The 111,131-nt window shown below is 53.5% G+C and overlaps 2 protein-coding genes across 2 annotated transcripts; one reads left to right on the top strand and one right to left on the bottom strand.

Moving 5' to 3' along the window:
* Positions 1-8,656: 8,656 nt before the first annotated feature.
* On the bottom strand, positions 8,657-87,854 carry RPTOR (regulatory associated protein of MTOR complex 1). Its single transcript, XM_061560931.1, is given in 36 exon segments — positions 8,657-13,384; positions 13,937-14,066; positions 14,632-14,748; positions 15,096-15,182; positions 16,130-16,251; positions 17,784-17,890; positions 18,445-18,492; positions 19,148-19,261; positions 20,121-20,245; positions 21,860-21,974; positions 23,976-24,081; positions 34,170-34,283; positions 36,271-36,420; positions 36,423-36,469; positions 37,420-37,495; positions 38,826-38,944; positions 39,459-39,617; positions 43,568-43,720; positions 47,102-47,222; positions 49,076-49,216; positions 50,162-50,353; positions 50,905-50,970; positions 52,818-52,892; positions 53,464-53,574; positions 54,037-54,120; positions 54,492-54,593; positions 56,967-57,042; positions 60,926-61,070; positions 61,200-61,300; positions 63,074-63,133; positions 63,698-63,876; positions 65,480-65,626; positions 67,669-67,827; positions 73,818-73,900; positions 74,355-74,457; positions 86,565-87,854. Coding segments are annotated over 36 exon segments (4,230 nt in total). The 5' UTR covers positions 86,889-87,854; the 3' UTR covers positions 8,657-13,312.
* A 3,523-nt stretch (positions 87,855-91,377) lies between these two features.
* On the top strand, positions 91,378-110,285 carry LOC133348013 (neuronal pentraxin-2-like). The gene is made up of 5 exons (XM_061560825.1): positions 91,378-93,077; positions 95,773-95,938; positions 98,337-98,608; positions 102,773-102,952; positions 106,995-110,285. The coding sequence occupies exons 1-5, from the start codon at positions 92,412-92,414 to the stop codon at positions 107,217-107,219; spliced, it is 1,509 nt and encodes a 502-aa protein (XP_061416809.1). The 5' UTR covers positions 91,378-92,411; the 3' UTR covers positions 107,220-110,285.
* The last annotated feature ends 846 nt before the right edge of the window (positions 110,286-111,131 follow it).

Here is a 111,131-nt window from a genome sequence, read left to right as displayed (position 1 = left end):
TTCTACGTCACGGTGTCAGATGTAACACTTCCATACCCCCCCCTCCCCCTATGGACGCCTCTGGCCCCAAACGAATTAATGTAATGACACACGTACTCTACAATAATAAGTATCGTGGTGTAGTGACATAAATGGGGTGACTATGGCGGTAAGTGTTAGCTACCGTCACAAGAATCGAACTCACGGTCACCAGAGTGGATGTATGCAATGGAAGCAGGCCCAGTCCTGGTGACCGTGAGAGAGAGAGATCGAGTGAGCACGTGGCAGTCTGGGTGACCCCGGGAGGGCACGTGACCGGACGAGGTGGCAAGGGAGGCCCCAAAGGAGGAGAGAGGGACACGTGATGCAGGGGCCAGAGGCTTCGGGAAGGATCTGGAAGGGGGCGTGGTCATGGACAGAGCCCGGACACGCCGGGGTCGATCAAGGTCGAGGTCTCTGGAACCAAGATGCGACGTCTCTCCGATCTTCGGTCTTCGCTCGGCATCGTGAGACTGACCCGGTAATGTAGTTGCCCCGTTGTGGCTTAGTAAATGCTCAGGTTGGCAATCAACTTTGTTGTTGATCAACACGTTTATGTAGTTACCCGGTTGGGGTGTTGAAATACACGTGTTGACTCCAAGTCAAGTGTGCGCCTCCGTGAAGAACACTACAATAGGGGCCGTCCATAAATGACGTCACGAGATTTTGGACGATTTTTGACCCCCCCCCCTCCTCGTCACACGGCGTCACAAAAAGTCAGACCCCCCCCCCCCTCAAATATGACGTCAAAAAGCTCTGCCCCCCCCCCAAATATAAAACATGCTTCAAATCGTTTTAGACTATTGTCATTGTAGTGCGTATTTAATGTGGCGCTGCGCTCTGATGTAGGAGAAACATTTACAAGTCTAATTAAGTAGAACGTGTTGTCTATATTTAAAGTTGCGCATTTTTATGTGACGTCACATTTCTCACCCCCCCCCCAGGTGCGTGACGTCATTTATGGACGACCCCATAGCAATCGCCTCCAGTTATCCAGGTATGCCCGACTACTGAATCTCAAGACTCTTTTCATGAGTGTCTTGCTATATTACATTGGGACGTTCGTCTCATTCCATAGGAAGTAACAAAACAATCCATACAAGCAGAACGCAGATAACCCAGACACATCGGATCATAGTACGGTACGTGTACAGTACTTGATACCCCCCCTCCCACTCATTTCAAATGGCATGCTTCATTATTTGACGTCACAATTAAATCGTAACCTCCCAGATTGGTATCTGGCCCGGGCTTGTCCCCCCCCCACCCCGTGACTCACCTGTAACGCACACCTGAAAAGGATGTCGGGCTAACCTGACCGAGTCTTTGCTGCGCGAGGGAGGAAGGCGTGATCCAGCAGTAACCACGTGGAGTTTACGACCACTCGGCAATTGGAAAATAAACAAGAACCCACCAGCAGCAGGTTCAAAGTTCACAACTAAAAGGGCCCTTTAAAAGGAGGCCACCTATTTATAACCGAGGCTCATTCTCTCTCTCTTGCGCGCGCGAGTAGACGCTGGTCCTGTATAGGTGGTCGCGTGGATCATATGCGGGTTGGTTGGGTTGGTTCATAATGGCCGTGTCAAGAGATACCATGGGTGGAAAAAACCCGATTTTTTTTTCCAGCGGCAGGCATTGGGTTTTTTCTTTAATACAATTAAACCCGATTTCGGGGAATTAAAACCTGGTTTAATGAATACGAAACTCTGATCCAAGGCTTAGGCTGCTTCCTCGTCGGTGCTGCTATCGTACTCGGGGGGGTGGGGCGTCGGGCACGGGGTAGTCGTAGAATGCGGCGGGCAGGTTGGTCTTGATGAACACGAGGAGCTTCTCCTCCACAATCGTGGGCGCCAGTGAGTTCCTTCGCTTGGAATGGATGAAGCCCATCGTTGAGAAGAAGTTGGCGAAGTGCGGTTCTGCAATTAGAACCAATTAAACCGCATTTCTCCCAATCTCAGATGATCGGGTTTAATATAAAAAGACAATTAAACCCGATTGTAAAAAACCCGACTGTGCCACCCCCTTGAGAGATACCGACACGTGAGACGGCGACGCTGGAGGAAGCTGAGTTCGAATTTTGGTTAAAGCCACCCACCCACCCATCATTAAACCGGCTCCTTGAGTGCAGTGCGTTGGTTGGTTACCAAGAGCCCCCGTTTGAGAAGAGGGCAGGATAACTGTGTCATCGATTCCGGGGAATTTTATTTCCTTACTCTTAGGTTTTTTCGGTTAAGTCACGTAGGTAAAAAAATTAAAATTAATAAAAGTAATAATAGAAAAAAAATCACGACGTTTCGGAGGCAACACAAGTCTCCGTCATCAGGTGGGACCGTCACAGCTAGATTTACTGTAACGAGGATGCGGCATCTCTTGAGGAAGGCCAGCGTCTCGAGTAGCTGTGACTTCTTGTCTCGTTGTCTGTTAAAAACTCTGATAGGTGAAATTCCTCCCCGTAGAGGGTATTAATTCTAGATTTGAAGCTTTCGTGACTGCAAAGATTCATACTCTTAGGTTTTTCGGTAAAGTCATGTAGGTAAAAAATAAATTATAACAGATAGGTGAAATGCCTCCCCGTAGAGGGTATTCTAGATTTGAAGCTTTCGTGACTGCAAGGATTCATACGCTTAGGTTTTTCGGTAAAGTCACGTAGGTAAAAAATAAATAATAACAGATAGGTAAAATTCCTCTCCAGAGAGGGTATTAATTCGAGATTTTAAGCTTTCGTGACTTTACCGAAAAAAACCTAAGAGTATGAATTCTTGCAGTCACGAAAGCTTCAAATCTAGAATTGTCTTTCCTTCTTTTGCAATGTATGCGACCGATTGAAACGCGCGATGATGATGATGTTGTTGCACCACTGCCAAACGCCACCTACACCATCATGGTCACAGTGGCAACTGCCGCGCCAGGAGGTCGAATCGAACCGGCGAATGGACTTGGGTTGAATCTTGACTTACAGTTTTCGTGACTGCAGGAATTCATATCCTTGGGTCTTTCGGTAAAGCCACGTAGATGGGTTCAAAGAAAATAATCAAAAAAACAGAAAACTACGACGTTTCGATCGCAACGTAAGCGGTCGCGTTTTCCCGAAGACGACTTTACCGAAAGACTCAAGGACTTGGGTGACTTTACCGAAAGATCCAAGCACTTGGGTGACTTTACCGATCGCTGGTCCAGCGCGCTTGTGACCGCTACACATCACTGTGTGGGTCGCAACTCCCGTCGTGTCTCAGACAGAAAGGTCAAACACGCTGCGGTACTCTTTACCGTTTTTCCCCCCTCCCCTGTTTCGGTTATGCAAAACACGATTTTAACAACCCTAATAATCCCTTTTACAAGTCGTCGATATCACTACAGTGGTACAGTACCACCGGATTACTTCACATCACTTTAGTCTGATGGGATGTGTCAAATTACTCAAACGATTTTTTATTTGAACTAAACTTTTCATTTGATCAAGCCAGCTGAGCTATATCGATATTTTCCAGAAGCGACCTGGCCACAAGCGATAGCAGCACAACGAAGTGGCTTATCAAGTAAAAATGTATAACAGGCAATTCTCGAAACGCGTGATGTTGATTATACATCCATAATGATTCTAAATTTGGAGGGAAAAAAACCAGAGGACACGGAGAGGAATCCACGCAACCATGGAGGGGGGGAGGAGGGGGAGATAGACACGCAAACTCTAAATAAACAGCAGGCGTCAGGGTCCAGGTGGACACCCACGACTTCTGTAAACCAGGCGAGGTAGTTAACATTTCGCCACCGTGGCATTGAATTTGCACCCACGTCTCACAGAATGCATTCCTTGCCTTTCGACATCTGGCAGTTTGCCAACTTTGGTTCAAGCTAAGCCTGGCTCTGCTGATGAGACGGTGAATGCCGAAACCAGTCGTTTCCTCTAAACACCTGACGTTTCACCAACTTTGGTTCAAGCTAAGCCTGGCTCTGCTGATGAGACGGTGAATGCCGAAACCAGTCGTTTCCTCTAAACACCTGACGTTTCACCAACTTTGGTTCAAGCTAAGCCTGGCTCTGCTGATGAGACGGTGAATGCCGAAACCAGTCGTTTCCTCTAAACACCTGACGTTTCACCAACTTTGGTTCAAGCTAAGCCTGGCTCTGCTGATCAGACGGTGAATGCCGAAACCAGTCGTTTCCTCTAAACACCTGTCGTTTCACCAACTTTGGTTCAAGCTAAGCCTGGCTCTGCTGATGAGACGGTGAATGCCGAAACCAGTCATTTCCTCTAAACACCTGACGTTTCTCTTCTTGGTTCTTTCGGTAAAGTCACGTAGAATTGAAATAATAAAATAATAAAAATAAAACATAATACAATAATATAATTCTCACAATTCTACGTGACTTTACCGAAAGAACCAAGAAGATGAATCCCTGCAGTCACGAAAGCTTTACATCGAAATCTGACGTTTCACCAACTTTGGTTCAATCTAAGCCTGACTCTGCTGATGAGACGGTGAATGCCGAAACCAGTCGTTTCCTCTAAACACCTGTCGTTTCACCAACTTTGGTTCAAGCTAAGCCTGGCTCTGCTGATGAGACGGTGAATGCCGAAACCAGTCGTTTCCTCTAAACACCTGACGTTTCTCTTCTTGGTTCTTTCGGTAAAGTCACGTAGAATTGAAATAATAAAATAATAAAAATAAAACATAATACAATAATATAATTCTCACAATTCTACGTGACTTTACCGAAAGAACCAAGAAGATGAATCCCTGCAGTCACGAAAGCTTTAAATTGAAACCTGACGTTTCACCAACTTTGGTTCAAGCTAAGCCTGACTCTGCTGATGAGACGGTGAACGTTGCTGCCGGTCCAGAGTGTTTTGCTCTTGTTGAGCCAATGCTGCATTATGCAAATTCGGCACACCCTGAAGCTGATTGGACGTGTTCAAAGTGTACTTGAATGTTGACAGCTATAGGAGGGGGAGGCGTAACGTCTGCTTATTTATTTTTCAACTTAACAGACTGGTTGCGTGCGTTGCTAAGCAGCGGTACGTGACTGTATCACCTGGTTGACAAAAATACAAAGATACCCCGTATAGTCTGACAGACTGTTGGGGCAAGTGCTGTTAGCGAGCACCTATGAAGGCCGGAACGGCACACGAGCGGGTGTTGTGCGCACCACGACGCCCGGACACCTTTGTCTCCCCCCCCCAAGTGCTGATGTCTACACAACGCACCGGGTACTCGTTTTAATTAAGGCCGAGTCGCCCGAGGGGGAGGCCCAAATGAAACCGGTTCAGGTATTCCCCGCCGCTGTTATTGGTCGCGAACGGGTATCGAACTCGGCGTGCCGGTTTCGCAGAGGGCGGCGCGCTAACCACTGCGCCACCGCTCCCCGGCAGGGCACACGGGTTCCAACCGAAGTGCGCTCACCCTCGATTTTATAGAAATCATTGCGTCGTCAACTTCATCTCACATTGGAATTTCTGCCAGTTTCACCAACTCAACCAGGAGGAACCCCCCCCCAACCCCACTTTCGCACCCCCCCCCCGTGATACATCTAAACAAATATGTGCATATGCTGCGTTGAGATAACGAATCTCGCACCGCTTCCCTCGTGGTTGAATAATATTGAGGACATCACGTTCACGCGAGACGACATCGCCTTGGCATTTGGCCAAAGCGATGTGTAAACAGACGTTTATTGTCGTTTTAAGTGGAGGGGCAAATATGACAGTCGGGCGTATTGTCTGTTTATTTATTTAGCAACTTATATACTGTGCTGCGGTGGTGGCCAATGCAGTGCGTTGAGCGCGATGCACAGATGGATTTACGAATTTTTGTTGTAAATCTCTTCCTCCCTACCACAAACTTCTACAAGCCACTGCTGTTCAAACCAGCCCAACCCCGCGTCCGGTGGGGGGAAAGGGGTGTGGACTAATCAGAAAGGGGTGTGGACTAATCAGAAAGGGGTGTGGACTAATCAGAAAGGGGTGTGGACTAATCAGAAAGGGGTGTGGACTAATCAGAAAGGGGTGTGGACTAATCAGAAAGGGGTGTGGACTAATCAGAAAGGGGTGTGGACTAATCAGAAAGGGGTGTGGACTAATCAGAAAGGGGTGTGGACTAATCAGAAAGGGGTGTGAACTAATCAGAAAGGGGTGTGGACTAATCAGAAAGGGGTGTGGACTAATCAGAAAGGGGTGTGGACTAATCAGAAAGGGGTGTGGACTAATCAGAAAGGGGTGTGGACTAATCAGAAAGGGGTGTGGTCTAAAAGGGAAAGCTGAGAGGCAATGGAGTGGGATGAGAGGCAGGGGGGGTGCTTGAGCAGGAAGGGGCGGGCCAAAGGAGAAAGGAGGCGGGGCATAAAGAGGAAGGAGTGGGGCCTACAGAAGTTGAACTTCTCTGTTTCAAGTAGTCAGGAATAATTAAAAAAATTGTAAAATCAAATACGTGCAGCAAGCAGCATTGGGTTTAGTGCCCACAGATGCGGCCATGAGCCAACGAGTACACGTTTAAACAAGATTTGTTTTTATGTGCTTAGTCATAAGGACAGAGTCTGTTGCGTGCCTTGCGTGCGTTTGTCAAAAGGAGTATAGATACACCACTACGTGGGTGGTGGTGCACAGCAATTACACTTGGGAGTAAAACGGTAAGTTTCGACGAGGGGGGACGTCACGGGCAGCGCTGTTCACGCCACCACACCCTCGCCATCACTGCCTTCCTTGTGCCAAGATTCTGCGAGCTGTTGCTAGATTTGACCTTCTGACCTCCAAGATCTGCTTGCCACCTTAACCACCACCATAAAATCAGACTGGGGATGCTGCTGCTGCGTTGGCAGAGGTGCACAAGCACAATAAAAACTATTTAAAAACACGTTTGTTAATAACAGTTGCCTGAAAAGGAACAATATATAATAGTCGACGTTTCGGGCAATGCCCCTCCTTCATAGCACACCACCACCATTGCCCAGCTGATGGGCTTCCCCTTTGCTAGACAACACATACATAGCTGAAACAATGAATCATACCATGCAATTGGTATCGGCAAAAAACGTCCCAATGCTGAAAAACGACCATAAAATTATTAAATTGAGATTGCACACAGCAGCAACATCGCCTCCTAACTTGAAAGAACGCTGCTGAATGAGTCTTGAGACTCACTCTTTCCCGGGTAAAACATGCGTACCGATAATAAGTTATATTTCCAGCAAGCACACTCGCAGTATCAATACTGCGACTGGGTTTATGGTCCTTCCCCTTGTTAGACTTTGACACCGTCCTCCAAGAATTGCTCTTACAGCGTCATCACCACCGCCGTCTGACCTTGGGTCTTCCCCCCATGTTGAGCAGTCAGAAGGAACTTCAAATGAACAACGCACCCGTGCACAAACGCCAGACAATTGTAATGGCTTCGGCTTTTTTATTGCTCATTAGCGAGTCTTGACGATAGAAACTACACCTTATTGGTCAGCTGGCAACGTTTACATTTCAGCCAAAATGTTACTGTTCAATGAAGGTTTTTTTCACGTTAGATGTATTATTCATTGTGACCCGAGGAACATCCCTTGGGGCGCCACGGTGGCGAGATGTTAACTACCTCACCTGTAATGCAGGTCGTTGGTTTGATCCCGAACCTGACGCCTGTATATTTGGAGTTTGCATGTTCTCCCCGTGATCGCGTGGATTTTCTCAGGGTTCTCCAGTTTTTCCCTCCAAATTTTGAAACATGCGTTTAAAGTATTTGGCTGTTATAAATGCCCACGTGGTAATAAGACACTTTGTCGAGCTCTCATTTGTGGCCAGTTCGCTTCTGGAAAAGAACTACATAGCTTAGTGGGCCTTAAGTGGTAAAACAACAAAAAAGTTTAAAATAAAAATGTTTTTCAAACAGATGGAACATCTCGTTTGCAAGGGTGTCCACATTTCTCAGGCAAACGGTGGCGGTGACATGGCCCCGGCGGGAGTGCATTGTTGCAGAGGCCCCCCCCCGTGGTTAGAATCCCGAAGGACGCCCTGGTAAATTTTTACTTTATTACTGCGGGCGCGTTGACCGCAGAACGAGCGCCGCCTGCTTCACAGATGACGTTCTAGAACCTACGCGATGTTGTTCGAAGAGGGGGGCGCCGCGATTAGCAGGCCTCATGGTACAAATTTACTCAAGTTTAAAAGATTACTCGTAATTCACTTGATTGGGACCCCCAACCAAGATCCTCCTTAGTCTTGAGACTCAGCGAGGCTTTGCTGAATAAAGTAAAAACAAATCCGAAGAGGCTTTTTTTAACTCATTATGTGGGGGAAACTACAATGTCAATGGTTTTTTTTTATGAGCAGAAGGCTTCGTGTTTTCTTTTGGGTTCAATTCCTCGCTTCTCAACACTCCTCTGGTATTGCCAATGAACCCGCATCAATTGGCATATTTGCCAGTCACGTGACACCGTAATTCGATTGGCTCTGTCGCCGGGTGGTGGAGGGCTACAGGACAACATTGGCGTAACAACCGACGACGCTAATTTAAACCAAAATAGACTCGTTTATGAATCATAACACTGAAAGCCTCCTCGTTATTTTTAAAGTGTGTACTTTAAATAGTTGAAGGCCACAGGTGTTCCCTCCCCCCACCCTCTCAAGCTCACAAAAGCACGACCCCTTATTTTCATTACGACAGGTCTGACCCTTTTCATTTCCACGGTGGTTCCGGCACACAATTGAGTCGCCACTCGAGAAACGTGCGTGCACGCACGAGGTCTGGGGGTTTTCTTTTGTTGTTTTGTGTGAATTTATTTCAGTATTTTAAACAAAGAAATCAAACCGTAATATCGGCGCGGCCACCCGCACCGACGCGCGCGCGCGTTCCAACTCCCACGGGAAGGGCGGCAAATTATTCTTCCTGCATTTAGAGGACACATTCTGCGAGCTGTAAACGTGAAAAATATAGCGTTACCTGCTCGTTTCAAGACGTGGTAACTTCGCGCGTGTTTGGTCGTGTGCGAATGTGTTTGCGAGTGCGCGTGCGTGTGAGTGAGTGTAGTGTGTTTCACAGCGTGTGCGCGCGCGTGCGTATTTTGGCTGCGATGCCCCTCAAGTTGGGTAAGCAATACAAACCCTGGTTATAAGTCAAGAGTTCAATTCAAATATAATTGATCATAATCATCATTATATATAATCATTACATATTATTGTCCCTTTGGGGTCAGCGAAACAGATACCATCTCGACGAGGCAACAACTCGTCAGCAAATGACCGCTGTTGTGTTCAATTCATGGTCAACGGGGGTCCTGGGCATAGGAATGTGGAATTTCCAACGTCTCAGGACTGTCGTGTTTCTGACCACCACGACCCAAGTGGCCGTTTGTGCGGAAATAAGCTTTTCGAGGGGCCGTTGTTTGGCTGATTGGTGGTCAGAGACTTAAACGGAGAGTCTGCGATTAACCAAATCCATTGAAAATTCATTCCGAGAAATAAATATGCTTTTTTTGTTGTTTTCCTTTGAATTTTATCGCTCATACATTACGATAATCCCTCGTGTCGCATCGGAAAAGGGTAATCTGTTTAAAAAAGGAAATTTGACAAAAAAATTGAGCAAAAAAATAAATTACTAAATTCACTATACAATCGGTGGGGGGGGGGGGGGGGGCAGCAGGGGGAGCAGAAAGAAAAATCGAAGCTATGGCACTGTAGCGTGAACCTGTGAGCCGGTCCCGTTAAAAGTTTGGGTTACAGCTCAGTTTAAATTAACATGGGTCACATAATCATCATCGTCGTCACGATCATCATCATTCTCATCATCATGCCATCATCATCATCGTTCCAGGCCCGATAAAAACAAATAGTAATGCACCGCGCGACGCTACACCATTTGGCGGACGCACCCAAGAGAACGGTGGTTTTATTTTAAGAATATTCCTAGGCCCTGTCATGGGAACAAGGAATGTCCTTCACTGGCTTATGACCAATGGCCCAGGAATAAAAATCAGAGAGAAAGCCACGTGCAGTCGTGAGGGTTTCCCACTCGCGATTGGCTGACGATGAAGAGTGTTCACCCGTGATTGGCCGATTGGTTCGGACCACTCAATTGTGATTGGCCGAAGTTTGAATGGCAGCACTGGAAATGGCACCACCACTGTAGTGGGGTACAAAGACAAATGTCCCCCGTGTAGCCTGAACAGACTGTTGGGGCAAGTGCCGTTCGCGAGTAGCACCTATGAAGGCCGGCACGGTACACGAAGTGACGATGTTTAATACACCGCACCAGATACTCATTTGAGGTTGAGTTGACCTAGGGGAGGCCCAGGACCGGTTCAGATAATCGTCACTGGGTGTTGGCCGTGAGCGGGAATCAAACTCGGGTCGCCGGGTTAATAGATCGGCGGCGCTATCCGCTGCGCCACCGCTCCCTAGGGTTCGGGGTACACACACACGAAGGGTAGGCACACATTCGTAAATACACAACCAGCACGCACATGCACGTAAGATGCGCACGTACGCACATAAAACCACGCAAAGAAACAAACAAATATACAAAGACAAACATCCACCCGCGTAGCCACATAGACTGTTGGGTCAAGTTTTGTTGGCAAGCACCTATTAGTAATGCCAGAAATAGCGCACAAGGTGGTTTTGTGCCCAGCACCACGCCCGGCCACTTCCCCCCAACCCCCCATAGTGATGTCTACGGACCACACCAGCTACTCATTCGAGGCCCAGTCAGGTGGAGGAGGGGTGGCCCAGCGATTATCTCAGTCCCCATTCGTGACGGACGTTACCCACGGCTGGGAATTGAACTCAGGTTTTCTGGGTTCGTTGTGCAGAGCACAAATCGTCACGCAACTGCCGCCCAGTTTTCACACAAGCTTTGATTATTCACAAGCGCAGATGCAAATGCACAGGTACATACAAAGATCCTCCGTATAGCCTAAACTGACTCTTGGGGCAAGTGCTGTTAGCGAGCACCTATGAAGGCCGGCATGGTACATGAGAGGGTGAGTAGCCAGCACCACGCCCGGCCGCCTTTGTCTCCCCGGTGGCGATATTTACACACCACACCAGGTACTCAGTCGAGGCTGAGTCGACCTAGGGGAGGCGAAGGACCATTTCAAATATGTGCCACTGTTATTGATCGTGAGCGGAAATTGAATTCGGGTCGCCGGGTTCGTAGTGCAGCGCGCTACCTGCTGCACACACACACACACACGGCCAGGTCACGTGGGTAACGGCACACACACACACACAGCCAGGTCACGTGGGTAACGGCACACACACACCGCTGGGGCACGTGGGTAACCATCACCGCCCCTCAGGCTCTCAGGGCCGCACCTGCACTCACTCGAGAGGACTGCTGCCTAGCAACCGAGCACCGTTCTCGTCTGGTCAAGTAGGGGATTTGTTTTTGGGTTTTTTTTCTCTCTCTCTCTGCACGGTGATCTCATCGCTGCCCCCTCCCCCTTCTCCCCGAGGCTCCAGCGTTGTGAACGTCGTGCCGTGCCCACGTGGGCGGAACAGTAGTTTCACGAGTTAACAAAGAGATGGCAAGTTACTGTTATTTTTTGCAAAAGTGTAAGCCGGCATGCACCACGACATCGTCCTGTGCACAACTCGTACCGCATCCAGTGTTACCTCTTCGCTACGGCTGTGGGCTACTTGCGAGCCACGTCGCTCACCTACTCCAGCCAACCAGGGGGACCCAGAACAATATTCAGTGGGAGATGAAGCCACGATCGTTGTCGAGCGGTGGCCGCTCCCTGTTTGGGGAGTTGTCACCGCTGTTTATCGTTTCGATGGTTGTTGGTTAAGCGTTTCTGGGTGCACAGCTCCTCTCACCGCACGTCTCGCTCTCTCTCTTTCCTGTCCCTCTCTCTCCCCGCACCTCTCTCTCTCTCTCCCCCATGCCTCTTTCTCTCTCCTCGCCCTTCTTTCAATCTCCCCCATCCCTCTTTCTCTCTCCCCGTCCTCTTTCTCTCTTCCCATCTCTCGCTCTCACTCCCACACCCAAAGCTGCCACCCCTTCGGACGACTTGCTGCTGTGCCGAGCACGTAGCACGGCTCAGCTGCACCGCCGTTCCTCTCCCTGTGTTTCCCGACTCTCTCGCTCTCTCGAGGGAGAGAGCGTTGAGAGAGAGAGTGACACGCAGATGACAGAGACAAACACGCCGGCTTACCACTTTGGTGGTATTGCTCGAGTAAATGTCGTTTATTCGAGCAAAACAAAATGGCGTTTGGAAAAGCAAGATGGGCAACAACAAAAAATATATACCTGCTTTCAAACAAAAATTACGGCCCGCTCCAGACCGGGATGAATAATTACATATCCTTATAAATGTTTTCCGAAATAAATGCGCTGGCAACGTAGTGAAACGAGAACGAACGACATGTTTTGTATCCGTATGTACACGTAATTGCCTCTAGTCACGCCCGCTGCTGGATCAGGGCCTCCCCTATCCGTGCGGGTCGTGCAGAAGTGACGGGGGGTGGGGGGGTTAGGGTTATCCGACCGTACTTCACCACGCTGGTCAGTGCGGTGGGGGGAAGGGGGGGGAGCATAGAGGGGGCGGCAGCAGCACTTGTGTTTTTGGAAACCCAGCGACGAAGGATGTGAGACTCCGCCATAACCGCGCCACGCCGTGCGTTTCCCCCGAACGCTCTCCGCAAATTCGCAAACGACGGATACCCGCGCCGGGGTCTCCCCTCTCGCGTGTAAAATAAAAAAGAAAATCTATTCGTTTTGTCGTTTGCGATGCATTCATTGCCGTTTTTTTGTTTGCTGCATAGCAGGGCAGAATGAAAACCTCGCAAAATATATATTTTTCCTAACGACGATGACAAAAAGGACGACGATGATAACCGACGGGGTGGGGACAGCAACGAACCCCCGTGGAGAGTTCCCCTACGACGGGTGCTCCCCCCCCCCCCGCCTTCCCCACTACGAAGGGGGGCAGAGGAAGGGGGGGGGGCTTCAGCAGAGGTGTGGGGAGGCCAGCGAGCCAACGATCCCACTCCCTCGGGTGACAAACTATCGAGAGACGACGCCCCCTCCTCCTCCTTGCATCTTGAGAGGCGAAAAACAGCCACCGTTACAGCTCCACACAACTCCGACGAGCGATATCTGTCGTCGTTGTTGTTGTAGTAGTCGTAGCAGTAGTACTAATAAAAAAAACAATGGCAGCAACGATCATTTACAGCATCGGTGTCTCGACCGAAGGTCGCGGGGCTCAAGAGACGGTCGTGTTCTGGGGGTTGGGGGGTTAAAAGTTCCCCTCCAAGTTTCTGGAGGTCCCCCCCCCCCCCCGTTGCCGTGCTCCCGCTCGAGAGACGTCCCCCGCCCGCCTATCGGGTCACCTTCTTCTCGGACGAGTAGATGGACAGGTAGCAGTCGCTGCTCCCGGCCGCCAGGTGAGGCTGAGAGGGACAGGGGCCGGTGGGGGGAGGGGGGGAGCGGAGGATGAGGCGGCAGAGGGTGTGGAGAGTCAAATTTGTTTAGAATGGAAGTCGCAACCCCGTCCCCCGCCCCCCGCCCCCCGCCCCCCCGCCCCCCGCCCCGTTCCTCTCCCAACAAAGCAAGTGGCTCTTCTTGTCGAGAGTCGTGGCCGGTAATGGACCGGAGCCGTGCGTGTCCCCCGGGCTGACCGACGCGCACGCGAAAGCTTCTGTTCAACTGAACGCCAGGGTCATGCGATTCCTAACAGCGCTGCGACAGTGACCTCTAGTGACATGATGGGTGCCGCACCCGTTACTACGTCTACGTTAACGCGTTCGGTGCATTGCGGCTCAATGCGTCGTTAGTTCAGCGTGCGGCTCAATGTGTCGCTGGTTCAGCGTGCGGCTCAATGTGCTGTTCAGCGAGCGGCTCGGGGTGTGACTTGGCTTCCGATTCAGTGTGCGGCTCAATGTGTCAATAGTTCAATGAGCGGATGCAGCGTGCGGTTCATCGAGCGAGACAGAGCACCGTACCCAGGACGGGTGGAACGCCAGGCAGCTGACGGCTCCGATGCGCTGGCCCATGAAGCCGTCGTAGTACTTGATGCTGTTGAGCGTCTCCCCGCTCATGTTGTACACGGAAATCAGCTGGTTCATGGAGCCACTGGTCGACCACACGCGAGCACAACCACGGCAAAGGCGATTGATTAGTGCTATCGGTAAAAGGCAATGCACGGAGGGATTTATTACGGGGGCTGCACAAACACCAAAGACAAAGATCCCCCTCCCCTTCCCGCCACCCCTGCCCCCTGTACAGCCTCACCAGACTGTTGGGGAAAATGTTGTTGGCGAGCACCTATGAAGGCCGACGCAGCACACGACCGATTAGCACGGTTGGCTACGTACGGTGCAAAATAATTTCAACAAACATACAGCACGCGATTGTGTTGGCGTGGCCAGCATCACGCCCGGCCAATTTGCCTCCCCAGTGGTGAAGTGTACACACCGTACCAGTTACTCGCTTGAGGCCCATTCGACCTAGGGGGACACTGAGGAGCAGCTAAGATATTCATCTCCGATGTTGGCCGTGAGCTGGAATCGAACTGTGTCGCCGAGTAGGTAGCGCGGCGCGCTAACTACTGCATCGCCGCCACCGCCGTCATGGCCACCACCACCGCCACCACCACCACCACCGCGCCACCACCGGCACCGCCAGCACCAGCGCTCACCATGCGAAGATGTCGGCCTGCGGGTGAATGTCCATCGCGGTGAGGCCCTTGCTCATGGTGGTGCAGCTCAGAGACTCGGGCAGACGCACGTCCCACTGCCGGATGTCCCCGTCCACGCTGCGTCCGGCACGCGGTCACCGTGTGCACGGGGGCGGGAGGGGGCGCGGGGTGGAGAGCAAGGGGAGGAGAGCGGAGTGGCAGTGGGGCAGGGAGGTCAAGAGCGGTCGTTTCTCCCAACACACGTGGACTGCTCTTACCTACGAGTGTGAAGACGCACGCTTCGTGAGTGAGGACGACAGTGCCGACAATTGCGGTTGACGATATAAACGACAATGAGAAAAGTGACAATTGTGATGCTGATGACGTCAATGTTGCAGTTGATAATATTGATGGTGAGGATAAGAATGATGAGAGTATTGATCAGCATCACAATGATGATGAATCTGACGATTGATGGTGGCTACCTGGCGCTGATGATCTTGCCGTCGGGGATTCGCTGCAGGTAGGCCTTGAGCACCCAGGCTTCGTGCTCACGGAAGGTCTGGACCCGGCTGGACAGAGAGAGGAGTTGGGAGGGAGGGGAGGAAGGGGGGGAGGGGGGAAGGGGGATCAATCAGAGGCAGAGGAATGAAGGAAGGTCCTGAGCCTTGATTGGAACAGAGGCGGGGGAGTCGATGGCACGGACCAATGGGGGAAGGGAGTTCCAGATTTCGGGGGCAGCAGAAGAGAATGAGCGACCTCCCACTGAGTGGAGGTTGCCCGAAAGCATTTGTCTGTTGGAGTGGAAAGTGCGTGGCGGGGAGCGGAGTGAGATGAGAGATGAAAGAGGTTTGTGAAGGGGAGTCGAGGGAGAGGGGAGAGGTAGGGGATTGCGTGGATGAAATAAGAATGAGATAAGAGGTAGGAGAGCGCGTGGAGGGGGGGTATGGTGAGATTAGAGGGGAGAGAGAGGAGGGTGCGTGGAGGGGAATATGGTGAGATGAGAGGGGAGAGAGAGCATGTGGATGGGAGTAGAGTGAGATGAGAGGGGAGAAAGGAGAGTGCGTGGATGGGAGTAGAGTGAGATGAGAGGGGAGAGAGAGCATGTGGATGGGAGTAGAGTGAGATGAGAGGGGAGAAAGGAGAGTGCGTGGATGGGAGTAGAGTGAGATGAGAGGGGAGAGAGAGCATGTGGATGGGAGTAGAGTGAGATGAGAGGGGAGAGAGAGGAGAGTGCGTGGATAGGAGTAGAGTGAGATGAGAGGGGAGAGAGAGCATGTGGATGGGAGTAGAGTGAGATGAGAGGGGAGAGAGAGCATGTGGATGGGAGTAGAGTGAGATGAGAGGGGAGAGAGAACATGTGGATGGGAGTAGAATGACATGAGAGGGGAGAGAGAGGAGAGTGCGTGGAAAGAGAACGAGAGCTCAGGAGAGTGAGCTCTCGTTCTCGCGGTGAGACGCACGCGGGCTGTGACGCACGCACGCACGCACCAAAGCACCAACGCGCACACTCACGCACCAGTCGTGGGGAGACATGCGGCGGTCGAAGAGGCGCACCGAGCCGTCGCCCAGACCCGCGACGAGCAGTGCCGAGTCGCACGACAGGCTCGTCACGCAGCTGTCCGCGCCCGTCGGGATGTCCTGGGCGGAGGGACGCGAGCGTGAACACGCGCAGACACACACAGAGGTCCCCGACGTGTGGCCTTCAACGAGTCCGATGAGCACGGTTGGCTACATACGGTGCCAAGGAAGTTCAACATACATTCCTGCTAGCGCTGCTAGCGAGCACCTATGAAGGTTGGCATGACACACACTAAGAGGGTGGTGGTGTGGACAACACCATGCCTGGCTGCCTTTGTCTCCCCGGCGGTGATGTTTAGACACCGCACAGGTACTCATTTAAGGCCGAGTCGAACAAGGGGGAGGCCCAGGACCGGTTTAGATATTCGTCGCCGATGTTGGCTGCGAGTGGGAATTGAACTCGAATCGCCGGGTTTCGAAGTGCAATGCAACGACCACTGCATGACCCTTCCCAACATACACGCACACACCTGTACACACACACGTGCACACCTGTACATACACCTGTACACATACACGCACACCTGTACACATACACGCACACCTGTACGCACACCTGTACACACACCTGTACACACACACGCACACATGTACACACACACCTGTACACACACCTGTACACACACGCGCACACACATGTACACACACACACACACACGTGCACACCTGTACACACACTCACACACCTGTACACACACGCGCACACCTGTACACACAGGCACACACCTGAACACACACACACACACCTGTACACACACACACACCTGTACACGTGCACACGTGTACACACACTCACACACCTGTACACACACTCACACACCTGTACACACACACATCTGAACACACACACACACACCTGTACACACACACACCTGCACACACACACACCTGTACACACACACACGTGCACACGTACACACAGGCACACACCTGAACACACACACACACCTGTACACACACACACCTGTACACACACACACACCTGTACACACACACACACCTGTACACACACACACCTGTACACACAGGCACACACCTGAACACACACACACACCTGTACACACACACACCTGTACACACACACACACCTGTACACACACACCTGTACACACACACACCTGTACACACACACACCTGTACACACACACACACCTGTACACACACACACCTGTACACACACACACCTGTACACACACACACGTGCACACGTACACACACACACCTGTACACACACACACGTGCACACGTACACACACACACCTGTACACACACACACGTGCACACGTACACACACACACCTGTACACACACACACCTGTACACACACACACCTGTACACACACACACCTGTACACACACACACGTGCACACGTACACACAGGCACTGGCTTTAAACAGTAAAGGTGCCGTGTCTCCCCACCCGCGTGTGTTTGTGCGAATGGAAGGGACTTTGCAAGTGGGGGGGTGGTGGGGTTGTTGGGGGAGTGCGCAGGCAGGGGGACGCATGGGGGTCTCGTGGGGGTCTCATAGGTGGAGGGAGGGGCTCGTGGGGGGCCCCTTGGGGGTCGGGGAGGGGGTCTCGTAGGGGCGGACCTGCACTTTCATCTCCCGCTCAGTGTCCCACACGCGCATGATGCGCACGTCGCCCGACACGACGAGCAGCCCAGTGGCCTGCTCCCAGTCCAGCACCAGGCCCGCACCTGCACACGCACGTGCAGGTTACACACAAACAGCGGTTACACAAACACAGCCATCACACACACAGCAGCGAGGCCAAACGTATAAAGGCAAAGCCTTCGGCCTCTAACAGGGGGGGGTATAGAAATTCACCCCTCCCTCGCCGATCTCGCACTCCCATTCTACGTTCACATTCATTCCACACTTCTCTCTCTCGATCTAAATAACATAATTATTATTACTATTAGGTAATTAATTGTAATTGAGGAGGGTCCTGCCAGAGTTTACGCTGTTAGGCGGCGATGCTGCTGCTGCTGCTGCGTGGAATCCTAAACGAGTAATCTGCGGGTCAGTAATAGTTATCGGAGGAAAACCCACGCAGAAGAGGGGGAGAGAGAGAGGCGCCCGAGTCGGGATTCGAACCGGGGTGCTTTCACAGCCGTAGGGCGCGAGTGTCACAGACGTTTCCGTGCCGTCTCCTCTCTGCCCCCCCCCCCTTTACTCTCCACCATTCTCTCTGTCCACTCTCTCTGTCCACTCTCTCTCCACTTCCTGTTCACCCCCCAGAGGCACTCACCTCCCTGGTTACTCTTCTCGAGAAAGATGGAGAGTCTCCGCGCGAGTCCTGCGTGCAAGACAAAACAAAGCGAGAGAGCACGGAGGAGAACCGCTTACTATGGGGACATAGGCAAAAATAAATAAACAAATGGACGAACAATTTATATCCCACGGTAAAAGGTTACCGTGTTTACTGTACCATACTCACCACTCCAATCTCGAATGCTCTGCATGGGTTGATGTACATAGTATAACGACGCCGTGCGGCGGTGGTTTGGTGGAGTGTGGCGGTGGGGTGCCATGCGGCAGAGGTCGCAACCGGGTACCCGATACCCGTACCCTACCCGATACCCGGCTACCCGTACCCTACCCGATGTACGGGTACCCGTTTTCGACCCTGGTGCGGCCGGGTACAGGTACGGGTACCCGATTGCGTGAGTCACTGGTGAGTAACTGTCACTCATTTCCCAACGTCTTGACTCTTCTCACAATTCAAGTTCCTAAAATCAACCCACCCGCGCCTGCAACATGGCTTCATCCCAGAGGTCGCAATCAGGTACCCGATATCCGTACCCTACCTGTACCCAGACGGGTACAGGTAGGGTACGGGTACGGCCGGGTACGGGTACGGGTACCCGTTTGCGACCCTGGTGCGGCCGGGTACGGGTAAGGAATCAAAACCCGTTTGCGACCTCTGCCGTGCGGCACATCAGGCACCGTACCGCGTGCACTGCGAGTGGAGGGCAGCATGTCGGAGAGGCCCTGCCACGAAGAGATGAGCTCCGGGTTGCGCTCGCCCTCGGCACAGTTCTTCCAGATGCGGATCGCGCCGTCGTCTACGGGGACACACACAGATACACAACACGTGAACACAGACAAAGATCCCACCTATAACCAAAACAGACCAATGGGCAAGTGCTGTTAGCGAGCACCAATAAAAGCCGGCATGGGAAACACGAGGCAGTGGGTGGCCAGCACCACGCCCGGCCGCCTTTGTCTCCCTAGTGGCGATGTTTACACACCGCACCAGGTACTCCTTTGAGGCTGAGTCGACCTAGGGGAGGTCCAAGACCGGTTCAGATAATCGTCACCGGTGTCGGTGGCCGTGACGGGAATCGAACTCGGGTCGCCGGGTTCGTAGCGCGGCGCGCTAACCGCTACACCACCGCTCCCCACAGACACACAGGCACACACACAAACGTGGATACAGACTCGCGCACGCACACACCCACAGGTGTGTCGTGTAAGCCTTGGCAAGGTAAGGTAATTGTACCCTTTTTACCGGGTAAAAGGGTAAAGGTGTCGACATGCCAAGGGGTAAGGGGTAAAACGTAGGCTCGTTGCTTTTTACCTTTTACCTTACCTGCTAAAGGGTAAAAGGTAGGGTAGAGTGATTGTATTGTGGTAAGGTAAAAGGTAGGGTAAAGGTAGGCTCGTTGTTTTTACACTTTTACCTTACCTTGCCGAGGCCTAGTGTAGTGTGCCGTGAACACGGGCATACTTCACGACCGGCCAATAGGGGGCAGTAAAATCAAGTGACAGATTGCCTCCCAAACCCAACCCAACGCCCGCCACCGCCAACTCGCGCACACTGGGGACCATCAGCCACAACCACCACGGCGCGTGACGGCGACGCCGCTGTTCGGCAGGTTCGCGAGCGCGGGCGCCCGCGGGCGTGGACGGGCGTGCGCTCACCGGCGGCCGTGAGCAGCAGGGGCACGTCGTGTGCGTTGAGGAACTCCATCGCGGTGATTCGCGTCAGCTTGGGGTTGCCGTTGTGGAAGTAGTCCACCTTCTCCTGCCGCTCCCAGTCCCAGAAACTTGGGACGCGGGTGCAGACGCGGCAGCAAACGCAACGGGACGACAGAGAGATTTAGTCAGTTAAAAAAATCAGCCGCGTGTTACTCTTCCCGTCCAATCGCCGCACTTTGCAGCGTCGTACCTCGTCGTGACTTCTTTGGCAACCTCTCAGCTCTTGTTTAATTGCCTCCGTGAGTGTCTCTGATTCAGACATCAGAGCGCGAGCAGGTGACACGCGTCGATTAAAGCCCATCCACTTCAGTCGCAGTGGAATCGATCGACCAATTAGGAGCGTTATGAAAATCGTAATTTTTCTTACGTATTTTTTTCTATACATTTTTTTTTATTGTCATTCAAGAACCCGGACTACAAAGTATATTTCAAAAAGAGGGGGGGGGGGAAATAAGGTAATGTGTAACAAACTCAAAATTAAGGATCAATCGGGGGTGGGGGGGGGGGGGTGTGGGGCATGCGGGCTCACTGCCCTACCGCAGTCGGGGTAATGATCGGGGAGCAGTGGATTTAAAGGGAAGAAAATCACTATTTAAAATGAATTCGGGTCAATACTCGTGCATTGAATTGGTGAGCAATTATAACAATGTTTACCCCTCTACATTTAGAATAATTTGTCTGATCTGCTGTTACTGCCATTGGACAATGCTTATAATGAGCGACGCCCGTCCACGTTGTCTATTCACAGTTCCCCAGAGTTCGCAGACACTTTGGATCAAAGAGGCATTTAAACGTAGCTGCCCCAAAGTGTTTTGGAACCCACTCAGTTTCGTCTCTTGGCCATCTCCATTCTGCCATTTAAACGGACTCTATCGCTAAAATCACACAAGTTTAAGTGTGAATGTAACTTAATTTGTTTTTTTTTTAAATCTGTAATTGTAAAATTGATTTTGTCTACCGGCCGAGTTTCCCTTGTTAAATAACTCCTTAGCACGACGAGCTTTACTCAGTGGGAAATACACGTCACTCATTATATATCTCTGTACCGCATGCCCTCCTGCCCCCGGGCATTCGGGACGACTCCATCCAGCAGTGGATAGACCCATCCCCCCCCCCCCGCCCAACCTGGACAGGCCTTTATCCAAAAGTACGTCAATAAAAGGGGTTCCCAATTTGTTGTCTTGCTGTTCTTTTCTATTGAACTTATTCAATCGAAATCCCTTCCATTCAAATGAGCGTGGGGTAGCCCTTAGTTCTAGATCTGGGCTACAGAGTCCGTGAACTTCTGTATGCACTGCACGTTCGTTAATCGTCAATTACAACAACAATAAGGCTGTCACTTTCGCACGAGAGCCTCGCCGACACCCAAGACGCTTTTGCAAGACGGATGCTGCAAGTTTTTCCCACAGTCGGGTGACGGGGGGGGGGGTGTGAGCTGATCGATTGCCATGCCCATGCCTCGCAGTGGCGCGCCGAGTGCTCGCCCTCACACGGCCACGGGAGCCACGGGTTCGCATCGCAGCCGGAGGTCGGGAATGAGGCTCTCGGGCCTGGTTGCGTCGTCGTGAAGATTGCAACGCTCCACTCACAGATTCCGACGCGCCGAGTTTCACGTCCGGGTCATGGTTCGGCTCGGCCCATCATGGTTCGAGGGCCGTTAAAGCGAGCGCGACGGTACTCACCAGATGCTGTCCCGGTCGGCGACGGCTACGTAGGGGTCGTAGGGGTGGAACTTGACGACGGCGGGGACCCCGGGGTTGCGGTTGATGAAGATTTGCTCGTCCACCCGTGCGATGCCTTGTACGGTGCGAAAGAAGTTCAACATCCACACGCGCGTCGCACGTTACGCAACACACACGCGCGTCGCACGTTACGCAACACACACGCAAAAGGAACTCTCTCTCCTCTGTTTATAAAGAAAATATTTTATTCAATGAACATTGGCATCATACCTTCCGTAGATCGATGGCGTTCAAGTTACTGCTCTTAAGCTGTAAACATTTTACTTGCGGCGTTCAGTTTGTGCTCACAATGTTTTAAATTAATTAACAATAATAGCCGCCTGGTCGGGAACTGGCACAATAGCGTCCCCGGATATAGTATAGGGACCCATTGATGAGATTCTAAGCTTTTAAATGTTTTTATTTTAATTCCTATCTTTTAATTTTAGATATGTTGTTTGTCTCTTAACTGTGATTCTTAAATGCTATTGTTAGTTTTAAACGTGAGGTTAGAAACGATAAGTCTGTGCGACTCTACACTTTCCTGGGTAAAATGTGGGATAGGTTTTTTGCCAAATCCTGGCCAGCCGTCTCAAAAACTTACTGAACCAAACCGCCAATTAATTAGCGTCCAGTACATAACAGTGAAGTATAATCATTAATTCAGTTAATTATAACGGTGAGATTCGAACAGTAAATTATCATGATGTATCGTAATTGACAATATATAACTATAATGGTGCATTATAACAATTATAATGAGTTACAACGGTTAATTGTAACAGTCATTAAGAATAATTAAGTATCACGATGAAATTATATCAGTCAATTACAAATGGTAAATTTATGATTGATTACAATGGCTTATTACAAGGGTTGATTATAACAGGTGAATTGTAATAGTCAATTACAATTGTAAATTACAATGGTGAACTAAAACTGTTAAATATAACGGTACATTAACACGAGGTAAGCATAGAGTCTGAAACACGACAATTAGAAGTGCATATTCAGACGGCTCAATGAAATAATACAATTTAACGATGACGACGGGTAGTGATGGCTAAGCGAAAGCCTCCATCCAGCAGCGGCTAGATCGTGGCAGGCGATCATCATCGGTCAAAATGCAAGCGTCTCTCCTGTTAAGGCCTTGAACTGGTGGTGTAAAATGCACGTTCCTATGGCCACAGCAAAACCAAGTGATAATAATTGAGAAGTTGTAACTGTGCACGATTTTGTTTACAATGTAATTGAGCCTTGTCATTAAACCTGGTAATTAACCATTACAATTAATTGTGATAAGTTGCAATTGATAATGGACCATTCACTCTGACAAAGACAGAGTAAATCAATTATTTGGTGATACTGCTGCTGTGTTGGCAGTGGTGCACAAAGCACAAAGAACAAACACAACTCACACTCGACAACAACGCCACCTTAAAGGAAAAACACATATAGAAAGTCACCATGTGTTCTGATGAAGAGGCATTGCCTGAAATGTCACCGCCAACCCAAACCCCCTCCTCACCACATCCCTCCCTCCTCACCACATCCCTCCCTTCTCACCAATCCCACCCCCTCCTCACTGCCACCCCCCCCCTCCTCACCACCACCCCCATTCCTCACCGCTACCTCCCCCTCCCTTCTCACCAATCCCACCCCCTTCTCACCACCACCCCCCTCCTCACCTCCATCCCTTTCTCACCTCCACCCCCTCCTCACCACCAACTCACTGCCACCCCCCTCTCCTCACCGCCACCCCCCCTCCTCACCACCAACCCCTCCTCCTCACCACCACCCCCTCCTCACCACCCCCTCCTCACCACCACCCCCTCCTCACCACCACCCCCTCCTCACCACCACCACCCCCCCCCTCACCTCCACCACCTTCTCCCACCACCACCTCCTCCTCCCTGCTGGAATTTGAGCCCACGCCCTGAGCAGCGCCGGTTCAATGCTCCCGTGACGACGGGGCCATTATCGGGGCCCTCCGAGCCACCTGGCGCCGACGTTAATTTTTAAACGGGGCATCTCGTGCACGTGGGCACCACGCACACACGCGTGCGCCCGTGCTCACCTTTGCCGAGCAGCTGTTGAGCGTCAGAGCGCACGCGCTCGTTCCGCATGAACCGCCACTCGCGCTCCTTGTAGATGTGCGACTCCGTGTCGTGCTCCTCCGGGTACTGGCAACCACCGAGACACAAACGCGACACGAACGCGGCTCAACCACAAGGCGCCGCCACTGCCGCCGGACACGACGCTCGCGACGGCCGCGATAACCACGACGACCGCACGAACCGCGACCGGCACGACATCGGCACGATGTTCCCGCACGGAAAAAAAAACACTCGCTGCAAGTGATGTTGCGCACACGCTGCAAGGTGGCGGCAGGACAAGGTGCCGAGACGTTGCGCCACGTTGCCGCGTGTACCCAGAATTCCCGCACCGCTCGCCTGCGCGGCTCGAGCAAAAAGTAGTTCCGCCGTCGCCCGCTCAGCGAGCGCCTTGTAACGTGGGCGCGTTCCGCGTTTGTGCGACAAGTGTTCCCGATTCGAAGAATTCGTGTTCTTAGCGGAAACGCATTGTGTGGAAACGCGTTAGGCGAGGAACTACTGTGTGTATATATGTGTATATATATACAGCAGGTGTTGTTTCGGCCAATGCAGAGGTCGCAGAGGCATGAGCTCTGTCTCTCTGGCCCCTCGTCTGTGTGCGGTACGTGTAGTGAGATGGCTGGTCAGAGAGCGGGTGAGTGTAAAGTTCTTTATTCGTTTCGGTCTCTCACACGGAACACGACCTCACTTCATATCCCGCCGAAAAGGGCCCCGAGCCCCCCCTCCCTTTCCACTGACCCCCCCTCCCTTTCCACTGACCCCCCCCCCCCCCTTTCCGGGGGTTTCCCTGGCCTATCGCTACGTCTTGTCCGCAGTCTCCTCTAGACGACGTCACCCTTTCTTGGGGGCCGCATCTCTTGTAAGTATCTCTACGTATGTATGTTGAGCTTTCGCGCCGTATGCCGCCAACCGTACACTAATCGGAGGTACGGGGGGTGGGGGAGGGGAATGACAAGGAACTAAACAAAAAAAGGAGTTTTTAAGAAACGAGTTTTCAATATGGATGATTTAAAAGTGCATAGCTCCAGTGGCTTCCATAATATCGGAAGGAAGCGTGTTCCAGACGGCCGTGAAGAAGGTCCATTGGCCGAAACGTCACCCACTATATACTTGTCCCTTCGAAGGTCAGTGTTGTCTCTGACGAATGTGTCGAGTGTTTTGTCCACCAATGCCAATGCCAGCAACAGCATCGCCAAATAATCTGTCACCTCGTGGCAATGTTTTCCACCAGAATCCCAGTCATTTGAATGGAGATGAGGCGATCACCGACACAATTCCCTTCGAAGGCCTGAGAAGAAGCAACTCTTAAAGATGTGTTAGCCAATCGGATCGCCTTCACCTGCCTATCTGAGACAACACAATTAGATGGTCCGTATTGTATATATATGGTCCAAATCATATATTTGGTTCCTATTAACGGTTCATATGGTGAATGCAACAGTTCAGTCTCCACGCGACGTCTCGCCAATCTTGGCAACGGCTCCAAACGGGAAATTTCCACGTCTCCCACTGTAGCTCATCACCAACGGGGAGTAGTAAAAAGTAAAAAATTTGAATAATTTTAAACAACTGGCGTGGCAACAACGATCATCGGCCACGTTCACCGCTAGCGAGCGAGCGTCGCCCACCGCGCTCGCGCCGTTCCCCATGAACCGGTGCCGGGGGGGGGGGGGGGGCGGTGGCGCTCCTCTCACAGCGCCGCGCAGTGCGGTTCCCACGTCAGCCAGAGTCAGCGGGCTTCGTCTCGTTACCGAGGAAGCCGCGCGTCGCCTAGCAACAACCCCCCCCCCCCCCCCACCGGTCGCCGCGGTAACGGGTCACGGACACCATGAAAGCGGAGTGCGGCAACGGCGGAAGCGACGGCAGGATTCGTGACGGCGGGACCGGCGGCGGATAGAGGCGAGCGGAGATGCAGGACAGAGAGGAGAGAGAGGCGAGAGAGGAGAAAGAGGCCAGGTCAAGTTGTCCTGACGCGACGCGATGGATTTATCTGTCCCGTGGGAGAGAGGGATGGCTCGAGGGGGGGTGGGGTGGGTGGCGATTCATAATGGCTGTGCCAGGAACAGAGTGCTATCCACGGGTTCCATCGCCCTAATGGGACCGGGGGTCCTCAAGAGAAGCGAGTCGCTGCGATGGCCTCTCGGCACGGACGCCAGTGACCCGACCAGACAAATTCAAAGCGTGCCCAGCGTGTTTAAAGTTTGATACAAGGCCACGCTGCAGACGCTGCGCAGAGTCGAGATAAAAGGGATTTAGACGGGACAGACTGCACACACGAGACACGACAAGAAGAGACCAAACACAAACAAGCCATCTACAAATCAAATCATGACCCCGCCCCCCACCCCGACTCTCCACCCCCCCCCCCCGCCGCCTCTACAAATCATGACAATGGATTGAATTATAAATTGGGGGTCACGTTAACTGAAGGGAGTCTCTGGAGCCTCTGCGTGAACATAAAAGCGTGACGGTCAATTCTCGCACTTAGATTCTTGAGGAGGGGGGGGCAGGCTGGGGGGGGGTGGTCCCATCACCGGTGAAGTATGCCGCTGGCTCCCAGCGTCGCCGTGGAAGTCAAGGTTTTTATTCAAATGGTGACATTTCAAACCGGGGGGTGGGGGGGGGCACCCACCCTCCCTCCTATTCCTCCTCCCCAGGCCGGAGATAAAAGAGCGACATAAGCTCCCCGGGCATCAAACGGCAGGGCGAGCATCAAAACGACATCACACAACGGCCACGTCGAAAAGATTACGTGTTCTAAAAATGGAGACCCCCACGAGTATCGTGCTATGAGTGCCAGATCTGGGCTATAGAGTGGGTGATGAGTTCTAGATCTGGGCTATAGAGTGGGTGATGAGTTCTAGATCTGGGCTATAGAGTGGGTGATGAGTTCTGGGTCTGAGCTATAGAGTGGGTGATGAGTTCTGGGTCTGGGCTATAGAGTGGGTGATGAGTTCTGGGTCTGAGCTATAGAGTGGGTGATGAGTTCTGGGTCTGGGCTATAGAGTGGGTGATGAGTTCTGGGTCTGAGCTATAGAGTGGGTGATGAGTTCTGGGTCTGGGCTATAGAGTGGGTGATGAGTTCTGGGTCTGGGCTATAGAGTGGGTGATGAGTTCTAGGTCTGGGCTATAGAGTGGGTGATGAGTTCTAGGTCTGGGCTATAGAGTGGGTGATGAGTTCTAGATCTGGGCTATAGAGTGGGTGATGAGTTCTGGGTCTGGGCTATAGAGTGGGTGATGAGTTCTGGGTCTGGGCTATAGAGTGGGTGATGAGTTCTGGGTCTGAGCTATAGAGTGGGTGATGAGTTCTGGGTCTGGGCTATAGAGTGGGTGATGAGTTCTGGGTCTGTGCTATAGAGTGGGTGATGAGTTCTGGGTCTGTGCTATAGAGTGGGTGATGAGTTCTGGGTCTGGGCTATAGAGTGGGTGATGAGTTCTGGGTCTGTGCTATAGAGTGGGTGATGAGTTCTGGGTCTGGGCTATAGAGTGGGTGATGAGTTCTAGATCTGGGCTATAGAGTGGGTGATGAGTTCTGGGTCTGAGCTATAGAGTGGGTGATGAGTTCTGGGTCTGGGCTATAGAGTGGGTGATGAGTTCTAGGTCTGGGCTATAGAGTGGGTGATGAGTTCTAGATCTGGGCTATAGAGTGGGTGATGAGTTCTGGGTCTGGGCTATAGAGTGGGTGATGAGTTCTGGGTCTGTGCTATAGAGTGGGTGATGAGTTCTGGGTCTGTGCTATAGAGTGGGTGATGAGTTCTGGGTCTGGGCTATAGAGTGGGTGATGAGTTCTAGATCTGGGCTATAGAGTGGGTGATGAGTTCTGGGTCTGAGCTATAGAGTGGGTGATGAGTTCTGGGTCTGGGCTATAGAGTGGGTGATGAGTTCTAGGTCTGGGCTATAGAGTGGGTGATGAGTTCTAGATCTGGGCTATAGAGTGGGTGATGAGTTCTGGGTCTGGGCTATAGAGTGGGTGATGAGTTCTGGGTCTGGGCTATAGAGTGGGTGATGAGTTCTGGGTCTGGGCTATAGAGTGGGTGATGAGTTCTAGATCTGGGCTATAGAGTGGGTGATGAGTTCTAGATCTGGGCTATAGAGTGGGTGATGAGTTATAGGTCTGTGCTATAGAGTGGGTGATGAGTTCTGGGTCTGTGCTATAGAGTGGGTGATGAGTTCTGGGTCTGGGCTATAGAGTGGGTGATGAGTTCTGGGTCTGTGCTATAGAGTGGGTGATGAGTTCTGGGTCTGGGCTATAGAGTGGGTGATGAGTTCTAGATCTGGGCTATAGAGTGGGTGATGAGTTCTGGGTCTGTGCTATAGAGTGGGTGATGAGTTCTGGGTCTGGGCTATAGAGTGGGTGATGAGTTCTAGATCTGGGCTATAGAGTGGGTGATGAGTTCTGGGTCTGAGCTATAGAGTGGGTGATGAGTTCTGGGTCTGGGCTATAGAGTGGGTGATGAGTTCTAGGTCTGTGCTATAGAGTGGGTGATGAGTTCTGGGTCTGTGCTATAGAGTGGGTGATGAGTTCTGGGTCTGGGCTATAGAGTGGGTGATGAGTTCTAGATCTGGGCTATAGAGTGGGTGATGAGTTCTGGGTCTGAGCTATAGAGTGGGTGATGAGTTCTGGGTCTGGGCTATAGAGTGGGTGATGAGTTCTAGGTCTGGGCTATAGAGTGGGTGATGAGTTCTAGATCTGGGCTATAGAGTGGGTGATGAGTTCTGGGTCTGGGCTATAGAGTGGGTGATGAGTTCTGGGTCTGGGCTATAGAGTGGGTGATGAGTTCTGGGTCTGGGCTATAGAGTGGGTGATGAGTTCTAGATCTGGGCTATAGAGTGGGTGATGAGTTCTAGATCTGGGCTATAGAGTGGGTGATGAGTTATAGGTCTGTGCTATAGAGTGGGTGATGAGTTCTGGGTCTGTGCTATAGAGTGGGTGATGAGTTCTGGGTCTGGGCTATAGAGTGGGTGATGAGTTCTGGGTCTGTGCTATAGAGTGGGTGATGAGTTCTGGGTCTGGGCTATAGAGTGGGTGATGAGTTCTAGATCTGGGCTATAGAGTGGGTGATGAGTTCTGGGTCTGTGCTATAGAGTGGGTGATGAGTTCTGGGTCTGGGCTATAGAGTGGGTGATGAGTTCTAGATCTGGGCTATAGAGTGGGTGATGAGTTCTGGGTCTGAGCTATAGAGTGGGTGATGAGTTCTGGGTCTGGGCTATAGAGTGGGTGATGAGTTCTAGGTCTGGGCTATAGAGTGGGTGATGAGTTCTAGATCTGGGCTATAGAGTGGGTGATGAGTTCTGGGTCTGGGCTATAGAGTGGGTGATGAGTTCTGGGTCTGGGCTATAGAGTGGGTGATGAGTTCTGGGTCTGGGCTATAGAGTGGGTGATGAGTTCTGGATCTGGGCTATAGAGTGGGTGATGAGTTCTGGATCTGGGCTATAGAGTGGGTGATGAGTTCTGGGTCTGAGCTATAGAGTGGGTGATGAGTTCTAGATCTGGGCTATAGAGTGGGTGATGAGTTCTGGGTCTGTGCTATAGAGTGGGTGATGAGTTCTGGGTCTGGGCTATAGAGTGGGTGATGAGTTCTAGATCTGGGCTATAGAGTGGGTGATGAGTTCTGGGTCTGAGCTATAGAGTGGGTGATGAGTTCTGGGTCTGGGCTATAGAGTGGGTGATGAGTTCTAGGTCTGGGCTATAGAGTGGGTGATGAGTTCTAGATCTGGGCTATAGAGTGGGTGATGAGTTCTGGGTCTGGGCTATAGAGTGGGTGATGAGTTCTGGGTCTGGGCTATAGAGTGGGTGATGAGTTCTGGGTCTGGGCTATAGAGTGGGTGATGAGTTCTGGATCTGGGCTATAGAGTGGGTGATGAGTTCTGGATCTGGGCTATAGAGTGGGTGATGAGTTCTGGGTCTGAGCTATAGAGTGGGTGATGAGTTCTGGGTCTGGGCTATAGAGTGGGTGATGAGTTCTGGGTCTGAGCTATAGAGTGGGTGATGAGTTCTGGGTCTGTGCTATAGAGTGGGTGATGAGTTCTGGGTCTGGGCTATAGAGTGGGTGATGAGTTCTAGATCTGGGCTATAGAGTGGGTGATGAGTTCTGGGTCTGAGCTATAGAGTGGGTGATGAGTTCTCGATCTGAGCTATAGAGTGGGTGATGAGTTCTGGGTCTGGGCTATAGAGTGGGTGATGAGTTATGGGTCTGGGCTGTAGAGTGGGTGATGAGTTCTGGATCTGAGCTATAGAGTGGGTGATGAGTTCTGGGTCTGGGCTATAGAGTGGGTGATGAGTTCTGGGTCTGGGCTATAGAGTGGGTGATGAGTTATGGGTCTGGGCTATAGAGTGGGTGATGAGTTATGGGTCTGGGCTGTAGAGTGGGTGATGAGTTCTCGATCTGAGCTATAGAGTGGGTGATGAGTTCTGGGTCTGGGCTATAGAGTGGGTGATGAGTTCTGGGTCTGGGCTATAGAGTGGGTGATGAGTTCTGGGTCTGGGCTATAGAGTGGGTGATGAGTTCTGGATCTGGGCTATAGAGTGGGTGATGAGTTCTGGATCTGGGCTATAGAGTGGGGGATGAGTTCTAGATCTGGGCTATAGAGTGGGTGATGAGTTCTAGATCTGGGCTATAGAGTGGGTGATGAGTTCTAGATCTGGGCTATAGAGTGGGTGATGAGTTCTAGATCTGGGCTATAGAGTGGGTGATGAGTTCTGGGTCTGGGCTATAGAGTGGGTGATGAGTTCTAGATCTGGGCTATAGAGTGGGTGATGAGTTCTAGACCTGGGCTATAGAGTGGGTGATGAGTTCTGGGTCTGGGCTATAGAGGGGTGATGAGTTCTGGGTCTGGGCTATAGAGGGGTGATGAGTTCTGGGTCTGGGCTATAGAGTGGGTGATGAGTTCTGGGTCTGGGCTATAGAGTGGGTGATGAGTTATGGGTCTGGGCTGTAGAGTGGGTGATGAGTTCTGGATCTGAGCTATAGAGTGGGTGATGAGTTCTGGGTCTGGGCTATAGAGTGGGTGATGAGTTCTGGGTCTGGGCTATAGAGTGGGTGATGAGTTATGGGTCTGGGCTATAGAGTGGGTGATGAGTTATGGGTCTGGGCTGTAGAGTGGGTGATGAGTTCTCGATCTGAGCTATAGAGTGGGTGATGAGTTCTGGGTCTGGGCTATAGAGTGGGTGATGAGTTCTGGATCTGGGCTATAGAGTGGGTGATGAGTTCTGGGTCTGGGCTATAGAGTGGGTGATGAGTTCTGGATCTGGGCTATAGAGTGGGTGATGAGTTCTGGGTCTGGGCTATAGAGTGGGTGATGAGTTCTAGGTCTGGGCTATAGAGTGGGTGATGAGTTCTGGGTCTGGGCTATAGAGTGGGTGATGAGTTCTGGGTCTGGGCTATAGAGTGGGTGATGAGTTCTGGGTCTGGGCTATAGAGTGGGTGATGAGTTATGGGTCTGGGCTATAGAGTGGGTGATGAGTTCTGGGTCTGGGCTATAGAGTGGGTGATGAGTTCTGGGTCTGGGCTATAGAGTGGGTGATGAGTTCTGGATCTGGGCTATAGAGTGGGTGATGAGTTCTGGATCTGGGCTATAGAGTGGGGGATGAGTTCTAGATCTGGGCTATAGAGTGGGTGATGAGTTCTAGATCTGGGCTATAGAGTGGGTGATGAGTTCTAGATCTGGGCTATAGAGTGGGTGATGAGTTCTAGATCTGGCCTATAGAGTGGGTGATGAGTTCTGGGTCTGGGCTATAGAGTGGGTGATGAGTTCTAGATCTGGGCTATAGAGTGGGTGATGAGTTCTAGACCTGGGCTATAGAGTGGGTGATGAGTTCTGGGTCTGGGCTATAGAGGGGTGATGAGTTCTGGGTCTGGGCTATAGAGGGGTGATGAGTTCTGGGTCTGGGCTATAGAGTGGGTGATGAGTTCTGGGTCTGAGCTATAGAATGGGTGATGAGTTCTGGGTCTGGGCTATAGAGTGGGTGATGAGTTCTAGATCTGGGCTATAGAGTGGGTGATGAGTTCTGGGTCTGAGCTATAGAGTGGGTGATGAGTTCTGGGTCTGAGCTATAGAGTGGGTGATGATACCTCTCAAATACACACCCCCACCATCATCATCATCATCCCACCTTGCCTTCTCCTCTCCTCCGCTCCCCTCTCCTGCGCTTTGAAGCTACGACATCAGTCTGTACGGCTGCACGTGTGTCTTGAGTGCATGCACGTGTTTATCGACGCATTCGTTTCTGTGCCGACCCGTGCGTATGCGAGCATCTGTAGCTTACCGGATAGCGCGCTGCGGTACGCACCCGGCGACCCGAATTCTATTCCCGATTACGGCCAACACCAGTGACAATTATCTGAACCGGTTCTGGCCCTCCGCCTATGTCGGCTCGGCCTTAAATAAGTAGCTGGTGCGGTGTGTAAACATCGCCGCTGGGGAGACAAAGGCGCTCAGGCGTGGTGCTAGCCACCCACCCCCTCAAATACTGCTCCGGCCTTCATAGGTGCTACTCGCGAATAGCACTTGCCCCAAAAGTGTGTTAAGGCTATACGGGGGATATTTGTCTTTGGTCTGGTAATTAGCTCGTGAATCTCAGCAGGGGTGCCTTTAAAAAGTGAAAAGGCCAAATGATTGTGTAAACGGCAGACTTAATTATTTCTATATCTTACCGCAGTTTATTTTCACGTTGAAGCAATAAAACATAAAAATCGTCTTTCCTGGATCAACGAGCATTGGGCAACAATCATCTCTACCGGGCAAGCCTCGACCGGTGCTGGACATTCCCCATTACTATGACTGGGAGCCGGCTACGAGCAAATCACTGTTGACTTCCCGAAAATGTAGCGCTCATTTTATCAACCCCCCACCCCCCGAAGAGATGATGATGGGCAGTGCCATTGATAGCATGCTCACATTGCGAACATTTTTAAACGCGATAAAAAATAGAAGAGGCTTCACCCTTTTCCAGCACTTCAGATGCTAAGATGTTCAAGCGCCACCGATTGCAAGGTATCATGGAGCCTGCATTGACCACACGCCCTGCTTGTGGTAAACCATGCAAACAAACGAGCGGTGATAATGGACGCATTGGCCTGGAAAATTATTTGCCTACACCAGAGACAGCCTATGCTCTTTGGTTCTTTAGGTAAAGTCACGTAGGTGAAAATAAAATAAAATTAAAATAAATATTTTTATTAAAATCAATATTTTTATTTTATTTTCACCTACGTAAAATAAAAAATATTTTTATTAAAATAAATATTTTTATTTTATTTTCACCTACGTGACTTTACCGAAAGAACTAAAGAGTATGGATCCGTGCAGTCACGAAAACTTCAAATCTAGAATCAGAGACGGCCTCCTAAACGGCCGTGTCTCAACGCCAGTGCTGGACAAGAGAACGGCAAAAGGCGAAATAGAGCAAAGCAAAAAATATTAATATCTCGCGTTCAATGATTATATGAATTATGATTATCTTGATACCGGCAAAAAAGGGTGCCGTAGCTATATTCAATCATTCAAAGTTTTTACCCATAACTCGGATGGCACAACTGTCATTACTTATCCAGGCTAATAATAATTAACTCACGAAAAAAAATGGCACTGGCGCCGAGCGTTAGCATAGTGTGAGGCCATCATCGCCGCCGAGGTGTGCGGCGGGAGTTTCCCAGCGAGCGAGCGGCGATGCTGCCGCTTGTTGCCCCACAACTGAGTAAGTGTCACAGCGACTCCTGACAAACAAGTCAGCCGGAGAAACGGGGCGCTGCGATACGACGAAATCGGACACCCGGCGAAATAACCGATCAGAGACGTTGCCCGTATATGGGGGAAAGGAGGTGCGGTGTTGGTCACGTGCGGACATTTGTGGATCGTGAATCGAGATAGAATCGGATCGATTCCGCTCAGTCTCCGTCAGTCGCTCAGTTGATCGGGCGGCCATCTTGAAAATGTCGATTCATTGGCAATCGATTCATTGCTAATGGGTACTTGTATCAAGTAGTCAGTTCAGTTCATCTATTAGGTATAGCCCTGTGAGCCATGCGGCTCTTGAATCGGGTGCAACCGCAACAAACGTTTATTTGTTTGGCTAAGATCAGTGGGGGGGGTGGGAGGCTGAGAAGAATGGGGGGGGGGGGGGGGTGGGGGTCGCGTGGCTGGTGGCGTGGCGGTACCTTCATGACGGACTGCGTGAAGTACTTGGTACTCCAGTCACAGAAGCCGGTGTGCAGCGCGAGGCAGGCGGCCGGCCTGTGGGGCAGCGCGCCGTCCTCACCCTCCTCGGTCGCCTGGCTCGGCACGGCACGACAACGGCAGGGGAGAGGGAGGGGAGAGCGGAGGGGAGAGGGAGGGGAGAGCAAGGGGAGAGGGAAGGGAGAGGGAGGGGAGAGCAAGGGGAGAGGGAAGGGAGAGAGAGGGGAGAGTGAGGGGAGAGGGAGGGGAGAGCAAGGGGAGAGGGAGGGGAGAGGGAGGGGAGAGCAAGGGGAGAGCAAGGGGAGAGGGAGGGGAGAGGGAGGGGAGAGGGAGGGGAGAGCAAGGGGAGAGGGAAGGGAGAGGGAGGGAAGAGGGAGGGGGAGAGCGAGGGAAGAGGGAGGGGAGAGCGAGGGGAGAGCGAGGGGAGAGGGAGGGGAGAGCGAGGGGAGAGGGAGGGGAGAGGGAGGGGAGAGCGAGGGGAGAGCGAGGGGAGAGGGAGGGCAAGGGGAGAGGGAGGGGAGAGGGGAGAGCAAGGGGAGAGCAAGGGGAGAGCAAGGGGAGAGGGAAGGGAGAGAGAGGGGAGAGCGAGGGGAGAGGGAGGGGAGAGGGAGGGCAAGGGGAGAGGGAGGGGAGAGGGAGAGCAAGGGGAGAGGGAGGGGAGAGGGAGGGGAGAGCGAGGGGAGAGGGAGAGCAAGGGGAGAGGGAAGGGAGAGGGAGGGGAGAGCGAGGGGAGAGCAAGGGGAGAGTGAGGGGAGAGGGAGGGGAGAGCGAGGGGAGAGGGAGGGAGAGGGAGGGGAGAGCGAGGGGAGAGGGAGGGGAGAGGGAGGGGAGAGGGAGGGGAGAGGGAGGGGAGAGCGAGGGGAGAGCGAGGGGAGAGCGAGGGGAGAGGGAGGGGAGAGGGAGGGGAGAGCGAGGGGAGAGCGAGGGGAGAGCGAGGGGAGAGGGAGGGGAGAGCGAGGGGAGAGCGAGGGGAGAGCGAGGGGAGAGGGAGGGGAGAGCGGAGGGAGAGCGAGGGGAGAGCGAGGGGAGAGCGAGGGGAGAGGGAGGGGAGAGGGAGGGGAGAGCGAGGGGAGAGCGAGGGGAGAGCGAGGGGAGAGCGAGGGGAGAGCGAGGGGAGAGGGAGGGGAGAGCGAGGGGAGAGCGAGGGGAGAGCGAGGGGAGAGGGAGGGGAGAGCGAGGGGAGAGCGAGGGGAGAGCGAGGGGAGAGCGAGGGGAGAGGGAGGTGGTCAGGAAATCGTGAGTGAGCCACGCGAGAGGGAACGACCCCAGGAGGAGACGACACTGACACCGCAAGCGTGGGGTTAATGTCGTTATTATTATTAGTGAACCCACGTCGCGCCACGAGATGAAGGGGGATTCCAACCGGAGCTCTCGCAGAGCCACAGAAGTGGATATCGCAGAGCAACCTCCTTAAAGTGACCTCTGACCCATACGCGGTAACGGGCAGCGCACTCACCCCCACCCGCCCGCCCGCGTGTTCGTCGCACGACAGCCTAAACTAACATTTTGAAATTCTCGCAGCTGAATATTTATCCCAATGAAGTGCAGAACCAGGTTTTGTTTTTTACACGGTGGTTTTCGTTGTTGTTGTTGTTGCTGTGCAGTCGTCAGTGGCCGCACTCGAGAACCCGGTGGTTTTCATCGCAAGCAGGCAGGGCACGTGGCTCCAACTCCAGCGCTTGAACCCAGGAGGGCCGGCTCTGAGGTTCGAGTAACCTCCCCCCCCCCCGACGCTTGAACTAAGACATCGCCGGAAGAGAATGTCGACGATTCGCGAGTCTACACTCCTGTGGTGTTCCCTCGTTATTCGGAGGTGCTCGTGAAGAGCACATTTCACGGATAATGATGTTTCCCTTTTTAATACATTAGCTTAAATAAATACGTAACATTTCTCTCATCACTTTATCCCTCATCACATTCTCTCTCATTACTTTCTCTCTCTCTCCCTCTCGATGCAGCAGTCGCATCGTCCGTCCCGTTTGCATCGTCTGTCTCGTTTGCATCGTCCCTCCCATTTGCATCGTCCGTCCCGTGTGCGCGAGTGTGCGCTCTGCTGGCACGACGGGCGCGTCGCCAGCTCACCTTGTCGGGCCCCTTGTCGAACATCTTGCGCGAGCGCGAGAACTGGTAAGTGAACTGGACGCCCGGCGCCGCGACGGCTCCGCGCTGCGCGGTCAACTCGCGTGGAGACGGAGCGACCGCCACGGCCATCGTCGCCCCCGCGTGACCAGAGCCGAGCGGGACGGCGGCGAGCCCGACGCTCGAGCCGTGGCGCCCGCCGCTGACGGGGGTCCCCTCCCCCGCCGATCCGGCCGGGCTCGCCCCCTGGAAGGCGCCCGTGCGGTCGCAGTGGGAGGGGTGGGAGGGGGTCGGGGGGTGAGGGGTTGGGGGCGGCGGTGGGTGGGGGGACCTGGGGAGTGACGGGTGAAAGGTCAAACCGTGAACAACGTTTTGAACGCGTGTGTGATTGTGTGTACACTGAACTTCTTTCGCACCGTACGTAGCCAATCGTGCTAATCGGAGGTGCGGGTGGAAGGACAACAAACTAAACACAAAAATCATTTGTAAAGAAAACAATTTTTGATTTAGATTTAAAAGTGCACATCTCCAGTGGCTTCATAATATCGGAAGGAAGAGCGTTCCAGACGGCCGCAGAAGCGCGCCTGAGAGCACGCGATGCGGTGACCATCTGTGTTATCGATGGTTAGCCGCTGCGAGCATGACCCGAGTTTGCGTATGTATTCATGTTGAACTTCTTTCGCACCATACGTATCCAACCATGCTAGTCGGAGGTGCGGGGGAAGGACACCAAACTAAACACAAAAAGCAGTTCTAAAGAAACGAGTTTTCAATCTAGACCAGGGGTCGGCGACCACAATAAGAAGAAGAGCCATTTTCTTTATATTCGGTAAAAAAAATAATCCATATTTAAAGAGCCGCAATGCACATGACTACGAGACGGTGGCCCTCAATAAATAACGTCACAAATCAGTCGATTTGTGACGTTATTTATTTAGGTCCTTAGAGAGCGGCATGCGGCTTCGGAGCCGCAGGTTGCTGTACCCTGGCCTAGATGATTTAGAAGTGTACTGCTCAAGTGGCTTCCTAATATGGGACGGGGAGCGTTCCAGACGGCCACACGAGCGTGTCCGAGAGCGCGCCGTGACCGTCTCTGCCCGTCGGCGGCGTACTCGCCGTACCTGCTGCCGTGGGCCGCGGCAATCGGCGTGCGGTTGGTGGGGCTCGCCGGCGCCGAGTGGGTCAGCGACGACTCGGAGACGCGCTGAGGTCGCCCGCTGACGGTCGTCTTCAAACGCGGCACAACGGGAGGTCGCAGTGAGGGTTATCGGCGAGCACGGCGGGCGAACGGCGCGTTTAAAGTTGTAAACGGTAAATAAGGGAGAGCACACAAACACACAAACACGTGCGCGCGGGAATGCTCTGGAAGTGCTATGTTGTTGATGTTGTTGATGGCGATGATGGGAGGAGGGAATTCCAAAGTGGAACGGTGCGAGGGAAGAAACGGAAAGAGAAGTGAGGCGACCTGCAGTGTGGGTGAGTAATTCAGTGAGTCAGTTGTTGTGACCTGTAGTGTTGTGGGTGAGTGTGTTAGTGGGTGGCTGAGTGAGTGAATGGGTGAGTAATTGAGCGAGTGGGTGAGTGAGTTGTTGTGACCTGCAGTGTGGTGGGTGAGTGTGTGTGTAAGTGAGTGATTGATTGAGTCAGTGGGTGAGTGAGTTGTGACCTGTAGTGTGGTGGGTGAGTTAGTGGGTGGGTGAGTGGGTGAGTGATTGATTGAGTCAGTGGGTGAGTGAGTTGTTGTGACCTGTAGTGTGGTGGGTGAGTGTATTAGTGGGTGGGAGAGTGATTGAGTGAGTGGGTGAGTGAGTTATGACCTCCAGTGTGGTGATGGTGGTGTATGAACAGTGTGATGGATGAGACCAAGCAGTCTGTGTCTGGTCGACCGAGTCTTCAGCATTGGTGGAGGAATACATAAAAATGTTCAAGGGTAGTAGTAGTGACCGAATAGGGACAAGTAAACAATTGACCATGGGCGACATAGTGACTGCAGTGAATCAGTGCATGCTGCATCATCAATCAACCCTGACTCTTCAACGTTGAATTCCGTCAGACGCACTGAGGATATGGTTCGGGGTTAGTGCACAACTCTTATCACCTAGGTTATCACAAGTGCGAAACATTCATAACTTGTAAGATCTATAAAACAGTTCGGTCTTGCATTTTTACTGAACTGGTGAAATGTCTCGAACATCGCGCAGCGGCAGCGTGTTCTGGGCCGATGGAATGGTGAGTAGGTGAGTTCCAGGCCAAAGGACCACTGAATAAGTGAGTGGGTGAGTAGGTGAGTCAGTGGGTAGGCGAGTCAGTGGGTAGGTGAGTTCCAGGCCAAAAGACCACTGAGTAGGTGAGTGGGTGAGTAGGTGAGTCAGTGGGTAGGTGAGTTCCAGGCCAAAGGACCAGGAACCGCGAAGTCGCGGGGTTCCAAATCTCGCTGCATAACAAGAATGTGCATGTCAGCGTGCACCAGCGATACACGTGTGTACGTGGCTGTGCGCATGTGTGCGTGTGCACATGTGTGTGTGTGGGCATGTACGTGTATGTGCGTGTGCGCGCACCTTCCACGCAACGGAGTTGAGCGTCCGCATGGCCATGTCGGACACCTCGGGGCAGGGGTCCACGGCCATGTGCAGCAGCACGCGCCAGATCTGGGTGTACACGCTGTTAAACGAGATGCCTGCACACGCGCACAAAGGCAAAGATCCACCGTGCGGCCTTAACAAAATGTTGGGACAAGTGCTGTTAGCGAGCAGCACCTATGAAGGCCTAAACGGCACACGAGGAGGTGGGTGGCCAACACCACGCCCAGCCACCTTTGTCTACCCAGTGGTGATGTTTACATACACCGCACCAGGTACTCATTTGAAGCCGAGTCCACCTAGGGGAAGCCCATGACCCGTTCAGATAATCGTTACTGGTTTTGGCGGTGAGCGGGAATCGAACTCGGGTCTCTGGGTTCGTAGCGCAGCGCGTTAACTGCTACAACACTGTTCCCCACACACACACAAAAAGATCCCCCGTAAAGCCTTAACAGACTGTAGGGGCAAGTGCTGTTAGCGAGCACCCACACGCAGCCACACACCACCAAACTCAACCTCTTCCTGCACCTGCCCCACACCCCAGCCACCCGGCCTCTCCTCCCACCTTCAACCCACAGCCCTCCTCCCCACCTCACCCACCCCTGCCCGCACCGATGAGCGAGTTGAGGGCGCTGTAGGAGCTGACGCGGCGCATCTTGTCGACGGTGTCGTACGTGAGGATGAGCTCCTCCCCGTCGGGGCTGCTCGCCGTGCTGCTGCTCCCGCCGCTCACGTTCAGCGGTGGCGATGTCATCGCTCCACCGCCGCCGCCTACGCAGACGAGGGGAGGGCGATCACGGAGGGGGGGGGGAGGTCGGAGGTCGCCGTCGTTATCTCGCCCAATGTAGCTGCGTGAAGTTCGCGTCTCCCTGCCGCTCGTCAGTCTCTCTGCTCAATTCGTTTGTGCCGCGGCGTGGCCTATAGCGGGCGGGCGCCGTGTCCGTCGCGGGAGGTCCGCGCTTCGAATCCAGCGGCCGCCCTCGGTTATTGTTGCCGCGCCGATTGTGTGAACCGTAATAATGCTGCGAGCCGTCCTCTTCACGGCGGACGCGCCGACGGCCCCGGGATGTCGGTGGCCAGAGTAGGCCGTCGCGTGCCGGCGCTGCTGTCTGAACGTGCCAGATCTCATTCCAAAAATAATTCCACCGCAAATTACTCGATTTGAATTTGCACTTGCAAGGCTCCCTCATCTTCACCACCGTTCTGTAGAAAAAAAACCTCGACGGGACCCTCCTAAAAGAAGAGAGTCTTGGTACTCGGCGAGGCCTTCCGGGGCAAATGCTCAAAAGGATAAATAATATATATTTAGAATGCGCAGAGGGGCGATTCCTCCTCCGGCGATGGCCATTGTGAATGCATAACAAAGATTGGACGAACTTTATTGCCTGCCATGCAATGACCGGCTCCCTGGGAAATCGCCACAATTTGGGGTCAGGATTAATTTCCACCGAGGTTGTGTTTCTTGGCAGTTGCGGTCGGTCTCAACGTTCCGTGCCATTTGCTTCTTCCCAATTTGGTGCGTCGGCCCCAAGGTGACGTCCGCCTTGCGATCATCGAAAAATTTGCAATCGTGCACGGCGCGATCCTAGCATTGTGTGCGTTGTTAGGCGCTCGCTTATCCGTGAGCAGGAGAGTTCCCCTTGGCCGTGAGCACGCAGCACCGCACGCAGCACGCACGCAACACCAAACACAGCACGCACACAGCACGCACACAGCACGCACACAGCACGCACACAGCACATACACAGCACGCACGCAACACACACACAGCACGCACACAAAATACCTGTACACAGTCCACGCACAAACGTGTTGCACATACCTACCATGAAACCCCACCTAGGCGTGCAAGACAAAGATCTCTGTGTCGCCTTAACAGACTGTTGGTGCAAGTGCCGTGCGCACGCACACACACAGGTAAGCGAGGGATGCTTAGGGAAGACACAACTCAACAAGCCGACGACTCGTCTCTTATAGCTACACAGCCGGGCTGTGCGTCGCGGGCTCTCCCACAGAAGCGTGAGGCTTTGTTGAAGAAAAAAAACATTTAAGTGACTTTCATGAGCGGGGCACCGACGCTGGCAAGATGTTAATTACGTCACCTGGTATACAGGAGGTTGTGGGTTCGATCCCAACTTTGACGCCTGCCGTATAATTGTAGTTTGAAGATCTCTCCTCTTGGTCGCGTGGATTTTTCTCCAGACCCTCCAGTTTTTCCCTCCGGATTTAGAATCAACATCAAACGTTTAAAGTATCTGGTTGCTATAAATTTCCACGTGATGATAAGCCACTTCGTTGCACTTATAATTTGTGATAGCCAGGTCGCTTCTGAAAAAGAGCTGTATAGCTCCGTGGGCCATACCTGGTTAGTTGAGTAACGTAACGGCGCTGCGTCGACACCGCGCTACAATGTACGGGGAGCGGCGCCTCGCAGCGACCATGACGCCGGTGCGCTACGGCATCACCGGGGAAGTTTTGGCGCCCGTGCCGGAGAGCCCGGCGCACACAACCCACTCGTTCGGCCACAAAGCTGGACATTACGCATCCACGTTCTGCCTTCGGGGTGGCCGCCCCTCCCCCCTCCCGTGAGCGGCGCAAGCCGGGCGCAAGCGGAGGCGACGGAGCGCCGGCCGCACGGCGCCACACCGACCGACCGGCCGGCGCGGCGTGGCAAAGCTGGCGGGCCACCGCGGAGAGCCCAGTCCACACGCGGACACTTTTTTTTTTATTACATTTTTTTATTCATTGCCGGATTCTGTAGCAAGCATCGCTCGCCGCCGGGCGGTGACGCCAAGACTAGAGGCGTCGCGGCTGTAATTGGACGGGCAAATCAGAGGTGAGCGTGATGACGACGTCACTTCCCGCTTGATGCCCTGCACCCCCGCCAGCCAACCAGCCTTTAATTAACAGAGTAAGCGGCGTCACAAGAAGCGACGTCGAACCGTTGTGGATTGAGGCTTCTCGGATCTCGCCGAAGGCGCTTTCGGGGTGGCGGTCGGAGCGGATCGTCGGCTGGAATCGACGGCGCCGTCGTCGGGGCGACAATTTCTCTGTGACGACACGGACGGCGGCAAGAGCTCCGCGCGTGGACCGGGCCTTGGCGTTTGTTAACGTGCAGAGCGATAGGAAGCGGCAGGGCAGTGAAAGCGACGCCGCAGCAGGGAGTGGGGGCGGCGGAGTGGGGGGGAGGCGAGGGGCTAAGGACAGGATGGCAGGGGGCAGAGGCAGACGTGTGTGGGGCGGGAGAGAGGCGCGATGAGGCGGAAACGCTGACGCTCGCGGCGCTGCTGGTAACCCACCGACGTCGCGCTCTTTGTTCGCCGCCGAGTCCACGCGACACAAACTCCGCACGCAAGCACGCTGCAAAGCTGAGCGTGCCAAGGGGGGTGAGTTTTCCGGCATCACACGAGGCGAGCCACCATGCACCTTCCCCTGAGCTTTGGGCAAAGCAGTGACGCTCAGGCAGCAAAGGGTGACGCATCGCAGCGGCAACCCTCGGACGAGATCAGATACTCTGGGTCAAAGTGTTCGTAGTTTGTGTTTTTCTTTCAAGAGGTGAAGGAGGTGGAAGAGGGACGTGGAATTATGCGAGCGGTGGGCGAGATTAAAATCCAGCGACAGCCCTGGTGACCTCTAACCCTGACCGCTCGTCCATTTCCCTCTACGAGGTTATCCGAATCAAGAATTTTTTTTTTATACTGGAGGAATCTGATGAGCTACAAAGTCCAGTACCGACTTGCTGATGCTACCCGCTTGAATTACCCGGACGAGGGCCTGCACATTGAGCTTCTGGGGAGGTGACAGCTACACATGGGAACATGTCAACGTTACAGCTACACGTGGGAATGTGTTAACGTTACAGCCACACGTGGGAACATGTCAAAGTTACAGCTACACGTAGGAACGTGTCAACGTTACAGCTACACTTGGGAACGTGTTAACGTTACAGCTACACGTGGGACCGTATCAACGTGACAGCTACACGTAGGAACGTATCAACGTGACAGCCACACGTGGGAATGTGTTAAAGTTACAGCCGCACGTGGGAACGTATCAACGTGACAGCCACACGTGGGAACGTGTTAAAGTCACAGCTACACGTGGGAACACATGTGCGTTACAGCTACATATGGGAACATATCGACGTTACGAGCCACTCTGTTTCAGATTTCCGTTTGTTAGTCTGCGACCGCCACCAGCCACTCAGTGACGGCGGAGGAGCTGTGCCGTCACGCCCCGCGGCGGAGCCCCGCAGTTCCTCCCGACATGCCCTCCAGCGTCGTGCCAGTCAACCTCTCGCCATCGCTCAGCCACTGCCGCGTCACTCCCGTTACCATGACTACCGCAGTCTTCGCTCCCCTGATTTACAATCCTGTTATGAGGTCTCTGCAATGCTAATCCCCCGCCCCCCCGACTCTCCTCTCGTCCGGAACTGCGCTGAACCCGCGCACCGCTGCAGGTCGCCTCGCTTCTCTTTCTGCTTTTCCCTTCGCACCGCTCCCCTTCGGGATTCCCTCCTCCCATCGTCGTCCCTTCTCCGACGTTCCGATAACCCCGTATGATCCCCAGCACTCTCGGTATGCTAGCGCTGCTGCTGCTGGCGGGCGGTGGTGGCGTTGGGTGGCGGTGGAGGGCAGGGTCGGGGGTGTATAAAGTTTTTGGCGCTCGTGAGACGGAGGGGATGATGGGAGGGGGGGGGGGGCGTGAGCGACAGCGCTTACCATCCTCGCTGAGACTGAGGTTCTGCAGCGACTTGTTGAGGCTGCGGGCCGTCGCCGCGTTGCCGATGGCGCGCAGGTTGCCGTACGAGCTCACGGGGCGCAGGCGCGACGACGCCAGCCCCTCCCGCGCCGGAGTCAGGCTGCCGGGGGGGTCTGGGGGGGACGGCGGTTTGGTCGGTGGGGGGGGGGGGGTACGGCGTGGGAGGTGCGGGGGGTGCGGGAGGAGGAGGGTGGTTTGGGGTCGTCGGGGTGGCAAGGGACGTGGTCCTGGTTCGTCAGGTACCTTGACCCCTCACCCACCCGCACCCCGCACCCATAAACCCCAGATCTGAAATTCTGAATCTAAAGCACGAAACGTGGAACCTGGGCCCTGGAATTTGAACTCCCTGACCATCCCCACAATACAAATAGCTTCAAGCAAGGGCGCTTGAAAGTGAATTACGCAATCCAAATAGACACGTACATACACGGTAAACCTAACGTTTCAGACCGGTATCCTTATTCATAGCGGAGAGTTTCACCCGACGAGTCGATCTCTCTCCCGCTATCGTCTGGGCGATCTTTACGACCGCGACCGCTTTCCCCGACGGCGCCGCGACGAGGAACACGCAGAGGTGGAGGAGGAAGAGGAGGATTCGGTGAGATGGAAAACAACAAAACAATCAGAGAGAAAAAAGTGACGGCGCGAGGACAAAAAATCACGGCGGGTGTTAACGAGCCTTGATTGGTCGTGGGTCAACGAGTGAATTGGGTCACGGAGCAAAACAAGTGGTGAAGGGGGTCCAACGAGCGATGGCGCGGATGCCATCGCGACCTCTTGACCCCCCCCCACCCCGCCCCACCCAACGCGCTCCCCTGCGGTCGACGGCAACGCGAGCGGAAAGTCTGCGGGCAAACGCGGACGCACGGAGCGGCAAGCCAAATACCCCACAGTGCACGCGTGAAAGCGAGAATCCTTCGGTTGCGGCGCTGAGGTCAGAGTGCCCAACCGGCAACCACCATCATCACCATTACCATCATCACCATTACCATCATCATCATCACCATTACCATGATCACTACCGGGGGCGGCAGTAATCCTTTGCGGTTGATAAACGACCGGCACACATCGCAAGGAGATCAACATCAGTTGCGGCCAAAGATGAAAGCTGCCATCTGACACAGGAACGTGGAATTTCCAGCAATGGGCCCCAGAGTGGCGAGAGACGTGAGTGCGTGAGTGCGTGCGTGCGTGCGTGAGTGCGTGCGTGAGTGCGTGCGTGCGTACGTGCGTACGTGAGTGCGTGCGTGAGTGCGTGAGTGCGTGAGTGCGTGAGTGCGTGAGTGCGTGCGTGAGTGCGTGCGTGAGTGCGTGAGTGCGTGAGTGCGTGAGTGCGTGCGTGAGTGCGTGCGTGAGTGCGTGCGTACGTGCGTACGTGAGTGCGTTCGTGAGGGCGTTCGTGAGGGCGTTCGTGAGTGCGTTCGTGAGTGCGTTCGTGAGTGCGTGAGTGCGTACGTGAGTGCGTGAGTGCGTGCGTGAGTGCGTTCATGAGTGCGTGAGTGAGTGCGTGCGTGAGTGCGTGCGTGAGTGAGTGCGTGCGTGAGTGCGTGCGTGAGTGCGTGCGCGAGTGCGTGCGCGAGTGCGCGAGTGAGTGCGTGAGTGCATGCGTGAGTGCGTGAGTGCGTGAGTGAGTGCGTGAGTGCGTGAGTGCGTGAGTGCTTGAGTGCGTGAGTGCGTGAGTGCGTGCGTGAGTGCGTGCGTGAGTGCGTGCGTGAGTGCGTGCGTGCGTGAGTGCGTGCGTGAGTGCGTGCGTGAGTGCGTGCGCCCAGCGGTGCGCACGACGGCACTGCCACGCTCCCCCCCACCCACCCTCCCCTTTGCTCGCCCTCATTTCCCTGTCGTCACTTACACACACGGGGATTGAATTAATTAAATTAATTTAATGAATGCAATCAATAAAAGAAGTTTAAAAGATTATTAAATTATATAAAATAACAAACCAAATGATTAATGTAATGTTTTTTTGTTAAAATTACATTCATTAATAAAAAAAATTGTCTGTGGGAGCTTTTTTGGCAGCATCAAGACGATACACCAGTGTAGGCCAATCAGTTTCAAAGACGGTGCATATTTTATCAGAGCACCTTAGGTTGCATGTTTTTGCCAGACTCGATGCCTTGCGAAAGGTGCGTGGTCTATTCGGTGTGTGAACATCTTCTCCCGTTCTATTTCCAGAAAGGGTAAATCCTATTCTTTATTTTTTTCATCGTTAAAAAAATGGTGGACGTAATTAAATTTCCCCCCCATCGCTAATTAAGCCCTCCTCATTTCCCCGCGTTGTTAATCGACCACCCAGGGATCACGTGGCTAACTCCCAGAATGCCGTGCTTGCCTCACCAAAAACAAATCAACCACTCAATTGAGCAGAGTGTGATGGTTGTGTGCACAGCACGTTGATGCTCGGTCATCAGCCACAATCAAGAAAAGGTTTCAAGAAATATATTTTTAAAAATAGGTCTCAGGTCATTTCCCGCCCAAACGAACGTTCGGTTGATGGTTGGAAATTTCACTTTCCTAGGGTACGGTAGCGGAGGAGTCACAACAATGGGACAACAACTGTTGGCTTCTCCAAAAATTGGTACTAATTTTATCCCCCCCCCCACGCCCGGAGACATGATGGGAGGCGGCACACTCTCCCCTCCTGTACCCCCCCTAAACTCCCGCCCCCCCCCACCACTACACCACACCCCCGTCTCCGCAACCAGCCACTCGCTCTACCGCTGAGCCGGGCAACGTGACCTTTGATGAAATAATGAAATGAGACGATGCCGTTTTGGCAGTGTGGATGGGTGAATTAAGAGCGGCTCGTTTTGGCCACGTCAAAAGCCATTGCAGGCGAGAGCCTCGGCTTGACTCATGGGCTCCCTCCCAGGAGGAGAGATCAACAATCATGTGCAGCGGCATTGATGGTTTTATCACAATCCTCGGTGAATGGGAAATTTAAAAGTGTATTCAAAAGAAATTTTTATTTTAATTGCACACACCTCCCAACCCCCACCACTGAATCTGCCTTTGTCCAGCTCTTGACGACGGCCTTAATCGGATGACGGTCGCAGGGCAAGAAGTTGCTCCGTGCCGTCATCATCATCACCACCAAACATCCCCATTACCGCCATTATCGCCACCATTATCAGAAACAACATTGTCATCAGTGATCATTACCATCATCACCATCATCACCATCAGTATCATCGTCGTCAACAACGCCATAATTTTGGGTGCACCGTGTTGCTCTGCTGCCAGCGAGCAAGGCTTGCGGTTGACCGCTGCTGCCACGTGGCTTTGACCACACTCCGAACCCGCTAGTCGCCCGGGAGTAAACAAACATGGAAACTGAACAACAAAAATTATTCCGCTGGAATGTGGACCACGCTCGAACGCAGTCCTCCTGTATTGGGATACGAGGTGGTAGTGAGGGGGGTGATGTGGGGGGGAAGGGGTGGGGGGGGCGGAGTCCGGACGGAGAGGAGACGCGGCGGGCTGGGCAGCGGTACCTGCGAAGGTGGCGGGCGACAGCGCCGGGTGGTTGCGCTCCTCCTCCAGGAACTGCAGCGCCACCGTGCAGAAGTTCACCTCGTACTGCACCACCAGGTAGTGCAGTGCCACCACCATCTCCTGCCACACGGGTCGCGTGAAGGGTCCGCGGTTAGGGGCTCATCGCAGGCTGGAGGGTGCTCAATGTTATCATCATTTCAACTTGCGGCGACGCGCTCGCTCTCTTGGAGACGGAGCGACTCAAAGAGGCGCCAGGAGGAGGAGGAACCCCAGAGTTAGCGGGCAAGGCGGCAGCCACGTGGTGGGACGCCGGCACAAAATCCCCCTCCCCCAAGCTCTGCGGTCCGCTATACATTAAGGTGTTACCGGCCGAGTGAGAGGAAACCGGAGCTCCCGGAGAAATCTCCCCACGTGCGAGGGGGGAAACGCTCTATCCAATACGGCAGTGGATTACGGTCGCGGAAAACCCAGGAAAAAACCTCTGCGACTTTAGATTTGACGAAAGGGCCGCGAGCTTTATTTTTCATCCCCCCCCCGGCCCCACTACCCCTACCCCCCAACTTGCCCCGCCCACCACTACCTCAACCCCACCTCTGGGGGGAAAGGGCGGGACTTAAAAATGGGAAGAGGCAGGGACCAAAGAATTAAGGGGCGGGTCTTAAAAAGGAAGGCACGGATCCGAAAGAGCAAGCGGAGATGGGGCCTGATTAGTTAGGAGGTGGGCCTAAAGAGGAAGAGGTGGAGCCTGCAGAGGAAGGGGTGGGGCCTGGAGAGGTTGAATCCCCCTGCTGAGTTTGGGTACCAGAAGCGTAGAATAAAATACGTGCAGCTGAGGCCACAGGCCAAACTCGTTATTTTAAATTTTTTTCTGCGTACAACTCAAACAGTCCCTCCAGAAAAACGCGATTATGCGATCGCAAGATTCCACGCAAAATCAGCCAAAGTCCGCATATTTATGCGGGGGGCGCGTTTTTTCAAATACGCCGCACTTTCGCCGCATAAATTGCAGATTTCCGCGCGCAAAATATGCGGGCTTGCATGATTTCATAATCCCCGCATTTTCGTTGCAAAAAGTCACATATCTTAGCAGAAAGTTGAAAAATGTTGCGTTCACTTCACACAAGCGCAGCCATTTCCCCTGTTGCCATGGGAACGTTATGAAGTGTTAGAGGCTACGTAGTTAGTTTTATTCAGGAGTTTATGCAACTTTACAGTTGTAAGATTGCACTTTTTTGTTAGTAGTATGTAAATTTACATTACTGTAAGACTGTACTGTTACTGTATTGCTTACGTTACTGTGCACTGAAAACACTTATTTTAACAGAAGATGTCTGTTTTGTATAGCTACCTCTGTAAAACAGGAAGCACACATTTTATTTTTTAATATTTTATTTATTAATTTTTACAGAAGTTGTAGCATATTCATTTTGTAAAGCTACAGAACTTGTTCGACTCAATGTTTTGTAAGTTTGAGCCATCTGTTTGTTAAGGTCTAAAATAAAACAAGATGAGAACTTAAATATTCCCAGCACTTTCTGTGATGTAGTATGCTTGCTTATCATAGGAAGTAATAAGAAATGACTCTTTACATTAAAGTAGTAGCCTAGTGAATAGGGTGTTGGGGGAATCACTTTTTTTTCTCTTTTTCATCAAACCGCAGTTTTTGCAAGTTCCCGCAATTTTTGCAAGTTCCCGCAATTTAATCGCATAAAATTGCATAAATATCCCGCATATTCCATCGCATTTTTTAAGAAAACGTGCCGCATAATCAACGATTTTTGCCCGCAACAATCACCAAAAAACTCCGCGTTTTTCTGGAGGGACTGCTCAAAGCATCTCCCTGCTGAAATGAGCTTGGTCTGTAGAAATTTGCCTATCGGCGGCCTGAGCCATCGTCACGATCGTCATAATCGTCATCATCATCATCATCATCAGCTGTGACCTATCCAGTGTTGGACGGCGGCGGTGCCGACCTTGCGGACGATGGGGCTGCCGTCGTTGAGCAGCTGGGCGACGGTCATGGCGACGTTGTGGTCGAGGGTGGTGGCTTGGTCGCTCCGCTCCCCCGAGTTCCCGATGAATGTGCCGAGCGCAAACACGGCCGCGCTGCGCACCTAGCGTCGCACCGGCAACCGCACACCCGCGTTACACCACCACGCAGCACAACGACACCACCACGCAACACCACCACGCAACACCACCACACCACCACGCAACACCACCACACCACCACGCAGCACAACCACACCACCACTCAGCACAGCCACACCACCACTCAGCACAACCACACCACCACGCAGCACAACCACACCACCACTCAGCACAACCGCACCACCACGCAACGCAACCACACCACCACGCAGCACAACGACACCACCACTCAGCACAACCACACCACCACGCAGCACAACCACACCACCACTCAGCACAATCACACCACCACACAGCACAACCACACCACCACTCAGCACAACCACACCACCACTCAGCACAACCACACCACCACACCACCACTCAGCACAACGACACCACCACGCAACACCACCACACCACCACTCAGCACAACCACACCACCACGCAGCACAACCACACCACCACTCAGCACAACCACACCACCACGCAGCACAACCAGGTCGTCACGCAGCACAACGACACCACCACGCAACACCACCACACCACCACGCAGCACAACCACACCACCACTCAGCACAACCACACCACCACTCAGCACAACCACACCACCACGCAGCACAACCACACCACCACTCAGCACAACCACACCACCACGCAGCACAACCACACCACCACGCAGCACAACCACACCACCACAACCAAACCACCACGCAGCACAACGACACCACCACCCCACCACGCAGCACAACCACACCACCACGCAGCACAACGACACCACCACGCAGCACAACCACACCACCACAACCACACCACCACGCAGCACAACCACACCACCACGCAACACAACCACACCACCACGCAACACGTGCATTACCGCGGCGACACATACGCACGTCGCCACGGTGACGCGCACGCGGGCTCAGTACCTCGGGCAGCGGGTCGGAGAGCAGCAAGTAGAGCTTCTCGTGCGCCGAGTCGCGCACGCCGCACCAGCGCGCCGCGTCGAAGTGCTGCCACATGCGGCCCAGGCACACGGCCACCCAGTGGCGCAGCAGCGGGTGGGGGTCGTTCAGCTGCTCCAGGCAGATGGCGATCAGGCTGCCCTGCAGGCACACCTCCTGCAGCAGCAGCAGCAGCAGCAGCAAAATCAGGGAGCGGAACAGGCAGCCGGGGCGAAACAAGCAGTCGTGGTAGCGGCAGCAGCAGCAGCACCACCAACAGGAGCAGAAGCACCAACAGCAGCGGCACCAGCAGTAGGAGTGCAACAAGCAGTAGCAAGAGCAGTGGCACCAGCAGGAGCGGAAGCAGCAGCAGCGTTACGGAGGAGAGTGTGCAACTGGAACGGAAGTATCATCATGGCCTCTGCTGACGAGGCAACGAATGCCAAAACTGGTCCAGAGTTTGCTTGTGCTGAACCAATGCTGCTGAAATGATGCAGGAAGAACAGACGCGTCCCGTCCGCTCATCTGGTGCACCGTCTCCAACGCGGATTGATTAGATCCGTGGCTCGGTACGACCAGAGAGCCGTCACCTCGTCCCACGCAGAATCGCTATCAGACCCGACTGGGAACTCTCTCGGAGACATGGCATCGCTCACTCCACCAGGTGATCGCCGTTGCACCCCCCCCCCCCCAATCCCGCCCCCCCACACACCGCCCCGCCCCCTCACCTGTCCCGTCAGGTAGTTGTTGACGATGACAGCGAGGACGAAGGCGGCCATCGTGCGGTGGTCGGCCTGGAGGAAGTGCAGGGAGACACGCAAGCATGGTGTCAACCATCACGCGGCATCCACCGTCACACAGCATTTACCGTCACGCAGCGTCCACCGCCAGCGTCCACCGCCAGTGTCCACCGTCGCGCGGCGTCTACCATCACGCGGAGTTCAAACTTCAACCTAATACCTAGCCCTTGCTTAAACGCGAACACCGATTAAACATCGAACCCAACGCCAACGGTGACCCTAATCGAGCCCACTGCTAACCTCCGTCCGAACACTAACCCCAGCAACAACCCGAGCCTTAACTAAACCCGCGACCCATTGCAAAACGTATAAATACACAGCCGCTACTCCGCGACAGCGACGCAAGGCCCCATCGACGGCGCTCACGCGCTCGACACTCGCCGCCTCTTAGCGCTCGCTTCAGAAGCCAAATGCGGCGGAAACACCCACGAAACCTCCAAACTCTCCTCCGCAACCCCGAGCCCTCGCCCCTAACCTTTCTTGTACTTGGCACTACGACCGTGCTGCTGTGCTGTTGTCACGTTCTTACCCGCCCCTACCGGACATCTGTGAAAAAGAGCTTTCTAGCTCATCGGATTCCTCCTGCAGCATGAATAAAAAATATTCTGATTCTGATAAGTTCGGAGGGGGAAAGGGACGAGCGGTCAGGGCTAGAGGTCACCAGGGCTGTCGCTGTCGTTTCCCTAGATTTTAATCTCGCCCACCGCTCAGTGATTCTCATTAACTCATTAACGCCAAGCACAAGCTCGGGGGGGGGGGGGGGGCTACCCCCCACTGAGCGAGTCATCGATAATCAATCCTGCCCCCGCTGCCGGAGTCGCTGCAGGGAAAGCTTTTCAATTTGTGTGCCATCTCCTCGGTTCCCCCTCATCCTCCCGCTGATTGTTGACACACACACAGAGAGGAGTTGACCCCCCCACACGGATCGCACCGACGTCTCGCTGCGCCTGCCGTGGTCGACGTTGTACGGACGCGAGTGCGCACGTGCGTACGTGTCTGTCTGTGCTGGGGAGCGACAGCGCTGCACGACGACCCGAGATGGATTCCCCCTCACGGCCAACACCGGTGCCGATTATCTGAACCGGTTCTAGGCCTCCCCTAGTTCGACCTGGTGCGGTGTGGAAACATCGCCACTGGGGAGACAAAGGCGGCCGGGCGTGGTGCCGGCCACCCACCCCCTCATGTGCCGTGCCGGCCTTCGTAGTTGCTACTCGCTAACAGCACTTGCCCCTACAGTTTGTTTGGGGGTCTTTGTCTGTCTGTGTGCCTTTGAGGTATATAGCCTCAATGGCGGAGCCAGTATTTTCACGTAGGGGGGGCAACCCCTCCAGCAATGAAAAATGATAGAGGAGTTGTTCATAAGTAAGGACTTGTCTCTTGCTTTTTATTCGACTCGTGTGCGGCGATGGCGCAGCCATCGATCGAGGGTCGAATTCGAACCGCGTTGTGTGATCGGCATCGCGCTTGCTGAAGGTGAATGCCTTCAGGGAAGTCGTGTCCTGTATACACAACTGCGCACAATTCTGTGAGTCACTTATAACTACTTTTCCATTACTTATTGCCAATTATGGACTATTGTCCTATCATCTCATAAAGTCTCTGGCACATAATAATATGCCACACAGTGGCAGTGGGCGTCGCTAAATGCCGATTGATTACTAATAAACCCAAAATGATCCGATGGAAAGTAGGAATTTCGATTGGATCATTGGGAGGGGGGAGGGGGGGGGCACGTGCCACCCCACCTCCCCCACTGGCTCTGCCAGTGCACAGCCTGCCTCAAGTGAAGAGCGAGCAGGGACGGTGGTCGGTGATCACGAGCACAAACAGGAAGTACTTACGGGCATGTAGGGGTCAGCCAGCACCGACAGGAAGTACTTGTGTCCGCCATCCTTGACGAGGTCTGCCTGGCAAGACTGTTACACACGGTGGAGGAGATAACGTACGGTTGGACACGCCGATACTTTGGCTTTACCCCAGGCGATACCCCAGCATTACCACGGAGCGAGCGGCGTTACCGAGGCAGATGTTGTTACCGAGGCAAATGTTGTTACTGAGGCACGGGATGGCACCGTGCTACAGTGGCACGGCACGCAATGTTGCTGTGGCCCAACCACATGTGCATGAGTGTGCGAGTGCACGTGCGCGTGTGAACAAAGACAAAGATCCCGTATAGCCTTAACAGACTGTTGGCCAAGTGCTGTTAACGAGCACCTATGAAGGCCGGAACGGTACACGAGGGGGTGGGTGGCCAGAAACACACCCGGCCGCCTTTGTCTCCCGAGTGGCAATGTTTACACATCGCACCAGGTACTTATTTGAGGCTGAGTTAACCTAGGGGAGGCCCAGAACCGGTTCAGATAATCCATCACTGGTGTTGGCCGTGAGTGGGAATCAAATTCGGCCCGCCTCGTTCGTAGCGCATCGCGCTAACCGCTCCCCATGCACACACACACACGCTACGCGCGCGTGTACGAGCGTACGTACGCTGTCAACGGCCAGGATTTTGGCCCAGATGAAGACGAGGAGGGGGCGCAACTCGCGGGCCGAGCTCTGCAGCAGCTTCAGCACGTACGGGAAGATCCCTACGGATAGCGCCTGCACGCACACACACACACACACGCGGACAAAGGTAAAGCCATGTGCAGCCTCAACAAACGGATGGGGCAAGTGCCGTTAAGTAAATATGAAGGCCTAAAAGGCAATCATGCCCCGGCCGCCTTTGTCTCCCTGGCGCTGACGTTTACACAGGTACAGGCTTAAGCGAAGGTCAACCACGCGGAGGCTAAAGGCCGGATTGGACATTGCTCGTCACTGCTGTCGGCCGTGGGCAGGAAATCGAACTCGGGTTGCTGTGTTTGTAGCCGAGCATGCCGACCGCCGCACACCACCGCTCCACCCAACGAGCCCTACCGGATCTGCCCACCGCGGCTCGGGTCTGTTTCCTTGTTGGGGGTGCGAACGCAGCAGCAGCACCATCAACTCCAGCAGCACAAACAGCACAAACAGCAGCACAGCAGCAGCAGCAGCAGCAGCGATGTGGGGTGAGGGACCCCTCACCAGGCTCACGGCCCAGGGGCCCAGGTCCAGGAAGCGTCCCAGGAGGTCGAGCGCTCGCAGGCGATGCACCTGGCTGAGCAGCACCTGGGTGCATTACACGGGGACATGGACGGGGTGGAGGAGGGTGGAGAAGAGGTGAAGGATGAGTACGAGGGGGTGGGAGTAGAGGGGAGGAAGAAGAAGAGGAGGTGGCGGAAGACGATTTAAGGGAGGGGGGAAGGGGTAGATCGAAGGGTGAGTGAGTGGGAGGGAGGGGAGAGGAGAAGGAAGGGGGGAGAGAAAAAGGAGTTCAAGGCAGAATAAAACATTAACACAGGGCAGCACGGTACGGACGCTCGACTTCAACGGTGCCGCAAGAGTCTGTCTGGGGTAAGTGCGGTGGTCAAGGTAAGCGGTTGACAATCACAAGGTGAAGGGGAGGGGGGGCGGAGGGCAGGAGGCGGGGGTCTGCTCACTTGCAGGACGATCGGCAGCTGCTCGGGGGGGTTCCTGTTCTCCACGCCAATCGTCAGCCACACCTGGAACGCGGTCAGCTGCTCGGCGAAGAATGGGCTGTTCTGTGGGGCGCACGGGCACGCACAGGCGGGCGCACACGCACGCACACACCACCAACAGCAACCGACACACACGCGCCTCCAACAACCGTCACTAACACACACGCATGCCGCCAACAACTGTCACACTCGCACACCGCCAAAACCGTCACTCACTCGCACACACACACACACCGCCAAAACCGTCACTCACACACTCGCACACACACCGCCAACAACTGTCACACTCGCACACCGCCAAAACCGTCACTCACACACTCGCACACACACCGCCAACAACTGTCACACTCACACACTCGCACACACACGCCAACAACTGTCACACTCACACACTCGCACACACACGCCAACAACTGTCACACTCACACACTCGCACACACACCGCCAACAACTGTCACACTCACACACTCGCACACACACGCCAACAACTGTCACACTCACACACTCGCACACACACACACGCCAAAACCGTCACACTCACACACTCGCACACACACCGCCAACAACTGTCACACTCACACACTCGCACACACACACACGCCAAAACCGTCACACTCACACACTCGCACACACACGCCAACAACTGTCACACTCACACACTCGCACACACACACGCCAAAACCGTCACACTCACACACTCGCACACACACGCCAAAACCGTCACACTCACACACTCGCACACACACACGCCAAAACCGTCACACTCACACACTCGCACACACACCGCCAACAACTGTCACACTCACACCGTCAACAACCGCCACTCACACCACCATCAACCGTCACACACGTCATCAACAATTGTCACACACGCCGTCAACAACCGTCACACACACACGCCGTCAACAACCGTCACACACACAGACGTCATCAACAATCGTCACACACACACACGCCGCCAACAACTGTCACACACACGCATTGTCAACATTCGTCACTAACACACCAGCTGTCAAACACACGCATGCACCACCAACAGCCACCACCAGGCACACGTTCGCGCAAACACACGCGCACACACACGCACACACGCACACACTGTCAAAATCTGTCAAAGAATACAAGCACCAACAATCATGGCACACGCCACACGCTTCACCAGTAACCATCAATGACATCAGCATATAATAAAACAAATACCTCCTGTATAGCCTCTAACAGACTGTTGGGGCAAGTGCTATTCGCGAGCACCCTATGAAGGCCGGCAAAGCCCAAGAATGTGCTGGGTGGCCAGCACCACGCCCGGTTACCTTTTGTCTCCCCAATCCCGATGTTTACAACCCACACCAGGTACGAATTTAAGGCTGAGTCGACCTAGGGGAGGCCCAGCACCGATTGAGATATTCGTCAACGGTGTTGGCGGCCGTGAGCAGGAATTAAACTCGGGTCGCAGGGTTCGTAGCGCAGCGCGCTAACCACTGCGCCACCGCTCCCCATAGGCGCACACAAACACCCCCCTTATAGCCTTAACGCTGTTAAGACAAGCAGCACGGCACACGAGGGTGTGGGTGGCCAGCACCACGCCCGACCGCCTTTGTCTCCCCAGTGGCGATGTTTATACAGTGGCTCAGTCGACCTAGGGGAAGCCCAGGACCGGTTCTGATATCTGCAAGTTTTTCGCTGTGAGCGGGAATCGAATTCAAGTCGCTGGGTTCGTACTGCAGCTCGCTAACCACTATCCTGCCGCTCGTGCACGCACGCTCACGCACAGACACACGTGCTCACACGCACACACGCACTGCGCACACACACGCTCACACGCATGCGCACACACGCTCACGCACACAGATGCGCGCTCACACACACATGCACGCTCACAGACACGCGCTCATGCACACACGCACACGCTCACACACGCACGCTCAAGCACACACACAAGCTCACGTACAGACACGCGCTCATGCACACACGTACACGCGCACACACACACACGCTCAAGCACACAGAAATGCACGCGCTCGCAGCTTCTTCATTAGTGTCTACTGCGCGTACAGCCCCCGTGCATGTGCGACCGCCCGCCAAATATACGTGTCCGGACATTTCAAGTAGGAAATCATTCCCATCGTCCCGCCGAGCACCCTCATGGCCTCCTCACTGTCGTCGCCGTTTCATCATCGTCGCCATCTCACCTCAGACGACCCCCATACCACCCCCCCACCACCCCCCCCTCCCGCTTCAATCGCACCCGCAGATCGGCTTTGGCGCAACCGACGCGATCACTCACGGCCCCCCCCCTGCCCCCAACCCTTCGTACGGGGGGCTCAGCGCCCCTCAAGGAATATTCACACGTGGGATGGAAGGGACAGGAGGGAGGGAGGGAGGGAGAGAGGTAGGGAGGAAGGGAGGTAGGCAGGGAGGGAGGGAGGCTGAACAGACCCTGAATGCGTTGCTGTCTTCGATGATGGTCGGCAGCTGGGAGAGGCAGATGTCCACGGCAAGATCCCACGCCTGCCTGTGTGTCCAGGCGTGTGCGTCCGTGCGTGCGTCCATGTGTGCGTATGTGAGTGAGTGTCCGTGCGTGTGTCCGTGCGCGCGTGTCCATGTATGCGCGTCCGTGCATGAGCGTGCGTGTGTCCGTGCGTATGTCCGTGCGTGCGTGTACGTGCGTGCGTGTACGTGCGTGTGTCCGTGCGTGTGTGTACGTGCGTGTGTCCGTGTCCATTCGTGTGTGCGTGCACAATGCAGCGCAAGGGAGAACGAGAACGTGAGAGGCGCCGAACATTCGGTCGCACGCCCGGCGCCTAATAGCTCAACCAGAGCACCAGTGCACGGGAAGAATCCACGCATGGCCACGAGCTCGGCACGAACCTTGTTGGGGGGGGGGGGGGGGGGGGGGCGCTCAACTGAGTTGCTCGGCAAAAACTCGCAGCTGTGAGGTAGCGAGTTCAAATTGAGATCATTGTCAACTGGGCACAAACGTAAAATCATCACAATCACCATCAGCAGCGGCAGCATCACCGTCATCATCACCACTGAATCAAGATGACCTTGTAATTGCCGTGCTCTTCTTTCATTTTACTATTCTTACTCCGCTCGTGTACCCGGGAAAGCCTCGCCGAGCTTCACCCATTCTTTTTCTGGAGGCTCCCGCCGCCAAATCTTGACGGGAGGTGGGGGTGGAGCAGGGCAACGATACGGTTGCTTTTCGATGTAAAGCTTTCGTGACTGCAGGGATTCATCTTCTTGGTTCCTTCGGTAAAGTCACGTAGAAGGTAGATAATAAAATTATAAAAATAAAACATTATTAAATAATTCTCACATTTCGGCCACAACGCAAGCAGCCGTCCTCAGGTGAAAGACAGACCTGTCTTTCCGACAGACCTGTTCTTCACCTGAGGACGGCTGCTTGCGTTGTGGCCGAAACGTCGTGAGAATTATTTTATTATGTTTTATTTTTATTATTTTATTATCTCCCTTCTACGTGACTTTACCAAAAGAACCAAGAAGACACGGTTGCTGTACGTACATTCTGCAACCGAGTGATGCGCTGCGTCAGCTTTTTAAAACGTCGGCAAACTTTGAACCCCGACGACGGGCACGCGAATTACATCGGCGGGATCGTTTTCAACGTCCGCTGCGAAGCGAGAGACGGCGCGCGTTCTATCGTCGCGGTTTTCGTTTATGACGGGTCGCGCTCGTCACGCACACACACAAAAGCACTCGCCGCAAATGAAGCACGAAAAACCTCGCCTTGCTCGTCAAGGAGCGTAAACCATCACGCGAACTCCGGGTCCCTTCCTCGCAGCAGCGTCGGCTTTTGACTGGCCGTCGAACAAAGACGGTCACCGCGCTTTCTTCCAATATAAGGAAGCAGCTGGAGCTATGCACTTGTACATTTAAATTGAAAACTCATTTCTTCAAAAGTGCTTTTTGTGTTCAGTTTGCCGTCCTTCCCTCGCGCCTCTGATTAGCACGGTTGTCTATGTACGGTGAGAAATAAGTTAAACATACATACATAGACTCGGACAGAGACCCATAGACTCACACCGAGACCAATAAACTCGTAAAGAGATCCATTGACTCACACAGAGACCCATAGACTCACACAGAGACCCATAGACTCACACAGAGACCCATAGACTCACACAGAGACCCATAGACTCACACAGAGACCCATAGACTCACACAGAGACCCATAGACTCACACAGAGCACCATAGACTCACACAGAGACCCATAGACTGACACAGAAATTCACACAGAGACCCATAGACTCACACAGAGACCCATAGAACCACACAGAGCACCATAGACTCACACAGAGCACCATAGACTCACACAGAGACCCATAGACTCACACAGAGACCCATAGACTCACACAGAGACCCAAAGTTTGTTGTCCTTCCCTCAAACCTGTGATTAGCACGGTTGCCTACGTACGGTGTGAAAGAAGTTCAACATAGGTACGCACAACATACATAAAATAACCAAGGTGGCCGCAGGATTGGAACCGCGAACCTCTGCCACGAGGCAGGCGGGCGCGCTACCGCCGGGCCCCAGTTAAGTTTAAAACTAGAGTTCAAATATATCAGCAGCTTTTAGAGTCTTCATCAATCAACCCTTCGTAGATTTTGCACCTTGGCTCTGTCCATGATATTTACTCAACAAAATTGGCATCGGATTCTCCGATTGCTTCATTTCGCTGCCTTAAATAAATGTGAATCAATTAATTTAAAAAAACGTGCTGTCTTCTCCCAGCATCTTGCGGCACCTCGACCTTTCCCAGACAAAAGTATATTCGTGTTCGGTCCCTCCTTTTACTCCCATCACACGGCTAAGAACTCTCCATCACATGGCTAAGAACTCTCGTTATTTTTAATACATTTGGCCAAAATCCAGCTTCCGAGACTTTAAAAGAACAATTCCATTCCATCGACTCGCAGGGAAGGCGCTGATCACCGGGGCTACGCATGAAGAGTGTGAATGAGAAGTACACTAAAAGGGGGGGAGGGGGGGAGGGAGGGGGGGAGGGAGGGGGGGAGGGCACTGAGAATTTCCAGGGCCGTTCTCTAACAATGGCGGGCTCCGCGGCGGGCGCCACTCGCGAGCGGAAATGAATTTGTCTCGTCGTGACAATTCTCCAATATCGGCACGCACAATCGGAATGAAACTCTGGAGAGGCGAAAAGAGCACACGAGGGGGGGGGGGGGTTTGTCGTGGGAGGGGGGGGTGGCGGTGCTACAAATAAAAAATTAAAGGGGAAGAGATATTTTTCAATCGTCGCGGCCAAAAAGTCAACGTGGAAGATGTTGCACCTCGTTGCGCCGAAAATCTAACGTCTGCCAGCCGTCGCTTTGCGCTGGGATAAATGTCCGTTGGGCGGGACGGGAGGAGGGGGTCGAGGGTGGTGGGGGGGGTTGGGGGTGGGGCAGCAGAAGCCGCGGTATATTCAGGCGTCGTACGAAATGAAGATTTTCCCTCTTCTCCCGCGGCGTGGAAATTGGTGTGATCGAGCGAGGGAGGGCTGGGAGGTTGTGTTGGAGGGGAGGGGGGGGAGGGGGGTCGGAGCATTTGGTCGCCTCTCTGGAAGTGATCGCAACGGTGAGAAAAAACGATATTAATTTCGATTATAGGAACGGCGCTGACATTAACGCTGCCTGACAGCGGTGAAATTGACGGCGGTGGGTGATTGGGGAAGGGGAGGAGGGGGGGGGGGTTCTCGGGGAGGTGCAGCGGCACCACGGTGGGGAGCGTGTAGCCCTGCAGTGGTGAGCTGTGGCACCGGGCTAACGAGTGGCTGACGAGTGGCTGACGAGGTGTGGGCTAATGAGGTCTGGGCTAATGAGGTCTGGGCTGACGAGTGGCTGACGAGGTGTTGGCTAATGAGGTCTGGGCTAACGAGTGTGTGACGAGGTCTGGGCTAATGAGGTCTGAGCTAGCAAGTGTGTCACGAGGTCTGGGCTAATGAGGTCTGGGCTAACGAGTGTGTGACGAGGTCTGGGCTAATGAGGTCTGGGCTAACGAGTGTGTGACGAGGTCTGGGCTAATGATGTCTGGGCTAACGAGTGGCTGACGAGGTGTGGGCTAATGAGGTCTGGCTAACGAGTGTGTGACGAGGTGTGGGCTAACGAGTATGTGACGAGGTGTGGGCTAACGAGTATGTGACGAGGTCTAAGCTAACGAGTGGGTGATGAGTGGGGTTCTCGGTCTGGGTGTTGAGTTGAGCTCTGGTTCTGGGCACCAGGTGTGTTTTAATCCACTCTGGAGACCCAGACCAGGGATTAGGAGACGCGAGATCAGCACAGGGAGTCCAACTGCGAGCACTCGGCGTACCGCGACGAGAGAGGGAGAGGGAAGGAAAGAGAGTGAGAGGAGAGAGAGGCAAGAGAGGCTCACCACATGGGGTGGTGGTACATTGAGGGCAGCTTGGGGCAGCTCATGGGCGTGCAGTTGTACGTGCGCATGATGCGTTCCGCCAGCAGGAAGTTGCGGAAGAGGCTGGCCACCAGCAGATCCTGGCGGAAGAGCTTCTGGAAGAGATCTGGGAAGGCCGGAAGAGGAGGAGGAGGAAAGGTGCAGCGCTCCCATTAGCGACGAGCCGAGCGTGTGGCCGTCACCGCCACCTCACCTGGAAAAGGTCAAGCAGGGTCGCCGTGAAGGCTGAGCTCACCTCGAGGGAGGACGTTCCACGCGATGGTGTCGGTGATCGCCGTGAAAATCCAGTTGAGCTCGCCCAGAGGGGTCCTCCTGTCGTTTAGGCGTCCGGGGATTCTGCCGAGGGAAAATTCATCACCATCATCAGCAGCAGCAGCAGCTATGCTCGATCCGCTGCTGGATAAAGGACAGCCCGAGCCGTCGCTGTCTCTCGAGGTCTCGCGGCGCAACAAAGGATCCGCCTCTGCCAAGTTCGGATCCACTTGCCTCCGTGTCCACGTACAAGTCGGCAATATAATCGTGTGTGCGAGGCGGGGGCGACAACACACCGACCGCAAACTACGCTCCCACGCTCGCCCGGGGGGGCTCCCAAAGCGGAGGCACAACGGTCACGTTGCTTTTCGACTTCCAGATTACAACAAGCGCTCCGACCTGCTCTCGTCCCCCTCTTCAAGTAATGATGTTCAAAAAGTTAAACGCACGCGCGCGCACAGCTTGCACAAACACTACGTACACACGCACGTGTGTGAAAACACACTCGCGCGCACACACACGCGCTTGTCTATATATACGCACACAAGACAGAGATCCCCTGCAGAGACTTGACAAGTGCTGTTAGCGAGCAGCGGCCACGAAGGCCGGCACGGCACATGAGGGGGTGGGTGGGTCGCCAGCACCACGCTCGGCAGCCTTTGGTCCCCCCCAGTGACGATGTTTGCACGCCGTACCCGGTGCTCATTAAAGGCTGAGTCGACCCGAGGGGAGGCCCAGGACAGTATTCGTCACTGGATGCTGGCAGTACGTACACGGGAACTGAACTCGAGTCGCCGGGTTCGCAAGCGCAGCGAGCTAATCACCGAGTCCCCGCTGCCCACAAAGACACAGCTTTACCCATATAGCCTTCAGCAGACTGTTGGGCCAAGTGCTGTTAGAGAGCACTTATGAAGGCCGGGAAGGAACACAAGCTCCTCAAACCATCGCTCGCGCGGTCGAGGGGTGGGGGGGGGATGGGGGGGATGAGGGTCCATTTAGTTATCTAACAAAACTAATTAATTTCTTCAATTACCCGACCAATCTGCGTAAATGACCCTTTAACGTTTTCCCTGGCGCTTTAATTTGCAGGGCGATACAAAAGAAACAAAAAACGCAGCGTTGTCAAGGGTGCTCCACGATTTTGGAGCGTGGGGAGGACAACCTTCCCCCCCCCCATTCCCTCCCCCCACCATCCCCCACCTGCTGCATCCCTCCCCCCACCCCTCGCTAACTCAGGTTTAATTTCGTTCCTCGCCGTCGCGTTTGCCGCTTTGGCGGCGGCCGTCACGACGCGCGTCCCCGCTTTGTGCGTCAGGTCGTGACGTTCGTCTCTGTTCTCGATGGTGCGTGCGCGCGAGCGTGAATGCGCGAGTCAACGCCGGCGTGCGCGCACGCAAGCGAGTGAGTCACGGGGCTGGGTTTTTTTTTTTTTAAACAGAGTAGGCACAAAGACGAGTAACGACGCACGACAAAACGATCAGCAAAACAAATCCTCCGTGACGAAACGCCACTCCTGTGTTTCTTTTTGAGAGCGAGCGAGCCGGCCAACGGAGCCGGGGGATAAACTTGTGCCGTGCGGCGATTGGCCGCTCGCCATTTGCTCGCCAGAGAGACTCATTGGTGGATTGTGAAATTGCGAGTTTATTTATTTGATCAAATAACATTGTTCCTAAAGATGTTTATCATGCAGGACGAGTCACAGGAGAGGACCAGTCAGAGTCGAGGACCAGTTTAATTTATTTATTTTGGCGAGCTATGCGCGCTCTTGACTGGGGTGCAACCGCAACAAAACAAAAACATGAACAAGAAACATCTTAAAGTGACTACACGCAACAAAGCAAGAGGATGGGCCCCTACTTCTCGATGAGGTCCAGGGTGACACCAGGCACCAGCTTGCCACTGCTCTGGCTGCAGAACCTGCCACGAACGCACACACGCACACACACAGAGGCACACAACAAACATATCCCCTTTAGCCAGTGTTCTCTTATTAGTCCACGTGCTTGTCCATGTTTTCACCCAGGAGAGCCTCACCAAAGATTTCTTTCAGGAGGTACCTGCCAGCTTTTCAGTTGGTGGCGGGGGGGGGGGGGGGGCAATGGTACTCTGTGTAATCCCAATCGAGTAATTTACAGATGCGTTTATTAAATCGTACGTTTCTATTTTTTTTCATTCAGAGACGGTTGGCGGGCGGTGATAGCGCAAAGAAGTGGCTTATCGTGTGGAAATTGATAGCAGTCGAATACGTGAAACGTATGTTTCTAAACGTGGAGGGAAAAACCCGGAGGAGCCGGAGAAAAATCCACACGACCACGGGGAGAAAGAGAGACGTGCAAACTCCAGGGTTGGGATCGAACCCTCCTGTATACCAGGCAAATTAGTTAACATTTCGCCACCGTTGGACCCAATCAAGCGAGCGAGATGGTCGGCAGGCGGGCGGGCGAGAGAGCGAGCATGTGGATGGCGGACGGGCGGACGCACCATCGCAGGGAGATCTTGATGGGCGTGGTGAGGCAGGAGGTGAAGAGGTCGGCGGGCAGCTCGGGGTTCATGGGCAGCAGTTGCGACGCCTCGCAGGCGGCCAGCTGGATGCAGTCGCGCATCGACGTCGGGGGCATCCCCACCTGCGACAGCGGATGGCTCGGGCTGATGGTCGACACCTGCCGGTGGGGGGGGGGGTGTTCCAAGGACGCGGCAAGGTCAAAAGGTCGGGGGCGGTTAAGGTCGCGTTCACGGCGGAGCGGGCGTGAAACCGGGTCGCCGGGAACGCAGCGCGGCTTGGAAAGTCGAGCAAAATGGCAATGACAGCAACGCTTATATTGTGCGTACAAAGACAACGAACCCCCCCCCCCCCCCACCGTGTAGCCTTAACAGACTGTTTGGGGCAGGTGCTGTTAGCGAGCAGCACCTGTGATGGCCGACACGGCACACGACGGGGCGGGGGGAGTGGGTGGGCAGCACCACCCCCCGCCTCCCCCGGCCGCCTTTGTCTCCCCGGTTGGCGCGAGTTTCCGTGAACAAGGCTGCGAGACGGCGGCTGCGTTTATTCGAAAGCAGCTCGTGCGGTGACACGGAGTAAAAAGCAGTAAACTAAACAGGTGCGGGAGGGCGGAGTTGCGTACATTACAGGAGCCTTGGGATGAAGAGTCCGCAGAGAGGGAAGCAAGAGTCGCGGTGCGGACCGACGTCTGCCATGCGACAGGAGAGAGAGACAAAAACACACAACGCTCCGAGTGAGATTAATATAATTATCACTGCGGCCCCGCACGGCTGCGCGTGCTCCATTTCCAACTCTTGACAATCGCGAACAACAAAAGAGGATGAGAGAGGCAGAGAGGGGGGAGAGAGAGGAGGGGGCAGGGCGGCGGCGGGGGGGGAGGTCTGCCGAGGACGGGGAGAGATTTGGCGGCCGTGAGTTGATGCGGAGGTGAGCGCTGAAGCGAGAGAGAGGCGGCGATGAACATGCAAAGGGGATGCGCAGCGATGGAAAGACCGGGGGAGTGAACGTCACGGACGAGCACACGTGCAGTAGGCCGTGAGACGTTGAGACACCAGACACCGGGCACACAAAGTGCACACGGCTGCGGAGGCATGCGGACATGCGGCTGGTCACTCGTACGCAATGGAACGCGAGAGAACACGTTGACACACACACACAGACGTACATAAAAACACGCAGAGACGGATAAAAGATGGCGAAGATGGACGCGCGAAACAAGCACACGCCGGACAAATACACAAACGCACGCGCACAGAAGCGAACGCGCACGCTAGGCACCCAAACACCGACATGCAAAAGCACGCCGAACATAAACACGCACACCCCAGGCAAACGCACAATCACGCGCACGCACAAAACACACAATGTCACACACACACACTCCACTCACCAGACACACAAAGAAAAATCCCCCGTATAACCTTAACAGACTGTTGGGGCAAGTGTTGTAAGAGAGCACCTATGAAGGCCGGCACGGCACGCGAGGGACTGGGTGACCACCATCACGCCCGGTCGGCATTTGTCTCCCGAGCGGCGATGTTTAACACACCGCACCAGGTACTCATTTGAGGCCGAGTCGACCTAGGAGAGGCCTCGAACCGTTTCAGATAATCGTCAATTGTGTTTGGCCGTGAGCATAAATCGAATTCGGGTCATCGGGTTTGTAACTCGGCGCGCTAATCGCTACCCTACCATCCCCCGCAACACCACATGCACACGCGCATGCACACGCACTCGCACGCGCGCGTGCAAGCATGCCGCACCTCGAGCTCCTGCTCCCTCTGCAGAGAGAACTGCAGGAAGGACTTGACGATGATGCCGGCATTGGAGCAGTCGTACACGAAGATGGAGGGGCTGCCCATCCACGTCTGCAGGTCGTAGATGGACAGCGGGATGTACTGCGTGAAGTTCTGTGACCCGGGCAACACGAGCACGGAGGGCGTGAGTGACTAAAGGCCGCCAGGGCCGGGGACGGCCGGCGGCCATCGCGAGCGGCCGGGCGCCGGGCGATAAGGCGCCGTCGACGCACGGGCGGCGGGATTGCTCGCGAGACGGCACGCGAGCAAACGGGATCGAGATAGGGATTCGCGTGCTCGCGGAGTGGACGACATCATGATCACGGTCATCGCGAGAGCGTCATCGTGGAGCGGATGTCATCACGACGGTGATGGTGGAAAGAAAACCTAATCACGGAGAAGATTACATCACGGTCACAATCTTCGCAAGAGCGAGACCAGATGGCGTGATATGGTTGGGAACATTACAAAAGTGCAGGACGGAGACGGTAAGTGTAATTACAACAATTATTTTTAAAAAAGTGACCGGGCCCGCAGACTCCTCGATGAATCTCAAGACTCTCTTTGCGAAGAGTCCTGCATTGAGACGTGTGACCAATTCCACTTCAAGCAGCGGTTCGGCTTCGAGTGGGAGTAAACCGGGAGGGCAGCACCCGGTGAAAAGCCTCCACATGCACCACGAGAGCATAACAGCAGTTTGCGATCCGAGAGATGGGAGCAGCCGGTTCGGATTCGTGACGCAAAAAGTGCTCGATCAAAACCATCGCACGACCGCTAAATAGAATGTCAAGACGGCGGGCAGGCAGGCAGGGTTAAGGCGGGCAGGCGGCAAAAAACAAACTTAGATTTAACTCCTTTTTACCGTTACTTACAACCAGGACGAACCATCTGCTCTAATGCAAAGCCGGGTAAGCAATAAGCAAGCGTGGAAGCAAGGGGGGGGAGGCAAGCAGAGGGTGCGTTTGCAAAACAAAAACCATCTTTACGCGCGCCAGACAACTGCCCCTGGAATTTTCAATGAGTCACTTTTGTATTTGCAATGAATCGAGATTAATGTTGGTTCGCCTTTCGAGCGAGCGGCACGCTCCCAGCCTGAGGAATTACGATGTTTTTATTAAGGTCACGGAAAGGCCATTTTCTGTCTCTTAAATATATCTTTTTTTCTCTTGTTCGCCATTCCCTAATGCCAATTTGAACGTGCGCTCTTGCAAGTCCGTCCGTCTGCGCCGTCGTCGTTAGCAGGCACCGCGGTGAGTCACTCCGCCCGCCGTTCAAACGTCTGTACAGACTTGCATGCTCAATTAGCCTAAAACACAACATTGGTATGTCATTTGCATGAACGGTGAACAATCAAGTCTTGCAAAGCGCAATTCAATGCGCGAGTCGAATGAACCTCAGTCGCATGGTGGATGATGCATCGTTACGTGCTGATGAAGACGACGATTGTGCAGATGATGCTGCTGATGAGGACGGCGATTATAATGATGTTGATCATGAAGGTGGCGGTGAAGCTGGTGACGCTTGTGATGATGACGCTGGTGATGACAACGACGATGACGCTGGTGATGGTGATGACGCCGATGATGATGATGACACTGAAGAAGCTGACGCTGCTAACAATGACGATGCTGCTATTACCGACCATAACCAAATTTATGGTCGGCAGTAGCAGCATAATCATCGCCCACTTCAGCCATTTTTTCTTTCTGTGGTTGTCCCACCTGATGAAGATTGCTTGTGTTGCAATCGAAACGTAGTGATTTGTTTTATTTTATTTCTACCTACGTGACTTTACCGAAAGAGCCACAGAGTATGGATTCCTGCAGTCACGAAAGCTTCATTTAAGATTATAACCACAGTGACGACGACACCGACAAAAAATCCCACGGCCCTGCTGCCGCCGATAACCGTAAATCCGGATCGATCCGCCCCTTCTCTCCGGGCGCGAGTTCGACCTCGCGACCTTCCGCTCGCGAGCTTCCCGTCCGTCATCCGTTCGTTTCACCCACAGCGTCGATGGCAGAAGCGGCGGCAGCGGCGGCGGCGGCGGCGGTGGCGCGCGGCCCAATCGGCAACGACGCCGCCATTGGCGGCGCCGCTGGCGCGGGGGGAGCGGCGGGGGAGCGACGGGGAGCACCGAGGGAAGAGGCTGGCACCTTGTTGAAGACCCAGATCTCCCCGTTGACGGTGGGCCGTGGCACACCGTGCCCATTGTAGTGGAAGAGCACGCGCTCCTCCTTGGCGTTGCGCCGCAGAGACATGCACAGCTTCTTCACCTCCTCCACCGTGGGGTCGAGGCACTGCTTGTACCGCGCCTGAGGGTCGGAGAGTTTTTGGGGGGACGGCAGGTGCGGGGGGGGGATAGGATAGAGGGGGAGTACGTATTTATGTACGCTGAAATAATTTTGCACCGTGCGTAGGCAACCGTGCTGCACATGGGGGGAAAATACCGGAGGACCCGGAAACAAAACCACGCGACAGCAGGGAGAAAATGCAAACTCCGCATATACAGGCATCACGGTTGGGATTGATCCCACAACCTCCTGCACACCAGGCAAGGTAGTTAGCATCTTCGCTACTGTGGTGGGCGAGATGTGGCCGTCCCATATGTATGTCGAACTTCTACTGCGCCGTACGTAGCCAACCGTGCTAATCGGTGCCGGGGAAGGACAACAAACTAAAACACAAAAATAAGTTCCAACAAAATGAGTCTCCAATCGAAATTTTAAAGTGGATAGCTCCAGTGGCTTCCGAACATCGGAAGGTAGAACATTCCAGACGACTACAGAAAGTGCTTCTGCAGGTGCGCGATGCGGTGAGCGTCTCTGTTCGACGGCTATGCAAAAGCCTCCCACTGCGAGAAGGCCCGGAGAGCTCGCGCGATGATGGTTTATGGCTCCCTGACGAGATCGGCATGGTATTGTGGCAAAGTATGTCGCATGCGATGAGTGCGAGCCCATAACGTATTCGTTCGGAAAAATGGAAGTAAATGAGAGCATCGGCGAGCACTGGACCGGCATTGTCGGCAGTGGGAAAGGGGGGGGGGGGGGGAGAGAATATAGTGCAGTGGGGGGGGGGGGGGGCAGCGGGGGAGAGGCTGTGACGGAGATGGGCCGGTTGTGCGTCACGATTTTCAAGTGTCAATTTAATTTTGTTCAAGCGGAGCGCGAGAGCCGGGAGACCGGGCCAGGATATGAGTCCCGTTTTCCGAGAGCGGTCGAGTGATAATTATAGTGCTGGATACAAACCACATTTGTCAATGTGATTTGTAACTTTGATCCTTACCCGTGTACCGATAGGAACAAAATGTAATCTGAAAATGTATTTTAGTGATTTGCTCACCTTTCCTTTACTATCGTTTTTTGGACTGTTTGTCGTAACTTTCTGACCCACCCTTAACAATATCACGGATTGTTAATGTTGTGGATTTACTCTCCAACACACCAGAGTGCGGTACTAGTAACAATCTGGCATGTTCTGTTTAAGCATTCCTAACTGGCTGTGTCGATGGTGGCGGGTTTAATGACAGATTTATATTTATGCGATCTAACAAAAAAAAGACCTGTATTATGTATAATATTGGTCATGAAAGCCTACTGCGTATTAAACAAATCAAAGAGGTTTAATGAAATAATTCTATGTTATTTGTTAAAATAAATATATAACCCTGTGTGGCTTGACTTTTGGGTCACCCTGTGCATTACATTTTAAGGCTAACAGTGTTGTTATTGGCACACGTGTTGGGTAGTCGTTGTTTGTGCTAGCAGCAGCAGCATCGTCACCATCGCCATCACTAGCAGCGTCATCTTCTTTACCAGCGTCGTCGTCGTCATCATCATCATCAGCGTCATCATCATCATCATGTGGAAACTTGCTGAGCCGCCCCCTGACTGGACGTCCGTAAAAAAGAGCTTCACAGCTTATCGGATTTACCCAGGATAAAATAAAGGATTCTCATTCTGAGGGACACTATGTTGTCGGCCAAAACGACAACAGCAACAAATAATTTAAAAAATAACCAGGTTACAGCCAGCAAGTTCGCCAATAGAAATGGGCGCAAAAAACAAACCGTGACGCATCCAAAATGGTGCGCGGACATAAATCCATGTTTTAATAAATAATCATTTTTAAAAACACGCCTTTGGTGGTGCTGCTACTGCTGCATTTGGCGTAACAAGCCAAAAGCACTCAACACGTTCGTCACTAACACAACAAAAAATGTACACAATGGGTGACATTTCGCAGCGCGCAGAGAGGCCAGAAAGGTATTATTTCGATAACACGAGTTGGAGACAGCACCTCGCATATACCACGGGGGGGAGGGGGGGGCCTGATAAAAATTATAAACTTGTTTCCTGAATAAATCATAAAGCCACGTTAAATAATACATTGCCCCTGTGCCGTAATCATCGCTATCGCCATCATTATCATGAGCAGCGGCAGCATCACCAGTGCGGTGATGCGGCAGAGCGTTATTTGCGCTTTATCCGCTTGTTTGTGGTTCACGACCCCACGGCCGCCCTGGTTAATACCGCGGGGGCGTATTTACCAAAGATACAGGCGTGGGCCGATTCGCCTGGGAGGACATTCATGATCCGGTGATGGTTACTCGAAAAAGAGTAGGCCAAGGTCTGTGCCGGTGCCGCGATCCAAAATTTAAAAAGTTTCAAAAACAAACTCTCCAATTAATTTTTCTTAAACTGGGTAAACCAGAAGCAACATCGCCTGCCCACCCCAGTCCCCCACACCCCAAATTCCTCGCCACTGGCAGACGACTCGCATGCCCGTACTACGCTTTATCTTACACCACGCAAGGACAGCCTGCCAATATGGATCCCCCTAGGCTAAACTGAAACTGGACCACACTAGCCGCCAGGTGTTGCGAGACCAATCCAAAGAAAAGGCCCACAATGTCCCCAGTTTGCCGACAGGCCCAGGCAGTGGTGCAGGGGGGGCAGGGTGGGGAGGGGTGTCACAATGGCCGTGTCAGAGGCAATGAGTCGTCAGCACTGCCGAGGATCCTGGGTTCGGATCCGGGTTTCAGCCATCCGTGATTGAGCCCGGGTTCCCAAGTGCGAGAGGCAATTGACGGCCTGGCAACAAAATAAATATTCCGGAAAAAATAAACTCTGGTTTGTTGCTTAATCGGGACTCAAATTATTCCAGCTTTGACAACAAATTTTTTATCAAATTCAGTTGGATTGCAAATCCGAGGCACACAGGGGAAGTGCCACAAAGTGTGTGAAAATGAAAACAAGGCTTATGAAAATTACTCGAAAAGAATTCCGTGATTAAAAAATGTGTAATAAGTTAATCGTGTGCTTCTGAAATAAGAGCCGCCAGGGGGCGTCTTGGAGCGCTTCACACACACGCAGTGAGCAACTCGGAAAGTCACCTCGAAACATTGAAAGGGGCACCCCCCAGTGGCAGCTGCCCCTGTGTGGTACAGGGCTAGTGGGCCATTACGACGGCCAAGTTGGGTCATTAGTCTGCCAGTAGTGGGGCGATGATTGCTCCTGCCGTGTGTGATCCCAAATTGAGTCATTTGCAGGTCACGTTTCAGCATTGAGATATTTGGTGATTGGCAGTTAAAACTACGAAACTATTTTTATTTTACCAGAAAAGGCCCACTGAGCTATAAGATATTTCTCAGAAGCAACGTGGCCACAAATTATAGCTCAACAAGGTGGCTTATCGCGTGGAAATTTATAGCAGCCAAATGCTCTAAACGCACATTTCTAAATGTTTTGGAAAAAACCCGGAGGGTCCAGAGAAAAATCCACGCGACCACGGGGAGAAAACACAAACTCCCAAATATACAGCACGTCAGAGTCAGGATCGAACCCACGACCTCCTGTGTACCATGGAAGGGAGACAACATTTCACCACCACAACACCCCATCCTCCGCCCACCCGCAGCACCACATCCTGCGCCCCCCCCCCCTCCCCCATAAACAACAATGACGGTCAGGGTCCAATTATCCGAGCCACCAATTTGCGATACAAAACCCAGCGGTTGCCCTTTACCGGAGGGGAGGGGTGGTTGGGGGTGGGGGGTGAGGGTGGTGGGGGGGGAGAAATTACGCTGCTCCCATTAACTCGACCCCAACTGGACGGACACCTTTTCAAACCTCCAATTAGCAACTCGGCCCATGCACGTGAACCGTCAGATGGGCGTCCTCGACGAGGCCACATTACGAGCCTTCTGAGAGACACCCCCAGAGCTTCATTCGAGGTGCTCGGCTGGGTCGGCCAGGTATCGCTGACAGGGCCATGCTGAAACCTCCTGACATTCGCAGACCGAGCATGAAATAAGGGCTACTGTTGAACACATCACGACAGCCTAATGCAGCTTCCGTATGTGTGCACGTACAGAAGAACCCCTCTTAACAACGGTAATTGGTTCCAGTAAACCGGTCGTTAAGTGATTTGGTTGTTAAGCGAGTACAGGGAAATACACGTTAAAGGCTTAATTCGTTCTGATAGCATCGAAAATTACCCTTTTTCACCCAAACAAGTACTTTGTAATATTTAAATGGGTATAAATACGTAAACATACTATCATTATAAACACATAATATTAAAAGAAACATGGTGAATCAATGCAGTAATCAATATTTACTGTACCTACAACAGCCGGTCATTAACAGGGGAAAGGTCGGTAAGAGGAGTTTGTACTCTACACTACTATATACTACACTACGATACACTACGATACACTACACTAGACACAACAAACTAAACCCAAAAAGCAGCTCTGAATAAACGTGCTTTCAATCTGGGACCCCCGCCCCCGGTGCCAGAGACTCAGGGGCAGCGTGGTCCGGTGGTCGCACAACGATGACGATACCGATCGGACGGCATCGTGCTAACTTCGGTGATCAGCTGCGCCAACGTGGAGCGGGAAGGGGTCGCCACCTCTCGTGCTCCCAGCTGCCAGCCAGGCCCAATGGTTTGTGAGCTCGCTTCTCCAGAGGTCGCCCGCAACCCCCCCCCCCCACCACTGCTTCACAGAATTCAGAGACTCGAGAGTCGAATCGCCATGCGTTGTGCGTGTGACTGTGTACGCGCGTGTAGCTGTGTACGCACGTCTGCGTTGCGTGCGTGTGTCTGTGTGTGTGTGGGGAGAGATTGGCGCAGTGTTGACCGCGCCCTCGCGACCCGAGTTCGATTCCCGCTTGCGGCTGACGCCGGCGACAAAATATGTGACCTGGTCCTCCCCTAGGTGGACTCAGCCTCGAGTGAGCACCCAGTGCGGAAACATCGCCACTGGGGAGACAAAGGTGGCTGGGCGTGGTGCTGGCTACCCACCCACTCGTGTGCAGTGCGGTCTCCATCTGTGCTGCTCATCAACAGCATTTGCCCCTTTGTTTCCAGCTGCACGCGTCTTGAATTATGCTTGGACGTTCATGCGCGTGTGCGTCTGTGCGCATTTGCATACGCGCACGTGTGCATGTGGGTCAGTGTGTGTGTGCGTGTCGACGTGCTGTCAGGAGGTCAATGGAAAGGTCAAGGTGCTATGGGTTAAATGACCGGGATGACTGGCAGACGCATCGCCTCTGCTAATCACTATGCGTCGCCTTGCTGTGCTTTAACACAACGAAGACAAAGATCCCCCGTGTAGGCTACGTAGACCGTTGTGACAAGTGCTGTTGGCGAGCACCTATTAAGGCCAGCAAAGGGATGGGATATTACCAGCACCACGCCCAGCCGCCTTGGTCACCCCGGGGGTGATGTTTACATCCCGGGGCAGGTACTCATTTTAGCCCGAGTGACCAAGGTTCAGCCAAGCGGAATCGGTTCAGGTGTGCCACGATGGTAAGATGTTGTCACCCTCCCCTGGTACACAGGAGGTCGTGGGTTCGATCCTGACGCCTGTTTTGGAGTTTGTGTGTCTCTCTCCCTGTGGTCATGTGGATTATTCTCCAGGTCCCCCGATTTTCCCCTCCACGTTTAGAATCAACACGTGTTTAAAGTATAAGACTGCGATAAATTTCCATGCTATAAGCCACTTCTTTAAGCTATCATTTATGGCCAGGTCGCTTCTGAAAAAGAGCTAAATAGATCGGTGGGCTTTACCTGGTAAAATAAAAAATAGTTTAGTTTCATAGTTTTGTTAATTCGTCACCGATGCTGGATGTGAGCGGTATCCAATCCCGGGTCGCTGGGTTTTCGTAGCGCGGAGCACACAAACCACCGAGCCCCGATTAAGACTCAACGCGGTCACAAACACTCGCACGCACGTACGCACACGCGTGCACGCACACCCGTGTGCGTACGTGCACTCACGCACAAGGTCGCATACCCGTGGCTGCCAGCACTCGTACTGCTTCTGCAGGTTGGTTCCGATGGCCTCCAGCGACTTCTGCGGGCCCAGCGAGAGGGGGTCTGCAACGCAGCCACAGCGGCGCCCAAGAGTCAGAGCCATCGCCGCACACAACAACAACAACAGCCGCCGCCATTCGCCACCAAGTGGCGGTGACGTCACCACGGCGCTTGTGCCAGGCCATGTGCACGTTAAGGCCACGTGAAGTGTCGAACGCCCGCTGGCAGGTGTCACGGGACGGACCCAGGTGCCATGGGAAGACTGACTGAGATGACTGGCCGATGCACCGTCTTGTGCCCCCTGCTGTGCCAGACACACAGACTCTGGGGTCTGTGAGCGAGTGCCACTAGGGGGGTGGGATGGCCAGCACCAACGCCCATGTGTTTACACATTGCCCCAGATACTCATTTGAGGCTAAGTCGACCTCGAGGAGGCCTAGGACTGATTCAAATAATCGCCAAATAGAGTACGGCGTGGGGGGGGGGGGTAGTGGGTGCAGGGGAGCTTGTGACTCACCGATCCAGCACTCGAGGCGGCAGCATGGCGTCGTCTTCACCACGTCCGGGGGATCGACGCCCACATTGAGACACAGAACTAGCGCCACGCTCACCGTCTTCATCTGTGAGCAACACCGAGAGGGGGGGGGGGGTGGTGAGTGCGGGGGAAGATGCGACAGGGAAGCAGGCACGAGTCACTCTTGAGCCGGCTCCACAGCTGATGATCCTGATCGGTTGCCCAACTGAAATCCGCTCACGTTAATGAAATCGCCTGCGACCGCTTTGTGCACCAAAGACGGCCACCGCATCGCGCGCTTTCAGATGCGCTTCTGCGGCCGTCCAGTCACGCTCTTCCACTTTGAAGGCGGTACAGCAAGTGCGGACTAATCTCCATCTGTTCCATCCGTGTGGAGTAGTGTGTTGCCCCCCGCCTTGCACACGTGGTTCTTCGGCTTCCTCCCATGGCTTAAAAACAACCATACAATGTAAGTGGCATTGGCCAAACAACATCAAGTATTGAACAATTTTTTCTAATACCAGGTGAGGCCCACTGAGCTATATCGCTCTTTTTCAGAAGCGACCGGACCACAAATGATAGCTCAACGAAGTGGCTTATCGCGTGGAAATTTACAGCAGCCAAATATGTTAAACGCACGTTTCTAAATGTGGAGAGAAAAAATCCACACGATCACGGAGAGAGAGACATGGAAACTCCAAATAATCAGCAGGCGTCAGGGTCAGGATCGAACCCACGACCTCCTCTATACCAGGCGAGGTAGTCAACACCCCATCGTGGTACCCAATACTACAAAAATTACCTCCATGGCATTACATACTGCAGCATTCCCTCCCGTAAACAAATTTGGCAAGACCCTCCTGAAAAAGAGTCTTGAGACTCAGCCTGGCATGCGTGGGTGAACAAGCGGAGTAATAAAAATAACCCTGCGGGTGGAATAGTTAAATAGCTTGTATTACTCTTAACTACTGGGCATCTGTGAAATAGAGCTTCCGAACTCATCGGATTTCCCCAGGATAAAGATTGTGATTCTGTATTTGTAATAACCAGATCCTCTAGGAAGCTACAGCTGTTGCTGGAGTGTGAAGATGTTCTTATCAGAAGCTGGTTAATAAATAGCGAATTATAATTGCCAGCAAAGGTGAAACAAACTAATTAAGTAGATAACACATTTACTTCAAATATCCAGCATCCTTCACATATCAATCACTCTCCACATAAAAAAAGTATTTCTGACACAACCCACAAGCCACACTGATTCAAGACTAGCAAGCTCTTGACTGGTTTCAACATACAGCGTCTCATCAGCAGATTCAGGCTTGCCGAACCAACGCTGCCAAACTGCCGATCGTACAGGCAAGGACCATTTCTTTTCAAGATGGGTCCTAACATGCAAGATCGTCACAGCCAAAAAGCATGGGCTGGCAATCCAACCCATGAATTTTGTCTGTGACGATCTTGCATGTTAGGACCACCACCCCCCCCCCCCCAGTACCCCAGAGCAGTGAACAGATAAACAAGAGAGGAACAAACAAACGCCACATGGCCATGGCGGTGTGGAATGTGCTCTCAACCCTAGGCTTTCAGAGGCCCAGGAATTTTAAGAATGTATATTCAAATGCCTGTGGCTTATTCAGCCAAACTAAGGCGGCCCTGGAATTAGGGATAAGGGGAGTTACGAGGGCTCTGAGGGCTCGGTGTCTCAAACGCTTATTCACTCTCAAACAAATTATTCGGTGATGCTGTTGCCGCGGCTGCGTTGGCAGCGGGGCCTTGAAACTAAAAAGGTGAAACGGCAAGTCCTCGCTTAACGTGCGGTGTTCACGCAGCGCGTTTTCGCTATAACGCGGTTCTTCTATTAGGGAACACTTTTCGCACAACGCGGAAAGCACCTCTTTATGATGCAGAATTTGCACCCCCCGTTATAACTAGGAAAACGCACCATTATGACGAGGAAACATGCGCCTTTATAACCCAGAACACATCGTTACAAGGTGAAAACACGCACCGCGATAACCCGGAACACACATCGTTATAGTGCAGAAACACGCGCCGCGATAACCCGGAACACACATCGTTATAGTGCAGAAACACGCAGTGTTATAACTCGGAACACACATCGTTATAGTGCAGAAACACGCGGTGTTATAACCCGGAACACACATCGTTATAGTGCAGAAACACGCGCCGCGATAACCCGGAACACACATCGTTATAGTGCAGAAACACTAGGTGTTATAACCCGGAACACACATCGTTATAGTGCAGAAACACGTGCCGCGATAACCCGGAACACATCGTTATAGTGCAGAAACACGCAGTGTTATAACCTGGAACACACATCGTTATAGTGCAGAAACACGCACCGCAATAACCCGGAACACATCGTTATAGTGCAGAAACACGCGCCGCGATAACCCGGAACACACATCGTTATAGTGCAGAAACACGCGGTGTTATAACCCGGAACAGACATCGTTATAGTGCAGAAACACGCGCCATTATAACCCGGAACACGTATCGTTATAAAGCGCGGAACACACACCGCTATAGCGCAGAACATGCACAGTTATAGTGCGGGGACGCACGCCGTTATAACGCGGTTTCTGAGCGGTCGATGACGAACTACTTTCTTGAGCTGCGCGGCTGAGCGGTACAGTGATACGACACGCGGAACGATACAGTAACGCGGTGGCAGCATACCCTCAAGTTACTTGTCCCGCCATCTCACCGCGCGGTGTGCCGTAGTTAATCATATCTTGCCAAACTTTATCGTCACATTATTTATGGGGATATGATTTTCGCCAAACGCGGCACTTTTCAGGAACGCATCTCCTGCCGCGCTGAACGAGGACTCGCCATGCTGGGCGACGTTTAGGGACATGTCCCTTCTTGACACCGTACAGACGGGTCGAGTGGCCTAAGTGCTCTGAAAGGCCATTGCCCCTCTACTATATAGAGGGTAGCCCAAAGATCAGGACACAGATAGGGTGATTCTATTTGTTTCAACACTCGCATAACATCATTTTGATGGTTTATACTTCTTAAGTTAACTATCTATTATTTTATTTGGATTTTTCTTATTGCTTTGAGGGGGTGGGGTCACCTCAAATCATCGTTTAAAAAAATCGACCACCCCTCTAAATGAATTAATTGAGACAATAAAACATACATTAACGACTGTTCAAGGATAACACACTTTGCAATCTTCTTTTTGCAAAGTCCTACATCCATTTCAATAGTGCCCTCGTGCATCATACATACATGCGTGTTAATGGCAGTTAGTTTCAACATTTGTTGATATAAATTAAAATTACCCTCCGACTCGTTCAAATAAATATAATAACCCTGCGTGTCCTGACCTTCGGACCACCGTGTATATTTTGCTTTAAGGCCAACAGTGTTGTTATTGACACACGTATTGTTTGTGCTACACTGCCAGAGCAGCAGCAGAATCAGGTGTGTAAATTTGCTGACCCGCCCCGACTGAACATGTGAAAAGGAGCTTCATAGCTCATCGGATTCTTCCAGGATAAATAAAGAATTATGATTTTAACGTGGTCAAATGGAACTGTTCGCTTCACTGCTGCAGTATTGACATTATTGTTGTTGTTGTTGTTTGAGACCCATTCAGATCATAACTTGCCAAGTTTAGATATGCAGTTAGGTGGGTTGGTGAGTAGGTGGGTGGGCAGATATTCAGGTCGGAGGGAGGGTAGGTATTCAGCGAGTTGGTAAGGTGGGAGCTTGGTTGCCCAGTAGTCTTTATTTAGCCCCGGGCAAGAACCCATCTAGACCCAAACTCCCCTTGCCAGGGAAAAACAAGCACGGGAGGAGGAATGTGGTTGCAGGATGGTGGGACAGAGTTGGGACAGGAGGGGTGGCGGGAGGGTTGGTGGGGGGAGGGCAGTGGGTGGCGGGGGGGTGACCATAACACAGCGGTGTTGTGGTTTTTTGTGGAAGTGAGTTTCTAGGAACCCGGATTGCGGCTTCGGACTCGCTCTCTTGGGGAACGGATTTGCAGGGGGCAGGCGGCGAGCAGCGAACCCCAGGAAGCGGCCAGCACCGCAGCAACAACTGCAACCGTAATGAACGTGCGCCTTATTGTCAATTTTACTGCTGGATGAGGCGCCGTCACCCGCCGCCTCGTCGCTCAGTAAGGGTTGGGCAAACGCAGGAGGGACCGGTGACTGCTTCGGACGTTCGCCGTGGCCGGGAATCGAACCTCAGGTCGGGCCCCAGGGTCAATAACGGCGCGGCGTGCCGACCCGCAGTGGCAATGCCGGTGAAAGAAGCAATCACGGTGGCGAGCCGTGGAGCAGAAATGGCAACTCACTTGGAGAATCACGGCGGAAGGAAACAACTTTGTCCAACGGAGCCGCGTGTGCTGACATGCAGCTTTCACTCGTCACGCACATACACAAAAACTGCTCACCACAAATGAACCGCAATACCTTTGCTATTCTCGTCAAGGAGAATAAACCATCATGCGAACTCCGATCATCCTCTTTTGGCTAACCATCGAACAAGGACGGTCACCACATCGCACACGCTTTCAGATGCACTTCTGTGGCCGTCTGGAACTCTCTGCCTTCCGATGTTAGAAAGACACTGGATACCCACTTTCAAATCATCGAGATTGAAAACTTATTTCTTCAGAACTGCTTTTTGCGTTTAGTTTGTTGTCCTTCCCCCGCACCTCCGATTAGCACGGTTGGCTACGTAAGGTGCCAAGGAAATTCAACATACATACATTTTATTTAATACTTCCTTTTTTATGCTATTCATTGCGCGCGGTTGCACTTTATTTTACTCAGTCGATGTTAGCCGCTGAGGTCGTGACGGGTTTCTTGCATCACTCCTGTTGCTCCATGCCCCCAGTACCATTCCGCTGGAATGTGCACTGATGCCCACTTTATTGAGGGCTCTATTGGCACGGGAAAAAAAAGACTGATTGATTGATTTAGCTACAGAGGCTGTTGTTTCTGAGGCACGGGTGGGTTCGATGCAGGGTGTGTGTGACGATAATGAGGATCCATTTATTAATAAGGATTTTTGAGCTTGTGACGATAAGGAAAGATTTTCGATTCGGACACCGCATGCTGTTTGTATGCAATGGGTTCACGTTGTCCCTGCACGCCTCTAGAGGCGCTGCCATTCACCGCAACGCTAAAATAAGAACGGATTCTTGCATCGAATTGCGACCTCAACTGCGACAATTTAAGGCATGGACACATTCGACACGCGTCTCACAAATAATTGACAAGCCATACTTTCTTAGAAAAAAAGACTGTAGGGGCAAGTGCTGTATAGCGAGCACCCATTATGGTTGCCATGGCACAAGAGGAGGTTTTGTGGCCAGTACCGTGCTCGGCTGTCTGTACCTTCCCAGTGCTGATGTTTACACTTTACGCATGGTATTCGTTTATGGCTGAGTCGACCTAGGGGAGGCCCAGGGCCGGTTCAGATAATCGTCACTGATGTTTGCCGTTTCTACACAGGCACACTACAATTTGCACAAATTTGTACAATTACACAGACACACATACACAGTAAAACCACACCCACTGCAACACAATCACCCCCATACAGTACAATCGCCACCTGCCCACTAATTTAAGGCCGAGTCAGATCACAGGGAGGCTAAGAACCGGTTCAATCATTCAGCACTGTTTATCAGTTGTGAGTGGAAATCGAACTCGGGTCGCCGGGGTTTGCCTGGACACAGTGCGTTAACCACTGCGCCACCGCTCCCCATACAGCACAATCACACACGTCCACACAGCCCACGTGGGTGTGTGTGTGTGTGTGGTGAGAGGGGGGGGGGGATCGACTCTAGCAATTGGGCAAAGCTGTTACACAACCGATCTCCCACAGTGCCCTACCTCCCCACCTCCAACTACTCCCCAACCCACAACTTCCCGACACCACTCGCCCATCCCAGCACCCAACAAAGGAGCACTCAATTAATACCACGCACCTACCCCCTCCCCTGCCCCGACCAGAAAGGGCCAATAAATTATGCATTCGTGGGGCACCGCGGGAGGTGTTAGCACCACGCTTCCCTGCGGTGGTGACGGTGGCGGCGGTTGGCGGCGGGAGTCGAGGAGGCGGCAAGGGGGCTGAGAGACAAGAAGAAGAGCGGTTGGAATATTCATCGCAACAATGCAACCTTTTATTTAACTCAGAAAAGCCAATGTCGACTGCGAGGCTCAAGGCTCAAGCTACATCAACATTTCTTTGGCCGATTGCGCCGAGGATGGGTTCTGAATGTGCAAGGTAAACGGAGAACCCAGACGAAAACCCCCAAATCTGGGCATCGCACTCCCACCGTGGCGAGATGTTGGCCACCTCGCCCGGTTTACAGGAGGACACGTGGGTTCGATCCCGACACTGACGCCTGTTGTATATTTGGAGTTTGCGCGTCTCTCTCCCCGTGGTCGTGTGGATTTTTCTCCGGGTCCCCCGGTTTTTGCCCTCCGCGTTTAGAATCGTGCGTTTAAAAGTATTTGGCTGCTGCTAATGCATTTCCACGTGACGATAAGCCACTCGGATGAGCTGTCATTTGTGATGGCCGGGTCCGCTTCTGACAAAGAGCTACATAGCTCAGTGGGCCTTACCTGGTCAAATAAAAACAGTTTCGTTTTTAAAAAAAATAGTTTTTAGTTCAAGTTTCGAAACGTAGGCTTTGCGACCAATATCATCCAAAATACAGGTTTCGTGTAAATATATTCTACTTACACGATCTAACCCAAAAAGACCTGTAAAAAGGAGAGCGCTTCAACAACCTGTTTGCACTACCGCCCGGATGCTTCGCTGGCCAGGCTTGAGAGTTTCACATGTGTCTCTCTCTCTCTCCAGTGACCCGCAAAGCCCTTGCCCTGCCTCCAAAGCACTGGATCTGAAAAGGCTGCGGCAGCGGGAAGGGGGGTCGAGTTCTGTTAGCGTGCGCAACTATTAAGGTCGGCATAGCACGTGAGGGGTGTGTGGCCAGCGCCACGGCGGGCCGTCTTTGTCTTCCCGGAGCTGATGGCTCATCAAGTGCTCAAGGCACTTACGGCTGTGTCACAATCTAGAAGGAGGGCCCAGCCACAGGGCCACTGATGTTCCCGCCTGTTCACAAGGCCCAGTAATACTGTACCAAACACGGTGCAATGCACTGTACAGGGTGGTCCAGATGTCTCGTGACCCCCCCCCTCCCCTAATTAATTGACCCCTAACATTTTTCCCCCTTTGCATCTTCATTTCTGTTTTAATTAAACCTTAATTAAAATAATATTAAGTTTTAGAGAATTAAATGGGGGGGGTCACAAGACATCAGGACCACCCTGTAGAGGACAGACAGCCATGAATGAGGAGGGCGGGGGGAGGGGAAGCTGGGGAGAGGGTGTCTTCGTGATGACTCGTTAGGGGTGCGAGCGACAAGATGGGAGGCTACAGGGCGGAGGGGAAGCCAACGACGGGTACACATACACCACGTGGCAGCGGAGTTACGGCGTTACGTAACACATTCATAACAACGCTTGATGAAAACCACGCAGAAGGCCCACTGGTACGAGCAAGTCTCCCTCTCTCTCTCTCTTACGAGCGAGACCTTGAACCGCAGCCAGGAGTCGAACCCCCGGTTGGCCAGTATCGCGGTACGGTCCGCAAACACCGCTGACAACTTATGCCGATCCTAAACGTGGCGCACGGACTAACGCATGCAAGCAAGCAGTATCGCTGCTGCTGCTGCTGCTATGGTCAAGGGAAGGGGACGGCTATTTTTAGTAACGCCAGTCTGGCAGGCGGCCGGTAAAAAAACTTTGGTGAAACCGAGCCGCGTGCTGGAACGCCGCGGCCAAATGGATCATAAGGCAATTGTGGAGCGCTAGGGGGCAGGGGCGGGGGGGTAACGCATTAGAAGTGAGGGCCACAGAGGTGCAACGGACCCACAACGCCGTTTCCTAAGACCCATCAGGCGGGAGAGAAAGGAGAAAAAGGGAAAGTTGGGGGGGGCAGTCAACCATGTTTCAACTCTCAGAGCAAGAAATGTATCCACATTGAGCGCTAAATGAAGTTTCATGCCGATGGGGGGGGGCGGGGGTTTCGGTAACAGGGCTGAGATCATCAACTCGCTACACACAAGAGCCCGGTTTTAGCCTTCCTCTTCTCCCTTGCCCATTCTCTTCAACTTCCCCCACCCCTCCACTTTCCTAACCCTAACTCACCCCTCGACCGTGGTCAATCACTCCTAATCCCTCAGCATGCTCCTGCCACCTAAACAATTTCTTCGTTTATACCGGTTTAAAAAAATTATGTTCAGCAAGCGCCTTGATCGAAGGGCTGCCTGCAGTCGAACCCAGGATCTCAGCGGTGCCGGCAGTCCTCAGTGTGTATGTTCAGTCTGTTGAACTTATTTTTTGCACCGTACGTAGCCAACCGTGCTAATTGGGAGGCGCAGTGCCGACTCAGCGCTCTGACCTATAAACCTCTCTGCGCCACCTGGCCACATTTCTAACGTTTTAAACATGGCAGCGTTAATGACTTTGACGCGCCAAACCCATCTGCCTCAACGCACACAATAAGCACACACCTCAACAATTCTCTCCGCAAACTCATCACGGTTAATTACCCTTTTTCCCAAGAATTGTCAACTCTTCTCCTTGTCGTGATGCTCCACGTGCATCGAATGAAACTGCCCTGAGCGTTTAAAAAAAAGCCAATCGCTTCCCGGTTAACTTTTAACAGGGACTTAAATTACTTGATCGTGTATCAGAGTAATTGCTTTTGAATGTCACCCTACTCCACAGCTCACGTATATATCTTTCCTGAAAATACAACTTCAATTTTTTTTTTATCCTGATGCTGTTTTAGCATTAATTCTTGTTGGAAGCTATGAAACCATTTTTTTTATTTTACCAGGTAAGGTCCACTGAGCTATGCAGCTCTTTTTCAGAAGCGACCTGGCCACAATTGATAGGTCAACAAAGTGGCTTATGTGGAAATTTTTAGCAGACAATTACTCTAAACGCATGTGACTTTGAATGCGACATTTTGCTAATAGTCGAAAATTTACGTTCATAAATTCGCGTCTGCAACGTATTGCTTTGTGTGACAAAGATGTTCCTTGAAATAAACTTTTGGTCTCAAACATTTAAAGACACATCTTACCATAATTAAACGGATCGCGTGTCGGCGCAGGTGTGAGGAGGCAGATCGCGAGAGGTGGCGGAGGTGGCGGCGGCATGGGGAGGCCTTCCTCCACCAGCAGTGGATTGATTACGGTTCACGATAGCGACAAAACAAATCGCGCGCGCGCGGACGCGAGTCGCGGGAACGCGAGGCCCAGCCGTGTTGAACCTTTGCTCTGTGGCTATGTGACGACCTTCATCTGTGGGGGTGGGGGGGCGGTGACCCATGGCCAGGCGGTAACGCGTTCGCCGCTTTTTTCAGAGCTACAAAGGTTCGTGGCTCAAATCCGGCAGGCTGCCCTTCCCTGGGCGCCACAGTGATGAGACGTTAACTGCCTCGCCTGGTATACAGACGGTCGTGGATTCGATCCCGACCCTGAAGCCTGTATATTTGAGTTTGCAAGTTCTCCCCGTGGTCGTGTGGCTTTTTCTCCTCCACATGTATAAACATGCATTCAATAGAATATTTGACTGCTATGCATTTCCACACGATAAGCCACTTCGTTGAGCTACCGTTTGTGGCCAGGTCGTTTATGAAAAAGAGCTATATAGCTCAGTGGGCCTTGCCTGGTAAAATAAAAATTGTTTGTTAGTTTAATTGTTGTTTATCACTGCAGGTGAATTAACTTAAAAAATATGAGCTGTCTGCTTCGCCATGGACATTAAATACCCCATGATGTCATTCGAAAAGAGGAGGCCGGAGTACTACTTAAAACGTGTGCGAGTGGAGTTAATATATTTTCGCCCTTGCTCTGCAGTGTATGTTCTCCCCAGTTCCCTGCATGAGAATATCCTGTAACCGGTGGAGAACTAAAACCAAACTATTTTTATTCTACCAGATAAGACCCACAATGTTGTCTGACGTCCAACCATATAGCCACACGTCGAGTGTATTCATAACCACACAGAGCGAATTTTGGGTAGATAGGTTAGCCGCATACAACGCAAGATCGCACAAACCGAACCCGCAAAGCGAGGAAAATCTCTACTTGTACCCACTGAGGGTGGTGTGGAAAACCAGAGGCCATCGGATGACTCACATGGGCCCCGCACTCTGCCCCGTATCACATTTCTCTAAGAGCAACATCATGGTGGGATTGGGTACAGAAGATGGAGTGGGGAGATATGAGGGAGACACGGGCTCCAGGAAGTGAGATGGGGCCCCTACAGGAGCCCAGGGAGGGGACTGAGGAAAGGTCACATGAGATAAGGTCATATCAAGAGGGGAGGTCATTGTGAGGTCAGCAGAGGTCAGACAAGTTCCTCTTTTTCTCTCTATGAATGTAAGATAAAGATGCCCATTGTATATGTACAGCATCTTGAGATAGTTGCATTTACACACGATAAGGGGGGCCACGGTGGCGAGATGTTAACTACCTCGCCTGGTATACAGGAGGTCGTGAGTTCGATCCTGGCCCTGACGCCTGTTGTATAATTGGAGTTTGCGTATGTCTGTTCCCATGGTCGTGTGTATTTTTCTCCGGGTCCTCCGAATCTCCCCTTCACATTTATAAATGTTTGTTGAGACTATTTGGCCACTGCTATACATTTCCACATGATAAGCCACTTCGTTGAGCTATCATTTGTGGCCAGGTCGCTTCTGAAAAATAACTACATAGCTCAATGGGCCTTACCTGATCAAATGTAAATAATTAATAGTTTTTTTTAGTTTATATAAAACCAACGTATTGTATGTGTACGCAGCTTATACGTGTGTGTATCGCAGTGTATGAATTTGCGAGTGTGCGCGACCCCTCCCCCCCTCGGCCAAACCTTAATGCGCAAGGTCTCCTAATGTGTACTATCTGTGCGTGCAGTATTTGTGTTGCGGAGGTCATTTGCAAATTATACTACCCTCGTCTGATTGAGTTCTCACGTGGTTCAACAAATAAACGTAAAAGTGTGGGAGCGGGGATGTGTCTGTCCCCTCCCTCGCCCTGTCTGTCCTTCACGCGCCGGGTCTCCGATGTGTATAAGTACATATTCTGATTCTGTATTGCACGTGCCTACTGTAAACGTGCATATGTGGGTGTGTGGTGCAGCAGTGGGGGAACGGTGGCGCAATCGGAGTTAAGATTCCCGCCCACGACCAAAAGTAGTGGCGAATATTTGAACCGGTCCTGGGCCTCTCCTAGGTCGACTCAGCGTTATGCACCTGGTACAGTGTGTAAACATCAAAACTGGGCAGAGGCGACCGGGCGTGGTGTTGGCCATCCACCCCCTGACTCTTGTATATTGGGAGGTTGCATGTCTCTCTATCCGTTGTCGTGTGAATTGCCAATACTGAAAATGTACCTGCAAATCACTCAATTAGGATTCTACACAGCAGCAGCGACATCGCGCCCTGCTGTGAAAATCTAGCAGGGCCCTCCTGAAAAAGAGGCTTTCCTGGTTAAAACAAGCGAAACAATCATAACAAAGGGGGGGGGGGGGGGGGGGGTTGGGTGTATTTGTGTATCAGATTCAGAATATAGATTTATTCTGGAGGAATCCGATGAGCTATGAAGCTCTTTTTTAAATCCTTTATATTAAGTTCGCTTGCGTGCTTGCTTACGACCGTGCAAACCTTTCGGTCGTTTTTTAACCCACTTCCCGTGATCCAATCGAGCTGACATTTTGCACACAGACTCGTTGTGCGAGACAATTAATGTTCGTGAAATTTGTTTTCCAAAATGTTACACTGTTTAGGGAAAACAAATTAAATATTTAATTACCAATTGTTTAATACTGCAGACAATCATCTGACCCATAGGTGGCAGCCATCTCAAGCCAGAGGACGAGAGGACTCTAGCCGCCACGCATATAAAGGATTTAGAGTGAAAAACTTTGTTTTTACGGGTTATACTTATCACACATGTCCAGTTGGGTTAGTTCAGAACCTTACAACAATACAAAAAACACACGACACGAGTGCAAGGTATAGGGGGAAAAAGTGCAAAACAAACCAATTGAACAAAAAAATATACAACCGAAACTAAACTTTTGTTTTCATCCTACGCGAGTCGCGCGAATTGTGTTGCGACCTCGCCACCGCTCTCACCCGGTCCTTCATGCGCCAGGTCTGCGTGGCCGCTCGTGATCCCTCGATCTTCTCCGTGTGTCGCTTCTTGGCGAGGGCGAGCGGAATGTGCCAGTCCGGCAGTGCGGCCGCCGCGGCCTCTGGCCCCGGGACCTCAGCGTCCGCTGTCGACGCCGCCCCCGCAGCCACCGCCACGACCGCCGTCTCCTCCTGCTGCTGATCCTGTGGTTGCTGCTGCTGCTGTTGCTGCTGTTGTTGTTGTTGCTGCTGCTGCTGCTGCTGTTCGTCGTCCTCGCTAGGTCCCAAGGAGACCCAGGAACCCCCGGAACGCTCCATCGCGAGCATTGGGGAAGGCGCGATTAATGAAGTTGCGGGTGGTGCAGCCGTGGCACGGAGGTTGGATTCGGGAGAACGCAGATAGAGGTGGACGAAGAGAGGTGATGTGGAAAGGTGACAAGGTGAAGAGGTTTGCTATCCGAGGGAATTCAACGGAATCCTGGAAAGCGTGAGATCCCTCACGAGGGGGTCCTCGCCTGCCCCCCCCCCAAAGCGGTCCTAGGCCCCCGTCCTTGGGCTCGCGGGGTTCTTATCGCGCCCTCAAGTGTCCAGGACCCGGAGGTCCTTAGCAGCCCCCAGTCTCAAGGTCTCGGGGGGGATCCTGATCCCTGGGTCCTTGAAAAGAGCCAATAATTCTCGGTTCCTCAGTTATGCAGGGGAGGGGGTCCTCGGAGTCTCAGCCTCGGGCTCCCTTACTCCTTCCTCGGGGCTCTTTGAGAGGTGGGGTGGTGAGGAGGTCTCGGGGTCTCGCGTGAGAGAGGTGAAGGGTGGTGAGGAGGTCTCGGGGTCTCGCGTGAGAGAGGTGAAGGGTGGTGAGGAGGTCTCGGGGTCTCGCGTGAGAGAGGTGAAGGGTGGTGAGGAGGTCTCGGGGTCTCGCGTGAGAGAGGTGAAGGGTGGTGAGGAGGTCTCGGGGTCTCGCGTGAGAGAGGTGAAGGGTGGTGAGGAGGTCTCGGGGTCTCGCGTGAGAGAGGTGAAGGGTGGTGAGGAGGTCTCGGGGTCTCGCGTTCCGCGTCTCGAGGGGCTCCTCAGGGAAGTCTCCGGGGAGGTTTTCACTCCGCGGTCTCTGTACTCCGAAGGCCTTCGGGGAATCCACGGAGCCGTCGGTGTCCTGGCTTTCTTCAGGGGTCCTGAACTCGGGGGGGAGGGGAGGAGGAGGAGGGGGGGGTAGGAGAGGGGGGTTCCAGTCCCGCAGTTGTGAGGGGTCCCGGGGGGGTCTCGTGGGGGTCTCCTCAGTCTCCTCTCCGCGGGAGAGCCGCGCGGCCTCCACGACTCACGGGGGCCGCCATGATTGCTGTATCCCGGCATGCACCTCGCGCGTGGAGGGAGGGGCGGGGGTGGCTGCGGGGGGGGGGGCGGATCAACGCGGTGTGACGTCGACACGACCGTTACCTCATTAGCATACACTCATACCATTAACATAATTGATTGCTATCTGTTACCGTTGTTAAAATGTACTTAGACTTTTATCTATTCCCATTCAATATTTTACGCCCCTGGATCTTTGCCAATAATTGTTGGCGGAAGGAGGAGGTAGATGCGAGTCGTGTTTTCCGGAGCGAGGCCCTGGGCAACTCCGGATGAAAAATATTTGTCACAAAAGTGAGCGATGATACGACTGAATCTTGACTTACAGCTTTCGTGACGACAGGAATTAATATTCTTGGGTATTTCGGTAAAGTCACGTAGATAGGTTCAAAGAAAATAATCAAAAACACATTCCTCCTGCAGAGGGAGCTGGTAGGAACGTTGGGTTGCTCGGTCAATGGCCTGCAGGGTCAACGGCGGCGTGGTGTATTCCGCAAATATGCCCGACTGTGAGGGCGGGCACAAGCCGGCGTGAGTAGGTGAAACGTTGAGTTTTATAAGGGCACCACGGGGTGACCAGCCCCTCCCCACCCAGCCCCACCCCTCCCACCCCCCACCCAGCCTCTCCCCACCCTCCCCACCCAGCCCCTCCCCACCCTGGCCTCCTCACCCAGCCCCACCTTCCCCACCCAGCCTCTCCCCACCCTCCCCACCCAGGCCCTCCCCACCCTGGCCTCCTCACCCAGCCCCACCCTCCCCACCCAGCCTCTCCCCACCCTCCCCACCCAGCGCCTCCCCACCCTGGCCTCCTCACCCAGCCCCACCTTCCCCACCCAGCCTCTCCCCACCCTCCTCACCCAGCCCCACCTTCCCCACCCAGCCCCACCCCTCCCACCCCCCACCCAGCCCCACCCTCCCTACCCAGCCCCTCCCCACCCTGGCCTCCTCACCCAGCCCCACCCTCCCCACCCAGCCCCTATCTAAGTGATAGGGTCATCAGTACTTTTTTCTTGCTGTAGTTGTCCCACCTGATGACGATTGCTTGTGTTGCGATCGAAACGTCGTGATCTATTAATGTTCTACCTACGTGACTTCACCGAGTATAATAAAGAGTATAAATGATGCTCGTTAACACCGCCTCAGTTCAAATGACGACAGCCGTTAACTTACAATTAGGGGCCGTCCATAAATGACGTCACGCACCTAGTGGGGGGTCAGAAATTTGTGACGATGTGTGACGAGGGGGGGGGGGGTGAGAAATGTGACGTCACATCAAAATGCGCAACTTTAAAGAAATATAGACAACACGTTCTACTTAATTAAATAGACTTTGTAATAAATGTTTTCTCCTACAACATCAGAGTGCAGCGCCACATTAAATACGCACTACAATGACAATAGTTTAAAGCGATTTGAAGCATGTTTTATTTTTTTGGGAGGGGGGGGGCAGAACTTTGTGACGTCATATTTGAGGGGGGGGGGTCTGACTTTTTGTGACGCCGTGTGACGAGTTGGGGGGGGTCAACAAATCTCAAAAATCGCGTGACGTCATTTATGGACGACCCCTTACACCGCGGTAATTAACGCGACATCTTGGTGAACATAATCACGGTGAACAAACTCAGCCTGTCCACCAGCACGGCAGACGCAAACATTGCCGTAATTAACATATCATTAGCATACTTAGCGTGCAATTTGCATGCTGAAATCAGGTGGACGTACATCGTCAGTGTCGCCTCTCGCAGATTATAAAATGAATACGCGTTTGGAATGATCACAGTTTAGATGATCGCTCATGTAATTTGGATGACGTTCAATGCATTTCACCATTCAATATCTTGAAACTGGCAAAAAGGTTTCCGTAGATACACATACTGTACCGTCTACCACGAAGCATTGACATTTTAACGTGATCAAGGTGAACATAATCCATCGTTTGACATCGGTATCATCACCATCGGAAGCATCAGCTGCATAGACATAGGCAGCCGTTTTACACAATTACACTGACGTCACCACTGGCATCGATAATGTGTTTTATTCATTAATGATTCCAACTTATTCATCATTCAAAATGAACACCGAGTAAGGGGGGGGAGAAGACGTGCCCCCCAAATCCCCCTCTTCCCTCCCTCCTTCCCTCCCTATAGGATCCCCCCTCTTCTTTAGTTATCTGACCCCCTCAACCACTCTCCCTCCTCTCTCCCCCTCCCCTTTTCTCCCTCCCTCCCTTCTTCCCTCCCCTCCCTGCCCACTTCTCCACGTCCATCCCTCTCGCCCCCCCTCCCTCCTCTTTCCCCTCCCTTTTACCTTCCCCCCTTTTCTCCCTCCCTTATTCCCTTCCCTGCCCTCCATGCCCACCTCTCTCTACGTCCCTCCCTCTCCCCTCCCTCCCCTCCCTTCCCTTTCACCCCCCCCCCTATTTTCCCTCCCTCCCTGCTCACCTCTGTACGTCCCTCCCTCCCCCTCCCCCTCTGACTCTCCCTCCCCACTTCTCTCCCTCCATCCGCATCCCTTCCCTGCCTTTCTCATTCCCGTCCTGCCCCCCTCCCTCCGCATCCCTCCCTCCCTTACCCACCCTGCTCCACCCCCCCCCCCCTATTTTCTCGCCACTCTTTCCTCTCTTCACCGATTCCCTTTTTGTGCCCCCCCCCCCCCAATTTTTTTTATTACAAATATTACATGGAAAACATAGGGGGAACATAGACATGGAGTAGGGAGAGAGGGGGGTGGGTAGAGAGAGGGGGTAGAGAGAGAGAGGGGAGGGGTAAGAAGGAGGAGCTTCCCGTCGGAGGCAGTTGGACTGCGAGAAGGGCTGCGTGCAGAACGAGTGAGCGAGAGAGTGAGCGAGAGAGTGAGCGAGAGAGTGAGCGAGAGAGTGAGCGAGAGGTGGGGGTTTACATAAAGCAAAGTAAAAAAAATAGGAAATGATGAACGAAGCAAAGTGCCGACTACACCGAGCATCTTCTTGTTTCCACTGATCGTAAAAAAGGAGGAGAGTAGAGCGTGAAATCTTTTGTTAAATCTTTCATTTAAAAAGGGTGGGGGGGGGGGTTACATAAAGCAAGGCATTAGAAAAACTAAATGATGAACGAAGCAAAGTGCCGACTATACCGAGCATCTTCTTTCTTTCTCTGATCGTAAAAAAAAGAGAGAGGGGGGTTAGCGAAGAGGCGGAGTGGAAGGTGGATGGGCAGGGTTGGAGGGGGGAGAGGGAAGGGGAAGGATCGCGGGCAGGGCAGAGGAGGGGGGAGGGGAGGTGAGGGGAGGAGAGGAGAGGGGAGGGGAGGGGAGGAGAGGAGAGGTGAGGGGAGGAGAGGGAGAGGTGAGGGGAGGAGAGGGGGAGGGGAGGAGAGGGGGGGGAGAGGGGAGGAGAGGAGATGGGAGGAGAGAGAGGGGAGGCGAGGGCGCGTCCGATCCCGCCCAAACCCCCCCACACCACTCTCTATTTAAGCGCCTTTGGATTCGCGGCATCTGGCGGAGTGAGCGCGCGGGCGAAATCGCGTCCCCACCTGCACACGGATCCGCTGCTGCACGCCTGCTCACCTGCTCACCTGCTCACCTGCACACCTGCACGCGACTAACACCTCCTGCGTGCATCCTCCCGCTCGCATTCACCGTGCACACCGCCTGGAGCCACGCGCGCCTCGACCAACGCGCACGCGTCCCGTTCATAGATTTCGTCACACCTGTCACGTCACTCATTCTGTCTCCGCGACATATCACCGCAGCGCGCGCGCGCGCGTGTGTGTGTGTGCATCTCTATATCTCGCTCTGTACATCATCTCTCGTATCTCCGCGCTATATTTATATTATCATCTTTATATCGGCTGTCGAACTCGCTCTCCTTCCCCTCGTCTCCTCTCTCACTTTGCGCTGCCCCCTTCCATCTCTCTGTCTCTCTCTCTCTATCTCCATCTTTCATAATTTCCCGTCTCTATCTCATCCTATCGCGTTTGATCCATATCCCATACACGCCGACCCGGCTCATCTACCTGTGTTTCCCCTCACCTCTACCCCATTTTTACCACTCAAATCTCCATCGCGTCTCATCCTCTAACCTTTATTTTCCCATCTCCTATCTCTTTCATCTCCCTCTATCTCTCTTCCTCGGCCATCTCCCTCGGCCATCTCCCTCTGACTCAACATTATTCTATCGCCGTCACTACTAATATCTCTCTCCCTCTAATCCTCATCTGTGCTGTAATCTCTCACGCAGCCTCATCTCCTCTGCCCTCTCCTCCTCTCAAACCCTCCCCTATCCCAGTGTCCTCTCATCTCCATTTCTCTCCACAATCTCCCATCTCTCTCTCTCTCTACCTCAGTCTCCTCCGACTACCTCGGATCTGTCACCTCCACCTGCCCCTCAATTTCCCTGCATCCCATCATCTCCTGTCTTCTCTTTCTCAACATCTCCTAACCTGCTCCTCATCCTCTCTGCTCCATCTCTCCATCTAAATCCATCGTCGAACCTCCTCACCCCCCCCACCCCCCTGCGTCACCCCCATGGGAGGTCATCCCCGTGTCCCGCGCATCGCGGGCGGCCCCTCCCGGGTCCTGCTCTGCCTCGTCTCTCTTGGGGTCGTGGCCACCGTGGTACCGGGGGGAAGCAGCCCAGCGGTGGCTTCCAAGGTCGCGCCGAGGGCAGCTGACCCCGCGCGCGTCCATCCTGAACCTCAGCAGCAACCGCAGCGCTTCGTGTGCACCGCCATGCCCGTGGAGATGGACAACATCCCTTGTGCTGCTCCAACATCCTGGATGGCCTCCAACATTGGTACCTTCTCCCCGCCATCATCGTCATCATCGTCGTCTTCGTCATTGTCGTCATCGTCATCATCAGCCATCGGCTCGCATCTCCGCGAGATCGTGAGGCAGCACAAGGAGACCATCTCTCGCCAGCGGGAAGCCATCAAGGAGCTCACGACCAAGTTGAGTCGCTGCGAGTCCGGAGGCCACAGGGGATCGGCGGGACTGCGCAAGGGCCAGCCGCAGCCGCAGCAGCAGCAGCAGGAGGAGGAGGCGACGGGGTTGGCGGGCAGCAGGCACGCGGAGCTCGAGGGAGCTGCGGGGATGAGGAATACCATGGGAGACCCTCCGCGAGATTCGACCGAGATGTTGGAGGAGCTGGGAAAGACCACACAGGCGCTCAAGGACAGGCTGGAGCACCTGGAGGTAGCTACCTCCCTGTGTGAGACTGCGCACGTGTACGTGTGTGTGAACCTAGTCCGCGGGGAGCGGCAGTGCAGTGGTTCGTGCGCAGCGCTGCGAACCCGGTGGACCGAGTTCGATTCCCGCTCACGGCCAACACCGTCCCACCCATCGTGTGCAGTGCCGGTCCCTCAGACGTGCTACTCGCTAACAGCACTTGCCTCAACAGTCTGTTAAGGCTATTTGGGGGGCCTTTGCCTTTGAATCTAGTCCTGGGCCTCCCTTAGGTTGGCTCAGCCTTTAATGAGCACAGTACCTGGTGCGGTATGTAAGCATCAGCATTAGATAGACAAAGGCGGCCGGGCGTGGTGCTGGCCATCTACCCCTTCGTGTGTCGTGCCGGCCTTTGTAGGTGCTACTCGCTAACAGCACTTGCCCCAACAGTCTGTTTGGGGTATCTTTGTCTCTGTCTGTGGTCGCGGCTACCTACTTTCTACCTGCAGGTGTGGCAGGTAGCCACAGCTGTATACTCTACTGCTCTTTTTCAGAAGCGACCTGGCCACAAATGATAGCTCAACGAAGTGGCTTCTCATCACCACGTGGACATTCAACGCAGCCAGGGCCCAGAGTTCAGATCCTTTGTCGGATAAGCTCATCATCATCATCATCCTTCACAGGTCGCATAAATAGAATAGCACTTGGTGGGAACTCAACAGACAAGTGGCCATCATCATCATCACATGAATACACTGGGGGGGGGCGTCATGAGCGTGTGGAATTTCCACCGCTGGTTCAGTGTCGATATGAGCAACCGTCCCGATGCACATTTGAGCACAGAGAGAAAGCGAGAGACAGAGTTCCACTTTCCGGGCTGTTCCCCACTGATTCACGTATTGGCGGCACACCGTAGGTACACGTGGTTTAAATAAAATACAAACTTTTTGTCGCAATAATTTTTTTTTATTTCCCGCGATTTGCAACTCCGGTCAGAAAACCTTGCGGGGTGGTGGTGGCGCTTCAAAATCGGTTCTCGCGATGTCGAAGCAGCCGAAAGACGCAATGCCCGTTGAATATTTCGCTTTTATAACCGTTTGATGGGGACCGGCGTGTCATGCTGCACCGGTGTACCGCCGGCAACACGTCCGCTGCCTCCACAGTGCAAGAGTGCGTGCAGCAGCAGCCGCAGCAGCAGTAGCAGCAGCATCAGCAGCATCAGCATCAGCAGCCACCGTGTTCGTTGCTGAAGTTCAGCGCTGGACAGCTCCGGCTGCAATGAGGCCCCAGTGCCGTGTACGCGTTCGCGTTGCAGTCGGACGCGCTGCCTTTGCAATCTTTTTTTTTACGATCAGTGGAAACAAGAAGATGCTCGGTGTAGTCGGCACTTTGCTTCGTTCATCATTTCGTTAAAAAAATGTAATTAAAACTTTGCTTTATGTAAAACCCCCACCTCTCGCTCACTCTTTCGCTCACTCTCTCGCTCACTCTCTCGGTCACTCTCTCGCTCACTCTTTTTTTTTACGATCAGTGGAAACAAGAAGATGCTCGGTGTATTCGGCACTTTGCTTCGTTCATCATTTCTTAATTTATTTTTTTAACTTTGCTTTATGTAAAACCCCCACCTCTCGCTCACTCTCTCGCTCACTCTTTCGCTCACTCTTTCGCTCACTCTCTCGCTCTCTCTCGTTCTGCACGCATCCGACGGTCACGGTAGAGCGGTGGGTTCTCAAACCTGGGGGTGCACGCAGCCCCTGGGAGTGCGAAATGCCCTTTCTGGGGGGTGGCATGAGATATGGTCAGATGTTGTTGTGAGAAGGTAAATAATCAAAACACAAATTAAGCACGGTGCACGAACGTACAACGTACTTTGTTTCATCAAACCCGACGTGTATGTATTAGCATTGTACGTCTAACATTATACGCTTGAGCACCAAAGGGGTGCAAGGCTGCAGTAAAGGTGAAGAACCGCTGCGTTAGAGGAAGTGGTTGATCACTCGCTAAATCGCTGTGTAGCCAGCGATTCAGTTCTCATGGGATGTGTAATTATTTACCGGGATTCTAGAACCTCCTCCAAACGCAACCCCGCACGTCTTCTCCCCGGGGAAGTATTTTCCTGAGCTCAGCCCCGGGCAGCTCCGTCTGCAGTGAACCCCTGCGAGGCCACTTCCGTAGCCTCGTGTGCTTGCTCATCTTGGCTTCACATTGTGTTCACATTGTGTTCACATTGCGCTCACCCCCTTACTCTCTCTCTCTCTCTGCCCCCTCCTGTTTCTCTCTGCCCTCCACCTTCCCCTTTTACTCTCTATCACCTCCCCCCCCTGTTATCCTCTGCCCCCCCTCCCCATTTCTCTCTGCCCCTCCCCCCTTCCTCTCTGCCCCCCTTCCTCTCTGCCCCCCCCCCGCCCCGTTCCTCTCGACCCCATTCCTCTATACTGCCCCCCCCCTTCCTCTCTGCCCCCCCCGCCCCGTTCCTCTCGACCCCATTCCTCTATACTGCCCCCTTCCTCTCTACCCCCCCCCCCCCATTCCTCTCTGCCCCCCCTTCCTCTCTGCCCCCCCCCCTTCCTCTTTGCCTCCCCGCCCCGTTCCTCTCTACCCCCCCTTCCCCTACCCTGCACCCCCCACCGTTCCTTTCTGCCCCCTCTCCCTCCGACCCGTTCCTCTCTACCCCCCATCCCCCTACCCCGCACCCCCCCGTTCCTCTCTGCCCCCCCCCACCCAGACGCACGCGGCACCGGGCCGCACCGATTGGGCGACGGCCGCGCGCGACGCCGTGCGCGAGCTGCTGGAGTCGCGCGCGCTCGAGCTCACGGGGAACCGCACTGCGCATGCGCGGATCGACAAAGCCCTCGGAGAGCTGAGACACCGGATTGCAGGCATCGAGAAGGGTGGGGGAGGGGCCGCGGGGGAGGGGCAGGGGGGAGGGTGGGGGGGCAGTGAGAAGGGGGTGGAGGGGTAGGGGGAGGGGAGGGGGTTGGGGGTGGAGGGAGGCGTGGATTGATGGGTGAGTGGAGGGGGGCAGGTGACGGGGGAAGGGGCCATCCATTGAGTCCGTACGCACGGAGGGGGTAGGGGGGGTTAACCCAAATGCGTTCGCTTGCGTATGGGGGGGGGGGGTCTACTGACAATGTACGCATAGGAAACGGGGGGGGGGGGATGAAGCCTCGATAATAATGTGTCTACATTGGCCTTTAAATGAGTTAGATACGCCGGCGGTGGACTATCTGTTTGCTTAAACACGTTAATATGATTCATCCTTGATCGTTTCTGCGTGGATTAAATTTCGGCCGTTCTATAGGATTCGGGGGGAGGGGGGGGGGGTGTAAAAAGTCCGCGTGCGTACAGGGAGGGGGGGAGGGGTCAAGTTTTGACACATTTTTTGCGCACCTACTAAATGTATGGAGGGGTGAGAAGGGAGGAGTGGAGATGGGGAGGGGTTCTGGGTGGAGGGGACGTGAAGTGTGAATGGGGGGGGGGAGTGAAGGGGGCAGGAATAGAGTGGGGGGGAGAGGAGTAGGAGGGATGGACATAACGGGGGGGGGGGGGGTTAGGTGGTGGAGAGGGGTTGAGGGGTGAGTAGAGAGGGAGAGGAGGAGGGAGGAGGGGAGGAGGGAGGAGGATGGAGGAGGGAGGAGGGAGGGGAGGAGGAGGGAGGAGGGGTGGAGGGAGGAGGGGAGGGACTCATTGAAGAGCGAGCATCGCAGACGGGTGATGGGAAAGATGAGAGATGGAACGGGGCGAGCGAGCGAGGGATCGAGCAAGCGAATCACGCCGTCAGTGCGGAGTGCACTTCGTCAACTCAGCCTGCCCGCCCTCCCCCAGGGTTCGCAGCAGGAGCTCCCCTCTCCGCTCTTTCTCGTGCTGCAGTTGTGCAACGGCGCGCCACGAGTTTTTATCTCGTGGTGGCAGGGGCTGCTGGGAATACAACGGTGGCTATGCGATGTTAACCTACCTCGCCTGGTCTACAGGAGGCAGTGGGTTTAATCCCGACCCTGACGATGCCAGCTGTATATTTTGAGTTTGCGTGTCTGTCTCTCTCTCCCCGTGGCTATGCGATGTTAACCACCTCGCCTGGTATACAGGAGGCAGTGGGTTCAATCCCGACCCTGACGCCTGCTCCATATTTGCAACGTGCATATTCTCTCCCCCGTCGGTCGCGGTGGATTTTTCTCTGGGTCCTCCGGGTTTTTCCCCTCCAACATTTAGAATCACGCGTTTAGACTACTGTATTTGGCCCCCCGCTATGAGTGTCCACGTGATGGTAAGCCAACTTCGTTGAGCTATCACTCGTGATAACCAGGTCGCTTCTGAATAAGTATAACCCGTAAAAACAACGTTTTTCACTATAAATCCTTTATATGCGTGGCGGCGAGAGTCCTCTCGTCCTCTGGCTTGAGATGGCTGCCACCTATGGGTCAGATGATTGTGTGCCAGCATTAACCAATTGGTAAATAAATATTTTAAAAAAACGACCGAAAGATTTGCACGGTCCTAAGCAAGCAAGCAAGCGAACTTAATATAAAGGATTTAAAAAAGAGCTGGATATCTCAGTGGGCCTTACCTGGTAAAACATTTTAAAATAACAATACAAATAACCTGTGACCCTGCCCCATTGACCCTGCCGCGGTGATTCTATCTACCCCAGTGAATCCGACCGACCGAGTCAACACTGAACGCTTTGGGAGAACGTTGTGAGAGCACGATGACCTGCAACCGCTTGCCAATGTTGATCCGCGACATTGCGTGTTTACTTCGGCAGCGACCGTGCCCACAGTTAACCCCACCCAGTGACCCTGACCACGACCCCCATAAAGATAAAGACCCCCCCCCCACCCCCGTATAGCCTTAACACACTGTTGGGGCAAGTGCTGTCAGCGAGCACCTATGAAGGCCGGCACGGCACACGAGGGACTGGGTGACCACCATCACGCCCGGCCGGCCTTTGTCTCCCGAGCGGCGATGTTTAACACACAGCGCCAGGTACTCAATTTGATGCTGAGTCGACCTAGAGGAGGCCCAGACAATCGTCACTTGGTCGCTGGTGGCCGTGAGCGGGGAATCCAACTCGGGGCCGCCGGGTTTATATGGCGCAGCGCGCTGACCGCCACCACCACCATCACCACCACCACCCCACCACCACCATCACCACCACCCCCACCATCACCACCATCATCACCACCACCATCACCACCATCACCACCACCCCCACCACCCCCACCACCATCATCATCACCACCATCACCATCACCACCATCACCACCACCGCTCCCAAACCCCGCCGTGCAGGTGTCGACGTTGACGCGGCTGCGCCACCAGCGCCACCAGCGCCACCGCCGGACGCCTTCAAGGTGTCGTTCCCGCTGCGCACCGACTACATGGTGGCTCGGGCCGCCGCCTCGCTGCCCGAGATGCACGCGTTCAGCGCCAGCCTCTGGCTGCGCTCCTCGGCGTCGGGCGGCGTGGGCACGCCGCTGTCGTACGCCGTGCCGCGCCAGTCCAACGAGATCGTGCTCATGGAGTGGGGCCACAACCCCGTGGAGCTGCTCGTCAACGACAAGGTGACAGAGAGAGTGCGAGTGCGAGAGAGAGAGAGCGCGAGAGAGAGAGTGCGAGAGAGTGAGAGAGTGCGAGAGAGAGAGTGCGAGAGAGAGAGAGAGTGCGAGAGAGAGAGAGAGACTTGACTTTGAAAACCCTTATTACTCCAGCGCAAATTGCGCTGGAAAGTTTCCGTGCAATCAAAACAATGTACATGCCTTTCTGGTGACATCATACACATCACTTATTGTCACGCAACACATCGCCACCGCATCGCAGTCAATGTCCGGTGTGCGCGTCGTTCAGGTTCCGGCGCAGATTTCACTGCAAAAATTCCAGGTGCATTGGGTGTGATCATCTCACGGCAACACCGAGCACCGCCCAGCCATCGCGCACCACATCGCCACCGCCTCACAGTCAGTGTCCGGTGTGCGAGATGTCCAGGCATTCACGGTCCCTTGCCTAAATCACCGACCCTCCCTCCCCCACATCTTCACCCTCCATCTCAACCGACGACAGCGATGATGGTGGTGGCGTCTTCAAGGCCCCCAAGGCCTCGGGCGGGAAGGGGGTGGTGGGTGGGGGTGAGGGCTGTTTCTGGACTTTGCTCATCAGCGCTTTCACCCGGAACATCTCCTGGCGGCTGTATCCATACCTGCTCGGGTCTTGGACGACGCGCCGAGCCACGCTCATAAAGTTTCCCCTATTGGGCAAGCTGTTCCGCACTCGAATATTACGTCTCCCCTTGGACCATCTAAGAAAACCGAGAAGGTATTCGGGAGAGCACCCCCAGTTCTTCATGGGAGGCCAGGTCTCCGGCCTTTCCGCCTGCGGATCGCTATCGACCCCCCATATCTTGGCTCCCACCTCCTCCTTCTTCTTGTAGTCGTCAAGCATTCCTAAGTCGTCTGTCAACGTCATCGCGCGATCGGCCTCCATCTCGCTGTAGTCGTACCTGTGTGGATTGAAGAAACCCCTCATGGCCGCCCTCGCAAAGGCGCGCCTATCGGGGAAGGCTTTGTATAGCTCTCTCAACATGCTCCCTGTTTTTCCCTTTTGCATCATCCTTATCCAAGCAAGGACGGTTTTCGGCGTGCACTCTCCCGGCTTAGGCTGATTCCTCCAACCTCCAAGCTTCTGGGGGTACTTCGCCCTGTCCAAATCATCCTCCAAGTCATCGCCATAAGCTTTCCCGTCGGCGCCAACCCACCCTCCGGTATCTGCCGACGTTCCGGGAATGGGGACCTCACCAGGCTCCGTCCCGAGTGCAGGCAACCTCCTCCAGCCCTTCGGTCTCTTGAACCGTTCCGTGGCGGGGGGGGGGTGCCTTTAAAGGGTACAAAATCGCGCGACACCCAGCTTGCATCTGCAACGACCAACGCTCCTGCTCCAGACGTCGTCTGCGAGGCTGGAGTCGAGATCGGCCGTTGCGCCCCCTTGGTCGTCACCACCAGGCGCGCGATGCTGCCGCTGCTGCTGCTGCTGTCGGCCTCCATCGTTCCTCCTTCACCATCCACTGAGCAGCCGATCCGCTCGGTGGCACTTTCCTCATCAGTTGCCTCGGGCTCCGCACTCCCTTCCCCGTCATCCATCAGGGTAGATGAGGGGGGGGGGGGGCCTCCGAGCTGTAGCACCGCACAGCACAGAGCCTGCACTGGCGGTGGTCGGCGACCCTTCTCTCCTGTCGCCGCGGTGAGCGAGGTCCGCCTCGGCGATCGTGTTCCCGGCTCGATCACGTTCGCCGGGTGCGCGTCGTCAGAGGTTTCCCCGACCCCCTCCCCCGGCTTCACCGAGGGTAGCCCCTTCCTCTTCGGATTTCTTCGACCTCTTCCCGCCACCACTCGGGGCGGATGAAGGGGCACTCCTTGGAGCGAGGGTACCGCTTGGCACGCCGACGGCGTCGGCGGCAGCCTCCGTCTCCCCTCTTTGCCGTGCTGGAACGGGCGAGGCCGGAATCGGTCGGGGCGCTCCTCCCGTCGTCACTGACATGTGCGCCTCGCTGGCAATCACCATGGCCTCCCCTCCGTTATCCGCCGAGCAGCTGGTCCGTTCGGCGGCACTTTCCTCCCCGATCACGTCGGGCTCCACGCTCCCCTCTCGGTCCCCCGTCGGGCCGTGCGAAGGGTGGCTTCCCGGAGCTGCGCCGTCGCTCGGCACCACGCTGGCGCTGGCGGCAGCTGCTGCTGGCTTCTCTCCTTCCATCGCCGGGGTGGGTGGGGCCGGGCTCGGCAACCGCGTCCTCGGCTCGATCGCCTCCGCCGAGTCCGCGTTGTCAGTGGCCTCCGCAGCTTCCCTCCCCGTGCACTCCACACCGCCGGCCGGCCGCTCGATGTCGTCGGCTGTGGCTGGCCTCTTGAGCTGCTCCGTCAGCCCGTTTCCGCGCCTCCTCCTCTTCCTCCTGGCGCTCTTAATGACGGCAGCCCCATTGCTGTCGGCTCCCTCGTGAGGATCCGACTCCCCGTGCATCGGCACGGACTCGGCACCACTACTCTGCAGCTGTTGTTCCCGCTGCAGTGGCGGCACCTGTGGTGGCTGCTGCTGCTCACGCTGCTGCTGCTGGCCCTGCAGCTGCTGCTGCTGCTGGCCCTGCTGCTGCTGCTGTTGCTCCTGCTGCGGTGACGCCTGCAACAGGTGCTCACGCTGCTGTTGCTGCTCACGCTGCTGTTGCTGCTCACGCTGCTGTTGCTGCTCACGCTGCGGCTGCTGCTGCTGCTGTTTTTGTTGCAGCACCAGCGTTGTCTCCGTCGTTGCAGTTCCACTCGGCTTTGTTCCGGTGGAGCAGTTTTTTTTTCAGACGCGTAGCAGCGTGGCTCGGCCGTGGCCAGGTATATCGTGTGGACGCGGCCGCCAGCAGTGCGTTTGATGGCCACATCCAGCTCGGTACTCCCACTTTTAAGCACGAGGAACGCCTGCCGTTGGCCTGACAAAACGTGCCTCAGCTCCCTCCGTTGTGTTTTTATATGCAGCAGGACGATGGGCGATACCACGACGCCGTAGCGTTGCAGTTCCACCCTTAGCTCTGCGTTCGTCAAGTATGGTGGCGCGCCGGAGATGGTCACCCGAACAGCCGGTGTGGAGAGCGGGCTGCATTGCACGAGCAGCCATACCTCCCCCCCCGACGCTGAGCCCCCTCTCGACGACGCGCGCCGCCGCCTCCACCGTGGCCACGTAAACCACGTAGCCACGATTCTCCCTCTCGATTACTCGGATGGCCGCCGGCCCGGTGTGCGCCGCCACCGCCTCAGCAACGCCGTCAAGCGACGTCCCCAGCGCAGGGAAGCAGTGAAACCCGTGCCGATCCGTGAGGGCCTCCATGCTGCCGGGCTGAGCCATGGTGTTTGCATGGCAGCAGCGCAGTGGCAGCGGAAAATAATCGTAGAAAAAAAAAGTGATAAAAAAGTAATAACCCCCACACAAAACAAACACACAATAACACACAACCACGCAAACTACCAGCCAGACAGACGAACAAACAAAAACAACAAACACACAAACAGACAAACACACCAGCCACACCACATCGACCACACCACACCAACCAGCCGACAGAACAAACAAAAGAAAAGGACGATCAAACAAAGACGACAGACAAACGAACAACCGCACAGACAAACACACAGACAAACAACAGCAGTATTAAAACTGCTATTATCACAAGCCAATACACGCGAAAGAAAAATCGCAGGTACACCTCTCTCTAGGCCAGGCTCAGGCTCTCACCTGAGCCCAGAGAGTGCGAGAGAGAGAGAGAGCGGCGCGCGGTGGCCAGAATGGTTGCGCGTGTTGAACGACTTTCGCCACCCGGACGTGGCCAACCGCGCTCATCGGAGTTGCGGGCGGGGGGGGGCAACAAAAACTCACGCACGAAAAGGAGCTGCAAAGGGATGAGATTTCAGTCGAGGTGGCCGGAATTTTGGGGGTGGATGGATAAAACGGCAGACAAAGGACGCAAAATAAAGACCCCCCCCCCCCGTGTAGCCTTTAAAGTCTTTCGGGGCAAGTGATGTGAGTGAGTAGCACTTATGAAGACCATGTCACCTGTGCTGATCCATGCCACCTGTGCTCCCATTCACCCCACCCCTCCCCACCCCCTGCCCCTTCCCCACCCCTGCCCCTTCCCCTGTATATGGCCACCTACGTAACCTCTGCCCCCCCTTCGCCCCCCCCATCCCCCCACCCAACAAAAGATGGCTCAGCTACCGCTGTCGCTGAACGACGGCCGGTGGCACCACGTGGTGGTGACCTGGACGTCGCGGGACGGGGTGTGGGAGGCCTTCCAGGACGGCGCCCTGCGTGGCACGGGCGACGCCCTCGCGCCGTGGCACCCCATCACGCCCGGCGGGGTGCTCGTGCTGGGACAGGAACAGGTCAGGGGCGGTCACCGGATCACCAGGTCACCGGGTCACCGGGTCACCAAGTCACCAGGTCACCAGATCACCGGGTCACCAGGTCACCAGGTCACGAGGTCACCGGGTGACCAGGTCAACGTCATCACGGTCATCGTTTTCTCTCCTTCGTCTCGTATTGCATTCGAAAGGAAGCCGGCAGGGCCAGTGCCAGATTAAGCTAGTGCGTGGCCTGTTGTATATGTTATGAAGGGGCCTTAAATAAATAAATACGTAAATATGAAAACGCACATTTTATATGTGCATTGTGAAGCTATTGTATGTTTTCATTTGCTATGAAGCCAAATAATACGACAAATCGCTAACCTTAAACACTCAGTTGTTCGTAAAAGTTGAAGGCGGTATAGTACTGTGGTAATAGAGCAAGTGCAGAATCACTGGACCGGAATTGATAGCTTGAAAGCATTTAGCGCGGGGCCCTTGAAAGTGCGGGGCCCGTAGCCACTACATATGTAGCTACTGCATATGTAGCTACTGCATATGTAGCTACTACATATGTAGCTACTACATATGTAGCTACTACATATGTCGATACTTTTGCTACCAGGATAATCCAGCTACTGGGTAGGGTATTACAGCTGGCTGTGTCTGCGTGTTTCGAGTCGGGGGTCATCCATCCGGTGGTAGCCAGGAGTAGCTTGGGGCCCCACGTGAAGGGCCGCACTGAAGGCCACCGAGGGGCCGTCAGTGGCCCGCGGGCCTTGCAATGAAGAACACTGTGCGAGAGTATTTATAGTATGCGAACAGACGCACACACAGAACAACTCGTCTATCGTGGCGCCGGATATAGTCCGTGTGGTCCTGTGTCAGGACAAGGCCAGGTGGCTCATCAGTAGAGCTAGCGGCTCGCGATCGGGAGGTTGACAGTTAGACTGAGCTCATCACCCCTCCAGGGTCGATAAAATAATTTACAGTCGTCCCTTAATTTACGATCGTTCGGGGTGACGAAATTTTGCGTTAACGCAATTTCACAAATTTCAGACGCTTTTCCATTAACGGAATCGAATTTCCACGCGAGCGAAATTTCACTCTGGCCACGCGCTACACCGCAGGGCTCGGCAATCAAAATAACAAGAAGGGCCTTTGTTTTTCCGAATTTGATAATAAACGCAATATTGCAAGAGCCGCAATGCCGCGTGGTGAATGCGAGACGGTGGGTCCTTAATAAATGACGTCACGAAGCGGTTCCTTAAAGAGCCGCATGCGGCTCCGGAACCGCAGGTTGCCCACCCTTGCTCATGGTAAACTGGACTCCCATGGTAAACTGGACTCCCATGGTAAACTGGACTCCCATGGTAAACTGGACTTCCGTGGTAAACTGGACTCCCATGGTAAACTGGACTTCCGTGGTGAATTGGACTTCCGTGGTAAACTGGACTCCAATGGTGAAATGGACTTCCGTGGTAAACTGTACTCCCATGGCGAACTGGAATTCCATGATAAACTGGACTACCATGCTAAACTGGACTCCCATGGTGGACTGGACTCCCATGGTGAACTGGACTCCCATGGTGAACTGGACTCCCATGGTGGACTGGACTCCCATGGTGAACTGGACTCCCATGGTGAACTGGACTCCCATGCTGAACTGGACTTCCGTGGTCAGGGGTCTGCAACCCAACCAACAAGAAGAAGAAGAGACTTGTATTTTGTAGAGCCGCACTGCGGCCCTTAGAGAGCCACGTGGAGCTCCAGAGAGGCAGGTTGCCCTGCACCAGAGGTCGCAAACTGGGGTTTGATTTCTTACTCGTACCCGGCCGCACCAAGGTCGCAAACGGGTACCCTACCCGTACCTTACCCGATATCCGGCTACCCGTACCCGGCTGGGTATCGGGTAGGGTACGGGTATCAGGTACCCGATTGCGACCTCTGGGTTGAAGCCATGTTGCAGGCGGGGGTGGGTTGATTCTAGGAACTTGAATTGTGAGAAGAGACAAGACGTTGGGAAATGAGTGACAAACGGTGACTCACCAGTGACTCACGACCTACCCGTACCCGGCCACACCAGGGTCGCAAGCGGGTACCCGTACCCGGCCGGGTACGCGTAGCCGGGTATCGGGTAGGGTACGGGTATCGGGTACCCGATTGCGACCTCTGGCCTGCACCCTGCTGCTGTGCAACAGTAAACGCCTTCACCGTTCAAGCCATGCCAACTTGCACCTCTTTTTTGGCGAGTTCCCTGAAAAGGTGAATTATTTTGGCTTTTAATTAATGATTCAATCGCTTTAATGTTCATGTTAAATCTTGACTTAAAGTTTTCGTGCCTGCAGGAATTCATATTCTTTGGGTCTTTCGGTAAAGTGGCGTAAAACAAATTTTTTTTGTTACAAAGATTAATGTTCTTTATTATTATTATTGTACAGTGAACAATTATATAGGTGTATATTTTTAGGATATTAATACTGTAGAGTTGACATGACTGTCCGAAACACACCCCTCATTTTCATTATTAAATTAATGGAAAAATCCGTTCCTATGTACGACATTTCGTTTAACGCGTTTTTTTTTAAAGAACACATCCATTTCGTAAATCGAGGCATTCCAGTACCACTCTGTGTGGAAGTCCGACAACTCCGTTTACCATATGGATAGACTCACTTCCCCTGTCATAGGAACGAGGAATCTCCACCCACTGGCTCTGCAAACAGGCTTATGCACTCTTCCAACTCTGTACACGGTTTGGAGGGAGAGTGGGAAAAAATACGAGTTTTTAACTTCCTCTTCAACTGCGATTGATTTTCCGAGCGAATGAGATGATCAAGGAACGGGGGGGTGAGGGGGGGGCGTTAAGGGTCACGGGTTCAGGGCCAAGGTTCAGGTTGGGGTTGGTAGTCGGTGGGGAGTGGGAATGACGGTGGCATCAGCAATGAGGCGAGGAATGACGGTGGCATCAGCAATGAGGCGAGGACCTTTGAGTTGCTATCCTCTCAGCGGTCGGAACTCTCTTTCAAGTCCCATCAAGAATGCAGCTGACGTAAAATAACATTTTAAATCGAATAAAAATTTTTTTTAAGCGGGATTGATTGGGCAATGTGCTTTGAGTGTGTTTTTGCTCCGACTATAAAGCACCCCCGAGATGTGTGTTCTGCATGGATAAAATGTAATTGCTTTGTATTCATATCTGTTCAGCTTCAGTTTTCAGTTACATTTATTAGGTGTAGCCCTGTGAGCCTATTCGGCTCTTGAATCGGGTGCAACCGCAACAAACAAAAACATGAACAAGAAACATCTTAAAGTGACTAAGTGCAAACTAAAATCCAGGAAAAAACAGCAAAGTCTTCCAGAAAAAGCACCGTATATCAATGTTGTGTGCAAAAATCCCAGTGGGATGCAAGTCAAACAATAACAACCATAAGACAATTTAGATTAATGTTATCAGTCTAACTCTGTACTACAACAAACAAATATGGCTAAACCAAAACGTTTTCGAAATCACCAAAATATAGCTATACAAGCAATGTAACATTTATCATAGGAAATGTGATTGAAATTTTACAATAAACGATATACATAATATGTACTACCAAACTTTGCAGCCATAGCTGGCTGCATGAGTCACTCCATAACAGCAGGAGTATCAGTAGGAGTATCAACATTTTTCAACGCACCTTTATTCAAGCAGTGGCTTACAACCGCATCGGAGACATTGGACTAATAAAGTATAGTCTGAATATGCTCTAATGCTAACTCCTGGGATTTACAACAAATTACACTACTTTTATCTGACCAACAATATATTATCCCAACCCTGGGATTCTTAATTGCAGCCACAGGAAAGTCGGAAAGACGGCGACAGACTTGTTCTTTACCTGAGGACGGCTGCTTGCGTTGTGGCCGAAACGTCGTGAGAATTATTTTATTGTTTTATTTTTATTACTTTATTATTTCCCTTCTACGTGACTTTACCGAAAGAACCAAGAAGATGAATCCCTGCAGTCACGAAAGCTTTAAATCGAATTTCTGATTCTGTTTCCTTACCCCCCGCTGCCCGCATCCGCCACAGGACAAGATGGGTGGTCGTTTCGACGCAATGCAGGCCTTTGTCGGCGAGTTGGCCGACCTACAGATGTGGAACCGCGTCCTCTCGGCCTCCGAGGTGGCCTCCCTGGCCGGCTGCTCCAGCGGCCTACGCGGCAACGTCCTGGCCTGGAGCCACGAGTCCATCGAGGTCCAGGGCGGCGCCACCAAGTGGCCGCTCGAGACGTGTGGCGAGAGGATCAACTCGTGATGGCGGTGGCCCGTCGTCGAGGTCGTCGTCATCGTCATCGTCGTCGTCGAGATGGTTGTCATCGTCGAGATGGTCGTCATCATTGTCGTCGTCGAGATCGTCGTCATCGTCGTCGTCATCAACGTCGTCGTGATGGTCGTCATCATCATCATCATCGTCGTCATCGTCGTCATCATCAACGTCGTTGAGATGGTCGTCATCATTATCATCGTCGTCATCGTCGTCATCATCAACGTCGTTGAGATGGTCGTCGTCGTCGAGATGGTCGTCATCATTGTCGTCGTCGAGGTCGTCGTCATCGTCGTCGTCATCGTCGTCGTCGTCGTCGAGATGGTCGTCGTCGTCGAGATGGTCGTCATCGTCGAGATGGTCTTCATCGTCGTCGAGGTCGTCGTCGAGGTCGTTGTCGTCGTCGTCTAGATGGTCGTCATCGTCGAGATGGTCGTCATCATTGTCGTCGTCGAGATCGTCGTCATCAACGTCGTCGTGATGGTCGTCATTATTATCATCGTCGTCATCATCAACGTCGTTGAGATGGTCGTCATCATCATCGTCGTCGAGATGGTCGTCATCATCATCATCATCGTCGTCATCGTCGTCATCATCAACGTCGTTGAGATGGTCGTCATCATTATCATCGTCGTCATCGTCGTCATCATCAACGTCGTTGAGATGGTCGTCGTCGTCGAGATGGTCGTCATCATTGTCGTCGTCGAGGTCGTCGTCATCGTCGTCGTCATCGTCGTCGTCGTCGTCGAGATGGTCGTCGTCGTCGAGATGGTCGTCATCGTCGAGATGGTCTTCATCGTCGTCGAGGTCGTCGTCGAGGTCGTTGTCGTCGTCGTCTAGATGGTCGTCATCGTCGAGATGGTCGTCATCATTGTCGTCGTCGAGATCGTCGTCATCAACGTCGTCGTGATGGTCGTCATTATTATCATCGTCGTCATCATCAACGTCGTTGAGATGGTCGTCATCATCATCGTCGTCGAGATGGTCGTCATCATCATCATCATCGTCGAGATGGTCATCATCATTGTCGTCGTCGAGATCGTCGTCATCATTGTCGAGATCGTCGGGTCATGGACAGTGTCATTATTGTCGTGGGAATCCTCAAGGTCACCATAATCGCCGTCATTGACTGTTTTATTAACAGACGTTTATCTGTTACACGTACGGAGATAAGTTTCGAATGTAATTCATCTCGCATTGATTTTTGCTGCCATTCGAATCGACTAAACACGCCCCAGCCACGTGTACTTTGTAACCATGGATACGCCACGCACTGCCAATCAATGCCGCTGTGCGTGTACATTTAATGAAAGCCGGCCTCTGTACGAAGCAACAAACTCGTAACGTCAATCCAATTCGCAAATTTCCCCCCACATGTCATTGTAAACGTAGCCAGTTAATCCTTAACGAGGTCATCATCTTCATCATGGTCGCAGTCTCTCAACCACCGCCATCATCGTCATGAAGGTAAGCATGTCTTGCCGAGGTCAAGTCGTGGATGCACCTAAACTTTCTTAAATTAAACTGTGACACGACGGGGATTGTGTTGGGCTCTCCGCGTGTGAAGTATTGAGTAGCCCACGTATGTAATATGATCAAAATCGCGTTTTTTCGTCCACGTAACATATCTCCATCTCATCCGAAGACCTACATTGTCCCTTCCTGATGCGGAGGGATGGTGCATGCCTTTATTTCATCTCGGTTGGATTACCGTAATGCCTTGTTTGCTGGCGTTTCTAAAAGTGTTTTTAAATAGATTACAATACATTCAAAACTCAGCTGCCAGGGATTTAACCAGATTCATATCGTATGACCGTATTACTCAGATTCTCTCGTTCCTGCACAGTGCAGAAATCGCCTTCAATATTGTGCTTCTCGCGTTTAAGGCCTTGCATGGGCCGGCTCCCAAATATCTCGCCGGTCTGCTCGAGTTTTATACAGCACTGCGAAAACTTACATCAGCTGATTCTGGTCGAGTCGTCATTCCAAAGACGATGTTCTCTGGGAGACACGGAGTTTCTTGCAGCCAGGGCGCCGAGATTGTGGAATCCCCTTCCTCGATCCATTCGGTATTCCGAGCCTGTGACACTTTTTAAATCAGCATCTTAAAACTCACCTGTTTCTACCGCAGCCTTTCCCCGAAACTGAAGACTAACAAAACAATGTTGTTGTTGTCTGTTTGGATTGCGCTGCAATATATTATCATTCGCTTTTATCATAGTTATTTATTTTATTGAAATTTCCAGGGCAGTCCTCGATACTGTTATCAGCTTCCTATTTCGCTTCAATTACATCTCCACTTGTGAGTGTAGTTTTATTTTCATGGACAGCGCCTTGAGACACTGCGATATGAAAGGGGCTTTATAAAATAGAGGTTATTAGTATCACCACGTTAGGCAGTATTATCATAGTCTATATCGCCATCACCACCACCAACCAGCATCTGTTAACCCACCTCCCAACATCTTCTCTAATGACACCCCCAACCCATTACTTCTCTCTCCCATCTCTTCCGCATTTGAAAGCAGCACGGGGTGGGGGGAGGGGGGGTGTTGTCCGTTTCTATTCCAAAAAAGCGATGAAAACTCGTAAATCGTCCCCATCGCCGGCGACGCACGGACCGGGGCCCCAAGTGAAAGCAACCGGCCTCCCCGCTCACGCGCAACGGCGTCGTTGGAAGCCCTGGGTCGCGTGTGACAATTCCACATTCATATATACGCCGGCGTTCAGATTACTATCCATGGGACAAGTACTGTGGACTTACCCCTCTCCCCAAAAACAAATCGGTTGGTACTTATGGTTTGTCGACCACCCCCTCCCCCACCCCCCGGCAGAATAATGTTGATTTCGCCGATGATCGTTATAACGATGATGACGACGATGATGATGCCAGTGATGTGAGCCCACGATGCACGTGACCTACTTAAAGGAGTGACTGTGGGGGCATTGCCCGACACGTGGCGATTGTCGTCGTTATGTAAGTGTCCTGTTTATTGTTGTTATTGTTTCGCACGAGCTTGTGCTGGAGGTTTAAATAAAGCGACCTGTGTCTTGACCCCCCGCAAGCTCTGACTGGATCGGTTGTCACCTGTGCGGGGGGTTATTTACAAGGCGAGATAAACTATTGGGACGATGGGTGTCTCCGTCACGAGACACTGGTTCCACCTTGAAACGATTCAAAATGTGGAGGGAGAAAAAAAACAAGAGGACACGGAGAAAAAAATCCACGCGACCACGGGGAGGACATTGGAAACTCGAAATGTACAGCAGGCGTCGGGGTCGAGATACAACCCGCAACCTCCTGTATACCAGGCGGAGGTGGTGAGCATCTCAATACCGTGGCGCCCAACCTGATCCCACCTGTTGTCCCAAGCAAGCCGACGTCCTGCCGACGTTCTGCCAACGTCCCACCAGCGGTGCCAACGTCCCACCAGCGGTGCCAACGTCACCCAACATTGCAGCAACGCTTGGTGAGCGGTGGCGCGGTGATTGCAGCATTGCGCTCCGAACCCGACGACGTCGGTTCGATTTCCAGCGGCGGCGGCGGACGACAATGACGAACGCTATCTGAACCATTGCAGGCCCCCCCGTTTCCGCCAAACGACACGCGCTGACCAGCGTGGTGAAGTATGGTTGAGCAACGCCCTAGAAGTGACACGACGCGGTGAGGTCCTCGTTCCAGCGGTGGATCACAGCGATGGCTCCACCGTACAATGGGTGTCCACCAACCAAAGGCCACGCGGATGAAATGTTGACATCTTTTAGTCCGTTGTCATTAAATCAAAAACCCGTTGTTGTTTTTAACTATTTCAAGTCAGGAATAATTATTAATATGCCACCCTGTGTCAGCCCACTGCTGACAGAAGCCCCCCCCCCCCCACGCCGTACCAGTAATGGGTGCTT

Source organism: Lethenteron reissneri, chromosome 26 (assembly GCF_015708825.2).
Source record: "Lethenteron reissneri isolate LAM-NWPU_2019-01 chromosome 26, ASM1570882v1, whole genome shotgun sequence".
Taxonomy (NCBI): domain Eukaryota; kingdom Metazoa; phylum Chordata; class Hyperoartia; order Petromyzontiformes; family Petromyzontidae; genus Lethenteron; species Lethenteron reissneri.
This window is presented reverse-complemented; position numbering and strand designations above follow the sequence as displayed.

Excerpts from the sequence above, each read along its gene's own strand:
- LOC133348013 (XM_061560825.1), top strand. The coding sequence starts at position 92,412 with ATGGGAGGTCATCCCCGTGTCCCGCGCATCGCGGGCGGCCCCTCCCGG. Across the intron at positions 98,609-102,772 it reads AGCTGCTCGTCAACGACAAG|ATGGCTCAGCTACCGCTGTC; the intron begins GTGACAGAGAGA and ends ACCCAACAAAAG. Across the intron at positions 102,953-106,994 it reads TCGTGCTGGGACAGGAACAG|GACAAGATGGGTGGTCGTTT; the intron begins GTCAGGGGCGGT and ends CATCCGCCACAG.